Raw genomic sequence first — 142,440 nt, forward strand, 5'->3', positions numbered from 1 at the left:
CCTGGTGTCCCATATGCCAAGCCAGGAGCGATTTTTGAGCGCATAGCCACTGGGTGTGGCCGAATAAAACAAACAAAAAAACTGTCTTTTATATATTTTAAAACAAGCAATTCTAGAGGTTAGATAGATAGTATAAAAGTTGAGGCACTTACCTTGCACATGACTGACTCCAGTTGATGAGCACTTCCTAAAGTTTCCTAAATATTGTCAGGAATGATTCCTATGCATAGAGCCAGGAGTAAGCCTTTCATACCATGGCTACGTATGGGTCAAAACAAAACAAAGCAAAGACCATTTGGGGGCCAGAGAGATAGTACAAGTGTCAGAGCACTTGCCTTGCATGTAGGTGACCCAAGTTCAATTCTTGACATTCCATATGGTCCGTCCCACCCCCCATCCCCCCCCACCCGTATTCTGCCAGTAGTGATTCCTGAGTACAGAGTCAGGAAAAACTCTTTAAAACTTCAGGATATGGCCCTAAACAAAACTAAGACACAACAAAAGACCATGTTATTTTTAATCACAAGAGCCATTCTATTTTATATTTTTTTCCTTTTAAGACGCATTCATATTGCTCTATCTGGCTTTAGGGCAATAACCTCCACTAACTTTTAAGTTCTCTTCAGAGAAGTGTAACACAAGTTTAAAAGAAGCCTCTGATTACAATTATAGCCTTGAAAAGATCAAATCTTGGCAAAAGCAACAAAACATTTTCATCTGTTTATTTATCTGACATAGAAAATGAATAATAAAGAAGGTCAGAATATAAATCATGGGATATGTTGGTTTACAATACAAAACAAAACAGGGGGGTTGAATAGGATCTGACACTAAGGAAAGAATTATATACTTAACACACTTGATTTATTTCTCTGTATATACTGCTGTGTAAATACTAAGTGTTAACCAATTGTATGACTGGAACTCCATTTCATTTTCACCTCAAATTTCCTACTTCAAATTTTCTATAGCAGCTACCACTTATGCTTAATGAAATCAACAATATTTCTGTATTCATTACAAAAAGGGTTCTTTTCATTATTATAGGAAACATACACAGAAAATAGTTCCTATTTTTAAATCTTGTGAATTTTAAGTAATTTCTTTATTACTTTATAAGGTTGTTAATAGTACAGTTGATTTTTTAAGTTATAAAGTTGTTCATGATTGACTTTCAGTAATACCATGAAAAATATCCTTCACCAGAGCACATATCCCATCACTAATGTCCCATTTCCCTCCCACCTACCCTTGTGTTCCTATGGAACAGATATTTTTCTTCTCTCTGTTTTCTTTTAGACACTGAAGGAGTATCATACATATCACTTTATCTCCTTTCACATCTAGATCTTGTCCAGAGTGATCATTTTAACCTCTCGTTGTCATAGTGGTCCCTTCTCTACCTTAACTGTTCTCCCTGCTGTTTGTTGCAAGCTTCCTACCATGGACTGGTTATCCTGGTCCTCGTTTATACTGTCTCCAATTATTATTACCATTCTATCATTTTTTTATATTCCACAAATGAGTGTGATTATATTATGTCTGCCCTCCCTCTGACTTACTTCACTCAGCATAATACTGTAATATATGTCACATATAAGCAAATTCCATTATTTCAATTTTCCTAACAGCTGCACAGTATTCCATTATGTAGATGCACAACTTTTCCATTATTGACTCAACTTTTTAAGTCTTTGTGTTGTTTTCAGATTTTGGCTATTGTGAATAGTGCTGCAATGAACACAGGAATATTGAGAATACTGAGATCTTTTCTGCATTGTCTTTTGGGGCTTGTAGGTTATATTGTAGGCGTTATATTGCTGGATCAAAAGAAAGCTCAATTTCTAGAGTGTTTTTTTTTTTTTAGGAATATCTATATTGCTTTTCATAAAGGCTGGACCAGTCGACATTCTAACCAGCAGTGAATTAGAGTCCCTATCTCCCTGCATCTGTGCCAGCACAGATTCTTTTTATCCTTTGTGATGTGGCCAGTCTCTGTAGTATGATTTTATATCTCATTGTTGTTTTGACATCATCTCCCTCATTATTGGTGATGAGGAACATTTTTTTCTTGTGCCTTTGATGTTCTGTTTTTCTTCTTTGAGGAAATGTCTGTTCATTTCTTCTACCCAATTTTCGATGAGTTAGATTTTTTTCTTGCTTAGCTCTATCAGTGCCTTGTATATCTCAGATATTAACCCCTTTTCAGATTGCTACTGGATAAAAAGCTTCTTCCATTTTGTTCAAATTCTTCATATCCTAGTCACTCTTTCTTTTGAGGTGCAGAAGCTTCTTAGTTTAATGTAGTCCTATTGGTCTATCTTTGCTTCCATTTGCTTGGCCAGCTGTTTTTCCTTCTTGAAAATGCCTTTAGTGTCAATGATAAGGAGTGTTCTGCCTACATTTTCTTCTATGTACATTATGGTTTTTAGGTCTAATATCAAGGTCTTTAATCCATTTTGATTCAATTTTGTGTACAACATTAAAAATAGAAGGTCTGAGTTCACTTTTTTTACATGTAGTTGACCAGTTTTCCCAGTATCATTTGTTGAAGAGACTGTCCTTGCTCCACTTTAAATTTCTTATCTCTTTGTCAAAGATAGATGGATCATATAACTAAGGATCAATCTTAGAATATTCAAGTCTATTCAATTGAACTGAGGATCTGTTTTTATTCTAGTACCATACTGCTTTAATGACAACTGCTTTATAGTACAGATTGAAGTTAGGAAAAGTGATATCTTCCATCTCCTTTTTGTCAAGGATTGCTTTCGATATACTTGGAGATTTATTGTTTCTTATGAATTTCAGGAGTGTTTGATCTATTTCTTTTTTTAAAAAATAGCCTTTAAATCCGTAAAGGGATTTCATTATATCTGTATAATGCTCTCAATCCATGAGCAGAGTATGTATTTCCAATTCCTTGCATCCTCTTATATTTGTTGAAGCAGTGCATTGTAGTTTTCTTTGTGTAGGTCTTTCACTATTTTTTTTTAATTTTTATTTTTAATTATGAGAACAAGGGTGCAAAGTAAGAGGACAAGGTAAAGTTACAGTGGAAGGACAATCACCCATAACATAATTCTCAGAAGTCCCCTTGCTGATATATTAACTTTGAAATTTCAGCCAAAGAACATTAAGATAAATAAGACAGAATCCATGTACAATTACTTTGTCCCTCAAGTCCCCAGATTGTAACACATTATAATATTTCTTAACAGTACACAAGGCAATCTAAAGCCATAAAACTTATGTAACTCCTTAAACATTACAGGCATAGTATTTTCTTACATTTCCATATACATGCATATTAGCTTAAGTTAACCTCAAATTTTAAGTGAGTTCTTTTTAAGGATTAGAGTCAAAGGAGCACAGTAAGAATGGTGTTAAAGTGGCAATTGTAGTTTTTGGATGCCTACGGAGGAATTTCTCACCCCCTCCCCCCAAGGCCCGATTAACCAGGCATGGCCCTGAAGACCCGCCTGGTGTGGGGGGAATCTTGTTCCCCAGGCAAACACACCAAGAAATCCTGGCATTTGGAGTGTTCTGGGCCCAGCCGAGCCTCTGTAGTTTTTGGATGCCTAGGGAGGAATATCTCACCCCCTCCCCCCAAGGCCCGATTAACCAGGCGTGGCCCTGAAGACCCGCCTGGTGTGGGGGGAATCATGCTCTCCTGGACAAAGTGGTCAGCCCAGGGTCCTATGGCTAGCTGTCCTGCCCAGAGCCCCCATCATACCAGTCAAAAGCCCACGAAATCCTGGCATGTGGAGTGTTCTGGGCCCAACCGAGCCTCTGTAGTTTTTGGCTGCCTAGGGAGGAATTTCTCACCCCCTCCCCCCAGGGCCCGATTAACCAGGCATGTCCCTGAAGACCCGCCTGGTGTGGGGGGAATCTTGTTCCCCTGGACTAAGTGGTCAGCCCAGGGGTCCTATGGCTAGCTGTCCTGCCCAGAGCCCCCAACATACCAGGCAAACACACCAAGAAATCCTGGCATTTGGAGTGTTCTGGGCCCAGCCGAGCCTCTGTAGTTTTTGGATGCCTAGGGAGGAATTTCTCACCCCCTCCCCCCAAGGCCCGATTAACCAGGCATGGCCCTGAAGACCCGCCTGGTGTGGGGGGAATCATGCTCTCCTGGACAAAGTGGTCAGCCCAGGGTCCTATGGCTAGCTGTCCTGCCCAGAGCCCCCATCATACCAGTCAAAAGCCCACGAAATCCTGGCATGTGGAGTGTTCTGGGCCCAACCGAGCCTCTGTAGTTTTTGGCTGCCTAGGGAGGAATTTCTCACCCCCTCCCCCCAGGGCCCGATTAACCAGGCGTGGCCCTGAAGACCCGCCTGGTGTGGGGGGAATCTTGTTCCCCTGGACTAAGTGGTCAGCCCAGGGGTCCTATGGCTAGCTGTCCTGCCCAGAGCCCCCAACATACCAGGCAAACACACCAAGAAATCCTGGCATTTGGAGTGTTCTGGGCCCAGCCGAGCCTCTGTAGTTTTTGGATGCCTAGGGAGGAATTTCTCACCCCCTCCCCCCAAGGCCCGATTAACCAGGCGTGGCCCTGAAGACCCGCCTGGTGTGGGGGGAATCATGCTCTCCTGGACAAAGTGGTCAGCCCAGGGTCCTATGGCTAGCTGTCCTGCCCAGAGCCCCCATCATACCAGTCAAAAGCCCACGAAATCCTGGCATGTGGAGTGTTCTGGGCCCAGTCGAGCCTCTGTAGTTTTTGGTCTTTCACTATTTTAGTTGATTCCAAGGTAGTTAATTTTCTGAGGCAAAATTCTGAATGGAATTATTTTTTAAATATCTTTCTTCTCTTTCATTATGTATATATAATAAAAGTCATGGATTTTTGCATTTTAATTTCACAGCCTGCCACTTTACTATACAAATCTATTATTTTTAGAATTTTTTTTAGGATTTTGTAAATATAGTGTCAGGTCATCTGCAGCGAGAGTTTGACTTCTTTCTTTCCAACTGGATCCGTTTAAATTTTCTTGCCTGATTGCTATGGCTAGTACTTCGGTACTATACTGAACAGAAGTGGTGAGAGTTGGCAAACTTGTCTTGTGCTAAATCTTAACAGGAAGAATTATTTTTCTGTGAGGAATCAAACCACTGTCCATTCTAAGTTAGCACGTGCAAGGCAAATGCCCTACTGCCTGCACTAACACTCCAGTCCCTCAATTCCTATCTTGTTGAGAGTTTTTATCATGAAAGGATGCTGAACTATGTCAAATGATTTATCTGCATCTATTGCTATGATCAGATGTTTTTGATGTTTTCTTTTATTGATACAAGTATATTTATTGACTTGCATTTGTTAAACCAACCTTACATTTCTGGGATGAACCGTACTTTGTCATGTTGTGTGACCTTCTTGATGAATTGTTTAATTCAGTTTGCTTGTGTTTTGTTGAGGATCTTTGCCACAATTTACTGAAGTGGAAATTCATATATATGACACAAATATTGTAGACTACAAGTTTAAGAAAATATTTTACATATCAAATTAATATTAAATCCCTTTTACTTTATTATATTTTAACAACGTGAGGTATCTATTTTGCCAGTTCTTTACCCTGGGTACTATTTTTTTTAATATTTTATTTTTATTTATCTTTATTTTTTATTTTATTTAAACACCTTGATTACATACATGATTGTGTTTGGGTTTCAGTCATGTAAAGAACACCACCCATCACCAGTGCAATATTCCCATCACCAATGTCCCAAGTCTCCCTCCTCCCCACCCGACCCCCGCCTGTACTCTAAACAGGCTCTCCATTTCCCTCAATTTTACATTCTCAATTTTAGGACAGTGCAAAATGTAGTTATTTCTCTTAGTAAACTCATCACTCTTTGTGGTGAGCTTCCTGAGGTGAGCTGGAACTTCCAGCTCTTTTCTCTTTTGTGTCTGAAAATTATTATTGCAAGAATGTCTTTCATTTTTCTTAAAACCCATAGATGAGTGAGACCATTCTGCGTTTCTCTCTCTCTCTCTCTCTCTCTCTCTCTCTCTCTCTCTCTCTCTCTCTCGCTGACTTATTTCACTCAGCATAATAGATTTCGTGGATATCCATGTATAGGAAAATTTCATGACTTCATCTCTCCTGACAGCTGCATAATATTCCATTGCGTATATGTACCATAGTTTCTTTAGCCATTCGTCTGTTGAAGGGCATCTTGGTTGTTTCCAGAGTCTTGGTATGGTAAATAGTGCTGCAATGAATATAGGTGTAAGGAAGGGGTTTTTGTATTGTATTTTTGTGTTCCTAGGGTATATTCCTAGGAGTGGTATAGCTGGATCATATGGGAGCTCGATTTCCAGTTTTTGGAGGAATCTCCATATCGCTTTCCATAAAGGTTGAACTAGAGGGCATTCCCACCAGCAGTGGATAAGAGTTCCCTTCTCTCCACATCCCCGCCAACACTGTTTGTTCTCATTCTTTGTAATGTGTGCCATTCTCTGTGGTGTGAGGTGGTATCTCATCGTTGTTTTGATTTGCATCTCCCTGATGATTAATGATGTGGAGCATTTTTTCATGTGTCTTTTGGCCATTTGTGTTTCTTCTTTGTCAAAGTGTCTGTTCATTTCTTCTCCCCATTTTTTGATGGGATTAGATGTTTTTTTTCTTGTAAAGTTCTGTCAGTGCCTTGTATATTTTGGAGATTGGCCCCTTATCTGATGGGTATTGGGTGAATAGTTTCTCCCACTCAGTAGGTGGCTCTTGTATCCTGGGCACTATTTCCTTTGAGGTGCAGAAGCTTCTCAGCTTAATATATTCCCATTTGTTAATCTCTGCTTTCACTTGCTTGGAGAGTGCAGTTTCCTCCTTGAAGATGCCTGTAATGTCCTGGAGTGTTTTGCCTATGTGTTGTTTTATATATTTTATGGTTTTGGGTCTGATATCAAGGTCTTTAATCCATTTGGATTTTACCTTCGTACATGATGTTAGCTGGGGGTCTAAGTTCAATTTTTTGCAAGTGGCTATCCAGTTGTGCCAACACAACTTGTTGAAGAGACTTTCCCTGCTCCATTTAGGATTTCCTGCTCCTTTATCAAAAATTAGGAGATTATATGTCTGGGGAACATTTTCTGAGTATTCAAGCCTATTCCACTGATCTGAGGGCCTGTCCTTATTCCAATACCATGCTGTTTTGATAACTATTGCTTTATAGTATAGTTTAAAGTTGGGGAAAGTAATTCCTCTCATATTCTTTTTCCCAATGATTGCTTTAGCTATTCTAGGGTGTTTATTGTTCCAAATGAATTTCAAAAGTGCATGATCCACTTCTTTGAAGAATGTCATGGGTATCTTTAGAGGGATCACATTAAATCTGTATAATGCCTTGGGGAGTATTGACATTTTGATGATGTTAATCCTGCCAATCCATGAGCAGGGTATGCGTTTCCATTTCCGCGTGTCCTCTCTTATTTCTTGGAGCAGAGTTTTATAGTTTTCTTTGTATAGGTCCTTCACATTTTTAGTCAAGTTGATTCCAAGATATTTGAGATTGTGTGGCACTATTGTGAATGGGGTTGTTTTCTTAATGTCCATTTCATCCTTATTACTATTGGTGTATAGAAAGGCCATTGATTTTTATGTGTTAATTTTGTAGCCTGCCACCTTGCTATATGAGTCTATTATTTCTAGAAGCTTTTTGGTAGAATCTTTAGGGATTTCTAAGTAGAGTATCATGTCATCTGCAAACAGTGAGAGCTTGACTTCTTCCTTTCCTATCTGGATTCCCTTGATATCTTTTTCTTGCCTAATCACTATAGCAAGTACTTCCAGTGCTATGTTGAATAGGAGTGGTGAGAGAGGATAGCCTTGTCTTGTGCCAGAATTTAGAGGGAAGGCTTTTAGTTTTTCTCCATTGAGAATGATATTTGCTACTGGCTTGTGGTAGATGGCCTTAACTATATTGAGAAAGGTTCCTTCCATTCCCATCTTCTGGAGAGTTTTGATCAAGAATGGGTGTTGGACCTTATCAAATGCTTTCTCTGCATCTATTGAAATAATCATGTGGTTTTTATTTTTCTTGTTATTGATGTTGTGTGTTATGTTGATAGATTTACGGATGTTAAACCAGCCTTGCATTCCTGGGATGAAACCTACTTGATTATAGTGGATGATCTTCTTAATGAGGCATTGAATCCTATTTGCCAGGATTTTGTTGAGGATCTTTGCATCTGCATTCATCAGCGATATTGGTCTGTCATTTTCTTTTTTTGTAGCATCTCTGTCTGGTTTAGGTATCAAGGTGATGTTGGCTTCATAAAAGCTATTTGGAAGTGTTTCCATTTGTTCAATTTCATGAAAGAGTCTTGCCAGTATTGTTAGTAGTTTTTCTTGGAAAGTTTGAAAGTATTCATTAGTGAATCCATCTGGGCCTGGGCTTTTGTTTTTGGGCAGACATTTGATTACAGTTTTAATTTCATCAATGGTGATGGGGGTGTTTAGATATGCTACATCCTCGTCCTTCAACCGTGGAAGATTATAAGAGTCCAAGAATGTATCCATTTCTTCCAGGTTCTCATTTTTAGTGGTGTAGAGTTTCTCAAAGTAGTTTCTGATTACCCTTTGAATCTCTGTCATATCAGTAGTGATCTCTCCTTTTTCATTCCTAACACGAGTAATCAAGTTTCTCTCTCTCTCTTTCTTTGTTAGGTTTGCCATTGGTCTATCAATCTTGTTTATTTTTTCAAAGAACCAACTTCTACTTTGGTTGATCTCTCGAATTGTTTTTTGGGTTTCCACTTCGTTGATTTCTGCTCTCAGCTTTGTTATTTCCTTCTGTCTCCCTATTTTTGCGTCCTTTTGTTGAGCACTTTCTAGTTCTATAAGCTGTGTCATTAAGCTACTCAGGTAAGCTCCTTCTTCCTTCCTGATGTGTGCTTGCAAAGCTATACATTTTCCTCTCAAGTACTGCTTTTGCTGTGTCCCATAAGTTCTGATAGTTTGTGTCTTTATTGTCATTTGTTTCCAGGAGCCTTTTGATTTCCTCCTTGATTTCATCTCGGACCCACTGGTTATTGAGTATGAGGCTGTTTAACTTTCAGGTGTTAAAGTTTTTCTTCTGAGTCCCTTTGGAATTCACAAATAATTTCAGAGCCTTGTGGTCAGCGAAGGTAGTCTGCAAAATTTCTATCCTCTTGATATTATGGAGGTATGTTTTATGTGCCAGCATGTAGTCTATCCTGGAGAATGTCCCATTACCCTGGGTACTATTTTTTTAATTTAAAGCACTGTGATTTACAAAGTAGTTCATAGTTAAGTTTTAGACATAAAAGTTGCAGTGCCAATCCCAATACCACTAATGTCAACCTACTTCCACCAATGTTCCTGGAGTCTATCCTATATCACCACCACCATCTCATCCCAGCCTGTCATTATTACAGGAACCTTTGTTTCAAGTTTCTCTATCTTAATGCATTTCTTTTTTTTTATTTTATTATTTTATTTTTTTATAATTTTTATTTTGACCATATTGGCTTACATATCTTTCACAGTAGTATTTTAAGTACATATTAACATTGAATCAGGAGAATTCCCATCACCAAATTTTCCCTCCCTCTATCTCTGCTCCCATCCTGCATCCCTTATCCCCCACCCTCACTCCCCGGGCTGCTAGAATAAGTGGTCCCCTCTGTGTCTAGCTTACTACTTCGTGGTCATATTTCTGGTTGGTCCTGGTAACCTCCCTTATTTCCCCCTCTGTTTGAGAGGTGGAAAGAGATAGTTCAAGTTATGTAGATTTGTTTGAAGAAAGAAAAAGCAATAAAGTGGGGTAAAAATCAAATAAGCTGAAAATGGGTGTTGTCCTTCTAGAGGCTCCCAACCTCGTTTTGAGAGAGGGCAGGAAAAAAATAAAAAGAAATATTGGATAAAATATCCAATGAGCACTACAGCACTAAAGGCAAGCACCACTTAATAGTCTTGGTCCTGGAATAAAACCATGCCAGAGCACAAAATGAAAGAGAAAGATAAAATAAAATAAGATTGGGGACCTCAACTTCAATATCTACACCAAAACAAAGAAGTAAAAAAAAAAAAAAAAAAAAAAAAAAAAAGAAAGATAATCCCGGTATCCCACATGGTCCCCTCTGAGCCTGCCAGGACTGATACAGGCACCTTTTTTAATTTGGTTATTACAGTTTGGTTCTCTCAATTTCATTGTTGTTGACACTATGGCTTGTATATTAAAGTCTGTCCTTTCTTTACACCACAAATAGACTTGAATCCTCTTGACTCCTCTCCTCCATTATTTCAAGTGTCTTTTTCTTTCTCCACTCAATTTCTTTCCTTCTTCTCACTATACTCTGGGATCAAGAGTGTTCTAGACAACCTCAATTTAAACCACTGCATTCTTTCATGCAATTATTCCAAATACCACATATAACTTATATCATCCTCTTTTTATCCTTCTTTCTGATTTACTTCATTTAATATATCTTCCAGTTCCATCCATGTCACACTGAACTGCATGATTTCATCATTCTTTATAGTGATGCAGTATTCCATTGTATATATGTACCACATCTTCATTATCTACTCATCTATTGTTGGGTATCTACATTGATGCCAATTTTTTAACTATTGTACTGAGTGCTGCAATGAGTAATAGTGCACATACGTTCTTTTGAATTAATGTTTTTCTGTTCTGGGGATAGATACCCCGTTTTTATGGGGTTTTTAGATTTGGTGGTTAATCTTTGTAAGTGCTATGTATATCCTAGATACAATTCTTTATCGGATGTGTTGAGTGTAAATATTTTCTTCCACTCAGTTGTCCTTTAATTTTAGCTCATGTTTGCCATACATAATTTTAGTAAGAAATTGTCATCTGTGTCAAAAAGAGGAGTGAGAGAGAGAAAGAGAGAGAGGGAGAGAGACTCATTTAGGAGTCTTTGGACTTCTCCAAAGTTGGAGAGCACCAGTACACATCACAGAGCTAAAGTATGGAAGTCCACATCTCAAGAGTAGAGATGCATGTGACATGTACAAGCAGTCACCATGTGCAGAGGCTTGCAACACAAATGTGCTCCCCTCCTTTGTTTCATATTGGCTTTTACACTGTTTCTCCAAATCTGTTCTACATGAGGATTTCATCTAGGTAAGAGTCTGTTATCAGGGGGAAGAGTTGGGAGCAATTGGTGTTTTTTTGGTTTTGTTTTGTTTTTTTTTTTGTATTCTTTTTCTGACCTTTGTTCTTGCTGGAGCTTCTCTTGGAGGGAGATTCAGTCTTTTGGTGGTTTGCAGTGGTGCCAGGTAAAGATATTATCAGGCCTTGAATGCTATTTGAAAGGGGTCCTGGCAGTAATGCTTAAGGCTAGTAGTGGCAGAGTAACTCATTCTATTCCCTTCACTTAGTTTTATTATATCCCAAGAATTTTATTACATCCCAAGAACTCATATTTGGGGAGGGGTGATTCTCCTCTACCTGCCTGCCTGCTTCATCTAGAAGATTTCCTCTCTCAGCCTGAACCTTCAACTTGTATCTCAAATTCACCAAAATTTGTTGTCTCAAAGAACAAAATCCTATCTTTAATAAATTGGTTAGCTTTGAAAATATTAGAATAAACGTTCATATATGAAATTAGCAAGCAAGCAAGCAAACAAGCAAAACCCTTCATGTTCTCTCCAATGCTTCATGACAAATAAGGAAGAGTTGATTTTCCAGAACATCCTTAATCACCACCATGACTCACCCCTGGAAAAAGCTGCAGCCACCTTTCCTGATAACTCATTATATGCAGCCCTTTATCTTCCACCTTCCCTCACTGGTGCTGTTGCTTGCTACTAAATTTGGCACTGTATAGATCTTCACATTGAGAACACTATCTGATTCCTGACTTCTGCAAACTATTTCTCAGTCTCCACAAAACCACAATTTGGGATGAAACTGTGCTCAGGCTATCTCAAAAGACTTAAAGGGGATACCTATATTTCTTTTGTATGTTTCTGTAGACTCATTTGCCTTTTGATTTGCCATTTTGGTTTTAGAGTCATATCTGGGCTCTGGTCTACTCCAGCTCTGAGCTCAGGAAATAATTGGTATTAGGGGCTAGAGCCAGTCAAGTTTTTCAGTTATGTTAAGTCATGTTCCCCAGCTCTTTGTGCCAGCTTTCCAGACTATCACCTAATTTTTAAAACCTGGCCAAAAAAAAAAATATCTGACTTGATACTTCTTCAAAGAGGACACGCACCAACATAGAAGAAATGAAGAAATGCTCAACTTCACTTTTCAGTAGGGAAATGCAAATCAAAACCACAATGCAAAATCACTTCACAATGGTGAGATTGACTAATATCACAAACACTGAAAAATACAAATACTGTTGAGGATATTAAGAGGTCTCAATCTCTATAAAAAAGAAATCTGGTACACTTTTCTCATGAGAACATAAGTTAGAAAAATCTCTATAGAAATTGATATGGAGATTATAAAATAATAAAAATACCATATTAGGGGGCAGAGAGAATACAACATGTAAGACACTTGGCTTGCACATGGTCCCTCACATAACAACACATCTGGTTCCCTTGAATCCCATTAGGAGTGACCCCTGAGCAGAATCATGGGTAAGCCCTGATAACCAAAACAAATAGTAGTTCCCCAAAACAAATAAAGCAACATCTTATTCAACAACATCATGCCTAAGTATTATCCAAGGGATCTGAAAACATTAATGTCAAAGGATATGCTGTGTGTACAGCAGCATTAGTTACAGTAGACAAAATATGAAATCAACCTAACAGTCAGTACAGATAAATGAATTGGAAAAACTGTGCTATATTTACAGATACAACAAAATTCCCATCAAAATACCAATGGAAGTTTAAAAGACTTAGAATATATATATTTCTGACATTTGTATGGAGTCATAAAAATCCCAGAATAGTCAAAGCAATCCTAAGGAACAAAGATGGAAGTCATTATATTCCAGACTTTGATCTTCACTACAGAGGTATAGTAATAAAAGCATGCGGTATTACTGGAATAAAGACTCTCAATTGATGGGATATAATGGAGAGCCCAATGATAAAACACCAGATCTCTGGGCAGTTAATTTTCAACAAAGGGGCTAAGTGCTTGACATGAAAGAGGAGAAAATCCTAAAGAAATAATGCAAAACAAATTGAATAGCCATATATAAAAAAATTAAATCATAGCCTCTCTCACTCATAGTATGCACAAAAGTTAATTCAACATTGACTAAAGGCATTGATATAAAAATATATTCAGGAAAAAATGTGTAGAACCTAATATCTAGACATCAAAAGAGTCTTATGTTTAGGCCCATTGACAAGTTGAAAGCAGAAACAAACATATGGGAGTATACCAAACAAACTAAGAAAAGCTTCTGCACTGTAAAAAAAATGAGACCTAAAATAAATCTCCACTGATTGTAAAAAATATTCACATATCAAAAAATTAAAATCAAGGATATTATAAGGTATTCTCAAAGCTCAACAACAAACAATCCCATCAAAAATGGGGAGATACAAGCATATAATCCCTCAAAGATAACATAGAGATGGCCAATGGGAATATAAATAATGTTATCACTGTTTATACGATTTTTAATATAAATTAAAACAACAAATAATGAGATCTCACTTCAGACCAACAAAAATAGTCTATATCAAAAAGTCTAGGAATTTTAAGTGGTGGTGAAGGGATAGCAAAAAGAGACTCTTATTCATTGCTGATAGGACTGTTGCTTGGTTAAGCATCTCTGGAAAATGGTTTGGAGACTTCTCAACAAATTAAAATACAGCTTCCATCTGACCCTGTCTATTACTATACATATATATATATATATATACACATTTTATATATACATCTATATACTATACATCTACATTAATCCATTGACACTCCTATGTTCACTGTAGAATTATTCCCTATGTTCAAGATCTCTTCACAATCCAATTCTGCAACAACTAATGAGTGGGTAAAAAATTGTGATATAGTGCTCGCTTTGGCAGTACATATACTAAAATTGGAATGATACAGAGAATAGTATGGCCCCTGTGCAAGGACGGCACGCAAATTCATGAAGCATTCCATATTTTTAATAAAAAGAAAACATGATAACAAAAAATTGTGATATATATGATATATATACACTGTACACTATTCAGCTATGAGAAAAGATAAAATTTTATAGTCTATTTCTTCTTTTTTATAGTCTATTTTTAAGAGAAGTTGGAAAGAAAAAGATAATTACTAGATGATCTTGCTCATATGTGAAACTGCAAACAAAGGATAGTCCTCATTAAAAGTGAACCCTAAGGTATAGTTAATAGAATTATTATCTGAGTATCTTGGGTGGGGACCAAGGAAGGAATGGGATCATAACATAATAGTAGAGATCCTGGTATTTGGTAAGGGCTATATTGCAACAGCACAGCAAATTTAAAACAATAATACAGTACTATTGTTTGAAAAATGTTTTTAATTAAAATATTTGAAAAAGACAGGATTATTATATTCATATGATTTTCAGGGTCCAGTGGGGACAAAATTAAATATGATATATTGTTTGAAAACAGAAAAGTGACAAAGTGCTGCAAGTAACTTTAGAGATATTGAGATTAAAATGGTTTTTCTTCCACAGAAAAAAAATGTGGTGTATAAATTCAATGGAATACTCTGCCATTAAAAAGGTGGAATTATGTCTTTTGGACAAAGTGGATGGGGCTTGTGTTGATTATACTGAGTGTCATAGTATGGCAATGAAGGACAATTACTAGATGGTTTCATTTATGTGGGGTATCACCAAGTCAAACAGAAAAGAATGGAACTCGGTGACCAGGTGAAAACTATAGTGGTAAATAGGGAAAAAGAGGCATGGAAGAAATGAGTAGTTGCTATATTTTTTATTTTTGATTGTAGTATTATGCTGGAACTTTGGTTGACAGCAAGTGAATTCTGTATAGTGTTAAGCTCTAACCCCCCCAAAATTTATAACAATCTAAATTAAAAATTAAAATAAAGGGAGAAAAATATGTATTTGGCCAGACGGGAGGGAGGGGCTGGGAAAACCTCCCAAACAATGCTCACACAGTGGAGAAGACAAGTGGGAGGAAAGAGTGGAAAGTAGGTAGTGTCAAGGGTCAGATGTGACATAGGACAGTTTCTTCTGGCCAGATATATAGAGTAGGTGAAGAGGGAGGGAAGCAGTGAGAAAGGATTGAGGGAGGTTGTCATCATGCGATAAGGGAATATGAAGGACTTTCTATCTGAAGCTTAGTACCTTGACTTTCACACTGAGAACTATGGGGGTAAGAGTCTTATCTCCTTCCCAAGAAGGTAAACAATTTTTCATTAAGTGGGTTTAAAAAAAGAAAGTAATAAATATTTGTTGCAGATTATTATTACTACTGTTATTAAAATTAATTTGTCCTTAGCCCTAAAGAGATAATCAAATTCTCCATCGTATCCATCATAGAGCATAGTGTCTGCTGTCCATGTAGATACATTAGCTCCTCTCTTGTTTTTTTCTGGTCCATTCATTTCTTATGCATCCCTTGATCTATTTCCATCATTTTAAGGACATTCAGTTTTATGTATTTGATGACTGGCCTTATATACACATATTATTGTAAAATACAATATATTGTATCATGTATTGTATCACCTACATGATATGCTGCTAAAAACTTTTTCCTTTTTTTCCTTGCTATAAAGCAGCCACATTTCTATTCATACATTGTCCATGCCTTCAAACTGCTGCATAGTCCATATATTGTAGACATTGTAGCATTACATATTACATATTGAAATAATCTAAATATTGAAGTGGTTAAGTATAGAATGGTTATTAGTACATCTGATACTTTAGCAGTTGGAAATAACATGCCTTCATTAACAACTCTATTCTGGATATCATTGGAAACAAGTTTATGACAATGTTAAGGGTGAAAAGCAGAGAAAATTGTCTTACATTGGAAGAGCGATCATATAAAAATACATATTCCTGCAGTCCAAGGATGGAACAGATCAGAGAAAAATGAAAACAGCTTTGTATGTCAGAGCAAGCTTTTTCTTGCAGCTTTTCAAAATGATTATGGTAAGCCTGGTGATTTGGTCTACAGACAGCTTCTTAGATAGTATAATCAGGGTATAGAGATAGGGATAGAGCAATGCCAATCTGCTGTCAGGCTCAGACATGACAGACATTACAGGCCGCTCAGCCAGAAAGGCCTCTTTTTCTGCAGGTGTGTCCTTTAGTCAACTTCAGTTGCTTTTGACTCTCCCTCTGGGAAGTGGGATTGAAAATTTTTTTTTCAAAAGACTTAGCTCGATCTAGTGTTGCTGAGTTATCTTCAAGATAAAACAAGAAAAGGATTGCATAAATTATATGCATATTATTCTTCCTTTTGTGCAAGACACACACAACACCCACAAAGAACCTTGCATGTGCTTGGGAAAATTCTGGAACTGACAAAAACAAAACCAAACCCAGGAATTACTTATTTAATAGTAAGTAATAACATTTTGAAAATAAGAAGTGGATTAGGAGGAAGAAATATCTTGTACTGTACTAAAAAAATAGCTATTTTAAAACCATGGCTCTTTGATATCCCAGTAAATGTAATCCTTCATAACGCATTAAGTTTATTCTCCACATGTAGTGACCCTATTTTTTCTTTTAACATTGCTTTGACATTTTTTGCTATTACTGGGCCTTCCATTTTGAGCTCCAACTGTGTATCTCTTTGAGAATAAACCCAATGCCAACATATCACAAAACACAACATTCTGACTTTGACCCCCTTCAGTTTCCTTTTCTTTTTTTGGAAATAAAATACTTCTCCAGAAACTATCCTGTGAACTCTGGTGGCCCACTGGACTTCCCATCAGTGCCCAGGGATAGAGATTGCAAGCCCGGGTTTTTTTCTTCACATTTTTTGAATGCAAAATGCAAACGAAGATCAGGATTCAGGGGTGCCTGAGAGTGACTTTAGGATTGGGGACTAGAGCTTCTCTCGGTCAACCTTCCTTGGGGACTGACTACCCAGTTTTTCTTCATCCTGGGGGCTGAGTACTGCTGATTTTCGGGTGAAGCGGACATAATCGATTCTGGGTTACCTCATGCACCCGAGGAAAGGCCTTGCCCCGTTCCCAGGCCGCTAATTCCTGGGCACATTCTGCGTCGGGCCCGCAGCTCTCCCAGGGAGAGGAGGCCCGGAGCCCCCGCCCGCCCCGCGCGTCGGTGGCGTCAGCAGCATCAACCAAGGCCAGGACGCGAGGGGAGGGCGGAGAGCGAGAGCGGGAGGCGGGGCGAGGCCGCGCGCGCCCGGTCTTCCCGCTGCCGGCTGACTGACGTGGCGCCAGTCCTCAGGCGGCCCCTGCCTGGCGCTAAATTTAAATCTCTGACCACGGCGTGGGCTGACTCCGGAAACGAAAAGCCCGCGCGCCTTCGGTGCAGGCCTGAGTGCGCCGCGCTACCCGGAACAGACGCTTCTCCCGCCATTTTCGCTCGGAAGGCTGCGGCCTGCACTAGGCGTGGTGGAGGCTATGGGCGGCGGCGGGGAGCGCGCGGCCGAGCAGCGCGTGTTCCTGCTCCCAGGTAAACTCGGCCCGCCACGGGGCCTGCGCGCGCACCTACCTGACGCGCGGGACGTGTGGGGGAGGGGCACGGGGGGCCGCGGCCCTCGCTTCAGCCCCGCGCGGTGGCTGTCGGGAGGGATTCCTCTCACCGCCCCAGAGTAGCGCAGAGGCCGGTCCCAGGTCCCACGTGCCCACGTTTCCGACTGGGAACCCGGAAGCGCGTCCCAGTTCCCTCAGGGCTCCCGGGTTTCCCGGATGCACGACCGAGCCCAGCAGTTTCTGGAGTGTGGGGAGAGAACACGTCATCTCCCATCTTCACAGATGTTGTTGTTTTTTCCCTTTCTAGATGGTTAATTTATCCATTTCTGAAGAGGAAATTGGTACCCTTGTTTGAAGGAGCACCAGAGTGACTGTGGGATGAATTTCTTTGAGGAAGAAAGCAAAGCTTTCAGAGTTTTTAAGAGTAGCTAAGAGGAAGCAGTTGTTAGCACTTTCAGAGAAACTTAATGGAGCTGAAGAATTTACTCTATATACTGGAAAGGGACTGTATATGTGGTGAAGTGACGGGAATGTCAACCCCTGGGATATTATGATTCAGTGGCCCCTGCTTCTATGTTCCTACTGATGGGAACCCAAGATTTGGGAGACACCCCCCCCCCCCCAAGTGCTCTCTGGCACTGTGATGTGGGAGATTGCAGTCCGTGGAGACCTCATTCAGTTGTACAGGAGTTTGGGCTAAACCAGACTTTATCACTTTTTTTTTTTTAAGAATGATACTGTGAATTGAGAGTTGAGCAATGGAAACAAGGGAAATCCATCATTCAATGTACTTTGAGACTTTTGTACTTGAGCATGGAAAATCCCCAGGTACTGCTGTGTTGCCCTAGTGGTTCCCAGCACTGCACAAGGCCCAGGCCTCATCACATCCTGGAGTCCAGTTGATGTCTTCTGCTCAAGACTCCTTAGCACCCCTTGGGAGCCACTTCCCAGCCTCCAAAGAACTGGAATTAGGCTGGCAGGCACACCTTAAACTCCCTCCTGCTCTCACTCCTTCCTACTGGTCGGTAGTGCCACCTGCAGGCTTTGAGGGTAGAGACACTAGTAATGCAGTACAATCTAACTTACCAAATGTGTGAACATAGGCCTTCCGGGGGCTGGCTAGCCCCATACCAGCCCCAAAGTGTTTCTTAAGTGTGTATATCTGGGTGGGGTAGAGGATATGCAGATCTACCAAGTTCCCAGGCGATACTGATGCTACCAGAAACAAGCTTAGCTAGTCATAGTTGAGCTCAATTTTTTTTGCAGCCAAATGTACATGGCCCTGGGAGTGCATTTTAGCCCCATCTTCACAGATGTACTTTTTTTTTCTTGTAGATGGGAAATCAGCCCTGGCTAACTTAGGTATTTGAGAGGAAAAAACAACTAGTACCCATGATTGAATAAGCACCAGAGTGCCAGTTGAGCCTTTTAGAAAGAAAAGCTTGTATAAGACTTCAAAAGTGTCTAGAGGAAATAGTTCATAATCAGCTTTACAAAAACTTAGGGACCTGAAGAATTTATTCTGTATACTATAAATTGAGCACGGAACTTTTGAGCCTTATTCATATCTTTGGTTTGTACTATTTTTCATTGAAGAATATATTTTAGAATATTAGGTCTCTTGGTCTATCATGTTCAGTTTGTCTGGAAGAATGAAATAGTGTGGAAAAACAGCTGGAACTTGGAAGGGAAGCTTGGGAGGGAATCAAGGGAGGTATGATTTTCACAGAATTTTAAAGGTAGAACTGCCTCCCATTTCTGTAGTTTGGGATGATCTTAAATATATCTAAAAATGATCTGGGAATACCAGTCCATTTTCAGTTTCAGTTACTTTAAGACCATTAGCATTTCTGCTTCTTGGATTGTGGTAGAAATCTCTGTCTCTGCTGCCTTAAATTTTAATGTTTACTTTTTATATACGTGTGTATGTGTGTGTGTGTGTGTGTGTGTGTGTGTGTGTGTGTGTGTGAGAGAGAGAGAGAGAGAGAGAGAGAGAGAGAGAGAGAGAGAGAGAGAGAGAGAGAGAGAGAGAGAGAGATTGATTTATTTGGAGCCAAACCTGTGATTTATTTGGAGCCAAACCTGACTATGATCAGGGAACACTTACAGAAGTGCTTGTCAGGAGACAATATGTAGTGCCAGGGATATGATCCAGTGTTGGCTGCATGCATGGTAATCATCTTACCTCCTGTTTCTCTCCAACACTAGATTGTATATTAAATATTTTTCTCTAGATCAAGTTTTGTTGTCAGTTGTAGAGTTGGAGTAATCCTTAAAATGAAAGGTCAACTGGGAACAGATCCACAGACTATAGGGAGAAGACTTCATGTATTGCTGTTATTGGGTGAACTCTATTACTTAGACATCTCCAAGGAAATGTTGAAACATTGGGAAACTTAATGTTGTATGAGGCAAAAAAGGAAAGGCAGAAATGATCTCAGGACCATTAAAAAACTCATTTGGGTCTACTTACACTGCAGACATTCCCTAATCAGCTTCTGGATTAAAAAAAAACTCCTAGATTAAATTAAACTGTAGTTGGCATCTTCAGCTGTAAATGTTTTGCAATAGTTTTTCCCCCTTTATTTTATGAAAGTATATGTTTAAAGTTTTTATATTTTTTGCTTAATTTTGCACTGCTAGCATAATGAATTTTAGGGTATTGTAGAGAATGGGTTGTTGGTAGCACTTAGTAGCTCAGACCTGCCTACCCATTTCAGACATTCCAAACATAGAAAGGAACATTTTATGTGAGACTTTTTTAACAATCTGATGTACTAATATCAGGTTTCTCTTTCCAAATGGGATGCCAAAATAAGTGTGAAAGTATTACATGCATACAATATTCAGAATTACGCTCTAACGCAGGATTTCTCAACTGGAAGGCATCTGGCCCCTGTTGGTCTCCTAGGATATTTCAAGGGGGTATAGATGAGATGCACATAAATTGGGGGTTTTGTAGCAGGAAGCAAAAAGGTAGACTGTTAGAACAGGGAGAATACAGGAAGGAAGCAGAGTCTAAAAGGGACTATAGTGAATGAAAAGGTTGAGAAATGTGTCCTAAAGAATTCTCTGAAGAAACCACTTTCAAAAGGAAAACTTAATTTCTTATTTAGTAATTAAAAAGATTTATATTGTTTCTGATTACAGTTTTACAGCTTTTTTATAACTTCATAAGATACAGGTCTTGCCTAGAAAATAAAGGTTAGATTTAAGGTAGCAATGAAAAAAATTACTAGAAATTTAAAATAATTTCTTCATGAACCCAAAGAAACCCCCTCCCCAAAATAAACAAAACCCTTTTTTTTATTTCATTTTTAAAAAATTCTGGGGCCATACCTTAGAGTGCTCATGATTTACTTGTGGTTCTGAGTTCGGGGATCACTCCTGATTGAGCTCAGGGGACCATGTTCTAAGGATAGAACCAGTGTCAGCCATGTGCAAGGCAAGTGCTTTAACTGCTGCACTAGCTCTCTGGCCCACCCTTTCCTTCCTTTACCTATGTGCACATGGTTAAGCACAGGAGGAAATTTTAAGCTGATATTTAGTTCTTTGTGGAAACCATTTGTTTGTATGTATGTTTATGTTTAGACACATACTGTGTGGGCTGAAAGCTTCCTTTCTTTCAAAAGGGCTAATTCAGTGGGAGGAACCTGTACTTTACTTGGCCAGAAGAGGAAAACTGGTCAATTCTAGTGCTGATTTTAGACAGCCACTGAATAAGTAAGCAGGGCTTCTTGGAAGATAGGTCATTTACTGCAGGCTGTCAGCTGTGTAGGAGTCTGTGTTTCCAGCATGGTGTTCCAACATTTTCTACAGATCTTGGTTCTGGCTTTGTGTTTTGAGACTGGTTTTTGTTTGTTTGTTTCTTTGCTGCTTTTGTGGAAACTAGACTGACCCTTATCAGATGGCCTTGAATCTATTCCTCTTCCTATTTGAATACTTTCTGAAGAGGATGTGCTGAGTCAGTTGCCAATTAGTACGATCAGCCTGTTTTCAGACCCTGATCTTGTTTGGCTAGTAATTGTTCCCAAAGACATGGGATACATATACAGGAAAACCATGACTCTCACGTATTTTTATCCTTCAGGGTTAAAAAGAAAGGCATGAAAGAAAAGAAGTATTCACTCTTTTTATATTTGAGTAGCAATAGGGGCAGCATAGTTTTCCCCCTATCTTTGGAGCTTTAGAATAGTATTAAACTAACAGTTCATTCATCAGCCTCTCTGCAACCTGTTTGCAAACCCTTCAACACTAGGATTATGTTACTTATTAGCTGTTAGTCCTCGGACTTATAGTTCCCTTACTGTAAACTTTCTATTTCCTCTTTACTTTTTATTGGGGGGAGAGAACAGTATCAATCTCCTAGGGTTACTGTTTTATGGTTTCAGTTTCACATCAGATCTGTCTTGCACAACAGGCTTTTAGGCCTGAGCAGGTATTCAGTAAACATATTTTTAAAGAATAAATATCTCACTTTTCAGTTCTTCCTACAGTCTTTGTCTTTGCTTACTCTGCTCTTCTGTCCCTTCCTCTTTTACCCAAATACTACTTCAAGAATCTCTTTAACTTTCATTTTCACAATATTGAGCCATTTTCCCAAGTGCAACTTTCATTTCTTCAAACGTCCGTGACTTTGTACTGCCTGATCCAGGCTTATTTTATTTGTGGCTGGCAAATGTCTACTTAGCCTTTAAACTCCAATTCAAGTATCATCTCCTCCAGCTTTGCTTGGAGCCTCTCCCATTAGTGTGCTAGTGGCCACTTACATATTTTGTCTTGGTTATTCATTTTTGCTTTAATTTTTATATAAACATGTATTGAGCTCACCAAATAAGTCAGTAGCTGCAGAGAATGCAGATGTCTCTGAGAAGCTACTGGTAGTTGGTATTTTAGGTATGAACACCTCAGCTTTAGGCTTAGAGCCAGAGAGTGTCCCCATGCCTCTGACTTTTTTGTTCAGCGACCCTTCATGTTTGCTCTTTATATTTCTTTAAAAGTATCTTTCTTTTCTAAGCATGAGAGTTTTCTAAATGGAATGAGCTACCTGGTAACAGATCAGACTTGTATGTTTGCTACCTATTTTAGTACATGCTTCTGAAACAACTGGGATTGAGACTGACTGGGTTTTCTAGCCAGACATGATTTCCTTGCCTGGGCCTAAATTGCAGCTGGCATTTGCTGAGGCTCTTTGCAGTGATCAGATGCTCTTCTCCTCTCAGTTTGGATCTGTTACTGCTCATCTTGACTAGTTAACTCTTTCCATCTCTTTCTCCCAGCTTTTAAAGATAACCTTATTAGAAAAGTATGCATTGTCAGTATAGAAACATTAGCAATATAGACAAACATAATGAGGAAAGCGTTTGTTCATCATCCTGCTTCCAAGAAATAACACATCAGAATTGGTTTTTTTCTCCTCTTTTTATCTTGTATAGCTCAAAAAATGAATTCTAGAATTCTTAGATTTTTCCTCATTTCCCCCCACTCCTCATATTTCTGCCTTTATTTTAATATTTACCCTCACTGCATTTTTCTTATTCTAATACTCACAGGAACTCCCAAGGATATTTAGTTATATCAGAGTACCATATGGCTTTGTTCACGATACTTTTACATAGAGTTAGAAAGGGATGGTCAATTGATTTAACAGTGAGCTTTAGATTTAGAATTTTTTGTAAGAAACTCATAAGCACATGGAAAAGCTGACAAAAAGAAATTATAGCTCACAGCATTCCAAATGGAACTATTGCTTCTCGGCGTAGTCAGGACACACCTGGAATGGAATTTTTTTTAAGAGAGGACAGAGACAGATAGTATAAATTGATGTAAGAAAAGAGAAGGAAAATAAAACTTAAGAGCCACAATAAACACAGTTGCAAACTATGATGTGTGAAAGCCATTTAAGTTGAATTTGAATTTTCATTGTTTTTGTTGTGATAGTGCTGGGGAAGGGTCCCTCCCTTTGTTGCCACCTGGGCGTCACATTTGTGCTAGTTATTTCTCCTTGACAGGGAACAATGTTTGGGGAGGAACTCAGGGTCTCACATAGGCAAAGCCTGGTCTTTACTACTAAGCTCAAGCAAGGTCCCCTACCATTGAATAGATGAGGACAACCAAGGCCTTCTGTAAATAGTCCTGTAAATTAGATGTCATGAATGAACCATGAATCTTAGTACAAAAATGACTTTTTTTTTATATAGGGCCAATGTTTTCAAAGTATTGTATAGCTTCATCAGTTCCAAATATGTCTTGGTTGTTTGCATGGGCCAGAGGTGGTGGAGTGCTAGAGAGAATAAGAATCTGGAACTATGATGTTGAACCAGAGGCCCAGGGGCTTCTGCTTCTCTGAGCATTTACTTCCTCTTTCAGCTCCAACTTCCTTCACTTCATATGGAAGAGACTGCCCAGCTCTCTTCATTGTGATGATCAGGTTTTCAAGAATGAAAAGTAGCCTGGTTGCAATCCCATATGTCCTTCCTCCTGCAGTGTGTGAGGCTCCAGAGGTACAAGATGGGAGAGTGGGTGAACAAAGGGGAGTTGGAGGGTGGAAGTGCAATAGCCAGAAGGAACAGGTTCCAGCATACCTGAGCTCTGGATGGAAGCCTGGGCTACGTGTGACCTGACCTGTTCTAGTCTGGTGTTATTTCTTGTTCTTGATAACCTCAGACTGGATGGTATATAGACACATGGTTTATTTGCATTATTGCCTTTGGGCCATAGTTTGAACTTTACTTAATTTGCCTGCGATTAAATACTTTTCTTTGGCAGCCCATCCCCTAGATTCTACCAGGCTTTATTTTGGAATTTATCTATTGGATTCTGACTTCTAGAGTGTTTAACTTTGCAAATACCCTTAGATCTGTGTTTTATATTTGACAATGTGACCTTGAAAGTAGTCAAGGTAAGCTTTATTTTTACTATTTTATAACTTGGAGAAGTCAGTCTGTTTAATACTAAGAGGAGTTAAGACTGTCAGTTTGGCTGACAGAGCCCACATTTTATGCTGAGTAGTTCTAGCATGGGCTCTGCTGATTGAATGGTCCTGCCTGCTCCAGTGTGAGGTAAAGAGCCCTGGAAAGGACTGGGATTGCCTTAGGAATAGACAATAAGATGACCAGGGATAAGTCTCAACTCTCCTAAATCTGGAACCACCTGGTTGTTCTTGCATATCCTAGTCAAGATTTATTTCTGGGGCCAGAGTGATAGTACAGAGGATAAGGAGCTTAGCTGACCCAGGTTCAATTCCCTACACCCCATGTGGTCTCCTCCCAAGCACTGACAGGAGTTATTCCAGAGTGTAAAACTAGGAATAATCTACTGAGCAGAGCTGGCTATGGCCCCCAAACAAACAAATAAACAAAAAGCCAACAAAAAAGAGACTGTTCTTCCTAGATGTTCTTTTTTGTTTTCTATTTCTTAGATACTATAAAACCTTACCTCCCTCCATCTTTATGTTTCTGGCCTTTGTGGGTGTGACTTGACTGCAGATCTGATATGTTCACCACTGTTTTCTTCAGAAACATGGCTGTTAATGGAACCAGTCCTGCCAAACTGGAGATTTGATCCTTTACTCTCTTGAACAGCCAGTTTTTAGTGTTTCTTCAAGGATTCATAATAAAAGATCTTCTTAGACAACTTATTACTTGGAATTATTTTTTTAATGCTGGCCTCTCTAGCTTTCTTTGTTTGCCTCCCATAGTGTTTGAGGAAGTTAGGGGTTCAATACCAGAAAAAATGGTCCAGATCTCTTTGATAATAGCACTCATGTCTTGGGAAGGGGAGAAAGAAAGTTATTACTAAAATCGGCCTTCATGGAAGCAGCAAGTCACTTGGAAATACTGCTGATTGTTCTTGCATGCTCTGTTCTTGTGTCCTAGCAATATTGCCAAGGAGCTATATCTGGCTATGATGCAAAAGCAACCAATATATTTCTAATGGCTAACTTATAAAGAAAGTGAACCTCTTTCGGATACAGCCTTTGCTTGAGCATGAAAGTGCTAATCTTTTTTTTTTTCCTATTGGATTTTCTTATGAAACCTAGATAGCCATGCCTTGGTCTCTATAAAAAAAAAATGAGAATACTGTTTTGCTATCAGTTTGCTGCATTTGACTATGGCTGTGCGTTTCTCAGAGCTTATCAGCTGTCTGCTAAAAGTTGTACAGGGTTGTGAACAAATGTCCACATTTCAAGTCATAGGAACACTTGGAAAAGATTTCACATGCATGGACACTCCCCTTCTTCTACTTATAACTTTGAACTTTAAAAGATATAAAGAAATTTGTCTTAAGACAGGGATTAGAAAAAGTTGTCAAGTTTAAAAACAGTTTGGTAAATAACTTCACATCAACCCAACTGTAGTCTCAAATGAAAATTGTTGTTCAACAATATTGAATTGTTGTTGAACAGTATTGGTATACCAAGTGCTTCATGACAACATTTGCAGAAATAGGAAATGGTTAAACCTGTACAAAAGACATGCAATATACCCTAATTTTGAAGCTCTGCGAAGTCAAAAGTGCCTGGAACTGGGAGGAGATCTGCAGTGCAGCTGTGTATAGGATATTGTCATCTTTAGCAGGCAGATCAATTTTCTTGCCATTAATTAAACTTGACTTTTACTGTTTTAATCAGTGTTTCTTGGATCCCACATTAAATGTCTCTATTTTTTTAATGTGTTTTTTCGTCCTGCCCTATCTCTTCCCCACTTTCCTGAGCTCCCCCTTCTTTGTTTTTCTGTGTACAATTTTGGCAGTGTAGGATATGGGCTGGAGTAGCGTGTGGGCAGTGGATAAATGACTCTTGGATCTTGGACGAGGAGAACAGAACAGGAGGGGATAGATGGATTTGAGACATTTGTGCTATCAGAGAACTGCCACACTAAGATAATGATTGTTCTTCAGAGCTGCAATTAGTGTTTTGAGTTAAGAAGATGGAATTTGAGATTCAGAATTTCTCTATAGTGTAACTGTAAAATAATTTCCTATGTCTAAATCTTGAATTCATGTAGTTGAATAGCTTGGATAGGTTGAATAACTTGGACAAGTTTCTTTAGGTAAGTCTCTCATCCAGAAAAGAAAAAAGGAATTAAAATAGTATCTACATCAGAGAGGTAGTATGACAATTAAATTATCTAACCTTTATAAGGGATGATGTAAATATCTGCTACATTTTAGCTATTACTTGATTTTATTAAACATAATTTTCTTTTTTCTTTTTTTTTGGGGGGGGGTTGGTTTTTGGGTCATACCCGGCAGTGCTCAGGGGTCACTCCTGGCTCCATGCTCAGAAATCTCTCCTGGCAGGCGCAGGGTACCATATGGGATGCCGGGATTCGAACCACCGTTCTTCTGCATGAAAGGCAAACACCTTACCTCCATGCTATCTCTCCAGCCCTAAACATAATTTTCTATTTGTCACTTTTCTTTGACAAAAGTTATAGAGTTTCAAAAGTCATAGAGTTTGAGTTTTGTTTGTTTTCTGGGGGAGACATTTAGATAAAGATGGTAAACATATGGAAGATTTGCTGTTAGAGTTAATGTTGACAAGTGGGACATAACATTGACTTTTTATAGAGAACACAGAGACCATAAGAAAACTGCTATTTAGTTGGTTAGATATAAGAATGTAGAGTGACAGAGCTTGAGATCATTGAGATGCTTTTGATATGTTGACCCTAAAATCACCAGAAAAATTGAGGACTTGCTTTTGATTTGTCCAAAATTTTACTGTTTTCATAAAAATTCTTTTAGTAAGTGTGATTTTTGTCGTCTTTTACATAAGAGCCAAAAAGATAATGTAAAACTTACTCTTTTTAAAAGATGATGCAAAATTTTGTTTCTAATTATAGTTTTAGAGGATAGTGTTTCCTATTAGTACATTTTCTAGATTAATGAAGTTTGCCTTATTAAGTATCAGACTCGTTTTCTATTTTTTATTGAGCTTTTTCTAAATTTGAACAACTGTAGCCTTTATTGAGAGTGTTTTATGAGCCAGAATCTCAGCTGTGTACTTAATTACTTAACTGTATATTTTAACTATTGTGTATCTTAATTTTTTTTACATAAAATGCTTAATAGTCTGATTTTCAGAACAGGATTTATTAGCCATGATTTAATCTTTTCTATATAGCTCATTGCTAGGCCTGTAGGTCAATCTGTTCTTGGAATGTTTGGCTTCCATATTTCAATCGTATTATTCCCTTTATAGTCTTTGTGCTTCCATGTAATTGGAAAGGAAACACTTAATTCAGTGCTTATTGCATATATGTTCCAAATACCATTACAGAAATTATGGGTTAGCCAAATGAAACTTATAATAACTAATATGTCTGTTTTAGAAATGATGGAGATATAGAGAGGTAAAACGCCATGCCCAGAAACCCTCTGCTATAACTAAGAGGAGGACAGGGATTGGGGTATTGAGTCTAACTCCTGATCTTCGTGCTTTCTGTGTTAACATTGTTGAAGAAATAAAAATAAACTCAAAATACTGAAAAACTGAGTCATAGAAAATTTTTATCTATAATTGTACTTTTTTTTTTGTCCTTCTGATTCTTACCTATTTAAAAGCAGGGTTTAAGAAAATAAACAAAAAATAACCAACTTAGCTATTCTACTGTAAAAATGCAAGTTAAAGTTTAGAAAAATCATGGCGTTTCCCAAGTCTGTGGGTTAGGAACTAGTCCATGAATGACCCAAGGAGTTCCAAATTTAAATGAAAAATTTGAAACTCTTTAACTTTGACAGAGCCTTTAATTTATAGTCACAAGTGGTTTTGTGGGCCCAAGGCAGGTAGAGACTGAGGAATTTATCAGAAATATTCATAGTAGTGCTTTATTTATTTATTTTTTTTAACTCAGAGTAAGTCTTCAAAACCTGGTAGTGGTAAATCCACCCCTCCATAAAAGCAATGAAAACATTGACAAAGATGGCCAAAATCAACTCTTTCAGAACTCCTGAAATCAGCCAAAGGCTTCCAACAAACTGAGAAGTGTTTATCCAGGAAAAACTGCTGAGTCCTATTAAGCAGGGTTTGTGGCATAGGGACTTGAATTGCTCCCATCTCCTTCTGCTCAGGTCTGTGTAACCTTGAAAACTAGCAGCTTTGCAAGTATGGTACTTGTAAAATTCAGCAGCCTTGCAACCACTGAGTGGGAGGGCCTTGTTTGGAACTCTTCAAAAAGTCCCAAAGCGTTGTCCCTAAGTGACCCATCCCATGTTTCTTTGTATGGCATTATATTGTTATTTAATCTTATTTTGAGTCTAGACTTTGCTTTTCAGGACAACCCTTTTCTCAAAGGGCCTTCCTCAAAAAGCGTCAATGGCAATTGTCTTATATTACTGCTACTGAGAGGACAATGCTATTCAGGTAAATAGTGTAGCCAAAAAGGAAAGGGGGAGCAAAGTCAGGGGCCTTGCGTGTACCTGCCTGGGCTCAGCACCCAACCCAGGGTCAATCTCCTGCATTCTCATATAGTCCTCTAACCATTGTGATTCTTTATTTAGCACAGAGCCAGAAGTAACCCCTGAGCACAACCAGGGGTGCCCCAAACCTCCTCCATCCTGGTGAAAAAATGAAAAAGAAAGATAAAACTGTAAGTTGTCTGTAGGGGGTTTGAAATTTTCTGATACATTCCTAGGGAATTAGAAGGCTACATTTATATTATGTTATCTAAAATATCCAGTTCAGGGCCAGAGAGATAGTAATCAGGAAAGACATTTATTTGCCTTCTATGTAGCCAATTTGGTTTGCCTCTTCATAGTTCAACCCCCAACACCATACATGGTCTTCTGAGCCTTATTAGGAGTATCCCAGACTACAGTGCCACAGCAAACCCTTAGAATAGCTGTGTATGTCCCCAAAACAGAGAAACAAAAAATACAAACAAATAAAATAACCCTTTTGCATGATGAAACTGTAAGATTCATGAAACAGTAGGAAAGTATGACTCATACAAGTGGAGAAAGGTAGTCAAGAATGATGATGTTTAGATTTTGGAACTTATTCTATAATGATTTAATCTGGCATTCTGAATTTACTCAAATTTTTTCAGACAACATTGTTTAAAGAATTAAAAGATAATATCCCAATGAAGTGTCAAAACAGTTCATCAATAAAAGGAGAAATTATAAAATTTTGAAATTGAAAATTAAAGTGAAAAGTTCACTAACAGACAATATAGAGATGAGCTGTCAGAGAAATGAAATAGCAAAAATGAAGACAGATCAATCAAGGTTATTCAGCCTGAGGAACTGAAAGGAAAAAGATTGAAGGAAACTATTACAGCGCACCATCAAGTATATCAACATATGTATAAGGCAGTGCTTCTCAATTATTTTCTTTCATGCCCCCCTAGGAAGAAGAAAACATTTTTCATGCCCCCCTCACGACTGTAAATAGTATCTTTATTTAAAAAAAAAACTTTAACCTACAAAACAAAAATATATAAAATAATTTGAGCTGATTTTTTTAATCTTTATTTAAACACCGTGATTACAAACATGATTATAGTTATATGATTACAGTCATGTAAAGAACACCCCCCTTCACCAGTGCAACATTCCCACCACTAATTTCCCAGATCTCCCTCCTCCCCACCCCCCTACACCTGTACTCGAGACAGGCTTTCTACTTCCCTCATTCATTCACATTGTTATGATAGTTTTCAGTGTAGTCATCTCTGCAACTGCACTCATCACTCTATGTGATGAGCTGCATGTCCTGAGCTGCACCTACCAGCCCTCATCTCTCTTGTCTCTGAGATACTGTTAAAAATGTCCTTCATTTTTCTTAAAGCCCATAGATGAGTGAAACCATTTTGCGTCTTTCTCTCTCCCTCTGACTTACTTCACTCAGCATAATAGATTCCATGTACATCCATGTATAGGAAAATTCCATGACTTCATCTCTCCTGATGGCTGCATAGTATTCCATTGTGTATATGTACCACAGTTTCTTCAGCCACTCATCTGTTGAAGGGCATCTTGGTTGTTTCCAGAGTCTGGCTATTGTAAATAGCACTGCAATGAATATAGGAGTAAGGAAGGGATTTTTGTGTTCCTTGGGTATATTCCTAGGAGTGGTATAGCTGAATCGTATGGAAGCTCAATTTCCAGTTTGTGAAGGAATCTCCATATCACTTTCCATAAAGGTTGTACTAGACGGCATTCCCACCAGCAGTGAAAAAGAGTTCCTTTCTCTCCACATCCCCGCCAGCACTGCTTGTTTTCCTTTTTTGTGATGTGTGCCAATCTCAGTGGCGTGAGGTGGTACCTCATAGTAGTTTTGATTTGCATCTCCCTGACGATTAGTGATGTTGAACATCTTTTCATGTGCCTTTTGGCCATTTGCCTTTCTTCTTTTTCAAAGTGTCTGTTCATTTCTTCTCCCCATTTTTTGATGGGGTTAGTTGTTTTTTTCTTGTATAGTTCTGTCAGTACCTTGTTAATTTTGGATATTAGCCCTTTATCTGATGAGTATTGGGTGAATAATTTCTCCCACTCAGTGGGTGGCCTTTGTATTCTGGAATATGGGAGGCATTACTTTCCCCAATTTTAAGTTGTATTACAAAGCAACAGTTATAAAAACAGCATGGTATTGGAATAAAGACAGACCCTCAGATCAGTGGAATAGGCTTGAGTACTCAGAGAAGGTTCCTCAGACATATAACCACCTTGTTTTTGATAAAGGAGCAAGAAATCCTAAATGGAGCAGGGAAAGCCTATTCAACAAGTGGTGTTGGCACAACTGGTTAGCCACTTGCAAAAAAGCGAACTCAGACCCACAGCTAACACCATGTACAAAGGTAAAATCCAAATGGATTAAAGACCTTGATATCAGAACTGAAACTATAAGGTATATAGAACAACATGTAGGTGAAACACTCCAGGACATTGAGACTAAAGGCATCTTTAAGGAGGAGACAGCACTTTCCAAGCAAGTGGAAGCAGAGATAAACAGATGGGACTATATTAAGCTGAGAAGCTTCTGCATCTCAAAGGAAAGAGCTGTTTAATCAGAGGTGGTTTGCTACAATGAGCACATTTTGTAATGCATACAAAACAGGGCTTGAAGCAGGACACAGCAACTCTCAACTCCAGAGACATACAGAGCCATAAACACGGGTCTTAGCTGTTATGACAGTGTTTGCCAAGGTCAAACGTGCCTCCCTTTACAGAGCCTTGCGACCCCCTGGGGGTGCACCCCACTATTTGAGAAGCACTGATATAAGGGGAGTCTCAAAGAGGGGGAGGAGGAGGAAGAAGAAAGAGGAGGAGGAGGAGGAGGACAAGGGGGCAAAAAGGATATTTGAAAAATGAATGAATATTTGAAATGAATATATTGAAATGAATATTTGAAAAATAAAATCTGATGAAAACTATAATCAGAACATTGGAGATCTGAACCAACTACAAGTAGAATAAACTAAAAGAACTTCATGACTGCACATACCATATTGTAAACTTTTCAAATGACATAGACTCTTGAAAACAGCAAGAGAAAAGGAGACTACTTAGGTACAAGAGTTGCACAATATTATCAATTGACTTATTAGAAATCAGGATGCCAGAAATTAGTGAGTGGGATGTCTTGCAGCTAGAATTTTATTTTATGTTTGAAAAACATGTATTCTTCATAACCAAGGAAGAAACTAGGGCACTCCCACATAATGAAAAACTGAAAATTTATTATCAGTTTTCAAGCTGGTATTAATCTGAATTATACTATTTTAAGTGAAGATAATTATTGTAACTCCCAGCACAAACCATTCAAAAGAACCTCCTACAATGTAGAAAAAGAAGTGTCAAGGGAATTAAAATGGAAAACTAGAAAATATCTACTTTTTTCTTTTTTCATCTGGCAGTACTCAAGGGCTTACTTCTGCTTCTGCTTAGGGATCATTCTGGGTAGGACTTGAGATACCATATGTGATGCTGGGATTAAACCTGTGCCAGCCATATCATTAAGGCCTGAAAATATATACTTATAAAAGATGAAGACAGTAATAGAGAAGTAGAACTAAAACATTTTGACATTTAAAAAAGGCAGTTAAATGACAGACATAAATACTGCCTTATCAAACATTATCAATAAATGCATTAGACATTTATATCTAATTAAAATAAAAATAATTAAGAGGGGAAACCATAATATAACTATTTACTGTGTACAATATACATACTTTATATCCAAAGACATAAATATATTCAAAATGAAAAGATTGAAAAGATAACATATGAAAAGTGGCCAAAGTAACTGTAACTATCCTGTCAGATAAAACAGATTTGAAGACCAAAATGTATTTTAGTCAATTACCAAGAAGATTATAGCAGTGATGTGTTCATTTAGCAGCAGAATTCTAAAATATTTGAACCCTAAACAGAAGTTGAAGAGAAATTTTGACAATTGAACAGTAGTAGGGTTAGATTTTTAAATAACTTTAGTTTTTTTTTAATTAATAAGTTTTATTGTGACCAAAGTGGATTACAAATCATTCACAGTAGTACTTTAGGTACATAATGACATTGAATCTGGGGCATTCCCACCACCAATGTTGTCCTCCCTCCATCCCTGTTCTCAGCATGCATCCCATATCGCCCCTCCTTTGCCCTCCGGGCTGCTAGTATAAGTGGTTCCTTCTGTGTCTAGCTTGTTGTAGATTGGGTATTGATTCTGTTGTAGTTTTGGCTTTGGGTTTGGTGTTTAAGTCTGATCATTTTTTTTATTTCTACTCAATGTTCATACAACTGTTTGGTTTTGATGCCCTCTATTATTTCCCTCTTAATTTGTGAGGCAGAACAAGATGGTTCAAGTTATGTGGTTCTGTTTGAAGGTAAGAAGAAAAGAAAAAGAAAAGAGGGGAGCAAAAATTCACACAAGCCAAAAACAGGAGGAGTCCTAGAGACTATAAAAATCAATTTAAGAAAAGAAAAGGAAAACATAAAAATAATCTAAAAAATATCAACCCCCTCGAAAAAACAAAACAAAAACAAAATAAAAACAAACAAACAAAAAAAAAACCCTGAAAAACACCACAGCAATAAAGACAAAAACCAAACACTAACCACAGTCTGGAAATAAAGACTAATCAAAGCACAGGGGAAAAAAAGGTAAAGAAAAGAAAAAAATCACGCAACAACAATTAAAAAGATTTTTTTTTATTTAATTTGTATTTTTTTTTTTTGCATAGGCACAGTAAAAATTGGGGAGATTAGAAAGGGAATTCCTCTGGTCTAAGAGATACAGGGTTTCTCCACCCTTGAAGTATACTGTCATGGGTATAATTACAGGCTTCGTACATGCTCTTTTACTCTCCCCTAGGTCCTTTTGTGATGTTTAGAAGTTTTCCACAACTTTACTTTTAATAATGAGTAAAACTAAGAATATCATCAAGAAAAAAATAACTTGACTAACAACAATAAATCAATTAAACCCAACAAACAACTACTCAGCAACAATGGAATGCACTTTCTTTTCAAGTTAACATGAAACACTGTCCAGAGCAGAGCATATTCTAGATGTTAAAACAAGCTTTAGTACATTGTAAAGGTCTAAAAGTAAACTATACAAAAATAAGTAAGGCATAATAAAGGCAATGAGAGGACATATAAGAAATCATAAGTTCATGGTAAATAAAATAGCAACACACTCCTAAATAATCCGTGGGTAAGAGAAGAATGACAAAGGAAACTAGAAAGCATTTTGAAATTAATGAAAATATAACAATTTATTGAATACATATGGTATATTGATAAAACAGTATTAAATATTTATGTTAATATTTAGCAAACATTGCACTAATGCTGATTTTATTTTATACAAATTATTTTATTTAAAGACATGTATCATATAGTTGACCTAGTTGATCATAATATATTTGTTTCTGAATAGTGGGAGCTAAATTATTAAAAAGAATAGAGAGAAGGGCTAGAGAGCTGGCACAGTGGTAAGGCATTTGCTTTGCACGCAGCTGACCTAGGACGGAACACAATTCCATCCCCCAGCATCTCATTTGGTCCCCCAAGCCAGGAGCGATTTCTGAGCTCATAGCCAGGAGTAACCTCTGAGCATCACCAGGTGTGGCCCCCACAAAAAAAGAAAAGGAATAGAGAGAATAGAGTGAGTCTATGAAGTTGGCCAAATACAGACATGGTGATTGCATTTATGTATATACCTTTTTTAAAAAGGAGAGAAAATATCAAATTATAACCAAACCTTTCACCTAAGAAACTAGAAAAATAAGAGCAAACTAAATCCAAAGCATGTCTAAGAAATAAGATCATAGCATAAATAAGTAAGAGAATAGAAAATCAACAGAAAAATCAGTTGGCGACCCAATGTAGCCCTTTTAAAAAAGAAAAACAAAACTGGGAAATCTTTAGCTAAACACACCAAGAAAGACGTGAGAAAAATAAGTTTACTAAAATGCAGGAAAGATGGGTCATTGCTCCTATTTTATGACAACAAAAGATAATTTAGATAAAATAGACAAATTCCTTGAAAGTCAAGAACTACTAAAGCTGGCTCAAGAAGGAATAGTTGATCTAAATATTAGTAATATTTAATATTTACTAGTATATTAATATTATATATTATTAATAACTATTTAATATATAGTTGATCTAAATATAAACAAGTAGAGATATTGCTATTAGTAAGTTAAAATAACTTCATTTAAAAGTGATGGTCACATGATGGAAGAACACTGGCTCTGGTGGTGGGTACGAAATTGTAAAATTGTCTGCATGAAATTTCTGTTGTTAACAGTATTGTAAACTCTGCACATTGGTTAAAAATTGCTGGGGTAAGGGTAGGGAACCCTACTCCTAAATAGCTGCATGGGTGAATTCTCCAAGTATTGGACAATTTAATACCAATAATTTACATATTTCCCAAATGATGCAAAAAGAGAATATTTTCTAATTTATTCAATTAGATTACTAGTTTCTTCATACCAAAACTAGAAAAAGACTTCCTAAGAAAACTGTAGATCATTACCCCTGTGATCATAGTCAGAATTTCAAGATTCGTAATAAATGAAGCCCAGGAATATATAAACAGGTCAGACACAATATCTAATGGTATTTACCTTAGGTGTGAAGGCATATTCAGTATATCAAAGTCAATCAATGTAATGTGCCATTTAAATAAAATAAATATCAGCTATTATATAAGTATCTCAATAACATACAAAAAGTATTTGAGAAAATCGAGCATTCTTTGATGATAAAATACAGTATACACATTTAGGAATAGAGAACTTTCTCAGGTTATAAAGTGTGTGAAATGACTTTACATGTTGAGGTTATTTGGGATGTGTATGGTTAAATAAAATATATTATTAAAGTATATTTTACCTTTTTTGATGTGGCTGCTGAAATTTTTTTATTACCTATGTGGCTTACATTTGTAAAATGCATTTTACTTTTGTTGGATAGTGTAGTTCTAAAACCAGGGATATCAAGACCCTGACAGGTCTATTCCCTGAGCTACAAGAACTGGGTGGAAGAGGATGATACTTGGAAATTGAGGGACTGGGGTGTAAAAGTAGACAGAAAGATTGATTACAATCTTTCCATATGATAAGTGGTTTTGTTTTATTCATAATTTTAACTTCAGTGCCTAGGAAAGTAAACTAGTAACAGAAAATTGGTAATAGAAAGACAAGATTGAAGCAGAGTGGTGTTTATTGCTAAATGTTTAGTTATTTGGCAGCCGGTATTTGCTGATTCCTGCTGTGGATTTATGGGGCTTAGTGAATTAGAAGGCAAGTTAGTGAGGATTGACATGCACCTGATAGTCATCCAACCCTAAGAAAAGTTGTTCAAGAATCTGCAGGGAACCAAGAGGCAAGTAGAGTTTGACATTTGACAAAGTGTTTTTTTAAAACTGCAAGGAATCTTTACCTACTAATCCTTTTTTTACGTTTAGGGGTTATCAGCATATTTGAAATCTCCATGTAATATAAAAAATCCTTAATGTTGAGTATTGGCACCTACTGCAAAATTTTAAATGTACATCAAATAAAACCCACTTGTGGTCTGGATGTGGCCTGGCTGAGGAGGTAAACTACAGATTTAGCTGGTTTAATGAATATGTTATTTCTTTTACTAAGGCTATCAGAGCAGACATTTAACCTAGGTGAAAAGCTCAAAGGGTTGTGCTCATGTTTTGCTTGCAGGAGCAAGCAAAGATTTAAAAAAATCTAGCAAGTTTGTTGAAAGAAAAAAAAAAGACTTTTGTATTCTTTTAGTGATTGTACCATTCGAAAGCTACAGTGTGTGTGCGTGTGTATTTGATTTAGTGTCCATTTAATGGAACATCCAAAAGCTTTGATGGGTAAGGACTGGGAAAATTTATTTTAAATCAAAACTAATAATTGATATATAAATGAAGTGAGCAGGAGAGGTTAATTTTGACAATGCACTGTATAGTTAGAAAGGCAAAACAGTGCAGGTAGAACATTCATTTAGAATTCTATGTGGAAAGATCCCATACAACCCCAAATTTTTTAACTAATGAGAAAAAAAGATCAATTTTCCCCTACTAAATAGGCTTCCATGTTATCTGTGCTGTGGTCTATCAGCATATTTTTGAGAACCCTGGCATTTGCAGCAAAATATATTAATGTCAGTATTTGTACTTAATAATTACCTTTTTTCTCTTGAAATTTTAGACTATTGCAGATCCCCTGGACTTACTGCTCTTGTGGGAAAAACAGAAACACTATGTCCCTTGTATAGTTACTAAGATATATATCCTTTAGACTTTGGGTCTTTGTTAATTTTAATAATTTACATTCTAGAGAAATAGGGAAACTAAAGAACTGGCAAGAAATGCTGAAACCAGTTTTCTGTTTGAAATAAAGGAAACAACTAAACAAACAAACAAACAAAAATCAATAGCAGTCCTCCCAGTTTGAGAGATGTGCTGTAGAACTGAAATAAACTAAAGAAACCTATGGCTGCGAATAGAAGTCACCTTTTCTATGCCTCGAGACAAAAAAAAGTAGGCTTGAAAAGTGAGAGTCAGCAAGAGGAAAAGCAGAGAAAACCACAACCTGTTTCAGTTTTTTAGGAAAAAAAATTTGAATAGTACTAAACTTCATTTTTATGAACAGCATAATGAAGAATGTTGGAAGATTTTTAAAATTGAATTTGCATGGTTCTATTCAGATAACATCAAAATGACAAAGAACTGAGGGGTGCTGCTAGGGGATGTAGAATGGGTTAGAGGTTTCTATCAGTTTTCATTCTGCACTGTGAAAGTTAGTTGCGGGGGGCAAACATGTAGGATTATTTATTCCTCTTACTCCTTCCATCAGTACAGCATGAGCATTGTTAGACCTGGCAGTATTCTTTGTTTGATATTGACCAAGCTGTTTCATTTGTTTAAAATTAAAGTAGTTTTAATTTAAAGAAATTTACTTAGAGAAATGTGAAAGAAGATAAATAGAGAAATATGAGGAAATAAAGGAATGTATTTCAAGAGAACCCTGGCTTCTCCAGAGAATAAAAGCTCTATTTCACCTTAAAAAACAAAACAAACAAAAACCAGCAGCAACAACAAAACAGTAGTTCACATGCCAAGCATGTTCTTTAATCTACTTGTGAGTAGATTTTTACGTTTTAATCTACTTGTGAGTTCATGTTTACAGTATGTTTCTTTTCAGCAGCACATCATTTTGTCTTACTATTTTAGCCAGCCTGACAATTTCTGCCTTTAATTGAGGTGTACAGACAATTTATGTTGGATATGATTTTTGATGTGATTAGCTTGGAGTCAGTCAGTTTGCTGCTCCTTGTTTTCTGTTTGTCTCATCTGTTCTTGGTATCACTTTTACTTCCTTTCTGCCTTCTTTTGGATCAGGTTTTTTTTTTTTTTTATGATTCTATTTCATATCCTTTGTTCTTTTATTAGCATCAGTATTTTTGTTTTGTAATTTTAATGATTTTTTTTTACAAAAAAATTATTTTTATTTATTTTCTGGTTTCTGGGTCACACCCGGCAGTGCTCTGGCTCTATGCTCAGAAATCGCTCCGGGGGGTGGGGGGGCAGGGAGAAAATAAAAAGAAAGAAAAAAGAAATTGTTCCTGGCAGGCACAGGGGACCATATGAGATGCCAGGATTTGAACCACTGTTCTTCTGCATGCAAGACAAATGCCTTACCTCCATGCTATCTCTCTGACCCCTTTACAAAATTTAATTTAAAAATACATGACACATTTAAATGGTTACCTCCTATTTCAAATGAGAGCAGATAGTATACCTCTTCATATCTAGCGCAGGAATCTGATAGTAATAGGCATCTTTCTCTCCCCTCCAGACTTTTGTTTTGAATTTCATGTAATTTATTTATACATGTTATAAATCCCAGGGTTATTTTGTAAATCAATAATTTTATAAAATATTTTAATAATTAAAAGTTTTTTAAACCTCTGCAGTTACCGTTACCAGTGTTTTTCATTCCATTGTTTAGAATCATATTTTCATCTGGTATTATATTCCTTCTGCCAAAAGGACTTCCTTTAACATTCCGTATAGTGTGAGTCTGTTGGTGATTATTCCTTTCAGCTCTTGTATGTCTACAAAGTCTATTGCTTTCAATTTTTTAGCATATTTTCTTTGGGCTCATCATATTTTATTTTAATACTTTAAAGATGTTTTTCCTTTGTCTTCAGGCTTACATTTCCAACAAGAAATTTGTTGTCATGTTAAGCTTTGCTTCTCTGTATATGGTGTTTGTTTTTTCCTCTTCTGTCTGCTTTTAGATTTTCTCTTTATTGCTGATTTGAACTATTAATTTTGATGTATAGCTTTATTTCTTGTTTCTTATAGTTTTGTTTTTGTTATATTTTGAGTTTATTAAACTTTCTTGGATGAATTTCATCAAATTTGATGAATTGATTTCATCAAATTTGAAAGTATTCAGCAATGCTTTCTTTAAATATTTTTTATTCTCTACCTCATTTTTAGAAATTCCAATTGGGTGTATATTATTACTTGAAGCTGCTCTATAATTCATTTACACTATAGTATTTATTCTCTATTTTCATCTTATATAGTTTTCATTGGTGTGTTTGAACTTTATTAATATTTTTATGCCATTTATCTCATCTAGTGTATTTTCATCGCTATTTCAGTCTTTAAAAAGAAAATATTCTGTATTTTTACCTTACTTTACATAAGAAATAGTTTTAATGTCTTTGTCTATCCCATTATTTGTGTTTATTATTCGTACCCTTATGTTATCAGTTATTTAATTTTCTCACCATGCACTTTTTGAAATTTTTGAAATGTTTAGTGATACTTGATTAGATGTCAGACATTGCAAAATTTACTTTCTTTTTTTCAAGTGATAGAGTCCTACATGTAACCTGAATTTTATCTTTTATTATGAGAAATAATTATTTAGGTTCTTAAAGACAGTTTAACCTATTTAAAAGATACTTTTTTTAATTTTAATTTTTATGTTGCACCCAGATGTAATAGGAGTCTTACAAACTCACTGCTCAGAAGACCATTCAATGTTTAGCATCAGAACCAGGGCTGCCACATTGCAAAACGTGTGCACTGGCTCTCAGAGCTTGTCTACCTATCCCAACCTAAAATAATATTTTGTGGCCCAGAAAAGAATGTATATCTAGAGTCCTGGTTAATAGTTTGTGGCTATTGATGTATGTCACTTTGAATTCTCTATCTAGTGACCTCTGAATTATAAGGTTTCCAATCTGTTCAGATCTTTTTTCCTGACCCCTAGATAGTTTCAATTTTTTTTTCTTACTGCTGCATGCTGAATGCTCCAACAGTGCCTTTGTAAATCTCTTGGATTCTTCTCTCTTAACATCTCTTTCCTTTCTTGTATGCAGATCTAGAGACTCTAGCCATATCTTCAAAACACTCAGCTTCTCTTCAACTTAAGGCATCCACCTAACTTCCCCTGGCTCTCCTGTTCTATGCCTTGCTCTGGAAATTTCCAATTTAGTAAAAATGAGGCAGTCTCAGTGCTCACTACACCTGTTTTTATTGACCATGTCTTGTACAGGTTAATGTCCACTTCTTGAAAAATAATCATTTTATTTTTGCATTTTTTCTGTTTGTATCAGGTGGGAGGGTAATTGAGTTCCTGGTACTCTATTTGTTTACAAGAAGGAGTTTTTTAATTAGAGGGTTTTTTTTTCCTTCATAGTATTATTATCTCTTATTTTTAATGATGGTATTTTAATCAGTGATGAGAACACTACTTTCTAATTGTACTTTCTATATTCAAGTGTATGAAAATCTGAAGTTGTGTAAAAGGAATGAAAAAGAGAAACAAATAGAAACTCCTTTTCTTTCCATGAAGGTCTTAGTTAGATTTTAATAGGATTTATCTACTTCCTTATGAGATTGCTGTTAGGAGCACTTCCCTTTAAAGCAGCAGTTCTCAATCTGGGACTAAATGCTTCCTCAAGCCTCCAGGAAATTCTAAACAGCACAGGTGAAAATTGTATAAATGCGTCACAGCATAAGATTAAGGGCTAACTCATAGGGCAGGATGCCCACTGGAATGAAATAGAGGGGATCCCTGGTTTGAAAAAGCTAGAAAAACACTGCTTTAAGTAAGATCTATTAATGTGCACATTAATACATTTTGAGTATGCTGTTAAAAATAAGATTGTTATAAGTCTTTGTGTTTTAATCTACATGATTTAAATGAAATATAGAGGAAACATTATAAAGGACCATAACTAGTTTTACATTAAAATGTATATTGATATAATAATTAAAATAACAAAGTATCAAAAAATAGCAAAGTACCAATGCTAATAAAAACTGAGATTAGTGCATGAGAATAAAATGCCCAGACATGTTCGTTATATTTTATGTATTTGGACAAAATACCTAATTTTTACTGGAAGATTATTCAACAGATGGTATTGCTACAACTGGACTACTCCTTTGAGAAAGAAATTAAAAGTGTATCTCCTTTCTCTAACATGATTAGATATATTCCAGGTAGATTAAGGGTGTGATCTAAAGGTTTTCGAAGAAACTACAGCAGATCACATCAGATGATTCCTCTACATAAGGCATAAAGGGTGTAATTATAAACATAAAATATCAATATGACTCAAGAAAGATTTTATATCTTTCTTATGATAAAAAAAGATAGTTGAGAAACTTACCCTACTTGGAAAAATGGATAGAGGATATGCTTAGTTAATCACAACCAAGGGCACCCCAGTTGTTTTAAAATTAGTTTTAAAATGTGCTACTTCATAGTACATTAGATAACACATAATAGTATTAGTAATAAGAACTTTAGTATTAAGAGTTTTAATTTAGGGGCCGGAAAGATAGCACAGCGGTAGGGTGTTTTCCTTGCATGCAGCTGACACAGAATGGACAGTAGTTCTATTCCTAACATCACATATGGCTCCCTTAGCTGCCAGGAGCAATTTCTGAGTGCAGAGCCAGGAGTGACCCCTCAGTGTCTCTGGGTGTCACCCTTCCAAAAAAATAAAGAAAGAAAAACTTTATTTATTCTGTTTCCATTTAATCTCATCTTTTACAGATGAGGTCAATTTATCCATTGGTACACAGGTATTTATGCACTTTTCATTCTACAAATGTCCAAGTGGGCAACATGACCAAGGGGACAAAATTAGTAAGAGGTTGTTGAGTCAAGGTTTTACCCAGAACATCTAACTATTAGAGTCCTGCTCCTCCTAACTTCTCAAAGAATTAAAACCTTAAAATTCTACTGCAACTTACATGGAAATTAGCTGTATGCTAGTTACATATCCTGTAAGTATTAGAATTTTGCTTGAAATTTTTAGAATAAAAATAATATAAAAGCAGACAGTAAAATAGACCATAGATAGGGTAAAGTCATAGATGGGGTAAAGTCAGATGCCTGCAGTATGGCAGACTCCAGTTTGCCCAAGCGGCCTGAGCAGTACCTCATCTTTGGACCCTCATATAAATCACAGGTTCAATTAGCTGGTTACCAAGAAACCCAGGGTCTTCTGAGCATCACTAGGGAAAGTCCCATTGCGCACGCACACATGTGCGATAAAAGAAAGGTGAAATGCATAAAATGCTAAAGCAGATGTCTTTTCATTTTAAAAACTCATCATTTTCTTTCAGAATATTTGAAAAATGCTTCTAAGATGAAAAATGGACTTATGTTCGTAAAATTGGTTAACCCCTGTTCAGGTAAGTTCTTAACCTCACTCTTTTTCTCCAGTAATGATAAATTTAAGGTGGTTGTTTTTTTCTTACTGATTATGAGTTAAAGGGAAATATACTTATTTGCCTTTATATGTTTTTTTTTTCCTTCCCAAATGCCTTTTAAAGGAAAGACAGCATTTCAGGATGACAAAGGCAAGCAGATGACATTCCTAGGCTTCACCAAATTCATTTAAAGTAAACATTTGTATATCTTCTTAGAATTTTAATCCATAGAACTGTTCATTCATCGAAATTTTGGCAAAACAAAAAAGTAGCATGTTTGATTTCTCTCTGAAAACATTAATTTTCTTTGACTTTCAATAAGCCAACTTTTCTTAGAGTAGTTATACAACATTAGCCTCCTTTTATATTCATTTTGTGCTGTAAAGTAAAACAGTCAAAGTTTTTTGTTTCTTATTTTTTAAGGGAGGTTTTACTTGACATGCCAAGATTTTGAGTAGTTTCATTTTTAGCTGTACACTCCTTGTTCTGACCAAAAAGGTATTATGTTTTTGCCATCAAGAGATAATTTTTCTTTATTAATTTAAAAATATTATGTATTGAAGAGTACATATTTTGTTAGGACTGATTTTATTTAATTTAAACTTTGTGACTTTTAAAGGAAAAGTGAAGTTCTCCTTTTTCTTCTAATCTTCAGGGGAAAAAAATAAAAATAGACTATAACCAGATACTACTAATGCTGGTGATACTATTTTATCTCTATGGGGACTGTTATTACATTAATTCATTTTATAAATTTTATTTTATCAGATATTAATTTTGTAAACGTATACATTGATACACAATAATTAGCAAGTTAGAGTAGTCTCTGGGCAACTATAATAATAGTGAAAACAAGAGAAAGCCAAAGTTTCTACCTTATGTTTAAGTAGTACAAAAGATGTTAAGTAGTACAAAAGATGTTTAAGTAGTACAAAAGAGAAAAGAATTCTGACTTCCTCATTCTCATTTGTTTATCATGAACTTAATTGTTACTGAACCTCTGTATTATTTGCAACTCTTAATTAAGACTGATGTTAAGGTGAAGAATCTTTTTTCAAGAGAATCTTTAGAAGCTGTAAAAGCCTAAAATGTATAACCCCCTCCAAAAAAATGGTAATAACATCTACTTGCAATGCATATTTTATCAAAATGTTTAGATAGCAGAACAAATTTTTTTTGTATATTTGTTTCATTGACTTGGTAAAAACATGAACTTACATATATCTGTGTCCTTACTATGCACCTTTTAGAATTTTGCAGGATTCTGTAGTTTTATTCCAAGCAGAAGCCTGTGAGATGACTTAAGTATTATTCCCATTTTATACATGGGAAAACAGAGGTACACACACAAAAGTGCCTCAAGGGCACATGCTCAGTATTTGGTGGAGATAGGGTCAGATTCCAGGCCTTTGGTTGCTCTTTGCTTAGAAAAATTTTTCATACTTTGAGGAAATAAATCCAACAAGTGTACAAAGTCTGCACCTACTTTTAGCCTTTTCTTATTTTATGTTTAAGGAAGCATAAAACATATCCCCATTTAGTGGGATTTGCTCCTTATTCCGAGGACTGTGACTATTGCGGGATTCTTGTCTTTCTCATTGATAGCTGCCTTCGTTTTTGTGTGTAAACTCAGGTACTAGTATGGGCCCAGAGTACCCAGGCAACAAGAACCCACTGGCTTACTCAGTTTCTCAGCCTGAATTTTTAGGTTGGACAGTTTTTGTAAGAATGAGTTTTCCTTCCTAATCTGATGGAGGATTCGATGAAAGACTTTGTAGCAGTTAAGATAAATGACTTGCACTTTTTTATTTATTGGTTTAAGTTCAGTGAGGATTATAAAGATAGAAAGCAAGCATCTGTATATAATAGCTATAAGCTTTCTTGGGAGTTGGTTTGTGTAGAATATATGTATGTATGTTTATGTTCATATTAAGAACATTCCTTGGAACTATGGAATAGTCTTTTGAGGGTTTTTGTTTTTGTTTAATTTGTGTGAGAACTTCCAAATAAAAAACAGATTTTTTTAACAGGGGAAGGAGCCATTTACTTGTTCAATATGTGTCTGCAGCAGCTGTTTGAAATAAAGGTTTTCAAGGAAAAACACCATTCTTGGTTTATAAATCAGTCAGTTCAATCAGGTAAGTGACTAGTGTATATATCTCCATTAACTAAACACATACTCTGACTTATCCATCCTTCACGCATGGTGTTTTAGGTCTGTCTATCTGGTTTGGAGACTGGTCATGGTTTAGCCTTTCTTGGCAAGAGAGCAGAATTTCATAAGGAGAAAGACTTGCACAAGTCTAGAGAAATACCTGTGTGCCTTGAATGGTGTAATTTAAACTGGAAACTGATTTGTTTCCTAAAGTACTGAAAGTCTCAGCACGAGACCTTTGTGCCACAGTACACATTATGTTGACCAGAAACTCTTCACTCTTCCGTTAAACCAGATTTGAGGCACTCAAGTTTTTACATCTTACTCCTTGAACGTGTATGCTACTATAGCTTCTAAAAGAAGGTGCAACAGATTTTTTTCTTTTTTTAATATAATTTTTATTTAAATCATAGTGGCTTACATATCATTGACAATAATATTTTAGGTGCATATTAACATAAAATCAGGGGAATTCCTATCACCGAATTGTCCTCCCTCCACCTCCGTTCTCGTCCTACTTCCCATATCCTCCTCCCTCACCCCCGGGGCTGCTAGAATAAGTGGTCCCCTCTGTGTCTAGCTTATTACTTAGTGGTCTTACACCTGTTTGGTCTTGGTGCCTCCTTTATTTCCCCCTCTAATTGGGAGGCGGGACTAGCTAGTTCAAGTTATGTGGTTTTGCTTGAAGAAAAGAAAAGTAATAAACTGGGGGGAAAAAATCAAATACGTCGAAAATGGGCGGGGTCCTTCTCTAGAGGCTCTCATCCTAGGTTTGAGAGATAAAGGGGAAAAAGAAGGTGAAACATCCCAACAGTACAAAAAGAAGTGTCGATTGAAATATCCAGTGAGCACTCATAATGAATAAAGATAAGCACCATATAAAAGCCGTGGTCTTGAGATTAAAAACAAACAAACAAACAAACAAACAAAAAAAAAAAAACATGGCAGAGCACATAAAGGAAAAAAAGAAAAGAAGAAAAATAATAAAATTTTTGATGCTTTATCATATAAATTACTGCTGCTTCCATTCACCTTTCTTTAGCATACACACCCATCTGGCAGCCCTGAGTTATTTTTAAAATATACCTTTAATCTAGAAGCAATGTTTATTCGGGAGGAAACAGGATTCCACGTGCTGTTCTGATCCAAGGCAGAAGTGGGGCAGTTCTACATCTCCTCTGTCCTCTTTCTCATTGTTCTCATTATTTCTAGAGAGCAATAACTTTTTCTGAGCCCTCTACTTTCAGTTGACTTTCTGTGTATGTTGCCTTTCTTCTAAAATTTTAGAGGGTGTTTTGTTTTGTTTTTGGTAGACGATAGGTTTCATACAATTCCAGTTGCTTAAAATACAGTTATTGTCTTTGTTTTGCCTGATAGTATTTTTTTATGATTATTGCTATGCTTAACTTGAATTTATTACATTTGTAATTGTAATCAGCTGTAGTACTATCCATTGGCAGTGATTGATCATCTCTCCTGGATTGAGTTAATGTCTGCATTTTGTTGTTGTTCTTATTTTTATAAGCAGTTCACAACAATGGTGCCTATTTTTTTTATCGTTGTCATTTGTTTGTTTGGGGGCCACACCCAGCAAACGCTCAGAGGTTATTCCTGGCAGGCTTGGGCAACCATATAGGATCCTGGGGATTGAAATGGGGTTAACATGGTGCAAGGCAAATGCCTTACCAGCTGTGTTATCCCTCTGTCCCCTCATCAATGTCTTTCTTAAACTTAACCAAAAACAGTAGATACATTTGTGTGTGTGGTTTTCGTTTTGAGTCACACCTAACTGCTCAAGATTTACTCCTGACTCTGCACTCAGGAATTACTCTTAATGGCTTCAAGGGACTATATGGGATTCCAGGGAATGAAACTGGGTCTGTCATGTGCAAAGCAAAATACTCTACCCATTGTACTATTCATTCTGGCACCAAACAGTAGTATGTCTAAAAACTTGTTCCTAATTTCTGAGTATAGTGGATATCTCATATATAATAACCTTAGAGTTCTAGCTTGTTTTCATAAGCTTCTCCTCTTTCAAAGCAGTATCTACCAGGGGTGGAGAGCTAGCTCAATGAGTTTAGCATATGCTTTGTATATAGGTGTTACTGTATCTTCAAGGAGGATACTGCATATATGTTAATGCATCTTTAAGGGATAATAAGACCCTTCTGTAATGGCCAGTGGACTGGGACAACACCCCCCTATAATGGTTAATTGACCTGTATAAAAGGAGAAGCCTGGCAGTTAGGGCGGGGAACCCAGGAATATATCAGAGGGGAGAGTCTTTGGGTCAGAGCCCAGTCCCCATAGCCAGCTGGGGCTAATACATAAGCAGTATCAGCCAGATGCACCTTGCTCCGCTTTCTCTTTCTCTTTCCCTGGGCATAAAATGTGGCAGTTTGGCCCTAGACTTCCAGGACCCTTTCTGATGGTCTCTCTTTCTCTTTCTCTCTCTTTCTCTCTCTGTCTCTCTCTCTCTCTCTCTCTCTCTCTCTCTCTCTCTCTCTCTCTCTCTCTCCCTCCTTCTCTCCCTCTCCTTCTCTCTCTCTCCTCTCTCATTTGATCTCTTTTTCTCTCAGGTTTGGTCTCTCGTTTGATCTCTCTCTTTTTCCTCTCTTCTCTTTTTATGTTTTGCTTTGCTACATTTAGGAAGTTCAGGTCTGATCACTGGCACCACAAGGTCAGAGCATTGCCAGGAGTAACCCCTAAGCACAGAACCAGAAATTGCCTCAATTTAAGGTTGAAATTTCATTTCTGTAAAGTAGTAGCTTATTCTTTTTTTTTTTAATGCATAATTTTTTTTTTATTTAAACACCTTGATTACATACATGATTGTGTTTGGGTTTCAGTCATAAAAGGAACACCACCCATCACCAGTGCAACATTCCCATCACCCAAGTCCCAAATCTCCCTCCTCCCCACCCAACCCCCGCCTGTATCCTTAACAGGCTCTACATTTCCCTCATACATTTTCAATATTAGGACAGTTCAAAATGTAGTTATTTCTCTAACTAAACTCATCACTCTTTGTGGTGAGCTTCCTGAGGTGAGCTGGAACTTCCAGCTCTTTTCTCTTTTGTGTCTGAAAATTATTATTACAAGGGTGTCTTTCATTTTTCTTAAAACCCATAGATGAGTGAGACCATTCTACGTTTTTCTCTCTCTCTCTGACTTATTTCACTCAGCATAATAGATTCCATGTACATCCATGTATAGGAAAATTTCATGACTTCATCTCTCCTGACAGCTGCATAATATTCCATTGTGTATATGTACCACAGTTTCTTTAGCCATTCGTCTGTTGAAGGGCATCTTGGTTGTTTCCAGAGTCTTGCTATGGTAAATAGAGCTGCAATGAATATAGGTGTAAGGAAGGGGTTTTTGTATTGTATTTTTGTGTTCCTAGGGTATACTCCTAGGAGTGGTATAGCTGGATCGTATGGGAGCTCGATTTCCAGTTTTTGGAGGAATCTCCATATCGCTTTCCATAAAGGTTGAACTAGACTGCATTCCCACCCACAGTGGATAAGAGTTCCTTTCTCTCCACATCCCCGCCAACACTGTTTATTCTCATTCTTTGTGATGTGTGCCATTCTCTGGGGTGTGAGGTGGTATCTCATCGTTGTTTTGATTTGCATCTCCCTGATGATTAGTGATGTGGAACATTTTTTCATGTGTCTTTTGGCCATGTGTATTTCTTCTTTGTCAAAGTGTCTATTCATTTCTTCTCCCCATTTTTTAATGGGGTTAGATGCTTTTTCTTGTAAAGTTCTGTCAGTGCCTTGTATATTTTGGAGATTAGCCCTTTATCTGATGGGTATTGGGTGAATAGTTTCTCCCACTCAGTGGGTGGCTCTTGTATCCTGGGCACTATTTCCTTTGAGGTGCAGAAGCTTTTCAGCTTAATATATTCCCATCTGTTAATCTCTGCTTTCACTTGCTTGGAGAGTGCAGTTTCCTCCTTGAAGATGCCTGTAATGTCCTGGAGTGTTTTGCCTATGTGCTGTTCTATATATCTTATGGTTTTGGGGCTGATATCGAGGTCTTTAATCCATTTGGATTTTACCTTTGTACATGATGTTAGCTGGGGGTCTAAGTTTAATTTTTTGCAAGTGGCTATCCAATTGTGCCAACACCACTTGTTGAAGAGGCTTTCCCTGCTCCATTTAGGATTTCCTGCTCCTTTATCAAAAATTAGATGGTTGTATCTCTGGGGAACATTTTCTGAGTATTCAAGCCTATTCCACTGATCTGAGGACCTATCCTTATTCCAATACCATGCTGTTTTGATAACTGTTGCTTTGTAGTACAGTTTAAAGTTGGGAAAAGTAATTCCTCCCATATTCTTTTTCCCAATGATTGCTTTAGCTAATCGAGGGTGTTTATTGTTCCAAATGAATTTCAAAAGTGTCTGATCCACTTCTTTGAAGAATGTCATGGGTATCTTTAGAGGGATGGCATTAAATCTGTATAATGCCTTGGGGAGTATTGACATTTTGATGATGTTAATCCTGCCAATCCATGAGCAGGGTATGCGTTTCCATTTCCGTGTGTCCTCTCTTATTTCTTGGAGCAGAGTTTTATAGTTTTCTTTGTATAGGTCCTTCACATATTTAGTCAAGTTGATTCCAAGATATTTGAGTTTGTGTGGCACTATTGTGAATGGGGTTGTTTTCTTAATGTCCATTTCATCCTTATTACTATTGGTATATAGAAAGGCCATTGATTTTTGTGTGTTAATTTTGTAGCCTGACACCTTGCTATATGAGTCTATTGTTTCTAGAAGCTTTTTGATAGAGTCTTTAGGGTTTTCTAAGTAGACTATCATGTCATCTGCAAACAGTGAGAGCTTGACTTCTTCCTTTCCTATCTGGATTCCCTTGATATCCTTTTCTTGCCTAATCGCTATAGCAAGTACTTCCAGTGCTATGTTGAATAGGAGTGGTTAGAGAGGACAGCCTTGTCTTGTGCCAGAATTTAGAGGGAAGGCTTTCAGTTTTTCTCCATTGAGGATAATATTTGCCACTGGCTTGTGGTAGATGGCCTTCACTATATTGAGAAAGGTTCCCTCCATTCCCATCTTGCTGAGAGTTTTGATCAAGAATGGGTGTTGGACCTTATCAAATGCTTTCTCTGCATCTATTGATATGATCATGTGGTTTTTATTTTTCTTGTTATTGATGTTGTGTATTATGTTGATAGATTTACGGATGTTAAACCAGCCTTGCATTCCTGGGATGAAACCTACTTGATCGTAGTGGATGATCTTCTTAACGAGGCATTGAATCCTATTTGCCAGGATTTTGTTGAGGATCTTTGCATCTGCATTCATCAGTGATATTGGTCTGTAATTTTCTTTTTTGGTAGCGTCTCTGTCTGGTTTAGGTATCAAGGTGATGTTGGCTTCATAAAAGCTATTTGGAAGTGTTTCTGTTTGTTCAATTTCATGAAAGAGTCTTGCCAAGATTGGCAGTAGTTCCTCTTGGAAAGTTTGATAGAATTCATTAGTGAATCCATCTGGACCTGGGCTTTTGTTTTTCGGCAGACATTTGATTACTGTTTTAATTTCATCAATGGTGATGGGGGTGTTTAGATATGCTACATCCTCTTCCTTCAACCGTGGAAGATTATAAGAGTCCAAGAATTTATCCATTTCTTCCAGGTTCTCATTTTTAGTGGCGTAGAGTTTTTCAAAGTAGTTTCTGATTACCCTTTGAATCTCTGTCATATCAGTAGTGATCTCTCCTTTTTTCATTCCTGATACAAGTTATCAAGTTTCTCTCTCTCTCTTTCTTTGTTAGGTTTGCCAGTGGTCTATCAATCTTGTTTATTTTTTCAAAGAACCAACTTCTGCTTTCGTTGATCTTTCGGATTGTTTTTTGAGTTTCCACTTCGTTGATTTCTGCTCTCAGCTTTGTTATTTCCTTCTGTCTTCCTATTCTTGGGTCCTTTTGTTGAGCATTTTCTAGTTCTATTAGCTGTGTCATTAAGCTACTCAGGTAAGCTCCTTCTTCCTTCCTGATGTGTGCTTGCAAAGCTATAAATTTTCCTCTCAGTACTGCTTTTGCTGTGTCCCATAAGTTCTGAGAGTTTGTGTCTTTATTGTCATTTGTTTCCAGGAACCTTTTTATTTCCTCCTTGATTTCATCTCGGACCCACTGGTTATTGAGCATGAGGCTGTTTAACTTCCAGGTGTTAAAGTGTTTCTTCTGAGTCCCTTTGGAGTTCACAAATAATTTCAGAGCCTTGTGGTCAGCGAAGGTAGTCTGCAAAATTTCTATCCTCTTGATCTTATGGAGGTATGTTTTCTGTGCCAGCATGTAGTCTATCCTGGAGAATGTCCCATGTACATTGGAGAAGAATGTGTATCCAGGTTTCTGGGGATGGAGTGTCCTATATATATCCACTAGGCCTCTTTCTTCCATTTCTCTCCTCAGGTCTAGTATATTCTTGTTGGGTTTCAGTCTGGTTGACCTGTCCAGTGTTGACAAAGCCGTGTTAAGGTCCCCCACAATTATTGTGTTGTTGTTGATATTATTTTTCAGATTTGTCAACAGTTGTATTAAATATTTTGCTGGCCCCTCATTCGGTGCATATATGTTTAGGAGAGTGAATTCTTCCTGCTCTACGTACCCCTTGATTAATATAAAATGTCCGTCTTTGTCCCTTACAACCTTCCTGAGTATAAAGTTTGCATTATCTGATATTAGTATGGCCACTCCAGCTTTTTTATGGGTGTTGTTTGCTTGGATAACTTTTCTCCAGCCTTTTATTTTGAGTCTATGTTTGTTCTGACTATTCAGGTGCGTTTCTTGTAGGCAGCAGAAGGTTGGATTGAGTTTTTTGATCCATTTAGCCACTCTGTGTCTCTTAACTGGTGCATTTAGTCCATTGACGTTGAGAGAAAGAATTGTCCTGGGATTTAACGCCATCTTTATTTCAAAATTTGGTGTGTCTTTTGGGTAGTCTTGTCTTAGATTAGGTCTTTCAGTTTTTCTCTTAAGACTGGTTTTGTGTCTGTGAAGTTTCTGAGCTGTTTTTTGTCTGTGAAACCATGTATTCTTCCGTCAAACCGGAAAGTGAGTTTTGCTGCGTATAGTATTCTGGGTGAAGCATTCATTTCATTCAGTCTTGTCACAATATCCCACCACTGCTTTCTGGCATTGAGTGTTTCTGGTGACAGGTCTGCTGTAAATCTCAGGGAAGCTTGCTTGAACATGATTTCCCCTTTTGATCTTGCTGTTTTCAGAATTCTGTCTCTATCTGTGGGATTTGTCATTGTGACTAGGATGTGTCTTGGGGTGGTTTTTCTGGGGTCTCTTTTGGTTGGTACTCTTCGGGCATGCAGGATTTGATCACATATATTCTTTAGCTCTGGAAGTTTCTCTTTAATGATGTTCTTGACCATTGATTCTTCCTGGAAGTTTTCTTCCTGGGTCTCTGGGACTCCAATGATTCTTAAGTTGTTTCTGTTGATCTTATCATAGACTTCTATTTTCGTCTGTTCCCATTCTTTGACTAATTTTTCCATTGTCTGCTCATTTGCTTTAAGTTTTTTGTCCAATCTCTCCTGCTGTATGGAATTGTTATGTATCTCATCTTCCACAGCACCACTATTCTCAGCTTCTGATACCCTGTCCCAGAGCTTATCCATTTTGTCATTCACTTCGTTTACTGACTTTTTCAGTCCTGTTAGTTGGCATGTTATTTCAGTTTGGAGTTTTGTCATTTCTGCCTTCATATTTTCTTGGTTCTTATTAGTGTTCTGTTCAACTCGATCCATGGTTTCTTGGAGTCTGTTGAGCACCTTCCATATTGCTAGTCTAAAGTCCTTATCTGAGAGGTTGATTAGTTGTTCAGTCATTATCTGGTCCTCAGAATTGTCATCTTCATTCTCTATGTCTGATTCTGGCCTGCGTTGTTTCCCCATTGTCACACTTGTATTGTGGGTTTTTCTACGTGTTGTGGTGGTATTCATTGTCTATATGATGTAGGCAGCACACTCCTCTGGCTCCTCCCTTTCTGGATGGGCTGACTTGCCTCTAAGGGAGGGGAGTCCTCCGTGGATGAAGCCTCACACTGGGTCAAATCTTAGGCCTGAGCATGCAACAGAGAAGACAGTCCAGAGAGAAATGTTTGCTTCTGTGATATAGCGCCGTTCTTAGTGTGATTTTTCCTTCTTGTTGCAATGGAGTTCTTTCCTTAGAAAGAGTGCACGGCTGCGTAGCGAAGCGGAGCGGCCGTGCTCCTCTGAGCCTCTTTTTGCCCCACTCGCAAGAGTTTCACGCAAGAGGACAGTAGACAGACATAGACAGGTCACACTCACAGTCTTTCACAGTTGAGCCCCACTGGGCCAGTGTACTTTCGCGGATTTTCCCCGCCTGGTGTCACACACAGGGAGCCAGCTCTTGCAAAGCTTAGCCGGTTTTTATGCTCTGAAGTCCCTCCCTGGAAATCAGTAGTAGCTTATTCTAATGAAGAATTAAGTACCTATGTTTCCTGTATGCCTGGCTATGTGCTCAGAAATCGCCCCTGGTCTATCCTAGTCTATCCTAGTCTGTCCTAGGCTAGCCCGTGCAAGGCAGATACCTTACCGCTAGTGCCACCGCTCTGGTTCCTGAAGATGATTTTAACCAAAAATAAATAAATAAATAAAATTAAAAAAAAACTTTGGTGTCTTGATTTGCTTCTGCATAAAAGATTTTGAAGTTTTTTTGAGTTGAATCTTGCAAGTGACATTCTGTCTTTTGAGAAAATTATACTCTTAGGCCAATGTAAGAACTTTGAAGTTTGGAATTTCACATATATTTTTCTTCAAAACTGTTTTTACAATAGGATGAGATTAAATGAGTCAGTTGCCCTCCCAAGACATCTAATTCATTTTGCTTCTTTTTCTGTAGGTGGTCTTCTCCACTTTGCAACACCTATGGATCCTCTATTTCTGCTTCTCTATTATCTTATAAAGGCTGATAAAGCGGTGAGTTTTTTAGTTTGGAATATGGACAGAAAACAGAATAGATCGTGCTTTTGCTTGATCTCCTCCCTTCAATAATTCAAATGTTGATTCCCTACCATATATGATTTGGTTGTATAGAACACATGTGTCTCATGTTCTAGTATGCATCAGAGCACTGACATTCATACCTGAGAACCAGCACCTTAATCTTAATCTTAAACTAATTTACCCTTAACCTCTAATTAGCTCATCCTTGGTATTGTATGCCTTGTTTGATTATAGCCTACATATGATCTGTATTTTAACAGTAAGTACTACTCAGTTTAGAAATATGAGACAAGTGTTAAGGAAATCACCATTAGCCTTAAGAGATAAGTTTACTTGGGCCGAAAAGACCATACAGAAATTAATCACCTTTCTTATATGTGGCCAACCTCAGGAGTACCCCCAGGACTGAGTAGTCAGTCCAAAATACAGAGCTGGTAACTCCCCAGCACAGCTGAGTGTGGTCCCAAACCCATAATCTGAAGAAAATAAAAGACAAAAATAGGGATGTCTTTATTTATTTGTTTTGTGTGAAACTATTATGTGCCTAATAAAAGTTCATGAATGGGGAAACTCTAGTGGATATTTACAGAATCCCAAATGGATAAAATTTATTTTTTGCAATATAAAGACAATTCATTTTGATAGTATTATCATTTAATTTTAGGGCACCTTTATATACCTGAGAATTACTAAGGATGCAAAAAAAAAAAACTCCTATAAGTTTCTAGCAATTAACATTCACTATATTAGAAATCAAGACTGAGAAATTTAAAATAATTTATTGTAATAAGACTATTACATGTAAACATAAATGGCATGCTTTAATAAGGCAGTAACATTCAATGAAGAGTGGCAATATTTTACATCTGCTTTAAAGGAACAATCTAATCTGGAATTTTTCAGTGAGGAAACTAACTATTATTTATAGTATATCTAGGATAAATTACTGATGCACATTTAAATCCTATTTTGGTTTGGTTTCCTCTTTCACAGTAATGTTGGGGGGGGCTGAAAATAGTATAGGAAGTAAAACACTTAACACTTACCTTGCATGTAGCCCCCCAATCCTGGTGCAAATTACTGGCACTACATCTGTTCCCCTAAGCAGTGCCAGGCTTCACTCCTGAGCACAGAGCCAGGAACAACTCCTGAGAACCGCCAAGTGTAGAGCATCCCCATATCCTCCAAACCCCCACAGAAAAGCATGTTTTGCATGAAGGAAGCCCTAGTTCTATCTCTGACACTGCTTGATCTCCTGAGCACCACTGTGAGCAGTCCCTGAACACAGAGCCAAGAGTAGCCTACAAGCACTACTAACTATATCCCCATCCCAATAAAAAAGAATTTCCCTATTTCACTTACTCTTTTCCTAATATTTCCCTATTTCCCATTATGACTCATGAACTAAAACTCTGGCTCAGTAGTCTCTGAGTTGCTGGACTGACTCAGGTTGACAAAGAGATTGAAATAGAATTGCTGCTTAAAATGTGGTCACTTGTCTTTGTCATCCATCTACTTTCTCTAAATACTGAAAATATCTTTTAAATTTGGATTTCCTTCTCTGCATTTTAAATATGATTTTTTTCTATTTGGTTACAAAGGTATTAATATGCATTTATGAAGCATTGACATATTTTTTAATTTTAAGGTTTAACATCAGTAAAATAATTCTAACCTGTTAATAACTATAAAATGCAATATTGTGTTTTATTTATAAGAATATATGATAAAGAAAACAAAAATGAAACATTACTTAATACTGAAATTATTTGTTCCACATAGTTCTACCACAACTGTGTGCAGTCCATTTTATATAAATAGAATCTTGTCTAAAGTAATTAAATATTTAAAATATTGGTAAATGATGGAAGAATATAACATGTAAGCAGAAAACTGATGACAGTAAAACTTAGAAAATGTTAATAATGTTAATTAATATTACTGTCTAGAGGGAAAATTTATTACTTATTAACCTAAATGAAAATATAACATACTGTCTGTCATTCATGATACTGAATAAATGAGAAGCTCTCATTCTGAAAACCAAAAAGAGGTGCATTCACAGAAAACCAATCATACACAGCTTTTGGTCTTCAAATGGAATTGCCACTAAAACAGAAAAGTGGAATTAGAATTTTACATGGTAAAATTGTATCTTTACTAAGTCTGCCAACCCCAAATAAGGGCCTAATCTTTGAGACAAACTTCTCACCAATTAGCCAATTTACTAAAAACTAAAGCTAATTCAAAGAACAATGTTCTGAATTATTTTGTCCTGCACTTCTGGCTCAATGGTCACCAGGCCTTATCTTTCTAACTAGGTCTGACATATCTTTACAGCCTCAAGCTGTCTAATCTTTATGATGTTCTATATGGGAATTATTGTGAAACGGCTTCAATTGGGGTTTTGCCTGTTGTCACACTTTTTTATATCCTGGGATAGGAGGTAGGGTTGTAGGAGGTATACTTTGGCCATGTTCTTGAAGATGATCATACTCATGGTTCTGTCACTTTAGCAGGTTCTCTATTTGGAGTAGGTCAGACCTTCCCCTGCAGTCTTTTCTCTGTAAGTTTCCATAACTTCAAAGCTTGTTCCCTTATTTATCCCAGGTCTCTACCCCAAATGTAGATGGCTTATTGATTAGAACCCCAATATTTCAAAGGTCTCCTAAGGGAAGCAGACAATCTATTCTGGAGACTCCTGAGTTTAGATTTAGAGTGAAGCAAGTGGCTTAGTTGAAAGGCTTAGTCACAAAGAAATATAGTTTCATTTTTTTCTACATGTGTAAATTTCTTGACTGAAATGCTTGTATTCTAATTGAACAATACCTACTTTTATCTTCCCTTCAGGGAAAATTTCAACCCCTAGATCAGGTTTTGATGGATGACATGTTTCCAAATTCCATCTTATTGCTGAAACTTCCTGAACTTGAGAAGTTACTTCAACATGTGACACAGGAAAAAGGTATAGTATGACCTTCGAAAACAGCCTTAAGACTGGACATTTCATTTGTAGGAGAAATAGTTAAAGGCCCTCTGAGTATAATGCTGATACTATGTCAGACATATGAAAAGTTGACATATAGATCTTCTTTAACTTGCCAGTGCCATTTTTCTATTGCAACTGAATTGTTTTGTTTTTGACATTTCAATCAATAAAAACACAGTGTTCTATCTCTACAGGACCAGCAATCATGAAATTTAGGCTTTAGTCTCAGTTCTTTTTGAACTAGTTTCTGATTTAGGTTGTTTATTTAACTGTTTTCTGCCTTAGATTTATCATTTTTCATTTCTGGGTGATTATCTGTTAAATAATTAGTAAAACTAAAAAGTCATATGAAACATCTTTATTAATCCAAGACACTTTTGTTGAATACTACCTAAGTATATATACAAGTTTGGGATTTTAGGGATACTTTTCTCACTTTGGTACAGATCTGATTGGTTAAATGACAAGTAGGACAATTGCAACAGAAAGTATTGAATATGAGCTCTGGATTTTCTGGGACACACAGGACAGTCAGATAGCTGTGGAGTGTGTTTTTTTACTTTCCTAGGAATGAAGACTTCTAAGTGAAGTCCTGAAGGGTAAGTCAGAGTAGCAGCATTATCAAAGGCATGGATACAAAGAAAAGATTGTCAGGAGTTTACAATAGCAAGATAGAAGAATGGTGAGCAAGGGTTCACCTGGTGAAGGGTCTTGTATGTGTTTGAACTTAACCTAATGGTAGTAAAGTCAGCAAAGTTAATGGAGCGGTGGCAAAATGTGGAAAATATAATAGCCCAGATTTAGGGAGCCTGCTAAAGTTGCCTAGACAAAAGATGATAGATGAGCTTAAGAGATGAAACTAGTAGGAAGATAATTTTTAAGTTAGTTGAATCATAGTCAAGGATAAAGAGAACTCTGGGATGACTTGACTGTATCTTGACCAAGAGAAGGTGATCTTTCAGATGATAAGGAGGGTACATAGGTAAGAATAGACTAGGGACAATGAAGGATTTTAAATACATACTTACTTGAATCTTGAGGGGTGAAGTGAGATGAAGTGCTTGTGTTTTGACAAGTTAGTAACACTATATAAACTAAGCCTTGCCAGTCTCCAAAAATCATTCCTGTAGTTTTGGGGTTAATAAGAAAACAGTGTGAAAAACCAAAACAACAGATAATTCGTTGTGGTTATTCAGAGTCATAGACAGTTTGGCCAACTATGACAGTTCTTTTGGGACCAAGAAAAGTGTGATTCCAAGAAGTGTAAGTTTACGGTGGAAAGGGAAAGAGCCTCACTGATTGCATTTCACATTTGAGGGGGTATACTAAATTCACACTTGGCCAGACTTTCCATTCTATTTTGAGTCTAAGGGGAATTTGATGCCAGGGTTTTATCAAAGCAGTCACATTAAAGATATTCCCTCATGATGAGCTTGGCAGGAGACAGCAGTCTTTTGTTGGTGACAAATGAAGTAGCTCATAGCTGTTTCTGAAACCTAAAGTGATCAGGCATAATCAAAAGTCATTTGAATTTTGCCAAGTAAACTGAAAATTCAATTAAGTCATTGTCCAAAATCTTATTTGTGTAAGAACACTTAAAAGGAAACCTTGATACACAAAAATAAGAATATTCATTCATGAGTATTTGTCAACTTATTTTATCTTTCGAATCAAGAGCTTCCCTCACTTCTCATTCCTTCTTCCACTTTAAACCTTGTTTACTATTTGAACACTTGTTCTTATCTTTCACTTTTCAATTTTCTCTGACTTTAAAAAATTGCTATAATTGAGTTGCTTACACAATACTACTTATTTGTCTCTTAAGTAATCATAATATTGTGCATATCTTCATAGAAAAAGATGTATATCAGTCTGTTAGCCTCATATACAGAACTGACTGGGGAAAAAATGGTATTTCACCTAGTTTTTATTATGTCCAGGGGCAAAGTAAGCTGTTTAGAAAAATTGTTGTGTCTTTTGTAAAAGGCTTTTTTTTTTTTTTTGAGAATAAGACATTAAGGATTTTATTAATTCTTTCGTTTGAGGGTGTAGTTTTAGTTTTAAACCTTCCATTATTTTAAGAATTACAAACTAGATCATTAGAAAATAAATTTGTTTATGAACAAATGACCCAGGTTTCTTGAGAATTGGGTACATCTTTTACCCTATAAAATTTAATCTGACTTTCTTTGTGTTCTGCCTTACTCCATTAAAAAGAAAGTAACATTTAAGACCTAGAGATTTTAGAGAACTCTAAATATGTATATATTGACAGCTACTTACAGATAGAATAGTTGCTTGGAAAATGAAAGCAGGTAGGTAAAAATGACTTTAAATAAAATATCTTGTTATCTTTAAAAGTTAGTGTATTTTTCTAGTAGGAATGAATTGATTTGGTTTACATTCCCCTAATGACTAACTGCATTGAGAATATTTTTATGTCCTATTGACTATCTTGTTGAAATGTCTATTTGGCCATTTTTTAAGTTGAGATATCATTGATATAAAACATTAGTTTCAGGTATGCAACAAAGATTCAATATATAAATATTCATGAAATTATTTTTACAGTAAGTCTAGTTACTATCTATCTCCATACATAGAAAAGATTTACTGTTTTTATTGATTTAAGATCTGTAATTTATAATACTATTAATCTGTTAGTGATAATTTTTTATGCACATACTTCCAGCACCACACCCTTCACCAGCATACCCACCTTCCTCCTCCAAGGACCTCAACTTTTTTCCCTTTTCAAACCTTCCCACCACCTCCCCAGTTGAGTTGCATGAACCATATCTTGTTAGATATTTATTTGTAGGGGTTTGAGAGAGAGTACAGTAGGTATGACACTTGCTGTGCATGTGGCTAATCCAAGTTCAAACTCGTACCACATATTGTCCTCCAAGCCAGCCAGGAGGAATTTATGAGTGCAGAACCAGGAATAACTCCTGAGCATCACCAGGTATGGTCCAAACTCAAAAACAGACGAACAAACAAAAAAGCAACGAAAAGGTTTTGTTTCTTATGATGAGAATTTTGGAGAACTAGTCTCTCTCTCTCTCTCTCTCTCTCTCTCTCTCTCTCTCTCTCTCTCTCTCTCTCTCTCTCTCTCCTCTCTCTCTCTTTCTCTCTCTCCTCACTTTTCTCTCTCTTTTTGTATTGTTCTGTTTTGCTTCCAATGGTCCTCAAACTACGGCCCGTGGGCCACATATGTATTTATTCCCATTTTGTTTCTTCACTTCTAAATAAGATATATGCAGTGTGCATAGAAATTTGTTCATAATTTTTGTTTTTACTATAATCTGGCCCTCCAACAGTCTGAAGGACAGTGAACTGGCCCCCTGTTTAAAAAGTTTGAGGACCCCTGCTTAGACCAACAGTTCAGAGGCTTACTCCTGGCTCTGTACTCAGAGATCACTCCTGAAAGTGTTCAGGGGACCATGGAAGTGTTCAGGGTGCCAGGAACTGAACCTGAGTCAGCTGTGTGCAAGGCAAATTCCCTAATCACTATACTATCATTCTTGCCCCCAAGAGATCTAAATTTCAAATGTGTAATATTATTAATCATAGTCATGTGGCATATAATACATGATGCATGTATATATATACATATATATGTATGTATATGACAATATATATCCTAGCTCCAGAATTACTTTGGGAGAGATGCTTGGTTTCGGAGTTATACCAAGCAATGATTGGGTTATTCTTGGCTCTGCATTCATATATCACTCCTGGTGGACTCGGGGGGCGATGGGATGCCTAGGATCAAACCTGGGTTAGCTGTATGTAAGGCAAATGCCCTATTCTCTGTACTATTGCTCTGGCCCCAAATTTATTTTATAACTGGAATTTTGTACATTTTTACCCCTTTACCCATTTTATCCACCTTTTATCTAACCATCAACCTGGCTTTTATCCTTACATTTGCTTGTTTTAAAATTCCACATATAAGTGAGAACAATGGCATCTGTCTTTTAGTTCATTTAGCACAATGATGTTGAGGTCCATCCAGGTTGGGACAAATGTTTTTAGCTTAATTTAATTGCTATGCTTATTTAATTTTATGATACCAGGGACCAAACATAGGATCTTTATACATGCAAGACTTTTACTCTACCACCAAACTACATCCTTTTCTCCTCTTTTTTTTTTTTTATCTCTAAATGTTGTTTTTGTTGCTCTTGGTATCAGGAAGCTGTTTTGTTTTCACTAAAATAAGATACTGATCAGTATAGGAACAAAACTACAAATAACAACTTTAGAATCAAGCTTCTTAGAATAACTGATCTGAAAGATGAAGAATTTAAAGAATTACTTGTATCTCATACTTAGCCGTACATTGTAATTAGTACTTGGCAAAATTGTTTGAATCATGACACTTTAGTTCTCTTAGCTTTCCAGTGGTGAAACATTTTTCTGTTAAACATTTTCTATTAAAAATGTTTTTCTTGGGGCTGGAGCGGTGGCACAAGTGGTAAGGCGTTTGCCTTGCACATGCTAACCTAGGACAGATCACGGTTTGATCCCCTGGCTTCCCATATGGTCCCCCAAGCCAGGAGTGATTTCTGAGTGCATAGCCAGGAGTGACCCCTGAGAGTCACTGGGTGTGGCCCAAAAAGCAAAAAATAAAAAAAGTTTTCCTTCTCTTCCCTTTTTATGTTAATAGGATGTCGCACATTTTGATTATAAGGCTTGCCAGAGGTCAATACTCCTAGTTATCCAATTTGATCAGATGTATATGAGAAATATATTTTGGCCCAAAATACTCATTTCATGTAAATTACACTATCACATTTTGGAGACTGGCTAATCATTTAAATTTGGAATACTATTCAGTTGTAAATAAACATTTGATTCAATTCTGAATATTTTATTGTGAGGGTTTTAAATAAGAAGACTGCTAAAAACTGGGAAAGTAATATTCATGATGTAGAACAAAAATAAAGTAGAAACTTGATGATTTTGAACTTCTATCCTCTCATAGGTACTGTGCAGATAGAGTAAAGCCTGAAATGCTCAAAATTTTTGACTAGTTATTTGATATTAGCCTCCAGATGCTGTCTTGAAAAGTCTATGGTATTAAAGATCTGGTTAAGCCTGCTAGGTTTATGAGAACTTTCCCCCATTGCCTTCTCTCTGCCAAATAAATCCAGCCAGGGTTGTTTGTATCCTGAATGATGATTGGCAGTGACTTTAGTTAGCACTGCTTGCCTTATTCCTGAAGGAAATGATGTGTCTCTGTTTGTTATCTCTGGGGCTCAGCATGTTTCTGGCCGAAGAAACTTGTATTCAGTGGAGAAATGATAGGGGAAAGGACTAATAAAGGGTTATGAACTTTATTTTGAGTGTAACACTCTGTTTCATATTGCAAGCAAAGGCTATACTGTAGTGCCTGATGTGATTAACAGGAAGAGCCAGGAAAACTTACCTGATTAAAATAACCCATGTACAGTTGCCAAGTTTCTATCCCCAGGAGGCAGGGGAAAAAAAGACCATATGAGTTTCTCAGTTATGGAAAACATTGAGAAAGTAGATGTGAAAATGTGCTCTAGGCAGTTTGTACAACAATACATCAGGGAAATTCAAGTTTGTGAACTGGTTACCCAATTGCTGAACATGCTGTTTAATTGTGGACTCACTTTTATTCCATCTTTATTTTGTAAATCCAATCTTTCCAGATGTTTGAGACCAGTTTTATAGGTACCAGACATTGGGAAAGAAAACTTTCCAGCATGTGCACATATTACTTAATTTACTAACTCTCACAAATATTAAATTTATGCTACAGAAGAACTTGTTAGAGTTTTTTGCGTAATTGTAGGTAATCTGTGTTCTTTTTGAGCATTTTAAATCTGATTGCTTATCAAAACTTTTGTTTCAAATTAAGCAGTAGTTTCTATCCCTGTGTAGCATTTTCGGATAATCAAGCTGCATGTTTCTTAGTGACCATCTTTTTCATGAAATAGTTAATTAGAAATAAATGTTTAATTATAAACTTACTAGGAACATAAATAGAGAATCTGCTGGCCTTCATAAGGGATTCTACCATAATTTAAGGAAGAAATAGAACCCAACAAAAAATAATGGCTTTTATAGTAATAAAAACAGCATGGTACTGGAACAGAGACAGGACCTCAGACCAGTGGATTAGAACAGAATTCCCAGACATAAACCCCCAGATATATAGCCAACTAATATTTGATAAAAGAGGCAAGAATATGAAATGGAACAAAGAAAGCCTATTCAACAAATGGTGTTGGTACAACTGGAAACTCATATGCACGAAAGTGAAAATCGACCCATATCTCACTCCTTATACAAAAGTCAACTCAAAATGGATCAAAGATCTGGAAATCAGACCTGAATCTATAAAGTTTATCGAGAATAAAATAGGCAGAACACTCGAAGACCTTTATATTAAAAGGGTCTTTGAGAATGGAGCACCAATGGCAAAAACGTTAGCATCAACTATAAACAAATGGGACTATATCAAACTAAAAAGCTTCTGCATGGCAAAAGAAACCCTACTTAATGCAAGAAGACAGCTAACAGAATGGGAAAAAATCTTTTCACTTGATATATCAGATAAAGGGCTGATATCTAGAACATACAAAGCGCTCAGAAACCTGAGTCCTTCAAAACCAAACGAAGCCATAAAAAAATGGGGAGACGAAATGAATAGACATTTCTCTGAGGAAGAGAGAAGGATGGCCAACAAACACATGAAAACATGCTCACCTTCACTCATCATCAGGGAGATCCAAATCAAGACAACAATGAGATACCACCTCACACCAGTGAGGTTGGCTCACATCAAAAATAATGGGAACAACCTTTGTTGGAGAGGATGTGGTATGAAAGGAACTCTCATTCATTGCTGGTGGGAATGCCCCTTGGTCCAACATCTATGGAGAAAAGTCTGGAGAGTGCTCAAAGAACTCAGAATTGAGCTGCCATTTGACCCAGCAATTGCTCTCCTAGGCATATATCCCCAAGATGGAAGGACATTCATTCCAAAATACATATGCACCCCACTATTTATTGCAGCACTCAGTATAATAGCCAAATCTTGGAACCAACCTCGATGTCCAACAACAGATGAATGGATCATTAAGATGTGGTACATATATACAATGGAATATTACATGGCAGTTAGAAATGATACAATCACAGACTTTGCAGCAACGTGGATGGACCTAGATCATGTTATGTTAAACAAAGTAAGTCAGAAGACAAAAGAAAAACACAGAATGGTAGCACTATTCTGAAACACCTAGAATACATAAAAAACAAAAAAAGGACATTGAAGAAGCATAACTGCTAGAACCACAAAGAAAGACTCCATAAACTCCATTCCCTGATCTGCACAGCCACCAAGATCTCTAGAAACAGGTCTGATTTTACCATCCAAGATAAAGTAGAAGTCTTCCACATACCACGAAAGCAGCAAGAGGAGAATAAATGATCTGTTTTTTTGACGTCTTTATTTTGGTGTGGAGATTACGGTTGATGTCTCCAATATTATTTTATTTTATTTTGTTTTGTCTTTCTCTTTCTTTTTTGCACTTGAGTATGATTTGATTTCAGAACCGAGATTATTGTGTGGTGCCTGTCTTTATTGTTGTGGTGCTTATCGGTTATTTAATTCGATATTTTTTTTTTGTGTGTGTGTGTGTATTGTTGTGGTATTTTAATTACTTTTTTCACATCCTCTCTCAAACTGAGGTTGGAAGCCTCTAGACAGGACTCTGCCTATTTTCAGTATATTTGATTTTTGATTGAGAAGAGGACATATTAGGTGATGGGTATTCCCCTGATTTAATGTGAATATGTACCCAAAATACTACAGTGAAAGATATGTAAGCCATTATGGAAAAAAAAATTGTGTTTTTAATCAGAAACTTTCTTTGACTTACATGTATTATTATTATATTAATTATATTATATGTTATGTTATGTCACTATATTATGTTATATTAGTTTACCTTATTAGGTTAATCAATTTTGTCCTTTAAATGAATTCTTACTTAAAAAAAAAAAAAAAAAAAACAACTTTAGTTTGCCCTGAAGAAAAAAAAAATAAATAAAAGATAAAATAAGGCCTCCCAATTCTTACCACAGGCTGTGTTCTTTACACTGGCTGTATAGAAAGAGGAGGTACAGTAAAGGCACCCCATATACACCTCAACACAGGCCCCTTGCCAGGTATGTATTGTGAATTGGGGGACAAAAAAAAAAAAAAAAAAGAAAAAAAAAATAATGGCTTTTACCAAAAATGTTTTTAGGCTAATTTATAAAATTTTTTGGCTAACACCAAAATCAGAATTACATCATAGGGAAAACTAGGTCAATATCCCTTATGAGCAAAATATTATCAAATCATAAATAAAAACTTAAATATAGAAAATGGATTATAATCAAGAGTTTATTATAGTTATACAAAATTGATTGAGCACTAGAAAATCAACTAGTATTCATCATATTAATATATTATAAATGAGGGGCCAGAGAGATAGCACAGCAGCATTTGCCTTGCAAGCAGCCAATCCAGGACCTAAGGTGGTTGGTTCAAATCCCAGCGTCCCATATGGTCCCCCATGCCTGCCAGGAGCTATTTCTGAGCAGATAGCCAGAAGTAACCCCTGAGTACCTCCGGGAGTGACCCAAAAACAAAACAAACAAACAAATATATATATATATATATATATATTATAAAGGAGAAACTACACAGTCATCTCAGTAGGTACAGATAAAGCATTTGACAAAACTGGGGCCAGAGCGGTGGCACAGCAGTAGGCATTTGCCTTGCAACACAGCTTACCTAGAACAGACCACTGTTTAATCTCCCAGCATCCCATATGGTCCCCCAAGCCAGGAGCGATTTCTGAGCACATAGCCAGGAGTAACTCAAGGTATGGCCCAAAACACAAAACAAAACAAAAATATGACAGTATACTTCAGGGTGGAGAAACCCTGTATCTCCTAGGTCACAGAAAGTACCTCGATAATATCCCTAATAGTTACTGTGCCTATGCAGGGGGAAAAAGAAAAAACAAGAACAAAATAATGATTTTTGGTGTAGATATTGAAGTTGATGTCTCCAATTTTATTTTATTTTATTTTATCTTTATCTTTCTTTTTGCACTCCAGCATGGTTTGATTTCAGAACCAAGACTATTGTGTGGTGCTTGTCTTTATTGCTGTAGTGCTCACTGGATATTTAATCTGATATTTCTTTCTGTATTGTTGTGGTGTTTCAATTACCTTTTTCATGTCCTCTCTCAAACTGAGGTTGAAAGCCTCCGCCCATTTTCAGCTTATTTGATTTATTTTTTTATTTTATTTTATTTTTCTTATTTTTTTTACCCCATTCTATTGCTTTTCTTTCCTTCAAACAAAACCACATAACTTGAATTATCTAGCTCCACCTCTCAAATAGAGGGGGAAACAAGGGAGGATACCAGGACCAAACAGATATATGATCACTAATAGTAAGCTGGACAAAGAGGGGACCACCTACTCTAGCAGCCCGGGGGGGTGATGATGGAGGATATGGGTTGCAGGAAGGGAACGGGGATGGGGGGAGTTCAAATTTGGTAATGGGTATTCCCCTGATTCAATGTTAATATGTTAAAATACTACTGTGAAAGGCATGTAAGCCAATATGATCAAAATAAAAATTTTTAAAAAAGGCATTTGACAAAATTTAGCCATAAGTAAATTCTCAGCAAATTAAAGACTGAAGGAATCTTCATTAATTTGATATAGTTTTCTCTTCCTTATTCAAGGGGGCCCTCATATAATGCTCGTAGTGAAAGATAATATCAAATCATATGTATTTTAACGTACACTTATAATTAAAATACTTTATTATAAATCCATCATGGTAAGAGCTTAACAATAACAATCATAAAAATGTAAATGATAACAATCTACTATAATAAAAGTATTTAAGTATGATTTCTCAAAGTATCTGTACATGTTATTTTGAGACCATTGTTAGTTAACCATGAATCTGAAGCCACAGAAAGTAAAACTGGATATGAGGGGATTATTGTAATGAGAATCTATAACAAACCTAAATTAATATTATGTCACTGAAAAATAACAGGGAACATTTCCCTAAGACAGGTTAAAAAATATAAGGGTGACATACAACTTCTATTCATCTTAGTTATGGAAATCCTTACCAGTTCAAAAAGACAAAAACAAATAAAAAGGTTCACCGGGTGTGGCCCCAAAGCAAAACAAACAAACAAACAAAAACCCAAATAAGTTATACAGAAGGAAAGGTAAAAACTCAAAATGACTATACAAGACCCAGGAGATCCATCTTTTAGGACTAAATATGTGGGTCAGGTTCAATACCCAGTTCCATAGAGTCCACTGAGCATCACTGGGTATTGCCCTGGAAATCCCTGAGTAATGGTGGCATGGCCTGGTAATCCCTAGTGTTATATATGAAAGCATTTCCATAAGATTATTATCTCTGCCTGTTGTCCCACCTTTACCTTCCAGGAGGGGGCGCTGTTGAGAGCCTAGTAGATAGTCTGGGAACGAGGTAAGGAGGGGGTGGGAATCTTTTGGTAAAGTTTGCTACCGGCTCCAGGTGCTAGTAGACCTGCCCATTTCTGGGAGGGGTCTTTCCTAGGTAACAAAAGGTTTTACCTCAGGGCATGGATTTGGAGGATTGATTGGGAGGAGAGATTGAGAGATAGGAGCCACACCTGTTGGCTAGGACCCTGAATAAAGCTTATGTCTCCTGAAGCCTGACTGCTGTGAGTTTTCTCCCCGCTGCTCTCCTGAACCTGCAGACCTGCCTGGAGAAGCGTGGAAGAGCATGGCCTGGGCCTGCAGAGAAAGGCCTCTCTATCTATCCATCCCATCACCATCCAGCCCCATCAAGCGCTGTTATTCTACACCCTAGCACTACAAAGCTAGAGCAGCTTGATGAAGATGAAGGATTTGAACATCCCAAACCCTTCATCGAACTGCTAGCCAAATGGACAAGAATCACTACTGGGAGCTTTGGAGCACTGCTTGGAAAAACCTCCACTTCCATCACAAAAAAAAAAAGGAAATTACCAGTATTTATTTTTAAATAATACAACCATGTATATAAAAAGCTCAAAGAAATTTATCTTTCAAATATCATAAACTAATCAGCAAGGCCTTAATGAGAACGATATGCCAGCCAGTGGTATTTTATTACTAACAATGAACAGATAATGGAACACACATTTATAATATCAGTAAACTAATTTAGTAAAAAAATATACATATATGTATAAAACATAATACAGACCAATACACTGATCATTGCAAAATTTTGCTGAGAGAAATTAAGGGGAATTATATACCAATGAGATCTACCAAGTTCATGAATTGCAAGGACTAGAATTATTCTGTCCTTTTTTTTTCCAAATTGATATGTCAATTTAATGTAAGGTCTGACAGTCATTTAAAATAAAAAATTTTTTGGAGCCAGAGAGATGGCATGGAGGTAGGGCAATGCAGAAGGAAGATGGTTCGAATCCTGGCTTCTCATATGGTCCCCGGAGCCTACTAGGAGCCATTTCTGAGTGAGCCAGGAGTAATCCCTGAGCGCTGCCAGGTGTGACACAAAACACAAAACAAAAAAAAAATTTTTTTTTTATTGAAACCATTATGATTTACAAGTTCTTCATAGTTGGTTGTCAAACATAGCAATGTTTCAGGGCCAATCCCACCACTAGTGTCAACTTACTTCCACCATTGTTCCCAGAATGCATACCATGCCACCATCCTCTATCTCATGTCCGCTAGCATAACAGGCCCATTTTCAGTTTTGGATGTTAAAGTTTGGGTCTCATGATTTTATTTTTAATTCTGGCTTGGATATTTAGTTCTGTCCTTTCTTAACTCCACCAATGCAATGCTCCTGATATCTCTTGGCCCTTACCCCCCATCCTTTCATATTTGTGTTTCTCCTCCTCCATTCAATTTCTTTCCTTATCACTATACTCTGGACTGGCATTCAGTTTTTAAATAAAAATGATAAGCTGATTCTAGAACTTAAGTGACTTTGCAAATAACCTACAGTACAATTTTAAAAAGCAATTTGAAAAAGGAACAGAGTCCAAGAATTTACACAAGCTGATTTCAAGATTTACTAAAGTTACAAGGTCATAAAAAAACTAAAAAAGAAAACAAACAAATATGTGGCAAAGGATAAATACATAGATAAATACGATGGAAGAGAGGAGTTGTTTTCAGTCCTTTCCACACCTGTGTACTTTAGACCCGTTTTCAACCATTTTGTCAGTCAAGTGGCAAAAATTGGCAGGAAATTTTTGTAGATCATAACTGAACAATAGAGTGGCTGTTGAAAACCACTAAAATAGAGAATCCTGCAGTGTACCTACATTTACATAGTTTATTTTTATTTATTTACTTTTTAACCAATGTCAAAATAGGAGAAAGAACAGTCTTTTCAACAAATGACCTGGGCAGGTTGGCTATTCATGTGAAAAAAAGCTGCTGACCATGGACCTTGACATCACAATCTTTCAGAAAAACTAACTCAAAATGGATCCTCTCTTAAATTCAAAAGTGAAAATTACTGGGCTCTAAATGAAAATAGGAGAAAATTTTGTGATCTTAATACTAGGCAAAGATTTCCTATGACACAAAAGTACAGACCTTAAAAAGATTTTTATATATATTTTATTTAAATACCTTGATTACATACATGATTGTGTTTGGGTTTCAATCACGTAAAGAACACCACCCATCACCAGTGCAACATTCCCATCACCAATGTCCCAAATCTCCCTCCTCCCCACCCGACCCCCGCCTGTACTCTAGACAGGATTTCTATAACCCTCGTATGTTCTCATTATTAGGATAGTTCAAAATGTAGTTATTTCTCTAACTAAACTCATCACTCTTTGTGGTGAGCTTCATGAGGTGAGCTGTAACTTCCAGCCCTTCTCTCTTTTGTATCTGAAAATTATTATTGCAAGAATGTCTTTCATTTTTCTTAAAACCCATAGATGAGTGAGACCATTCTGCGTTTTTCTCTCTCTCTCTGACTTATTTCACTCAGCATAATAGATTCCTTGTACATCTGTGTATAGGAATATTTCATGATTTCATCTCTCCTGACAGCTGCATAATATTCCATTGTGTATATGTACCACAGTTTCTTTAGCCATTCGTCTGTTGAAGGGCATCTTGGTTGTTTCCAGACTCTTGCTATGGTAAATAGTGCTGCAATGAAAAAAAGTTTAAGTATATTTTATTAAAAGTTATTTTCTGATTTTTAAAGGACACCATTAAGAGTAAAAGGGAAAAAGTCACAATTGGAAGAAAAGGTTTTCCTGTTGTCTATATGATAAAACATGTATCCTAAATATATGAATTGGCAAAAGGTTGAAATGACACTTTTCAAGATTATGAATAACTCTTAGACAAATGAAAAATTTTAAATGTTATTAGTATATGGATAAATTTAAATTAATATCACAAAAAGGACAATAAATTTAGAATAACTAGAACTTATTTACCTGACTTCTTGGAGCATAAGATAGTATATTATCACAATTCCCTATGTTTCAGTAATTCTGCTTCTCAAGAATAATGTGCTACCCTGCCAAAGCTTGAAGAAAGTTTAGAGAAACTTTTGTTTTTTATAGTCATCTTTTCAAAATAGTTTAAAACTGAAAACAACTTAAATGTCCTTAAATAGGTGAGTGGTAAGTAAAGTGTGGGATGCCATACACAAAACACTGCTCTTTATTTAAAGAAAAATACTCTTACCAGCTGCATCAAAATGGATACAAAATGGATGAATCTCGAGGAAAATATATTGAGCAAAAGAAGATGGTCATACACACCACAAATTATATTTCCTGTGAGTTTTATTTCTATGTAGTTTTTATAAAGCAAAAATTCTTCTTGTAAGAACATATAAAAGTAGCATAAGTCTTAACTGTAGAAAAATTAGCAGAAGTCTTGACTATAGAAAGGCTTGATAGAACTATTTGGAATGATGGTTATTTTTTTTTTTAGAAGGATGGTTATTTTTATATATTTATTTGTTCCAAATCCTCATATTGTATACTAAAATAATTTCATTAGTCATATACTTCTTATTCCTAAAAATTATCAAAGGAATTACTGATATAGCACAAGAAGTTAAGCCTCCTGGTTAAATCATAGTGATTGTTAAGAAGGGGGTTGTTGCTTTCATTTTTCTTTAAATATTATTTTAATATTTTAAATATTTTGTTTTTGGTATTTTCTTTCCTCAATGTCACCACTAGTTCATGGAATGGAGACAGAATGGCAGGAGTGAGTAATAAGTAATGACTGTGAGATTGGAGTCTGGATAACAGAGGATGGTTTTCAGAGGTTTGGTTTTAGATATACAGAGCCTTAACTTGAAGCTTGGGTATTTCCTGGAGGGTGAGGGGGTTGTTCAGTCTTGCTAAGACAGGATGAAATCACTCCAGGAGGAAATGGAAACAGAAAGATCAGAGGAAATTGTCAACAGTCATAGAAAACAGCAAGCAATTTATAGAACCATAGTCGAGTGTCTCCCATACAAAACTGGATCAGAGATGTTCTGGTGAAGCTCTCGTTGATCCTCAGTGAAAGGAAAAGCACATCCAATAGCTTTAAAGGCAGCTTGCGAAGGCAATCCCATGTTGCCTCTTAATAGCTGAGAGATTCCAGACAGTTTATTTTAACTTCACTTAAACCTATTCCTTTAAAGATATGGAACAAGAAATTGATTTTCACCTTTAGATTGATTCTGAGCATTTAGGAAGAAAGTGTATATTAGGAACTTAACCCAGACTTGACTATAGTTTAATTTCTGCCCTTTTTTTTTTTTTTTTTTTTTTTTTTGCTACAAGATTTTCAGTTCAGAATGTTTTCTTAACTTAATATTTAATGTGTGCCAGATACTTTGCTTCCAGAGCTATGTGAATCTACTCCCTAGCAGGTGACTTGGTGTATAGAGTATAGGGGTATGCCCACAGTACAGTGGAGAAGCCCATTTTCTCTGCTTTGTCTGAAGGAGCACTTTCAAGAGGGAGAGGATTAGTTTGCATACCCTTGCAGGGGTCTCAAACTCAATTTACCTGGGGGCCGCAGGAGGCAAAGTCGGGGTGATCCTTGAGTGCAAAGTCAGTAGTAAGCCTTGAACATTGGGGGGTGTGACCCAAACAACTAAAACAAAACAAAACAAAAAAAAGATTCCTCTAGGGCAGGGCCACAAAATGTTGTACTGAGGGCCGCAAACGGCCCGCGGGCCGTGAGTTTGAGACCCCTGCTAGTACGGAGTGGAAGAGAGGAAGGAACAGATCGAGCAAACTGTAGAACATTCATACAGAAAATGTTGGAAGTCGAGGAAAGGGTAAAGTGATCACAGTCCAGTAGGTTTCCTTGGGAGAACCCCAAGCACAGAGCTTTGGAGATGATTTGTTTCAGGGAAGTATATTATTAGGAAAGTTGAGTCCAGTTTCCCTCTGCCTTGTATTTCTGCAGACTTTGCTGAGGAAGTCCTGGCTCCAGGACACTGGCACTGATTGCCCCAAGAATTCTCAAACTTCTGACAGAATGCCTTTTGCAGCGTTTCCCTTCTTTTCCTTACTCTGGTGATACATTGTGAGAGGTTGGCCCGTATGCTAAGATCACTGCAGAATTCTGCATCCTACCTAATGTTGCCGCAGTTGACAACCACAGACTGTAGGAGGGAATAAAAGTATAGAAACTAAGTCCAGCTCCTCTTACCATTTGTTGCAACTCAGCAGTTCAACAGACTGCAGAAAATGATCCTGAATAAGTCATTTCTATTTTTCCCTGCCATTACAGAGCAGAGTGAAAGTGTCAGTCTGTAACTTTAAGGTGGTGCTTTTGGCCTCATAGAGATAGCTCCTACCTTGAGGCAAGAGGCTGAGGTCAGACATGATACCACTGGTTATATCACAGAGACCAGGAAACATAAGTGATATGGTTGCTGGAAAGTAATGCTTTCATGACTTCATATATAAGGCTAGATAGATTGTGAGGAAATGGAGTATAATTCATCAGAAGTAAAACATTTAGGGCCAGAGCTATAGGGCGTTTGCCGTATATATGCTGCTGACCCAGGACGGACCTCTGTTAGATCCCCGGCTTGGTTTTCCAAGCCAGGAGCAATTTCTGATCGCATAGCCAGGAGTAAACCCTGAGCGTCACTGGGTGTGACCAAAAACAAAACAAAGAAACAAAAAAAAGTAAAACTTTTATCCCTGAAAGAATTGGGTTGAATCTAGCATAAATATAAATTGTCCTAAAATCAGGGGCCGGTGAGGTGGCGCTAGAGGTAAGGTGTCTGCCTTGCAAGCGCTACCCAAGGAACGGACCGTGATTCAATCCCCCGGCATCCCATATGTTCCCCCCAAGCCAGGGGTGATTTCTGAGCGCTTAGCCAGGAGTAAACCTGAGCATAAAACAGGTGTGGCAAAAAAAAAACCAAAAAAAAAAAAAAAACAACTAAAATCACCATTGATCATATCAGTGATGCAATAACACATAGATTTCTTTTATACTCCACTAATCCCCATAGAACAGAATAGAGTAGTTAAAAAGAGTTTTTCCTCTGAATATATGTAATAAACTTAAAAGGCATTTAGTTTTGCCTGCATTTAGTTTCAATTTTGTTTCTTGGGATTTTCATTTTTATTTCTGAAATTTATTTTATTATAAAACCAAAGTAAGCTGAAAGTTATTCAGAGAAATGATGTTACTTAACACTCATCTGCTGTGTTTTAAATTTCCTTTTTTACAGATTATTTTCTTAATAATCATTAAATGATTTCATGAAGTCTGATGTGCTAGGATTCTTTTTGGGGATTTTCTTAATATACCCATATGCCTTTGTTTTTATAAATTAACCTTTTAAAATTACAAACTCGTGAAATATTATTTGTTTGGTCTTTTTTTTTTTTTTACTTTTTCTTAAATCACATGAATTACAAAGTTAGAAAGCAATTCATGATTGAGTTTCAGGCATATTGTATTCCAACATCAATCCCTTTACCATTGCCCACTCCTTTCACCAGTGTCGCCAATTCCTCCTCCCTCCATAAAATATTTTGAAATTGTGAGCCTGTCTATAATGACTTTTGTTTTTTTTATTTTACTGTAATAACATTTTTTTATTTATTCCAGAAATAAATAGCAGGAAGTATTATAAGTATAGCAAAGAGAAGACATTGAATTGGCTGGAAAAAAAGGTATAGTACCTCACAAGTGCTTTATGACAGAAAATAATAATCTCCTTTCTAGTAATTTTTAGAGAAGATAGTAAGATCTTTAGAGAAGGTAGAGAAGAATCCAAATTACCTCTTTTATGTCACAATAACAGGAAATCTGCATAACAATGCCTAAAGATGAGAAGAAATCTTTTTTATATTCCCTCATTCATGTATCTCTGGAGTAAACATATTTGCCATAAATTGCCTCCTCATTTCTCTGATCCTTACCACTGAAGGTAAAAGATCCTGAAGAGGTTAAAATGAAATGTCTGTGCCTAGAAAGACTTGAGTCTCCTATGTCAGACCATCTCACATTTACTTGCTGTTTGTCCTGCAGGTGTCCAAAGCTGATATTGCTAACACACAGATACACAGCCTCAGTTATATGGGAAGTGCTTTTCAAATTTATAACCATTATTTCTCTTGGAATAGAATAGAGTAGGCTGAGATAAATTGGGATAGGAGAGAATAAGGAGGGATTGGAATAGGATGCCTTAAGATTTGGGTGAGACTGCTGGTAGAATGTTATCTGGTCTAACCTCTATTGAAAACAGTATGGAGAGTCCTCAGTAATCTTAAAATTGAGCAGCCAGATGACCCAGCAATTTGGGCATTTATCCCCAGAACAAGAAAACATTCAAAGCAACATATGCATACCACTATTTATTTCAGCACTTAGTGCAATAGCTAAGATATGGCACCAGCTATGTGTCCAATGACGGATGAAAGGATTATGAAGGTGTTGTATATATACACAATAGAATACTATGTAGCTTCCAGGAATGATGAAATAATGCAGTAAAAGCTGCAACCTAATTAAAACTGGAAGACACCATATTAAGTGAAATAAGCCAGAAGAAGAACACAGTATGATCTAATTTTCTGTGGTCTATAGAATAACTGGATAAGGAAATGTAATATAGTAAAGGGCCCCAGAGTACAAGGAGAAAGACAGTGAAGGAAAGAAATTGAGTGTAGGAGGAAGAAGCTGAGAAAGGGAAGCAATGAGGGAACAGGTCAGTGGCCCCAGATAGGCTGGTGATATGGGAGAGTGGTATCCAAAACCCAACACAAGAGTTAAACAACACTTAAAACAAGAGTTGTAAACTGCAACCACCAAACTTCAAAATATGCCTGTCAAGGTAACGAGGGGAAGTTGGGGAGCTGCAGGAGGAGGTATGGAAACAGTGGTGAAGGGAAGATGACACTGGTGGTGAGATTGATGTTGGAATATTGTATACCTAAAACTCAACTACCAACAACTTTGTAAATCTGTTCTTGAAATAAGTTATTAAATTTGGGGTGAGAATAAGGGTAAATTTAAAGTGTAGTTCTGTGAAACATGTATTTACACATCCATTTATATATTGGGTTGTTATAGAGAGCATTATGTGGAATCTAGTAAAATTCAAACAACCTTAAAAATACTTAACTGGGGTTATTTAGAATCTCAGTAGACCAGATCTACTGATGCTTTTTTTTTTTTTTTTTTTTTTTGCAAGTTTAGTGGAGACCAGTAGTTATTCTCATCTTCTCATCCTTAGATATTTCTCTTTCATTATATGGGAGAAATATGCTTGTTTGTCAGATCACGTGTCTGGGTATATTGGGAGCCTGAGGGCAAGGAAAATAAGCTTAATGAATTGATAATGCTCCTGTTGTACAAAATAGTGAATGGATTGCTGAAATACTCTCATTTCACTTTTTATTAGTATTATAGTAGGGTTTGCATTGGTAGTTGTGTTCTGTGGATGTAAAAGATGAGTATAAATAAAGAGCATTTAGCATTTTTAGCATTTAACTTTTGCTCTCAGCACATCATAATGGTATGTAATGCAAAATGAAGATTTTGTTTAGTGTGTTTTATTTCTTAAGTCCCTAGGATGTGGGAATGTTATAATACTCTTTTTAGAAAATTATTACCTACAAGTTAGTTATCTTAGGCTTCAATGCCAAATTTTATTCCAATGACTTTACATATATTCTCATTTAATGCTTGAAGACTAAAGTAAGACTATTTATATATTTTATAAATATTTTATATATTCTTTTTTTTTCTTTTTTTCTTTTTTTTTGGTTTTTGGGCCATACCCGGTAACGCTCAGGGATTACTCCTGGCTATGAGCTCAGAAGTTGCTCCTGGCTTGGGGGACCATATGGGACACCGGGGGATCAAACCGTGGTCCGTCCAAGGCTAGCGCAGGCAAGGCAGGCACCTTACCTCTAGCGCCACCGCCCGGCCCCTTATATATTCTTATTTATTTATTATATTTTTTTAAAGTAAGACTATTTTTATCCCCATTTCACAGATAACGATAGGGATTAAATAACTAATACATGGCCAGAGAGTAAATCCAATCATCCTGGTCCAAGTCACACTCAGTTGCTCTCCTATTGCCTCTATATCACGTGTGCAAATCAATGGATTGCAATAATACCAAATGTGGTTGCTGCCACTCAATTTTTCTCCGAATATGAAGCCATCTCTCATTTATGATAGACGGTAAAAAGAGTTCTAAATTCTCAGACCATTTGTGCTGGGTCATAAAAGAACTGTGGGCCATCTGGAAAGTTTATGCTTTAAAGTTAATTTAAAATACCCTCATTTTCCCCCCTTTGTTTTTTTAGATACCAATTTTTTTATTTTTCACCTAAGTAATTATGTGTTTTTTATTATTTTTTTAATTTAAACATCTTGATTACAAATATGATTGTAATTAGGTTTCAGTCATGTAAAGAACACCCTCTTCACCAGTGCAACATTCCCACCATCAGTGTCCCAAATCTCCCTCATTCCCACCCCCCCACCTGTACTTCAGACAGGCTTTCCAGTTCCCTCATTCATTCACATGATTATGGTAGTTCTCTGTGCACTTATTTCTGTAACTGCACTCACCACTCTTTGTGGTGAGCTTCATGAAGTGAGCTGGAAGTTCCAGATCTCCTCTCATTGTCTGTGAGGATTGTTGCAAAAATGACTTTTATTTTTCTTAAAACCCATAGATGAGTGAGTCTATTCTATGTCTCTCTCTCTCTCCCTCTAATTATTTCACTCAGCATGATAGATTCCATGTACATCCATGTATAGGAAAATTTTATGACTTCATCTCTCCTTACGGCTGCATAATATACCATTGTGTATATGGACCACAGTTTCTTTAGCCATTCGTCTGTTGAAGGGCATCTTGGTTGTTTCCAGAGCCTGGCTATTGTGAATAGTGCTGCAATAAATATAGGTGTGAGGAAGGGGTTTTTGTATTGTATTCTTGTGTTCTTAGGGTATATCCCTAGGAGTGGATGGAATAGCTGGGTCGAATGGGAGCTCAATTTTTAGTTTTGGAGGAAACTCCATATCGCTTTTTATAGAGGTTGGACTAGACGGCATTCCCACCAGCAGTAGATCAGAGTTCCTTTCTCTCCACATCCCCGCCAGCACTGATTGTTCTCATTCTTTGTGATGTATGCCAATCTCTGTGGTGTGAGATGGTATCTCATCATTGTTTTGATTTGCATCTCCCTGATTTGTGATGAGGAACATTTTTTCATGGGCCTTTTGGCCATTTATATTTCTTCATTGACAAAGTGTCTGTTCATTTCTTCTCCCCATTTTTTGATGGGATTAGATATTTTTTTCTTGTAAAGTTTTGTCAGTGCCCTGTATGTTTTGGATATTAGCCCCTTATCTGATGGGTGTTGGGTGAATAGTTTCTCCCACTTGGTAGCTCTTGTACCCTGGGCACTATTTCTTTTGAGGTGCAGAAGTTTCTCAGCTCAATGTATTCCCATCTGTTGATCTCTGCTTTCACTTGTTTGGAAAGTGCAGTTTCCTCCTTGAAGATGCCTTTAGTCTCAATGTCATGGAGTGTTTTATCGACATGTTGTTCTATATACCTTATGGTATCAGGTCTGATATCAAGGTCTTTAATCAATTTGGATTTTACCTTTGTACATGATGTTAACTGGGGGTCTATGTTCCTTTTTTGCAAGTGGCTAACCAGTTCTGCCAGCACCACTTGTTAAAGAGGTTTTCCCTGCTCCACTTAGATTTCTTGCTCCTTTGTCAAAAATTAGGTGCTTGTATGTCTGGGGAACATTGTCTGAGAACTCAAGCCTATTCCACTGATCTGAGGGTCTGTCTTTATTCCAATACCATGCTGTTTTGATAACTATTGCTTTGTAGTACAGTTTAAAGTTGGGGAAAGTAATGCCTCCCATACTCCTTTTCCTTAGGAGTGCTTTAGCTATTCGAGGGTGTTTATTGTTTCAGATGAACTTCATAAGTGTTTGATCCACTTCTTTTAAGAATGTCATGGGTATTTTTTAAGGGGATCGCATTAAATCTGTATAATGCTTTGGGGAGTATTGCCATTTTAATGATGTTAATCCTGCCAATCCATGAGCAGGGTATGTGTTTCCATTTCCGTGTGTTCTCTCTTATTTCTTGGAGCAGGGCTTTATAATTTTCTTTGTATAGGACCTTCACGTCTTTGGTCAAGTTGACTGCAAGGTATTTGAGTTTGTGTGGCACTAATGTGAATGGGATTGCCTTCTTGACGTCCTTCTCTTCCCTATCATTATTGGTGTATAAAAAGGCCATTGATTTCTGTGTGTTAATATTGTAGCCTGCCACCTTACTATATGCATCTATTGTTTCTAGAAACTTTTTGGTAGAGACTTTAGGGTTTTCTATGTAGAGTATCATGTCATCTGCAAACAATAGGAGCTTGACTTCTTCCTTTCCTATCTGGATTCCCTTGATATCTTTTTCTTGCCTGATCGCTATAGCAAGCACTTCCAGTACTATGTTGAAGAGGAGTGGTTTCTTTGAGTTCTGCAAACATCTCCCATATTGCTATTTTAAGTTCTTTATCCGAGAGGTTAATCAGATGGTTGGAATTTTTTAGGTCATCCGAGCTATCATCTTCATTCTCTCTGCAAGGTGTTTGCCTGCGATGTTTCCCCATTGTCACGCTTGTAGTGTGGTTTTTCCTGCGTGTTGTGGTGGGGTTCATTGGTTAGAAAGAGAAAGAGTGCACGGTAGCAAAGCGGAGCAGCCGCGCTCTTCTGCTGCCTCTAGTTGACAGTTTTTTCTGGGGGGGTGCGCTCCCTAGGCCTCTGAATTGACCTTTAGGTATTCAAGAAACAGAGACAGGCACAGGAGAGATTTCCCTTGAAGTCATCAGAATGATCAAAGGCACAGCAGAGCGTAGCCTCTGCAGACCAGATAGCTCAGCGTATTGGTTGGCGACCCTCACAGCCAGACTTTACTCACTGGGCAGCTTCAAAATGCAGTTTTTTGGGGGATGCGCTCCCTAGGCCTCTGAGGAGACCTTCAGGTATTCAAGAAACACAGACAGGCACAGGACCTCACTTTCCCCTTTTGCTTCATTCATAGGTTCATCAGACTGTTGCAGCTTTAAAAACCAATAATGTAAATGTGAGTGGCCGAGTTCAGGCAACTGCCATTTTCTCTGCTGATCAGGCCTCTAGTGAAAAAGAAGGTAAGTAAATAATTTCATCAGAATTTTTTTTTTTTATTTTGGGCCACACTCGGTGATGCTCAGGGGTTATTCCTGGCAATGTGCTCAGAAATCATTCTTGGCTTTGGAAACCATATGGGATGCTGGGGATCAAACTGCAGTCCATTCTAGGTCAGCTGCATACAAGGCAACTGCCCTACCACTGCACCATTGCTCCGATCCCCAGAAATTATTTTTATCTGGAGTAAGTTGCTTGTGTATGTGTCTGGTTTTAAAACCTTAAATTCCAGAGACTTTGTATTCTTGCCAGTGCTTTCTTATGGATTTTATGTCAAGTATACATTTTATTTCAGAACTAGGTATTTATATACCATAGATCAGTAACTTCCTTTACTGATTGATTCTTAAATTATTCACTCAGCAAATGTTTGTCACTAATACTAATAGTAACCCTAACAAACAAGGCTATCATTAATTGGGGATATATTATATGCCAGGCATTTCACTAACTTAGTATATAATAAAGTATATCTAGATCTCATCTGACCCATCTCTGTATCATCTTACAATGAGAGTCTAAAGACTGTCCAAAGTCATACCACTAGTAGTAAATGGTAGAACTGAACTACTAATGGAGCTTGGCTTAAGAGTCCATGCTCTTGGGGCCGGGCGGTGGCGCTAAAGGTAAGGTGCCTGCCTTGCCTGCGCTAGCCTTGGACGGACCGCGGTTCGATCCCCCGGTGTCCCATATGGTCCCCCAAGCCAGGAGCAACTTCTGAGCGCATAGCCAGGAGTAACCCCTGAGCGTTACCGGGTGTGGCCCAAAAACCAAAAAAAAAAAAAAGAGTCCATGCTCTTAAGTGTGTGGCACTGATGTTCTTGTGGTAGTGTCTCCAGCAGGCTGTGTATATTTGCATCTTAACTGCCAAGAAGCATATAGCCTGCTTAGAGTTCTCAGTAATTTAGTTTTAAATTAAAATTGATTTCTCTGGCAATTTTTTCTTTTTAGCTTATTAAAGCACATCCATTTACTTTTTCCAGTAGAGTGTCCTCTTCTTTCTGTGTTTGTATAGCTAAATAATTGCTACATAATGCAGTTAAGTTCCTCAAATAATAAAACAAAAATTAAGTTCAGTGTTCTCTGTTTTGGATATGTAACACTGAAGCATCTAGCTGCCATTTAAAAAATGAAACTAGGAGCAATGGTTTGTGTGTCCTGGTTCCTTTGCAGCATCTACCTAAAATACAATTCCCTGAATTCTGTAAAGGTGGGAGTAGTGATGGCACCTTGCTATACTAGTTTAACAGTTTTTAGTCTCATTCAGTGGCTTTAACTAAAGTATAGAAGAGATGGATAGATGGATGGATGGAAACTTTTCCTTTTTTCTTTTTTTTTATGAAGGAATGTTAGAGATTTTTTTGTCAATGATGAACAAAAACTGGGAGATTGCACAGTGGTTAATGTGCATGATGTGCATGTGTAGATCTCTGGAGCTATGTGGTCCTCCAGAATTGCTGGCTGCAGCCCTGGAAGCCTCTAAGCATTGGCAGAGGTATGCCCTGGGAATCCTAGGCACTGCAGAACTGAGGAACACTGAATACCCAAGGCCCTGCATTGACCTGCAAGTCCAGTTGACCAAGAATTGCTAGAGGGGCCCCTATTAATTGGAAAGCCCCAAAAAGAGGAAGGAAAGAAGGGAAAGAGGGAATAGGGCAAGCTCTCAGGTAGATGACTAATCCAAGGTACCCTGTTCTCTTCTGCTCTGAAGTCAGTGCTTTTACCTATCTCTAAATATATTAGCCCAGATTCAGCTCAATTGCCATTAATATTGCTATCATCAAATAGACATAATATTCCTAATATATCATTTCTTTTTTTCAAATCTTTAGCTTGGTATATAACCAGTAAAAGTAAATAACTTATTAAAATGGGTTTTTTTTTGGCCTGTTCATGATTCATTGTTGGTAATTACTAGCCCATGAGGCATTTTCAGAAGGGTTCAGTAATAACTTCTCTTTCATTGCCCAAGATAATCTCTTACAGAAGACTTTCAGATCAGGTTACAGTACTTGTTCATTCTGAGGCATATTATTTCAGTTGAGGACAGGCAGAAAAATACAAAAGAAGTACATAAATATCCCAGAAACAGATCTGGGCTATTGCTTTCTTTAGTTTACATCCCTTTGTGATTATCCCAGATTATGACTTTAAACTTACTTAATGCCTAGTGTTCTACATAAAATACCGAAATAAAGACGACTAGGGTTCATGAGTAGATTTTATTGTCTTGTATACTTATACTTAATTGTATCAGAACTTCATTTTAGTGTAAGATACCATTTGGTCCACTCTGCCCACCAATAGTGATTCGAGTGCAGACATAGGAGTGAACTGTGAGCACCACTGTTATAGTTCCCCAAAACTAATTAATTAAAAGGCATAAGTAAGTATTTTTATTGTGACAGCTTATTTCCGAACTTGTTTTGTGCTTAAAGATCTCAAATAAGAAAATCCCGGGCCCGGAGAGATAGCACAGCGGCGTTTGCCTTGCAAATAGCCGATCCAGGACCAAAGGTGGTTGGTTCGAATCCCGGTGTCCCATATGGTCCCCCGTGCCTGCCAGGAGCTGTTTCTGAGCAGACAGCCAGGAGTAACCCCTGAGCAACGCCGGGTGTGGCCCAAAAACCAAAAAAAACAAAAACAAGAAAATCCCTAGTATTTCTTTTGCTGTTGTTTAGTAATATGTACTATTTTATTTTTTCATTATTGTCTTTGATATCATCAGATATCTTATGTCATACTTCATATCACCCCCATTATTCTGACAGGTAAATAATAGTATCTGCATTTCAAAACTGAAGTTCAGCTCATGAACTTAAGTGAGTCTTTAAAGCCAGATAAAGTAAATCAGAAATTGAACTTTCAACAGTCAACACGACTATATAAAATTATTGTAATTATTATTAAGTTTTTCACTTTCCTCTCTTTTTTTTCCAGAGGATTATATTCTCTATGCCTATGGTCTGATATCTGATTATATCCCTAAAGAATTAAGTGATGACCTCTCTAAGTATTTAAAGTAAGTACTGTTTGTAGAGGTGCCTTTGTGCTTCTAAGTGTCCCCAGGATGCTGTTTCTTTATGGTTTATCACAATAGTTTCAAATAAGAGATGGTGATGTTTATTTTTTACTTCTGTAGACTTCCAGAACCTTCAGCTCCATTGGCAAATCCTCCATCTAAGGTAAGAAACTTAACTAAAGTTATCTTTGGATGATATGGGGATAATAGTATACATTTACCTAGTTTATTCTATTCTGTTTTAAGATATACTTCATACACCTTGTACTGAATTTTGTATGGGATACAGATTCTAACAGACTCTCCCAATGTTTTTAATTTTTCAAGACTTTATCTGACTGATAAAGTATCATGAAAATCAAATAATAGTTGGTTTCAGCAAAATACTCTTAAAAATATTTATATGTGTAAATAACTTAATATGTATATATAATATATACTGTAAGCTAGATATAAATATATAATTTTAAATACATATTATATTAAGTTATCTTAAAATATAAATTATTTACAAATATATAACTTGTGTATTTAATATATAATATATAAAACTAGTTTGTACTTATATATATTCATATGTAATTTAAATGAAATCTTTTTAAGTTAGCAGATCCTATAATTAACTTCCTCAGTTTCCAGAAGTCTTCTTTGTATAAAAAAATACATTTTGCCATATTTGTCACTGGCAAGAATCTTTTGAGTGAGGGTGACCATACTTTTTTTGTTTTAAGTGATCAGTGCATTAAATGGTCTATAAATTTTGTGTATAATCTTTGCCAGTTGGTAAGAATCTATTTCTCTTTTAACTGTCGTCAGACTACAACCCATTATTGTTCTGTTACTCCAGAGCCAGACAAGAGAGATCAGTAAAATGCCGCTGCTGTCTCTAGAGTAGGATCTGAGACGGAATAAACACTTGCTCCAGCTGTCAGTCATGACCTTCTCCAGTTAGCAAAGTATTAGAAGTCTGTTTTTGTCTTTGTCTTTGGGCCACACCCAGCGATGTTCAGTGGTTACTCCTGGCCCTGCACTCAGGGATTACTACTGGAATGGCTCTTAAGGACCATTTGGGATGCCGGGAATAGAATCTGGATTGGCCACATGAAGGCAAGTGCACTTTTCACTGTACTCTTTCCAGTTTACAAAGTACTGAAAGTCTTAAAAAAAAAAAAAAAAAAAAGTGGACCCAGAGAGATAGTATGGTGGCTAAGGTGCTTACCTTGCATGTGGCAGACCCAGGTTTTATCTGCATATGGCCCTCAAGCCTTGCCAGGAGTAGTCCAAAAGTAAACCCTGAATAGCACCGTGTGACCCAAAAATCCTAAAGAAAAGATTGCAAAGTAGATACCCCAAGATGTTCACCAATTAATATTCCTGTTTTCTCCTGCCATCAAGATAGTCAGCTTGCTCTATATTTCTTTGTAACATGCTCTATTTTGGAGGAATATTCCTGGTGCAGTTGATCATTGAAAGCTCCAAGAGTGGGCCCGGAGAGATAGCACAGTGGCGTTTGCCTTGCAAGCAGCCGATCCAGGACCAAAGGTGGTTGGTTCGAATCCCAGTGTCCCATATGGTCCCCCGTGCCTGCCAGGAGCTATTTCTGAGTAGACAGCCAGGAGTAACCCCTGAGCACCACTGGGTGTGGCCCAAAAACAAAAAACGAAAAACAAAACAAAAAAAAAGAAAGCTCCAAGAGTATTCATGCTAAGTCAGATCCAAACTGCCTCTTATCAAGAAATTAAGTGACATAAGGGGACATGATAAAATAACTTGTCTTTCTATAGAGAGAAAATAGACATATTTGTTGTTGTTGTTGTTGTTTATTTCCCTACTCAAACTAAGGGAATTTCTTTCTCCCAAATATTCCATAGTAACTTAAGAGATGGTCATAAATGTATCTAAACCTGTTGAACGCTTTAGCCTTTTCTACTTTCTGGGGTAGGTGTTTTCTAAATTTATTCTTCTCTGACCTAGTTTTCTTATTCTAATTTCCAAATTTAAATTGTTTGCAGTTTCATCATTAGTGATGATTTAGATTAGGGGTCAGCAAACTTTTTCTGAAAGGCCAGAGAATAAATATTTTAAACTCCATGAAGCAGATGGTCTCTGTCACAGCTGCTCAGTGCTGTTGTGACAGTGCAAAGGGAGCCGCGGATATTCATAAACCAATCTGCACGGCTCTGTTCCAGTAACACTTCATTTATAAAAGCAGCGGCCAGCTGCATTTGGCCTGTGGGCCCTAGTTTGCCAGCCCCTGATTTAGATCTCAGCATCTTGTGTCTCCTAAACCTAAGCGTCAACTGCTCTGCTAGGTTATTTTAGTTGCTTTTTTATTTTTTGAGGTCTTTTCCTCTACTATGTCTTCCGAGAATTTTAGTATAAGTATTGAAATCTACTGGTTTGAGGTATCCTAGTTTAAATAAACATAGGATAGTGTATTCTTCAGTTTCTCCTGTTTGTCCGGAGTCTGATTGATTTTTAGATTAGTTGATTGGTTTTCAGGAAATAAGTTCCAGTGACTATTGGGTATCTTCATAGCTCTGTGGTAAGTGATAGTTTATTGCTGTCAACCTTAATACATTTTACATGATTTCTTTTTTTTCTTCTGTACTGTCATGTTTATCTGTTTGAAGCTCAGCTTCAAATTTACTTCTTCAATCTTTTTCATTTATCATTGTCAGCCAGCAAAGCTGAATGCAATCCATGGAATGGGCTATATTCCCACATCCTGCTTGCCAGTCATAAGAGTAGTTGCAGTGCTGGCATTCATTCCTGTGGACCTCCCCTTTATCTCTCCAAGGCTGTGTCCTTGTAGTCATTTTGAGACACTTCTCTGTTTCTTTTGAACTAGTTCCTCAAGTCTGTAGCACTTGGTCTCCTAAATAACAAAAATCAAATGTAAGAATGTTGTCCTCTAATAAATAATTCAATGGTGTGGGATAAACATAAAAATGAACTAGAGGCAGAGTACCACAATTGTTTTTTTGTTTGTTTATACAACTAGTATTTTGTTTAAAAGTGAGTCCCGGGTCCGGAGTGATACCACAGTGGTAGAATATTTGCCTTGCTCGAGGCCAACACAGGACTGACCCAGTTCGATTCCTGGCATCCCATATTGTCCCCTGAGTCTGCCTGTGCTCTGTGTTTCTGAATGCAGCCAGGTGTGACCCCCAAACCAAAAATAAAATAAAAGTGAGTTCCTTTAAAACGTCTGAACAAGTCATGCATCTTGCTTTAATTTCAAGCAATGCCCAGGGGGCCCCCAAGGTTTCTGACTGGCAATTTTTTCACCAACCAGGCCAGCATTTTACTGTGAGAGCCTGAGGAGGAGGGAATGAGAAGGCCCTACCATGCCAGAGATACCCTGACCACCTCTGTGTGCTTACGGACCACCAGGGCTGCAATGCTCAGAAGATCATGTGATGTCAAGGGTGAAACTGGGGTTAGCCACACTCATAACATAAGCCTTAACCCCTGTATTATCTCTCTGGCCCCTATTAAAACATCTTATGAGCTTTTTATACTTAGAGTAAAGTATCTTTTACTATAGGCTCTCACTATGAACATTGGAGGGGGGCGTCATTGGTCAGTGGCCAGGGACACTTAAGGGATACTCTTGGCTCTGCACGAAGAAATTACTCTTGGCAGGCTTGTGAGACCATACCCATATGGTCTTACCAGTAAAGAATGAAAATGTTATGTTTATAATAATATCAATATAAGGAATATTTTGCCACAGAGAAGAAAAGCAAACCCTATAAATGTAAAGGTTCTGTAAATCAAAACTTAGCCTTCATCTTATTAACTGTGAATTCTGTCGTTCTGGTTAAAGATAATACTATAGCAAAAACAAAATGTTATGCATGAAACACAGTTAGCAGTGGTACTGTAAATCACAGTGCCAACACTAGTAAAAACTGTCTCTCATAGGACAAACTAGTGGGTGGGAGGCAAATGCAGAGCAGGCAGTTGGTGGAGGGAAATGGACACTGGTAAAGAGACTGATGTTGAGACATTGTATGCCTGAAACCCAATGATGAATGACTTTGTAATTCATGGTAACTAAATTAAATGCCTGGGTGTGTGTGTATACATATATACATGTATATATACATATATATGTTTGGTAACTAAATTAGATATATGTACATATAACATAATTATATATGTACACACAATACCTGAATGCCTTTCTAGCTTAATTTAAATGAAAACTATTCTTTTTGGAGGGAGCTGTGCTCAGGATTGAACCCAGAAACTCAACACGCATTTGTTCACTCTCTAAGCCACACTCCTGGCATAGAAACATGTTTATTTTTACAAGGGAACACTGATTACAGTACAAGTAATACTTATGCTTTCATGATATACAATATTATAGCAACCACACTCACCATATCTATATTGCTCCCCCATTGTCCCTGACTGAAACAGGTATTCCTAAAAAAGTTACATGTAGATGTGTTCTCACTTTGTGCTGATAGATAGTTCGTTCAGAATAAACTGCTTTCTTTTGAAAATACGTTTGCTCAAAGTTGCTGTATGGTCAGTAAAAGGATTTCCTTACGTTGTGTAATAAATTCAAGAATGCCCATCTGTTTTGTACAGTGACGATTTCAAAATATCATGACATCTTTAGTACCAGCTTATAACTGTTCTTGGTTTAGCAAAAGCTGTAATATGAAGAATGAAGTTCTTCAAATATACATTTCTTAAGAATTATTGGAGTCTGTCACATTGGTTGTAGATCTGTAAAAATCATAGTTGTAATTGGCTGGCAGGCAGTCCCCAAAGTTAAATATTATTTCCATGCTGCTTTGTGCCTTCCATATGATAAGATATCATAATTCCTTTGACACTGTGAACATTAAGACTTTCTGCCTAGCTCTCAACAAGATTTTTACATTCATTGGTTTAAAGTGATGTGTGAAGATGAAAGCATGTAATAGTAAAAGGTTGACTTGTGTGGTCTAAGCACAATGGAAAGAGTCCTTGTACAGAAATTTCTCAGCCCAGATCCTCTGCTAGGTGGTGTGCAAAGTTATTATTCTTTTAAGCTCTGTGCTTTCTTCTCTTGGCTGCTGTGTTACCAGGTCTTTTTTGTGTGGATAAAACGAGAAACTGAACTGAAAGAGGATAAGAACATGAAATTATGGAGATGGTAATGAGAGAATAGTGTTGGCCATTTTCCCTTAAGTGAGTGGACTTTAAACCAGCCCAGGAGGTGAATGAAGTGGGTGGGTTTTCTGGCTGGCCTCCTTGTACCCTTGGAGGAAATTCTTGTCTTTTATGTTTTTACCTATATTTTTTCCCCTTAGATGGTCTTTGAAATTAGTGCTCACTTGAATAGCCACTCTCAGTGGTGCCTACAAAGTATGTAGTCAGTATTGCCCACTGTTAAATGTGATGAAAGGTCTTAGCTTAATCTATCCTCCATAACAAAGGCTTTGCTCTCTCTATAACTGGCAAAGGTGAAAGAAACCCTTCTTTGCCAGATCTGTTTCATTTGGTCTCAAAATTATTTCAAATGGCAGGTTTTTTGTCATTGAATAATTTATGTGACTGTCATTATGACTTTTGACCCTGCTTCACTGCTCTAACATTACAGAAAGTAAAGTTATCAGATGAGCCTGTAGAAGCCAAAGAAGATTACACTAAGTTTAATTCTAAAGATTTGAAGACTGAAAAGGTATGTGTGTGCATACCTGGTGGTAATGCCGTGGGAGCTCAACAGCACTAATGCACATTTTTTTGTGGTTGTCTCATCTTGTTGAAATTTCTGGGCCATAATAATTGATTCAGAATCGTCATCAACAATTTTTACACACAACTTTTACAAATCACAGAAAAGCAAATGTACTTAACAAGAGTGGTTGCAGGACTTGGCTGTGAATTGAATGACACAGTGGAACTGAAAGAGGAAGCAGACACAGATTGTTTTTTTAACTCTACTGCCCAGAAGTTTCCTGGATATTATGCTTGATGGCAGATTATTCATTAACCCTGCCATTCAGCAATCACCCTAGCAAATATTTTCATAACTTTTCTAATAAAGCTTTACTTTATTCATGCATTATACATATATATGTAGCTTTAAAAATTGGTAACTGGGCCAGAGAGATCAAGCATGGGCTTACCTTGCATGTGGTGAGCCCAGTTTGATCCCAGGAATCACTTAAGGTTACCTGAGTACACCCAGACTTGATGCCTGAGTGCAGCAGAGCCAGGAGTAATTCCTGAACAGTACTAGGTATGACCCTAAAACAAAACAATTTAAAAATTTTTAAATAAAATAAAAAATTTGCAGTTTATATATATTATATTCAAGTATAATATATATATATAAAAGTTTTGATGCTGCCTTTTACTCACATCATGAAACATTCTTTGAAAATTAATAATGGTTTTTGTTAAATTCAATTATATATGCTATTTTATATCACTGTGCAAATTAGATTTTGTTTAATTCCTTGACCTTTTGGCAACATTATTTGTGCTTTTTAAATTTTTTTCACTAGTGAAATAATAAAAATTCTTATGTATAGTTTAAATCTCTGATTATTTCATTAGGCACAATTTAGAACTCAGAGTAAAAGTTAAGAAAATATTAGTTGTTTCATGATTATTCATATTCAGATATGTATATATGATGCTTCCCAGAAATTATAGAAATACGCATTCTCAAATAAAAGTTCCAGTGAATACATATCTTGCATTCTTCACTATGCTGAGTATTTTTATTCATGAAAATGTTTGCCTCTCTAGGCTACTTTTCTTTAACTAAAAAGATTAGTTGTTTTTTTTTTTACCATATTCTTATTACCCATTTATACTTTTTGCAAATTTTCAAGTCATTTACCTTGTTCTCTTTGTTTTGGGTAAGTAATATTTTCCTGCTTAACTTGTAAGAGCTTATTCTAAATTTATGGCATGTAGAATACAAATAATCTATTTTGGGCCTAGTCTTTATTTGATTTGTTAAGTATTTTTTGTGGCTCTATAGAGATATTATTCTTTACTATTCTTTCTTATTAGTCTAATGCTTAGAACTCACCAAATCTAGAATAAATTCTATTCAAATTATATTTATTCCCCTAAGAATTTAATATCAGGAGTTGTTTTATGACCTCATTTTTGTGCTTAATTATTATCCTGAGTTAACTTCCATTGCATGAACAATATTTATTAACAATGTACAAGAATGTCTCTTGTATTTTTGCTTTTAATCTTTTTTTCTTGAATCTATTTGTAATTTAACTAAGCTTGTGATATCAGAGGGTAATCAACTTGAGACATCACTAAATAGCTGGTTCTCTCAATCTTTCTGAAAATTATTTCTGCTCCACCCTTTTCACAAGGCCCAGCACTAGTGAAATAAAAGGTTGGGCCAGAATGCCATTTAAATTCACAGAATAACTTAATTTACAGTAACTGTCACTTTTCCACATATATCAAAAAAATCTACTAAATTAAAAGTGACAGAAGCAGGATTTGGAGGGACCATATACTATGTCCTTAAAAGATACACTGGCAGAGATATTTGGAGTTCATTTTCTTGGAAAGCATTTCTGTGTTGAAGGGAAAATGGAGCAGCTATCCTGGTCTGTTGCTTTGCAGCACAGGTTATTTTTCAAATTTAAGAATGCTGCCCTTAGTTTCCTATAGGAAACCATGGGGGAAATTTTTTTCAGATGGTAAATTGGCGTGAATTATTCATCATGGGGTTATACAGGCTTTAATTCCTCTCTCTGACAATTGCTGCCTATGTCATTTCCATTGTTATTGCACTTAATGCACTCTCAGAATTATCTTCCAGAAAGCAAACCATTGGTTGAAATGTTCCACTTCTCAGAAGGCCATAATTTTGTCTCCTGCCTCTTAACATATTTTGTCTCTTAGACCTGCATTCTGAATAGCAATCAAAACTTTTAAAAGTAATCACTCCCTTGTGAAGCATGTTAGTAATGAAGGCTTACCTCCCTTATTGAATAGACACTGCATAGACTCCTTAGATTTTCACATACTTTTTATAAATGTTATCTTTGTAACAAGTTTTCTCTTATTTTCATTAACAGAAAAATAGCAAAATGACTGCAGCTCAGAAGGCTTTGGCAAAAGTTGACAAGAGTGGAATGAAAAGTATCGATTCCTTTTTTGGTGCAAAAAATAAAAAAAAAAAAAGTTGAGCAGATTTTAAAAAGAAATCTAGCCCGTTACAAGTACTATTTTTACTCCTTCCTCCAAAGCCACTGTGCTTACCCTTAAATTATCACCTTATGGGAGAAAGGGCGGGCAGTTCTTCAACATTTCTTTGTATTTGATTTTTATGTCCCTGAACAGAATATGGGAAAGTAATTATGCAACTTCATGGCTTATGGCCTTTGGAGTTTCTTTTCACATAGTGAAAAGCAATCAAGTGAATAGAATTAACATATAACATCACAGTTTCCTCAATAAACTAACATGTGATCATATTTAAACGTGTGTCTGTTCTTTTACACAATCTTACTACCACATGGTAGTTATAGCAACATGGTTTTCAGTAGGCTGAAACAAATCAGATAATAATAATAATACTATGGAGCAAAATACAACTATTTTAAATCCTTATTTTTGAGTAATCTTTTGTTTAATAATTTCTATTTTATTAACACATATTCTTTGTAGAATATGTATTTGAGGAAACTATCAGAAATCGAAATCTTCTAACTTTTTTTTACCCTAGATACCATAGTGATTTTCTTACAGTAATAAAATATAAAGGGATTATGATAATTATTTTTGTTTGTTTGTGGGCCGCCGCACCTGCTTAGTCCTGGCTCTACACTCGGGGGTTACTCTTGGCAGTACCTGGAGGACCATATGGGATGCTAGGGATTAAATCCAGGTTGGCCACTTGTAAGTCAAACACTGTTGTCCCATTACTCCAGCTCCAAGGTTGTTATTGTTTTCCATTTTTACATTGCCTTTGGCCACACACGGTAATTCTTAGGGGTTACTCCTGGCTCCACACTCAGTAATCACTCCTTATGGTGCTTGTGAAGACTATAGAGAGTACCAAGAGTTTAACCAGGGAAGGCAGCGTGCAACGCAACCACCCTTCCCACTGTACTTTCAGTCCACCTCTCTGATTCTTTTGACTTTATTTTGTTTCTGCTTTGGAGTCAGACCCAGGACTGCTCAGAAATCACTCCTGGCAGTGCTCAGGGGGACCATGTGGTGATAGGATTGAACCAGGCAAGTATCTTAATTCCTGTACTGTCTCACTTTCCCCAAATGATAGTAATTTTATTATTTTTCTGTATTTTTAGTAATTTAGAAATATTATCCTAGTGCCCATGAGAGTACAGCAAGTAGGACACTTGCCTTGCACATGACTGACCTGGATATCACCAGGATCCTGAGTGCAAAACCAGAAATAGCCCCTGAGCATCACTAATTGTGGCCCAAAAGACAAACAAAATTTCCATCTCCCCATCCTTCAGTGTTACTGTCTTTGTTATTGCTCTTGCCATATACTTGGCTGTGGTGCTCACGGGATTCATGGGTTTGTTATATAACAGTGCACCGTTTTACACTGGATCTTGCTGATCACTGTGGTGCATGCTTCTTTACTCTCGTTGGATTGCTCTTTCATGGAGGGATGAAACTTACTGGTACAGTACTCAGAGTAGCAAGGAAGGGTGCTCTGATGCTCACACAGCTGTTCACCATCGCTTTCTGCCCTTTGGTGGTGCACGTCTTGTTTCTGAAGCTGTGATTAGTCTGGAGTGACTCTAGTACCGTATTTATTCAAGTAAAATGCGCAGAATTTTCTACCAAAAAAAGAAATCAAAGTTTGGATGCGTTATAAACGAGGGCTGGGGTGGAGTGGCAGTGGCTGCCAGTCCAATGAGGGCACAGGCGGATTGTGAGTTCGTACTGAGCCTTTTCTGGGCTGCAGCCACACACTGTACACGAGGATGAAGGAAAAAAAAAAAAAAAACTCAAGAAACCTGGCCTGTCTCTCATGATATCCTGGGTTCAAATATCATGGGAAGACATACCAAAAGAAATGATCATCAAGAGTTTTTTGAAGACAGGCATTAGCAATCAAATGGACGGCACAAAAGACGACCTGATGTGGAATTCAGACTCAGAAAAAAAGTGAAGAAACTGGAGAAACAGATGTTCCTGCCAACTGGGACACTGATGAAAAATTAACTCGAGAAGAATGGAAACAACTCTTTAGTGTATCTGATGATGAATCTGACTTGGAAGCATTTTAAATAAATATTGTTACCGGTCATTTTATTTCGGTTTTGTGTTTATACCGGTTTACGTTGTCAATAAATGATTTTTATCATGGCTGCACGTGTTCAACAGGTTTGTTTTTTGTTTTTTGGTTTTTTTTGTCAATTGCAATGCTTGGTGGGAAACAAAATTTTATACCGATTTCTAATCGAAAATTAGGGGTGCTCATTATACTCGAATAAATACATCAGTTTATACACACACCTGACTGACACAGTTTGTGCTGGGTATCACAGACAGCATAGCTTCCAGGAGAGTACTGAGAACATAGAGTGACATCAGGGATTGGAACTCATAACTCTCTATATGAATTCATACATTATAAGCCACGAGACTCTTCCATTGGGCTCCCAAATTTTTTTATCTTTCTGACAACAATGTTTGGTGAGAATTTTCCAGTCAGCCAGCCTTTATTAGTGCATTTTTAAAACCATAATTTTTGGATATTTGATTATTTGTTATATATCACCCTATTTTATGTGCTTAGATTGTTTCAAAATGTTTCCTGAAGACTCAGACTAGTTTTAAATATTTGTGTATATTTTTATTGTTTCTTTAGAACAGAAATTTAGATGTAGCTAAACATAAGTTCTCCAGATATTCATTTATTGTACTATATTACTATATTACAGAAAGTTCTTAGAATGCTATTATAGTGCTATAAGTAAAGATATAGTTTTTTTTATCTTAGGGTCACTTTGTTAGTTTTGAATTTTTTAATGCAAGTAAATGGGAGAACAGTATTTTGTTTTGGATTAAAGTCAGATTTCCTGTTGAGTAATGATAGTGTACCTTTTTTTAATTTAATGATCCTTTACAGAGAATTATCTATTTTTGTCCTCTGTTAAATTATTGTCCATTTTAAGTTAATAACTATGTTGCTGTTGTTATTATTGTTGTTGTTGTTGTTGTTGTTGGACCACATCCATTGACGCTTAGGAGTTATTCCTGGCTATGCGTTCAGAAATCGCTCCTGGCTTTTGGGGGACTATATGGGACACCGGGGGATCAAACCTTGGTTCGTGCTAGGCTAGCGCTTGCAAGGAAGAAGCCTTGCTTCTAGTGCCACTGCTCTGGCCCCTAGTAACTATATTTTATACATTAGGCCATGAATTTTCATGCATTATAATTATTTGTTGGCTTATCATGTGCCTTCATTTTACTTATGTTTTTGTCACACAGATGATTTCTATGTATGAGCTTTTCCTTGCATAGATGTTACGTACTTAGGAAAATGTTTCCCTTCACAATAAAGTTAGTCACTTTCTAATTTATAGTTAATTTTGTTTTATATTTGATTGTTTTATTTTAAATACGTAGCATGTTAAGACTAATTTGCTTATATTCTCACCTGTTTAATTTTGTTTTTTTAGTCTATAGGCTTATATTGTCATATTCTTATGGAATTCAAATGAGGCTTATTTTGAAAATAACATATTTTTATAAAATTTAGTGTTCCTCACTCCACATGCCAGGTCTTCTGGGTGTCTTCGACTGGTATGTTGGGGGCTCTGGGCAGGACAGCTAGCCATAGGCCCCCTGGGCTGACCACTTAGTCCAAGGGACCGAGATCCTCCACACCAGGCGGGTCTTCAGGGCCACGCCTGGTTAATCGGGCCCTGGGGGGAGGAGGGTGAGAAATTCCTCCCTATATATCAACAAACTACAGAACCGCGCGGGGGCTCGCGCCCCCATGCACACTTTATGTATTAAGAGTATTCCTTATCCTTATGTTATGTTTAGCGTATCCAGAATGTTCATTTTCTATTCTGCCCTTTCCCTCACACCTACAAAGCTCTTTTTTACTCCTTAACTCTCTCATCCCCCACCAAACATCACTAACCTACATTACTCTTTTTAACTTCAGTACTGTACAATCCTAATCACAGACCAAAGCCATGTATTGTGTATAACAACCCCAAACTGTTTCAAGATACATAAAATGGACACATATTTCTTTAGAATATTTTGTGTTTTTTCTCTGACAGCTATAATTCTTTTTTTTTTTTTTTTTTTGGTCACACCTGGCAGTGCTCAGGGGTTATTCCTGGCTCCAGGCTCAGAAATTGCTCCTGGCAGGCACAGGGGACCATATGGGGCGCCGGGATTCGAACCGATGACCTCCTGCATGAAAGGCAAACGCCTTACCTCCATGCTATCTCTCCGGCCCAACAGCTATAATTCTTACTAAATGTTGTCTTATACAGTAACGATTCTAACCACTTTTTTAATATAATTTTTATTTTGATCATAGTGGCTTACATATTGTTGACAATAATATTTTAGGTACATATTTACATAAAATCGGGGGATTTCCATCACCAATTTGTCCTCCCTACAACTACGTTTTTATCCTACCTCCCATATGCTCTTCCCTCACCCCCAGGGCTGCCAGAATATGTTGTCCCCTCTGTATCTAGCCTACTACTTACTAGTCTTGCACCTGTTTGGTCCTGGTGCCTCCCTTATTTTCCCCTCTAACTGGGGGACAGGACTAGCTAGTTCAAGTTATGTGGTTTTGTTTGAAGAAGAGAAAAGTAATAAACTGGGGTAAAAGTCTAATACGCAGAAAATAAGCGGAATTCTTCTAGAGGGTCTCATCATCGGTTTGAGAGACGAAGGAGAAAAAGGTGAAACACTCCACCAGTACAAAAAGAAGTGTCAAATATCCAGTGAGGACTCCAGCAATAATGCTAAGCACCACCACCACCACCACAACAACAACAACAAAAAAAAACCAGCCATGGTCTTGAGATAAGAAACATGGCAGAGCCCATAAAGAAAGAAAGGAAAAGAAAAGAAAAAAAAAGTGTAAATGGGGGCAACAGCTTCAATAACCACACCAAAACAAAGAAATCGACCAAAAATAGATAGGTAAATAAAAATAATAATAATAAATGAAGATAAAAAATAATATATAAAAAAGATATACAATATTTTGTGTTTTGTTTTTTTTCCCTCCTGCCCTGGCACAGTAAATATTGGGGTCATTCGAAAAGAAATTCACTTGGCCTAGGAGATATGGGGTTTCTCCACCCTTGGAGTATATTGTCATGGGATCAACTATAGACTCTGTTCAGGATCCTTTACTCTCCCGGTGGTGCTTTTGTGTTGTTTGGAAGACTTCTGTTCTATCCTAGGTGATACAATCAGACCTCTGTATCTATCGATCTCAGTATCTGCACAGTTCCAGGGATGGGACTTATGATGAAGTCAGTCTTTGTGGTTCTAGAAGTTCTGTTCTCTCAGTGTCATTTTAATCCATCTTCTGTGGTTGATGGTCTTGGTCTTTTCACTAAACCTAGGATGGCACCTAGGATAGCATCTTTCTTTGTGTTTCCAGAAGCCCCATTCCGTTACAATTGTCTCTGCCAGACCTTTGAAACTGGGGATCATGGTTGTTGTGCAGGTTGTAGTTCAAACCCTAGACTAGGGCTTTTTTATTGGTCACAAGATATATACAGTCTGGTTATGGTTCTAGCAGCCAGTCATCTGTAACTCACGATCTTGGCTTTTGGACCTACCAATGGATGACAAGTCTTCTGATTTTGTCTTGTCGTTAGCTGGTAGGTAGGGTAACCTGCTCTTAGGTCAAGTCGTTTCCATTTTCCTCGATGTCAGGATATCATATTAGAGCTGGCACTTGTTGGTGTTCTAGCAGTATTAAGGCTGTCCCGGATGGGATTTGTTTCCTGCAGCTGTTGTGAAGAACTGTGCTGTTTCTATGTCCGGGATCCAGGGTTCAAGGCTGGACGGATGGTGTCTAATTACCTGAGGTCTAAGTTGATTCCAGATGATATATTTTCAAGGTAGGAGATATCTCTGTATTGTAAACAACTATGAGTTCCTATCTCTAGTAGATAAGTGCTCTTTTTTATATGTAAGATTTCCCCCTTTTTTTTAGTGTGCCTTTGCAGGGAGAAATGGTGCTACATCATATTGTCGTTGTATTTGGGGTGGACAGAGCAGAAAACAGAAACAGGTCACATACTCAAAAAAGATACAAAAAAATTAGAATTAAAAATGTATGTGCTCACATATGTATATGTCGAACAGACCATTTTTTAAGAAGGAATGAATTAACAAAGTACTTAAAGGACCAAAGTGATGCAAAAGACTACCTTACATTTGGGGAAAAGCAGGTAAAGGGGGTGTAATACAGGTCTTATGTTTATGTTGGAAGTACAGGTTTTCCCATTGCCTTTAGGTTTTTCTTGTGGTGTGTGGTTTCCCAGGCACCTTTCCATCACACCCCCTGACCTTCTTCAGATTGGCAAAAGATTTGCAGCAGGGAGGTCTTGGAAGAGTTCTTGCATTGGGGTTACTTTTGGAGCTAAGTCCAGTTTCAAGTAATAGTCCACATTAGGGGGAGTTGGTAGGGAGGGCCGCGCAGCATGAGTCCACAGGGGAGTTGGCTGCCTTTTCTTGCAGGTGACGAGGTGTGGGTTTGACTCGGTGTCCCTTCTCTTGGGTGCTGGGTGCTGGTTCGTTGGGGTAGGAGGTCAATCTTGATGCCTAATAGATTAAGGACTGAGAGTGAAGAGTTTTAATACGGTGGGAGGTCTAGATGGGATTGAGGGGTGAAGGAATAGTTGGATTTCCAAAGGGGGAAAAGGGGAAGGTATGTGGTAGGGGTAGGAAGGAAGAAAAGAGAAAATACATTAGAAAGAAAGGGAGAAGAGAAAAGGAAAAAAGTAAAGAGAAGAATAGAAAAGAAAAAAATTAAGAAAGTAGTGAGAAGAGAGGAGAAAGTAGCAAGGGAATGCTAGTTTGCTTGAGTGTGTTCAATGAGTAGAGCCTGTAGTTTATGTCTGTACGTCGCAGTTACTGCTTCGGTGGTCTGATTTGTCACGTGCTTCAATTCCTAAAAGAAAGTGTAACCTTGAGATAAAGTGTATATTAAAGAGTTTTCTTGGGACCATCTGTAATACCAGCTAGGTATGGTATCTCGTGTGGTATCCCGAGCTGCCATCTTAGTTTGTCCGCCCTTTGTATCCAAGAACGTCTGTGGACAGAAAAGCTGAGAGGTTATTTTAAATATAGTAAGATAAAGGCATTAAGACATAGTGTTTGGGGATGTTTCCATTGGAGTCAGTGATTTCCCATGGTATTCTTTACCTGTGATCCTGTATAATATCCCTAAGGGATTATTATGGGCTTTTGTTGTAGAAGGATGATTACATACCTGTTCTCTCTATGCTGCTGTTTCTGGTGTTGCTGTTTTCTTTGTGGTATAATGTAGTCAAGAGTTTGTGTTGTTCCTTTTTCATGTATTTTGGGCACTGCTCCCGAGTATATGTTGACTATTACAGGGTTTAGACTTTACCCTGTTAAACCCTGTTATTTGATTGTTGAGTAAAAGTTGTGTATAGGATGTATGTTCTAGGTGCTTCAGAATAGTGCTACCATTCTGTGTTTATCTTTTGTCTTCTGACTTACTTTGTTTAACATAACATGTTCTAGGTCCATCCACGTTGCTGCGAAGTCTGTGATTGTATCATTTCTGACTGCCATGTAGTAGTCCATTGTGTATAGATACCACATCTTAATGATCCATTCATCTGTTGTTGGACATCGAGGTTGGTTCCAGGACTTGGCTATTATACTGAGTGCTGCGATAAATAGTGGGGTGCATACGTATTTTGGAATGAATGTCCTTCCACCTTGGGGATATATACCTAGGAGAGCAATTGCTGGGTCAAATGGCAGCTCAATTCTGAGTTCTTTGAGCACTCTCCAGACTGTTCTCCATAGGTGTTGGACTAGGGGGCATTCCCACCAGCAGTGGATGAGAGTTCCTTTCATACCACATCCCCGCCAACAGAGATTGTTCCCATTATTTTTGATGTGAGCCATCCTCACTGGTGTAAGGTGGTATCTCATTGTTGTCTTGATTTGGATTTCTCTAATGATGAGTGAAGGTGAGCATGTTTTCATGTGTTTGTTGGCCATCCTTCTGTCTTCCTCAGAGAAGTATGTATTCGTTTCTTCTCCCCATTTTTTATGGCTTTATTTGGTTTGGGGGGACTCAGTTTTCTGAGTGCTTTGTAAGTTCTAGATATCAGTCCTTTATCTGATATGTCTAGTGAAAAGATTTTTTTCCATTCTGTTAACTGTCTTCTTGTGTTAAGTAAGGTTTCTTTCGCCATGCAGAAGCTTTTTAGTTTGATGTAGTACCATTTGTTTATGTTTGCTGCTAAGGTTCTTGCCATTGGTGCTCCATTCTTGAAGACTTTTTTGATATATAGGTCTTCTGCCTATTTTATTCTCCATAAACTTTATAGATTCGGGTCTGATTTCAAGGTCTTTGATTCATTTTGAGTTGACTTTTGTATAAGGAGTGAGGTACGGGTCGATTTTCACTTTCGTACATGTGGTTTTCCAGTTGTACCAACACCATTTGTTGAATAGGCTTTCTTTGTTCCATTTCAAGTTCTTGCCTCTTTTATCAAATATTAGTTGGCTGTATATCTGTGGGTTTATATCTGAGAATTCTGTTCTGACCCACTGGTCTGAGGTCCTGTCTCTGTTCCAGTACCATGCTGTTTTGATTACTATGGCTTTATAGTATAGATTCAAGTTATGTAAGGAGATGCCACCCAGCTTCTTGTTTTTCAGTATGTGTTTGGCTATCCTGGGTCTTTTGTGGTTCCAGATGAATTTTGTGATTGATTGTTCTATTTCTTTAAAGAATGGTGTCTGAATTTGGATAGGGATTGCATTAAATCTATATAGTATTTTAGGTAGGATAGTCATTTTGACTATGTTAATTCTACCTATCCATGAGCATGGAATGTTCTTCCATTTCTTTAGATCATCTTTAATTTCTTTCTGAAGTGTTTTGAAGTTTCCCTGGTATAGGTCTTTCACTTCCCTTGTAAGGTTGATTCGTAGGTACCTGATATTTTTTGAAACTATTTTAAATGGAATTGTATTTTTAATCTCTCTCTCCTCGACTTCGTTGTTTGTATATAGAAACACTACTGTCTTTTGTGTATTGACTTTGTATCCAGCCACTTTGCTGTATTGGTTAATTGTTTCTAGGAGTCTTACTGTGGACTCATTTGAGTTTTCTATATATATCATCATATCATCTGCAAATAGAGATAGTTTGTGTTCCTCTTTCGCAATTTGGATTCCTTTGATTCCCTTCTCTTGTCGGAATGCTATTGCAAGGGCTTCTAAGGTTATATTGAATAAGAGTGGAGAGAGTGGACAGCCTTGCCTAGTTCCTGACCTTAGTGGGAATGCTTCTAGTTTCTCGCCATTAAGGATTATGTTGGCTGTAGATTTTTCATAGATAGCTGTAACTATCTTGAGGAAGGTTCCTTCTAACCCTATTTTGGTGAGTGTCTTTAACATGAAAGGGTGATGGATTTTGTCAAACACTTTTTCTTCATCGATTGATATGATCATGTGGTTTTTGTCTTTCTTGTTGTTGATGTGATGTATAATGTTGATTGATTTGCGTATGTTGAACCAACCTTGCATTCCTGGTATAAAACCTACTTGGTCGTGATGTGTGATCTTTTTGATGAAGTGCTGGATTCGGTTTGCTAAGATTTTGTTGAGTATCTTTGCATCTATGTTCATTAGTGAGATTGGTCTGTAGTTTTCTTTCTTGGTGGTGTCTTTGCCATCTTTGGGAATGAGTGTGATATTGGCCTCATAGAAGGAATTGGGGAGGATTTCTGTTTTTTCTATGGTTTGGACGAGCCTATGGAAAAGTGGTAGTAGGTCTTCTCGAAATGTTTGGTAGAATTCACCTGTAAATCCATCTGGGCCTGGACTTTTGTTCTTAGAGAGTTTCTTAATTCATCAATTTCATCCGAGGTGATTTGTCTATTTAGGCTTTCTAGATCTTCCTTTTCCAGTCTCGGAAGATGATGTTTTTCTAGGAATCTGTCGATTTCTACTGGGTTCTCTAGCCTGAGTATAATTGTTCATAATATGATCTAATGATATGTTGTATTTCTTGGGGTTCTGTTTTAATCTCTCCCCTTTCATTTGTGATCCTACTAATTTTGGTGTTTTCCCTCTTTTTTTTTTTTTTTTTTTTTTTTTTTTTTGGTGAGTTTTGCCAGTGGTTTGTCTATCTTGTTTATTTTTTTGAAAAACCAACTCCTGGTCTCATTGATTTTTTGTATTGTTTTCTTAGTTTCTATGTTGTTTATTTCTGCTCTGGTTTTTATTATTTCTTGCCTTCTGGTTGTGGTTTGATTTCTCTGCTGCTGTTGTTCCAATTCCTGGAGGTGCTCGTTAAAACTGTTGATTTTGTTATTTTCCTGTTTCTTGACAAAGGCCTGTATTGCTATGAGTTTCCCCCTAATTACTACTTTTGCTGTGTCCCACAAATGTTGGCAAGTTGTCTCTTCATTATCGTTTGTCTCAAGGAATCTTTTTATTTCTTCCTTGAGTTGTTCTTTGATCCAGCTGTTTTTGAGCAGCATGTTGTTTAATCTCCAGGTATTAGTTTCTCTCCGTTCTTTCTTCTTGAAGTCAATTTTGACCTCTATTGCATAGTGATCTGATAGGCTACTTCTAATGATCCTTACATTTGTGGTCTTATATAGGTTGGCTTTGTATCCTAAGACATGGTCTATTCTGGAGAAGGTTCCATGTGGGCTTGAGAAGAACGTGTATTCTGCTTTCTGGGGGCTCTATATAAGTCTATTATCCCTAGGTCTTCTAGTTTTTCATTTAGGGCTCTTATTTCTTTGCTAATTTTTTGTTTGGTGGATCTGTCTAGTGGTGATAGTGGAGTATTGAGGTCCCCTACTATTATCACATTTCCCTTCATGTGTTTCTCTAGGTTTGTGAGCAGTTGCCTCACATATTTTGCTGGCTCTACATTAGGTGCATATATATTGACCAGGGTTAGTACTTCTTAATCTACTGTTCCCCTGATCAGTAGATAGTGACCCTCTTTGTCTCTGATCACTTTCGTGAGATTGAATGCAATTTGGTCTGATATAAGAATGGCTGTCCCTGCTCTTTTTTGTTTTCTATTGGCCTGTATAATTACTTTCCATCCTTTCATTCTAAGCCTGTGCTTGTCCGGTAGTTGTAGGTGTGTTTCTTGTAGACAGCAGAAGTCCGGTTTATTTTTCTTAATCCAGTTCTCTACTATGTGTCTTTTAATTGGAGAGTTTAGTCCGTTAACATTTAGGGAGGTTATTGAGAGAGAGGACTGTTGTGCAGTTGTTTTGTGTGGAGTGGTTGTTCTTACAATCGGGGTTTGGATTGTGTAATTCGTCTCTGAGTAGGTCGTTTAGGATCGGCTTTGTTTGCACAAATAGTTCAAGTTTGTTCATCTTTTAGTCTGCCTTCCCAAATGAATGATAGTTTTGCTGGGTATTGGACCCTGGGTTGGAAATTTCTTCACTCAGTCGTTTAAATCTGTCGTTCCACTGTCTTCTTGCTTGAATTATTTCAAATGGGAGATCTGGTGTGATTCTTATGTCCCTTCCTTTGTACTTAAGTTTTTTTTTCTCCCTTATTGCTTTAAGGAGCTCCTCTTTCTCTTTGTTTTTTGCCATTTGGATTACTATATGTCTTGGTGTTGGTTTATTGGGGTCTATTTTATTAGGAACTCTCTTCACTTGGATTTGCCCTGAAGTTTCTTTCCAGAGGGTGGGAAAATTCTCTGCTATTATCTCCCTGACTATTTGTTCTTCCCCTTTCCCTATTTCCTCCCCTTCTGGTATACCCACAATTCTTATATTGTTTCTTTTGTCCATGTTCATTAGATATTGGATTTTTCCTTTCAGTACTTTGCCTTTTATTTCTTTGTTGGTTTCTTGATCATTTTTTGTTTGCAGTTTTCCTTCGAGTTCCTCAGTGTGCTTCTCCAACTCTATTTCTGCTCGTAAGGCTTGTTACTTTGTCTTTTAATTCCTTCATTTCTCTTTGTATGGAATCTCATGTTCTTTAACATTTCTTCTTTAATTTGGCTGATGCGTTCATCCATAGATTTCTTATACTCGGTAGCTAGGGTTTCTTACATATCTTTTATTAATTCTTGCATTTCCTTCCTCAAGGCCGCTTTTAGGTCTTCTTCACATGGATTTTGTGCGTTTTGGTGGACTTGGAAACTTGCTAGGGTTTGTCTCCATATCTCCAGTTTTTAGGGTTCTCTTTGATTTACCCATGTTTCTTTGTATTTATTGGTGTGCTTTGGAGTGCTGTGCCTTCTAAATTCAGCCTATTTTGATTCCCTGTGGTGTGGGAATGGGTCCCCTCTCAGGGTGATTCTAGAGGGACTATTGGGTGAGCTCGCTGAGGTTTGGCTTCTCCTGTGCACTTTATGTGGCCTAATTTGTTGCTTTGCCCTTTTCTTGGCAGCTAGTGCTGGTCCTCTTCTGGCCACAATGGTGGAGGGCACTGTTGAGTCTAGCTCTTTCTTCCCCCCCCCCCACCTGCTACCTGGAAGTCAGCCTTCCTTCAGTGGGTCTTGTCAATTTCCTTCTCCTTATTCCTGTCAGCAGTGCATTTTCGCTCCTGGCCACGATGGTTGCAGGCGCTCTTGAGCCTAACTCTCTATTCTCCCTCCTCTCTCTGGGAGTCAATGGAGCTCCACCCCCTCCGAACCTCTGCTGAAAAAATTCCCTCGGCCAAACCCTGCCAGCTGCTGCCTCAGCCCTTGTGGGGTCCCAGGTCTGCTCCGGGGCTCAGGGGGATGGGCTGCTCTAGGTCACCCAAGGGTCCAGGTGGCTGGCCCTATCTCCCCCGTCTGTTGGTCCTATCCTGTCCCAGCAGTCAGGTGCAGGGTTCTCCTCACCCCTCCTACCTTCCACTTGGGCTTGGGGTCCTGGAGTGGCTTGCTCAGCTTGCCGGTCTAGGTGCCCACCTGGGGGAAGGGACTCACCCAGCCTGCTCTCCGCCTGGGTTTGGGGTCCTGGAGGGGCTTGCCAGTCTAGGCACCCACGTGGGGGAAGGGGACTCAACCGGTTCGCTCTATGCCTGGGCTTGGAGTCCCGGAGGGGCTTGCCGTCTAGGTGTCCACATGTGGAAAGGGGACTCACCCGGTCCGCTCTCCGCCTGGGCTTGGGGTCCCGGAGGGGCTTGCAGTCTAGGTGCCCACATGTGGAAAGGGATTCTAACCACTTTTTATCTTCTCTTTATGAGCTGTTTAACAAGAACTTTTGATGAAAGAGTCCCCCAGTTTTGCTACATCTCACTCAGGAAGGACACACACCAATAAGTGTAGTGTTTTCCTGAAAAAGGAATTATTTGCCAAAAAGGCCCGCTTAGAGCAGTCAAAATCACTTGACCCTTCGCGTGGATTGTTTGACTATAATTTCCAAACGTGACTTTAGCTATCTCTCTCTTTATTTTTTGACCATTATAAAAATCAGGCCTTAATAATTCTTGTTAACAAAGAAGCACAGTATCAAATCCCCCCAAAATAAGTCTCCCACTGTTCTAACTCCCTTGGCGCCAAGATAAGGTTTTTTTCAAAACTCCCTTGGCGCCAAGAACAGGTTTTTTCAACTTAGCTCATGAATGAAGCAATTTTCACTTTTCCTCTGTCTACTCAAAACAAGCAATTTTCAGCTTTTCCCCCAAAACACTAAAACATTTTTCTCACTTCCTGAAAATTACCTGTTTCCCCCTCCTTACCCAAAAACAGAAACTCCCTTTTTCTTTTTTTTTTTTTTTTTTGGTTTTTGGGCCACACCCTGTGACGCTCAGGGGTTACTCCTGGCTATGCGCTCAGAAGTTGCTCCTGGCTTCTTGGGGGACCATATGGGATGCCGGGGGATCGAACCGTGGTCCGTCCTAGGCTAGCGCAGGCAAGGCAGGCACCTTACCTCCAGCGCCACCGCCCGGCCCCAGAAACTCCCTTTTTCACCTTCAGTATCGGTTTTTTTAGATGCTAATTCTAGCCAGGATTCCTCCATTCTTTCCCCAGTAATCTTTTAAGTCAAGTTTTTGCATCCCGCATTCCAGACCTCAAAAGTTAAAAGCAGCCCAGTTCAAAAAATAAAATTGTCTCGGTCTCGTTTTCCTTGTTGACCCGAGTCTACAAGCTTGTACCCGAGTGTACAAGAATTCAAATCTGGAATTCAATCTGTGTGGTTTCATTTCATTTCTACAATATATTTCCATCATTCGCCGTTTCGTGTGCCCACTCTCTCCCCGCGGATTTTTTCCCGAAACTCCACGAAGGATCTGTTTGCAGGCGCTGGCGTCTTGCGAACAGAATTGACTCACAGCACAGTTTAATGCTTATGATTGAACCATATCATGGGAATTGTTGGACTTGTTCTTATGGCCCCCATATGCGCCAATACCACCATGTGGCATTGCTCCTTTTTTGCATAGGCATATTAAAATGGGAAAATACTATACATACAAATATTATCCTATCTAATAGAGATTGGAACACACAAATCTTGTAGTGCAAAGGGACCTTACATCCTGAACATTGACATAATGATGTGGCACAGACCTCAGAAGAAAGGGCATTTTCCATTCACCCCTGAACCAGGGAAGCCATCCACGAAACATCCAGGCTTGTCTATAACATCACCTGGAAGCAATCCTCTACCACGGAAGACCCTACACTGCTCAGACATCAACCTGCTCAAAAGAGACTTCCCTTAACACTGAGAAGACTTAACAACAACGACCTGCTTACAGGACAGGGCTCCCTGCATTGCCCTTTGATTGTGAGGTGAAACGAGAGGACACTCCACATCCTGACTTCAATGTAGGATATACAGATTCCAGGATCATTAATACAGAAACATGATAACAACAACAGAGACTGTGAAAAATAAAAGTGTGCTGGCACTACAGACAAGTGGCACTACGTCCACTTGGATTGGACGATCTAGCTTGCCTGGAGCCTAGAGTTGGTCTTATGCCAGGAAACTTCAGGGGTAGGGTCTCTTTGTATTTAGGCCAAGGTTATTCTTTTCCATGCCCCTCATATTTTGGTGGGCCTATGCAAACAACAGTTGCCACTCTAACACCATTTTTACTGTGCTCCTTTGACTCTAATCCTTAAAAAAAAAAAAGCCCACTTAAAATTTGAGGTTAACTTAAGCTAACATGCATGTACATGGAAATGTAAAAAAATACTATGTAATGTTTAAGGAGTTATGTAAGTTTTATGGCTTTAGATTGCCTTGTGTGCTGTTAAGAAATATTTTAATGTGTTACAATCTGGGGACTTGAGGGACAAAGAAATTTTACATGGATTCTATTTTATTTATCTTAATGTTCTTTGGCTGAAAGTTCAAAGTTAAGATATCAGCAAGGGGACTTCTGAGAACTATGATATGGGGGATTGTCCTTCCACTGTAACTTTACCTTGTCCTCTTGCTTTGCATCTTTGTTCTCATAATTAAAAATAAAAAAATTTAAAAAATTTAGTGTTCCTTTTCAAGAATATATAATTTCTCCATATTTATTCAATCATACTTTTACTAGCATTTGATTCATTTAAATAATTTAAATAATTCTTTTTAGGAATGTCTCTAGCACTTAATTACTATTAATGATACATATTGATGTTAGCTCTTTTAACTGGTTTGTAGTAAACTTTTTAATGTTTATAAATTTATCTTTTAAACAACCAATATTCTAAACCATTAATCTAAACTTGTTCCATTTTATTTATATTGAATTTCCAGTGGAAAATAATGTATTATTCCTACTTTAAAAATTATAATCAGGATGGTGTTTCCACTGCCTGAGACTGGATTTCATCAGCGTTCCTGCCAGTGATCCTGCCTGCTTCAGAGGTGGGTCGGGACGTACACACACTGATTTCTGCTGGTTTCTGCCAGGAGTCAGAAGGGCACAGAAGCCATCTTGGGCCATGGTGTTTCCAGCCGCCTAAGACTGGATTTCATCAGCATTCCTGCCAGTGATCCTGCCTGCTTCAGAGGTGTGTCAGGAAATACACACACTGATTCCTGCTGGTTTCTGCCAGGAGTCAGAAGGGCGCAGAAGCCATGTTGGGCCATGGTGTTTCCAGCCGCATGAGACTGGATTTTATCAGCATTCCTGCCAGAGATCCTGCCTCCTACAGAGAGTTCTTGGCTGGCTCTGCCCTCCTGCTGTGCCTTGGATGACCCTGAGGGCTTTAAGGGAACTCTTTGCTTTCCTTGTCTGTCTTCATTGAACACTTGAAGCTCTCCTCAGAGACCTAGGAAGTGCACCCCACAAAAAACTAGCATCTAAGGTGGCAGAAGAGCACGGCCGCTCCACTTCGCGGCCACGCACTCCTTCTAACCAATGAACCCCACCACAACATGCAGAAAAAATCAAACTACAAGCGTGACAATGGGGAAAACTCGCAGGTAAACACCATGCACAGAGAATGAAGACTATAGCTCGGATGACCTAAAAAATAACAACCATCTGATTAACCTCTCGGACAAGGAACTTAAAATAGCAATATGGAAGATGTTTGTAGAACTCAGAAAACATAGATCGATCTGAACAGAACACAAAGACAGAAATCAGAAAACTCCAAACTGAAATAACAGATCTGAAAAGCACGGTAGCTCAACTGAAAACCTCAATGGATGGCCTTGCCAGCAGGGTAGCAGCAGCTGAGGAGAGAATTGGAGTACTGGAAGATGAGATGCAGAAAAACTCAATACAACAGAGGAAATTGAAAAAGAACCTTAAGACAAACGATCAGGCAATGGAAAAAGTACTCAAGAAATGAGAACAGATGAAAATAGAAATCTTTGGGCCCAAAGAGATAGCACAGTGGTGTTTGCCTTGCAAGCAGCTGATCCAGGACCAAAGGTGGTTGGTTCAAATCCCTGTGTCCCATATGGTCCCTGTGCCTGCCAGGAGCTATTTCTGAGCAGACAGCCAGGAGTAACCCCTGAGCACCGCTGGGTGTGACCCAAAAACCAAAATTAAAAAAAAAATAGAAATCTTTCATAAACTCAACATAAACAACATAAGAATCATAGGAATTACAGAGGCCCAGGTAGGAGATCCCAGGAAGAATCAACTGTCAAAGATATCATCAAAGGGATACTCCCAGAGTTAAAGACTACATGCAATCAAACCCTGCATGATCAAAGGGTACCAGCTAAAAGAGACCCAAAGAAAAACACCCCAAGACTCATCCTCGTTACAATGACAAATCCCACAGATAGAGAATACTGAAAGCAGCAAGATCAAAAAGGGAAATTACATTCAAAGGAGTATCCTTAAGACTTACAGCGGATGTCACAAGAAACTCTCAAGGCCAGAAGACTATGGTGGGGTATTCTGATAAGACTGAATGAAATGGGTGCCTCACCGAGAATACTGCACCCAGCCCAACTCACGTTCAGGTTTGAAGGAAGGATACATAGCTTCATGAATAAACAACAGCTCAGAAACTTCACAGATAAAAAACCAGCCTTAAAGAAAAAACTGAAAGGTCTACTTTAAGACAAGAGAGACCAACAAACAAAACAAACTTATCTACAAAGATGACATTAAATCCTATGACAATCATCTCCCTCAATGTCAATGGACTAAATTCACCAATTAAAACACACAGAGTGACAAAATGGGTCAAAACGATGAATCCAACATTCTGCTGCCTACAAGAAACACACCTGAATAATCAGAACAAACATAGACTCAAAATCAAAGGCTGGAGGAAAATCATCCAAACAAACAACACCCTTAAAAAAGCTGGGGTGGCCATATTAATATATGATGACATCAACTTTATACTCAGAAAAGTGGTAAGGGACAAAGATGGACACTTTGTACTAATCAAGGGATATGTGAAACAGGAAGAAATCAGACTTTTAAACATATATGCATCCAATGAGAGACCAGCAAATTATCTAATACAATTACTGACAAATCTCAAAGAAGATATCAATAATAACACAATAATTGTGGGAGACCTCAACACGGCACTGTCAACACTTGATAAGTCAGCCAGCTGTAACCTAGCAAAAACATACTAGCCCTGAAAAGAGAAATGGAAGAAAAAGGACTAGTAGACATATATAGGACATTCCACCCCAAAAAATCATGGATACACATTCTTCTCCAATGTACATGGGTCATTCTTCAGGATAGACCACATTCTGACACATAAAACATACCTTCATAAAATCAAGAGGATTTACCTTTGCTGACTACAAGGCTCTGAAATTAAATGTAAACTACAAAGGGACACAGAAGAAAAACTTTAATAATTGGAAATTAAACCGCCTGCTACTGAACAACCAGTGGGTCCGGGATGAAATCAAAAAGGAAATCAAAACTTTCCTAGAAACAAATGATAATGAAGACACAAACTGCCAGAATCTATGGGACACAACAAAAGTCGTCCTAAGAGGAAAATTTATAGCTTTGCAAGCACACATCAGGAAGGAAGAAGGGGCATACCTGAATAACTTAATGACGCAACTCACAAAATTAGAAAATGACCAACAAAAGGAAAAAAAATAGGGAGACAGAAGGAAATAACAAAGCTGAAAGCAGAAGTCAATGAAATGGAAACCCAAAAAACAATCCGAAAGATCAACGAAAGCATAAGTCTGTTCTTTGAAAAAATAAAGAAGATTGATAGACCATTGGCAAAATTCACAAAGCAAGAGAGAGAAAGAAACCTGATAACCTGTATTAGAAATGAAAAGGGGGAGATCATGACAGATATTGCAGAGATCCAAAGGGAATCAGAGACTACTTTGAGAAACTTTATCCTACTAAACATGAGAACCTAGAAGAAATGGATAAATTCCTGGATACTTAAGACCTTCCACGGTTAAGTAAGGAGGATGTAGCATAGCTAAACACCTCCATCACCCATCACTACTGAGGAAATTGAAACTGTATTCAAACATCTGCCTAAAAAGAAAAGCCCAGGCCCAGATGGATTTCCTAATGAATTCTTTCAAACCTTTCAAGAGGAGTTACTACCAGTCCTAACCAGGCTCTTCCATGAAATTGAAAAAACGGGAACACTCCCAAACAGCTTTTATGAAGCCAACATTACCTGTATACCAAAACCAGACAGAGATGCTGCCAAAAAAGAAAATTACAGACCAATATCCCTGATGAATGCAGATGCAAAGATCTTTAACAAAATCCTAGCAAATAGGATCCAATGCATCATCAAAAAGATCATCCACTATGACCAAGTAGGTTTCATCTCAGGAATGCAAGGATGGTTTAACATCCGTAAATCTATCAACATAATACACAACATCAACAACAAGAAAAATAAAAATCATATGATCATATCAATAGATGCAGAGAAAGCATTTGATAAGGTCCAACACCCATTCTTGATCAAAACTCAGCAAGATGGTAATGAAAGGAACCTTTCTCAATCTAGTTGAAGCCATCTACCACAAGCCAATGGCAAATATTATCCTCAATGGAGAAAAACTAATAGCCTTTCCTCTAAATTCTGGTAGAAGACAAGGCTGTCCTCTCTCACCACTTCTTCAACATAGTACTGGAAGTGTTTGCTATAGAGATCAGGCAAGAAAAAGATATCAAGGAATCCAGATAGGAAAGGAAGAAGTCAAGCTCCTATTGTTTGCAGATGACATGATACTCTACGTAGAAAACCCTAAAGTCTCTACCAAAAAGCTTCTAGAAACAATAGATGCATATACTAAGGTGGCAGGCTACAAAATTAACACACAGAAATTAATGGCCTTTTTATACACCAATAATGATAGGGAAGAGAAGGACGTCAGGAGGGCAATCTCATTCACATTAGTGCCACACAAACTCAAATACCTTGCAGTCAACTTGACCAAAGACGTGAAGGACCTATACAAAGAAAACTATAAAGTCCTGCTCCAAGAAATAAGAGAGGACACACAGAAATGGAAACACATACCCTGCTCATGGATTGGCATGATTAACATCATTAAAGTGGCAATACTCCCCAAAGCATTATACAGATTTAATGCGATCCCTCTAAAGACACCCATGACATTCTTCAAAGAAGTGGATCAAACACTTATGAAGTTCATCTGGAACAATAAACACCCTCGAATAGCTAAAACACTCCTAAGGAAAAGGAGTTTGGGAGGCATTACTTTCCCCAACTTTAAACTGTATACAAAGCAATAGTTTTCAAAACAGCATGGTAATGGAATAAAGACAGGCCCTCAGATCAGTGGAATAGGCTTACGTTCTCAGAGAACGTTCCCCAGATATACAAACACCTAATTTTTGACAAAGGAGCAAGAAATCCTAAGTGGAGCAGGGAAAACCTCTTCAACAAGTGGTGCTGGCAGAACTGGTTAGTCACTATCAAAAAAGCGAACATAGACCCCCCCCCAGTTAACACCATGTACAAAGGTAAAATCCAAATGGATTAAAGACCTTGATATCAGACCTGATACCATAAGGTATATAGAACAACACATAGGTAAAACACTCCATGACATTGAGACTGAAGGCATCTTCAAGGAGGAAACTGCACTTTTCAAACAAGTGAAAGCAGAGATCAACAGATGGGAATACATTAAGCTGAGAAGCTTCTGCACCTCAAAAGAAATAGTGCTCAGGATACAACAGCCACGCACTGAGTAGGAGAAACTATTCACCCAACACCCATCAGATAAGGGGCTAATCTCCAAAATATACAGGGCACTGACAGAAATTTACAAGAAGAAAACATCTAATCCCATCAAAAAATGGGGAGAAGAAACGAACAGACACTTTGACAAAGAAGAAATACAAATGGCCAAAAGGCACATGAAAAAATACTCCTCATCACTAATCATCAGGGAGATGCAAATCAAAACAATGATGAGATACCATCTCACACCACAGAGATTGGTGCACATCACAAAGAACGAGAACAATCAGTGCTGGCGGGGATGTGGAGAGAAAGGAACTCTGATCCACTGCTGGTGGGAATGCCATCTCATCCAACCTCTATGGAAAGTGATAGAGATTCCTCCAAAATCTGGAAATTGAGCTCCATTCGATCCAGCTATTCCACTCCTAGGGATATACCCTAGGAACACAAGAATACAATACAAAATCCCTTCCTCACACCTATTTTGCAGCACTATTCACAATAGCCAGGCTCTGGAAACAACCAACATGCCCTTCAACAGACAAATGGCTAAAGAAACTGTGGTACATATACACAATGGAATATTATGCAGCCATCAGGAGAGATGAAGTCATGAAATTTTCCTATACATGATGTACATGGAATCTATCATGCTGAGTGAAATAATTCAGAGGGAGAGAGATAGACGCAGAATAGACTCACTCATCTATGGGTTTTAAGAAAAATAATCATTTTTGCAACAATCCTCAGAGACAGTGAGAGGAGGGCTGGAACTTCCAGCTCACTTCATGAAGCTCACCACAAAGAGTGGTGAGTGCAGTTATAGAAATAACTACACTGAGAACTACCATAGCCATAGAATGAGGGAACTGGAAAGCCTGTCTAGAGTACAGGTGGGGGTGGGGTGGGATGGAGGGAGATTTGGGACATTGGTGGTGGGAATGTTGCACTGGTGAAGAGGGGTGTTCTTTACATGACTGAAACCTAATCACAATCATATTTATAATCAAGATGTTGAAATAAAAAAAAGATGACATTGAAAAAATTATAATCAGGGGGCCAGAGAGAGCACAGTGGTATGTATGGCTTTTGCCTTGCACGCAGACAACCCAGGACAGATGGTAGTTCGAATCTCAGCATCCCATATTGTCCCCTGTGCCGGCCAGGAGCAATTTCTGAGCACAAAGCCAGAGTAACCTTTGAGAGCTGCCGGGTGTGATCCAAAAACTAAAAAAAAAAAAAAAAAAATTATATCAAATCTTCCTACTAGTTATGCTTTTTTTTAGCTTTATTACATATTTTATGGGTGATACTATCCCAAACTTTCTTGAAGAATAATAATAGTTATCTTTTTAGAATTTGTGAGTTTAATAATGTACTTTATTATTTTCATACTAGCTATTAATAAGATAATAGCTATATCCTTTTATACTTAATTTCTTTGGGTATTGGTAATGCATTAGATATTTGAAAGATGTTATCAAGCATCTTTTTGGTTCCAATGGAGTATGCATTTTTCCTCCTTATTAAAGTATAATGGATTGGGTTCCTACAATAAACCCCACCTAGCAATAGAGAAAGGATTCCATTGTGAATATTTTCTGATTTAGACACCGTTAAATCTATTTTTCAAGGTTTTTAATCAGGAGTTTTACATTGACAATTAAAGAGTTTTATTGTTTCACATTAATACTCAATATTGATGTTAGATTTTAGCTTTGGAATTACAATTAATTTTCATTTCTAACATTATAGAAGAAATAAGTGTGCATAGGAAATTTTAATTTCTGGAAAAGTGTAAAGACTCAGCTTCCATATGAATCAAGAAGCATAAAAGCAATTCAAAAAGATATTTTTATTTCTAAGTTTATAAAAATGCTGCTGTTCAAACTATCTTAGATCTAGAAACAACTCAAGTGACCAAGAGCAGGGGTATAAAGGAGCATTGGTAGATATACACCCTAAGATACTTTTCAGCTATATGAAAAGATGAAGTCCTACAGTGCAGTGCAACCATGTTGAACCGGAGCCGTTCATGATGAATCAAGTGAGTCAAAGAGAGGACAAATACCAAATAATTTCCTCCCTATGTGGAGTATAAAAGAAACAAGCTAAGGCAAAATGGCTAGTGAAACATTCTGAGGATTTGCCTATAGGACTGAATTCATTATGTTGAGGGGTAGAGAGAGAGAGAGAGAGAGAGAGAGAGAGAGAGAGAGAGAGATAGAGAGAGAGAGAGAGAAGCCTTAGGACAATAGATGGAGGAATATTAGCACTGCCTCACAACTATAATATTAACAGTATTATAAACCACACTACCTATATTTGAAATCAAATTAAAAGGGCTATGGTAAACTACCTAACAGTGAACTATTGGTTTTTATTTTCTTATAGTCTTCTTTTTAATCTGAAATATTTTTTACTTGTTCTTCCTCTTCTTGCTTGACATTTTTGAAGTATAGAAGCAATGATTATCTGATACCATATTCCTCAGTTTGGACTGTGTCATTTCTTCTTGGTGAGAAGAAAGACCATTAAGTCTAAGGGCTGTTGCTCAGGCCTTTTGGTTCTAGAAACCATGTAGCACTGGGGATTAAGCCCAGGGTTTTTGTTTTTGGTTTTTTTTTGGGGGGGGGGCCACACCTGGTGGCACTCGGGTTACTCCTACCTCTGCACTTAGGGTGGTCTCGGGGTACCATATGTGATGCTGGGAATTTAACTAGGATTGGCCATGTGTAAGGCAAATGCCCTACCCACTCTGCTCAGTCCCCATGAGCCCATAACTCCATATTCTTTTGATTTGTTGTTGTTGTTATTTATTTGGGGGGAAGTTGGCCATACTCAGAGGTGATCAGTTTACTCCTGGCTCAGGGGTCAATCCCAGAGGTGCTGAGGACCATAGGCCCATGTGTGGTGCTGAGGATCAAATCACGGATCGCTGAGGATCACTGTATACAACACAAGTGCCTAAGTACTAGAGTAGCTCTCAAGCTCCAAACTAAAGCTCTTCTCTTGTGTATGTGAAGCATGCTTTCCTGATCTAGTGCTCTCTCCAAAGACCTTGTTAAAGGTTTTTGTATTTCTGTTTATGAGGATATTGGTTTGTGCTTTTTCTTTGTCTGGTTTGAGGATCAAAGTGAAATAGTTTTTATTATAAAATGAGAGAGAAATAATCATCAAAGAGTTTGTATGAGATTTGTAGTTTCTTCCTTTTGTATTTGATCAAATTCTTCAATGGAGCCTCTGGGGCCTGAATTTTTTTTCTTGAGATTATAAATTATTAAAATAATTTCTGTTGTAGATATAAAGCTTTTGTAAAGCTTTTTGTAAAGCTTTCTCTTTTTCCTTCTGCCAATTTTTGTAATTTATATCTTTGTGAATGTTGTGTTTCATCCAGGTTGTCAAAATTATTGGCATATGCTGTTCCTCATATTTTCATTATCCTTTTAGTGTATGAGTCTGTAGTGATGTTCTTTTTCATACCTGATAATGGTCATTTGTGTCTGCTTTTTGTTTTCTTACTTAAAGGTTAATTTAAAGTTGTATTAACTTTCTGGGTCCTGTCAAAAACATTGCCTTTTGTCTTATCTGAATTCTAATTAACATGCATGCTAATTTTTACGCTCCTAACATTTTATGTCTTCCTTTATTCTTCTTTTAGATTATCTTATCCTTTTATTATTAGTTCTGAGCAAAATCAATTATGGTATAGTGTTGTGATTTTGTGTTTATTTCGTGGATTTATTATTGGATTTTTGTCTGTTTTTAGAATATTTTACTTCATTACTTCAATTTTTTTCTTTCATTCCTCTCATCGCTCCCATTCCCAGTTACCACTGGCACAACTGGGAAAATTCCCCTAAGCACTGTATGTGGATGTTGCCCAAAGCTAAAATAACAACAAAAATATTATCATTTTCAGTTTAAATTTCCCATTTGGTTCATATAAATATTTTTACAGAATTACCATTGTTTTATATCAGTACATCAATTTTAGATGCATAGCCTTAAAAATCTGTATACATACATCCTGCATTATGTTCAATATGAGGTCTAGTTTCCATCCTTCACACAACTTGATTTATTTGATTTACTCACCTCACTTCCCTTGGTAGCCACTGTTTTGTTCGTTTAGTCTCAGACTTTGTTTTTGCTTTGCTTTGTTTATTTGCTAGTTGTGTCCCTTTATTGCCCACAGGAGTAAAATTACATAGTGTTTGTCTTTCTCCAACTGAGTTAATTTATATAATCATCCTACATGCCCAACAATAGAAAAATAGCTTATGAAGGAATTGGTGGAAAAACATTGTATGCCTAAAACTTAACTATAAATAACTTTGTAAAGCACACTGTTTTAAATTTAAAAGATATTTCCTAGGGACCGATAGTGCAGCAGTAGGCCATTTGCCTTGCACGTGGCAGATCCAGGAAGGACTTGGGTTCAATTCCTGGCATTCCATATGGTCCCCGGAGCCAGGAATGACTTCTGAGCGCAGAGCGAGGAGTAACCCCTGAGCACCACCGGGTGTTGCCCAAAAACCAAAAAAAATAAAAGATACTTTAACAGCACACAAAAAAGGACCATGAGTTTTGTCAGTTGAATTTTACTTGCTGTAGCCATTTTAGCTGTGTCATAATCCAAAGTCTGAATATATTAATATATTTATATGGTAGTGCTAATATTAATAAAATCACTTTTACAGTTCAGAGATTAATAAATCAAGCTATAAATCTGACTAATATTATTGATGTTAGAGCAATATAGAATATTATTGAAATGTAGAACATATTTATTTGGTGTATACAAACTCCTCATCTTCCCAGGAGCTATATTTTTAGTCAGCTTTATAAAGATATAATAAAAAAATTAAAATTGTATATATTTAAGGTTTATAATGTAACATTTTGATTGCATATACATACATTTCAACCATAGTCAAGTTAATTAACATATTCATCACCTTTAAGTTACTACTTGGCGGAAGTGGAGATGGCATGAGAACATCTAAGGTCAATAGCATATTTTAAGTGTATAATACAATAATAACTATATTGTTACCATGCCAGATTAGTTGTATAGTCAACAGCTATATATTCAATTCCTTTAAATAAAAGCTCATATCATGTCTTACAGATGAAATAAGAATTTGGGGTACCAGTAGTTTTTTTTTTTCTTTCAGATTTGACTTTAATTTTGGTTCCAAAAGGAAGATCCTTTGTAGTATTAACTAAGCTATTGAATTAAGGGCTTAAAAGCATTATCTCATAAGCACTACTATGGAATAGTACTGAGAGCAAATCAAATCAGTATAAACATATATGTATATCTGTACATATATACTCAAATAGACATATACTCATGATAAATACATCAAACATCTATATGCACTTTTATACAGACATTTCCTGTTCTACTTTTAGGTCTAGAAGGAATTTCCAGCTATAGCCTTTTTAAACATTATATAAAACTTAGGCTATTTTGGCTTATTTTAGCCCTTTGTTCTCTTCCTTACATCATTTTTCTTTTTGATTAATGTGCTGAGTTTAGGGAAAGCTTCAAAATAAATTCTGGAAACTAAAAAACCACTTGTGTACACAGACAAGAGCCTCTATCATTTTCATCAAACCATACATATTTCTGAAACTAATCTCATATTACCATTTTTCTTTCCTTTTTATGTCTGGTTAATCTTCAGCTTAAGCTCTCCTTGTACTCTGGCTCTCAGGCTCTTTCATCTTTCAAGGTTTGTGTTTCTGCATTCCCAAGGAGATTCTCTCCATCAGGTTTGATGTGAACATCAAGTGCAGTTGTATTTTGTTGGTTCTAATCTATTCCTAGTGTGCCACAGTTCATTCTCAGGATCATATTTCTCTTATTTGGGGGTCTCTGCAAGGCTCAAAGACAATTTTGAAGTGAGAAAAGAAAATGTACTGACTGATGTTCACTCTTGTTTATATTGCATACAAACTTAATGAAAACAGTAAACAGATATCTTAATCTTTTAATGTAAATAAAAGGGAAAATGATCATCCATGTTACAATTACACTAAAAATTTTAAAACAACTAAAAGCAATATACCCAGAAAGATCAATGAATTTAGAGTATCACATTATATATTATCAGATCCCCAATTCTGCCTTATTTCTATGGTCTATGGACAAATCACTAGCATTGACTCACAATTGTGTCTTCCCTTGGAGATGAGACTAGTTGGTTCTATGACCTTTCCTACCTTGCTGCTGCATAGAGAGCTGTTACTTTCCACCTATAGGCAGTGTTAACACCTTTTCAGTGCTAACCATGTATCAAATTCAAGATGCAATAACTCACCTGTTGCTTTGACGGAGAGTCTGGGAGGAAATATACCAATTTGATTATTCTAGTTATCTTGACATTCATGACATATATTTTAATTTTCTTTCTTCCCAGTAGATCATATTACTTTGCAGTGGAAAGAAATGCAAAGAGCACATTTATTGGAAAGTCATAGCAAAGACTGATAAAAGTACTTTATCATTTCTAAATTTTTTGCATGAATTTTTGTGTTGAATCCTACCAGAAGCCTTATGATACAACTGGTAATGCAATTTCCATTTACAATGGAAAAAGTAGAATCATACTAAAATTGCATAGGCTAATAATAACTAAACCTAGAACATAAACCCTGGATCTTTGACTCCCAGAATTTCCACATCAAATTTCCTTCCCTAGAGATTCTAATTTTGACACATTACATCCTACCTAGACTATCACCCATTCCTTGTATTAGAAAGACAGCCTAGTCACAAAGTTAAGGTTGATCTTCTCTAATTTTAAGTTGATCTGTCCTGACTAGCTATTTGTATCTACTCCCTCCCTTTCTTTACCATACCCACTTTTTTAGGACTGCCTCAGAATTTAGAGATCTCCATTGTTAGATGCATTGTAAATATAGTTTAACCTCTTTTCAAGACAGTTGGAGAACTAGAGGAAAAGATATTTTAGTATTCTTGGATAATAAATTTTCAAGGTGTTGGGCTAATCTGAATTTTACAAATTTATCTGGACTGGAGCTATCATACCTCAGGTAAGGCACTTGTTTTGTACGTAGCCAATCCTGGTTCAATCCCCAGCACCACATATGTTTCCCCAAGCTTGCCAGGGAGTGTAGAGCCAGAAGTAACTCCTGCCAGTTGCACCCCCCCCCAAAAAAAAGTTATTCATCTTAGAACCTTATATGTAATGCTATTCTTGTATTGTCATTGTTCTTAAGTGCCTATTCAGTAACCATAATATTATTCTGAATTCTACTACTTTTGAACACTGATGGAAAAATTTACTTTTATCCACACTTCAGAGCCTAATACTAACTAGATCTAGCATGAGATCCCCAAGGTTTCTACAACCAACCCCTTCACCTATTGTCTCTGAGAAGCCACAACACCCAGATATTGACTCATAGGATCAAAACAGCCAACCTGGCTTCTCTTTTGGAGAAGCATTAGATGGTACCAGAAGTTTTAGGTTCCAGGTGAAGCTTTCTCCTCAGTAGGATATGTGTGTTTTTCTCTTCTCTCTAGGTGGCAACACCAGGACGGAAAAGAGACAAGTGACAGCAGGCATGTGCATGCTTGACTGCATCTTGACATTCCCAAAGGACTGTGACAACTACTGTACTTTCCAGAGAAATCAACAGATGCCAAAAGGTGTATTTTTTTTAATTGAACTCTACATGCCCATTGCTTTGACAAATTCCTCTAGCTCAGCCTCTCCCTGGAGGAGATTCTGTCAAAGAACTTGATAGCACCCCACCTGAGTGTGAACCAGTCCTTTGTCCTCTTCTGCTCTCAGCTCTACAGGTGTGATGGTTTGGATCATTGATTCCCATTTTAAAACAAATCTGAAGGCACATGTGCAATTCAGGTCTCTGCTCAATTAAGTCTGGCCATGCTGACCTCTGCTTTTCTGACTGAGCTTGTTTTCAGTATCTGTATACAGACTCAGGATTTTATTTGCACGCTTGAAGCTTTAACAAACCAACTTTTTACCTTACTTTAAAAAAAATTACCTGACCTTTCTTTACTCCTTACCAATTTTGGCAGCTATTGATTTATAATATCTGACATATGCATTTTATGATCACTCTGTTATAAAAATAGTTTTATTTTAAAGATTTAAAAATTATGGAGTTAATGCATTAGATATGAAGGAAAATTGAAAGTAGATGCCAAGAAACAATTTAGTAGAAAATTTCAAGACATAATGAATACATATTCATTAAGAAATAGTAGGGTGAGGAAATTGTGCAGAAATGTTTGGAGGTTTGAACAGGTTCATCCTTTTGTTGAGTCAGTTCATCTGGTGTTGATGATCTTTCTTCTTCAGACAAGACCCTAAATCTCTCCTCCAGGAGATAATTTTGTTTCTGGCCCTCTTGAACTCCATCAAGGACATAGAACCTGATTCAGGAAACTCTACAAAACCACTTTTCCATACACGAATATTACCATTATCTTTCAGGGACACTTCATTTTCCCATGCTCCTACAATTGATCTAGAGGTTTGGTGTGGAACTCAAACCATGTGACAGACTTTCAAAAGGCTTCATTTCACCCCCAAAGATGACCTATTAGAAATCAGGCTGTTGAACTGAGAATTGTTGAACTGAGAATCCAAAAGTCACACAGTGTGGAACTAAAATCAGATCCTATGTTTTTGCTTTGGATTACCACAGGCACTGTTCTCATAGGTCAGTATTGATTTTATATATATATAAAAATAAAGTTTTGGGGCACACCCGGTGATGCTCAGGGGTTACTCCTGGCTATGTACTCAGAAACTGCTCCTGGCTTGGGGGACCATATGGGATGCCGGAGGATCAAACCGCAGTCCATCCCAGGCTAGTGCGGGCAAGGCAGATACCTTACCACTTGCGCCAACTCTCCATCACCCAGTGTTGATTTTAGCCCAGAACTGTTGCCAATATGGAGTTTTACTCCTGAGTGTACTGTGTGCCCTTGAACAAATTGGTTAGCCTCTCACTGATTGTCCTTGAACAAATTAGTTAGCCTCTCAGCACCATATGCTGGGGCAAGAGAACTGGGTACCCTAATGACTGTTCTTTAAGTCTCACTCTTCAAAACAACTGACCTCTGGAAGGTCTGTTGGATAAGCACCCTCTGCCACATGTCTGGAATTTCCCCAATCGAAGACTTTTTGGAATAATTTTGTTTGAATACTTACCAGCCATATCCTTGGCCCTCTGCTTTTCTCTCCCTCTTACCCTCTCCCTCACTTTTCCCCCTACACACACACACACACACACACACACACACACACACACACACACACACACACTCCAAAGAACTTCTAATAAATAAATGTTAATGAAACATGTAAAAAATATATTAGTTCTTTTACTTTACACAAATAATTATGCATTCCAAAAAATGTTCAAAAGAGATGGGGCCAAGAGCCGGAGTGATGCACAGTGGGAAGGGCTTTGCCTTGCATATATCTAACCAAGGTTTGATCTCTGTTATCCCATATGGACACCTGAACCTGCCAGTAGTAATTTCTGAACCCAGAGTCAGGAGTAACCCCTAAGTATCACCTGGTGTGTCCCTCTAAGAAATGGGGGGCAGATAGATATTAGACTATTAAAGAAACTTACCTTATACACAGCCAACTCAGTTTCTATACCCAGCACTCCATAAATTCTCCCAAACCTGCTAGGAGTGATTTTGAAAACAGAGCCAGGAATAGGCCCTACTATTCCTACTAGATGTGCTTCCCCCCCACAAAAAAAAACAGCTTAAGAGAGAAACCAAAAACAATTCCCAGCCCTGTCCTGCATGTGCTCCTTGGATTAAATTAATTAGCTTTTGTTTAATTATCCAGTTGCCAGTATCCAGTTTCTAGTGTTGTTCTCGCCAACATTTCTATGGATAGTCTCTTTTCAAAAAATCTATTTCATTAATCAATTGAATCTTAGAACTGGAGGAATGGAGACAGCTTTCTTGCCCACCTTCAGAATCCTAGTCAATGAACTCCAGTATGGGACATAGAAAACACCACATGGCAACTGTGACAATGGGGAAACAGCTCAGGCCTCCACCACTCTTAGAGAATGAATATGGTAGTTCTGATGAACCAAAAAGTACAAATCACCTATTTAGCCTCTCAGATAAGGACTTTAGAGAAGAAATATAGAGAATGTTCACAGAACTCTCATGAATGAGAGTTCTGAATGAGCCACAAATAAGAATCAAGAGGATATGAAAATAAAAATGAGAAAACTCTAAACTGAAATAACAGGACTGAAAAACTTGGTAGGTGAAAAGAAAACCTCACAGGAAAGCCTCTCTAACAGAGTAAGAGCAGCTGAAGAAAGAATCAGTGAGCTGGAAGATGAGGTGCATAACAACTCCATACAACAGAAGAGGTTGGAAAAGAGCTTTAAAGCAAATGATCAGGCATGGAAATATTAGTATTTGATAAACTCAACAGAAAGAACATGAGAATCATTGGAATTCTAGAGACCAAGGAAGAAAATCCCTTTGAAGAAACAGCCAAGTCCATCATTGCACAGAAACTCCCAGAGCTAAAGAGTGTATGCAATCAAATCCTACATGCCAGAAAAGTACCAGCAAAAAGAAATCCAAAGAAAAGTACCCCAAAGCACAACCTAGTCACAATGATGAATCCCACAGATAGGGATAGACTACTGAAAGCAGCAGGACCCAAAAGGGAAATTACATTCAAAGGAGCATCCTTAAGATTTACAGCAGATGTCGTGAGAAACCCTCAAGACCTGAAGGTAGTGGTGGGATATAGTGACAACACTCAACAAAATGAATGCTTTGTCAAGAATACTTCACCCAGCCAGACTTACATTCAGGATTGAAGGAAGGATACAAAACTTCATGGATAAACATCTCAGAAACTTTTCTCAAATCCAGCCTTAAAATATTAACTGAAAAGTATACTTAAGACAAGATAGACTAATAGACACACCAAACTCCAAAAAAAGTTGACACTAAATCCCATGACAATTATTTCTCTCAACATCAATGGACTAAATGCACCAGTTAAGAGACACAGAGTGGCAAAATGGATGAAAAAAGGCTGAATCCAATGTTTTACTGCCTACAAGAAACACATCTGAATAGTCAAAACAAACAGAAACTCAAAATCAAAGGTTGGAGGACAAAGCAACTCCTTTAAAAAGGCTGTAGTGACTGACCATACTAATATCAGATGACACAGACTTCAGACTTTAAAAGTTATTAAGAATAAATATGGACATTTCTTAGTAATCAAGAGATAAAATACAACAGGAAGAAATTACTCCTAAATTTATATGCACCCAGTGATGGACCAACAAAATATTTAAAACAATTGCTGACAGATTTGAAGGAAGACATCAAAAGCAATACAATAATAGTGGGAGAATTCAACACTGCCTTGTCGACATTTGATAGGTCAACCAGGCTAAAAACTAAAAAAAAAAAAAAAAAAAAACATACTGGCTTTGAAGGGAGATATGGAAGAGAGTGGCTTAGTAGATACGTATAGGGCTCTACATCCCCAGAAAACTGGATGCACATTCTTCTCCAATGCACATTAGTCATTCTCCAGGATAGATCACATGCTGGCCCATAAAACATACTCCACAAAATCAAGAGGATAGAAATTGTATGAATTACCTTCTTAGATCATAATAAACTGAAATTAGAAGTGAATTACAAACAGACACAAAGGAAAAACATTAACACCTGGAAATTAAATGACTCACTACTGAACAACCAATGAGTCAGAGACAAAAAATCAAAGAGGAGATCAAAGATTCTTAGAAACAAATGAAAACAAAGACATAAATTATCAGACTTTGTGGGACACAGCAAAAGCAGTCCTAAGAGGAAAATATGTAGCTTTCAAGCACTTATCAGGAAGGTAGGGCCTACATAAAAACTCAATGGCACAGCTTATAAAATTGTAAAGTGATCAACAGAATGAACTATAAGTAGACAGAAGAAAATAATAAAGCTTAGAAAAAATTAATGAATTGGAAATCCAAAAACCAATTGGACAGACCAGTGAAAGTAAGAGTTGCAAAACTCACAAAAGGAGAGAGAAAAACTTAAACCAAATTTCCTTCACGTGGTATGTGTGCAGGAGAATCTCCAGGGAGCCTGGCATGTACAGTCCAGAGTGGTAAATGCAGGTAGATGGAGCAGAGCAACATGAAGCCATTCAGAATGGGGGTCATGTGCACCCATGTTCAAGTAAAAGGTATAGCACATTCAGTCCAACTTGAGGGAGTTGTCATGGTGATAATCCACCAGAGAATCAATCACTCACCTTTATTGGGGTCTTCTTAGGTTCTTAGGTCGCTGTTCAAGCACCAGTTGTAAAATCACCCCATGCATTATATCTACAACCCCAGGTGAACAAGTCTACAGTAGAGTTGCTGCACAAAATAATCCAAAACAGGCTGAGGATGAAACACGTGTAGTCTGGCAATCTTCATCTTGTTTCAAGAGCAGACTGTCGTTCTTTATTGAATAAAGAGACCACCCCTAGGTGGGGCTATAAGAATAGAGTAAGGGAAGATAGCTCAGGCTATCCTGAGACTGTCCAGCCCAGATTTACAAAGAACACAATATTTTTGGGTGAAACCAAGTTGTAAACAAACAGATACAAGAAACCAGGGATGATCTTTGTTTTCGGTAAAACAAGGTGTAACTTAACACACAGGACCAGAGCAATAGCACAGTGAGTAGGGTGCTTGCCTTGCATGTGGATTACCCAGGTTTGATCCCTGGCATCCAATATGGTCTCCTGAGCCTGCTGGGAGTTACCCCTAAGCAGTGCACAGATGTGACCCAGAATATAAAAAAAAAAAGTTATACAACCATGACCAAGTAGGTTTCATTCCAGAGATGCAAGGATGTTGTAACACATGCAAATCAATCAATGTAATACACTATGTCAACAAAAGTAAGGAAAAGTAAAAAACATATAATCATATCAATAGATGCAGAGATAGCATTTGATAGGCTTCAACATTCATGATAAAAACTCTCAATAAGATGGGAATGGAAGAAACGTTTCTCAATATAGTCAAGATCATTTACACAAACCCATGGCAAATTTTATACTCAATGGAAATAAACTGAAAGCCTTTCCAGTAAAATCTGGCACAGATACAGCTGCCTCCCTCTCACCACTCTTATTCAGCATAGTACTGGAAGTACTTGCCATAGCAGTTAGGCAAGAAAATGATATCCAGAACATCAATAGGAATAGAAGAAGTCAATCTCTCACTGTTCGTAGATGACATGATACTATATTTATAAAAACCCTAAGTATTCTACCAAAAAGCTTATCCAAACAATAAATTTGTATAGAAAAGTGGCAGCTACCAAATTTAACACTCAAAAATCAATGGCCTTCTTATACACAAATAATGATAAAGAATAAATGGACATTGAAAAAACAATCCCATTCACAATAGTGCAACAGAAACTCAGACACCTTGGAGTCAATTTAACTAAAGAGTTGAAGGGTTTATACAATGAAAACTGCAAAACACTGCTTCAAGAAATAAAAGAGGACACAAGAAAATACCCTTCTTCATGAACAAAGATATATCTTGTTCATGGGTTAGGAGGATTAACATCATTAAAATGGCAATACTCCCCAAAGCATTGTACACATTTTAATGCAATCCCTTTAAAGATACTCATGAGATTCTTCAAATAAGTGGATTGAACACTCCTGAAATTCATTTGGAACAACCATGAATAGCTAGAGAAACCTTGGGAAAAGAAATATGGGAGGCATTACTTTTCCTAACTTTAAATTTTATTAAATGCTATAATCATTAAGACAGCATGGTGGGGCCGGAGTGATAGAATAGCAGGTAGGGCATTTGCCTTGCATGCGCTCAACCTGAGTTCGGTCACGAGCATCCCACATGGCCCCCCGAGCATGCCAGGAAGGCGTCCTGAGCAAAGCTAGGAATAGCCCCTGAGCATCACTGGGTGTGGTTAAAAAAAGACCAAAAAAAAAAAAAAGACAGTATTTATTGGAATAAAGACAGACCCTCAGATCAGTGGAATAGACTTGAGTATTCAGAGAATGTTCCCCAGACATACTATCAACTAAGTTTTGATAAAGGGGCAAGAAATGCAAAATGGAGCAAGAAAGGCCTCTTCAAGTAGCATTGCATAACTGGTCAGTTACTTGCACAAATGTGAACTCAGGCCTCTACCTAACACCGCGCACAAAGGTCAAATCCAAATGGATTAAAGACCTTGATATCAGGCCCGAAACCATAAGGTATATAGAACAACACATAGGTAAAACACTCCATGACATTGAGTCTAAAGACATCTTCAAGGAGGAAACAGCACTCTTCAAACAAATGGAAGCAGCGATAAATAGTTGGGACTATATTAAGCTGAGAGGCTTCTGCACCTCAAAGGAAATAGTGTCTAGGATACAAAAAGCCACCTACAGAATTGGAGAAACTTTTTACCTAATACCCATCAGATAAGAGGCTAATATCTAAAATATACAAGGTACTGACAGAACTTAACAAGAAAAAAATTGGGGGACGGCGAGGTGACGCTAGAGGTAAGGTGTCTGCCTTGCAAGCGCTAGCCAAGGAAGGACTGCGGTTCTATCCCCTGGCATCCCATATGGTCCCCCCAAGCCAGGGGCAATTTCTGAGTGCTTAGCCAGAAGTAACCCCTGAACATCAAATGGGTGTGGCCCAAAAAACAAAAAAGATAAAAGGAAAAATCTAACCCCATAAAAAATTGGGGAGAACAAATGAACAGACACTTCCTCAAAAAAGAAATACAAATGGCCAAAAGGCATATGAAAAAATGCTCCACATCACTAATCCTCAGGGAGATGAAAATCAAAACAACTATGAGGTACCACCTCACACCAAAGAGACTGGCACACATCACAAAGAATAAGAACAATCGGTGCTGGTGGGGATGTAAAGAGAATGGAACTCTCACTCACTGGTGGTGGGAACGCGTTCTAGTCCATCCCTTATGGAAAACAATATGGAGATTCCTCCGAAAACTGGAAATTGAGCTCCCATACGATCCAGCTATACCACTCCTAGGGATATACCCTAGAACATAAAAACGAAATACAAAAATCTCTTCTTCACACCTATATTCATCGCAGCACTATTTACAATAGCCAGACTCTGTGAAAATAACCAAGATGCCCTTCAACAGATGAATGGCTAAAAAACCGTGGTATATATACACAATGGAATATTATGCAGCTGTCAGGAGAGATGAAGTCATGACATTTTCTTATACATGGATGTATATGGAATCTAGTATAATAAGTGAAATAAGTCAGAGGGAGAGAGATAAATACAGAATAGTCTCGTTCATCTATGGGTTTTAAGAAAAATAAAAGACATTATTGTAATAATGCCCAAAGACAATAGAGATGAGAGCTGTAAGGGGACTCACTCATGATATGAAGCTCACCACAAAGAGTGGTGAGTGCAGTTAGAGAAATAACTACACTGACAACTATGGTGACAATGTCAATGATTTAGAGAAGTAGAATGCCTGTTTCGAATACAAGAGGGAGGGAGGAGTGAGAGTTGGGGCATTGGTGATGGGAATGTTGCACTGGTGAAGGGGGGTGTTCTTTATATGACTGAAACCCAATTGCAATCATGTTTGTAATCAAGGTGCTTAAATAAAGTATAAAAAGTGTAATAAAATAAAAGACACAGTAAAAAATGGATTAAAGACCTTGATATCAGTCCTAAAACTATTAGTTATATAGAAGAAAAGTAGGCAAAACACTCCATGACATTGAGACTAAAGGCATCTTCAAGGAGGAAACACCACTGTCCAAACAAGTGGAAGCAGAGATTAAACAAATGGTACTACATTAAATTGAGATGCTTCTGCACCTTAAAGGAAACAGTGATTAGGATACAAAGGCCAAGCACGAAATGGTAGAAACTATTCACCCAATACCGATAAGATAAGGGGCTGATATCTAAGATGTACAAAGTACTGACAAAACTTAACAAGAAAAAAAAACCTAACTCCATCCAAAAAATGGGGAGAAGAAATGGACAGTTCCTCAAAGAAGAAATACAGATGGCCAAAGGCACATGAAAAAAATGTTCCGTAACACTAATCATCAGAGAGATGCAAATCAAAACAATAATGAGGTATCTCATGCCACAGAGACTGGCACACATTACAAAGAAGAATACATCAGTGCAGGTGTGAATGTGGGAAAAAAGAACTCTCATTCCTAATGGTATTGGGAACTCTCATTCCCACTGCTGGTGACATTGCTGTCTAGTCCAGCCTTTCTTAAAAACTATATGGGTATTCCTCAAAAAGACTGAAAATTGAGCTCCCATATGATCTAGCAATACCACTCTTAGGGCTATATTCTAGCACCTCAAAAACACAATATAAAAAATGCTCTCTGCAGTCCTTTGTTTATGCAACTCTATTTACAATAACCAGAATCTGGAAAGAACCCAGATGCCCAACAACAGATGAGTGGCTAAAGAAATTGTGATACATATACACAGTAGAATACTATGCAACTGTTAGGAAAAATGAAGTCATGAAATTTTCCTAGACACAGATGGGCATGGAGACTATTATGCTGAGTGAAATAAGTCAAAGGGAGAGATATAGACATAGAATAGTCTCATAGTATAGTCTCATTTATCTGTGGGATTTAAGAAAAATAAAAGACAGTATAATAATACCTAGAGACAATAGAGATAAGGGCCAGAAGGACCAAGCCATGATATGAAGCTTACTGTAAAGAGTGGTGAATGCAGTTAAAGTAATAACTACACTAAGAACTACCATGATAATGATAATGCGAGAGAAATAGAATGTCTCGAAGGCAGGCAGGGGATGGGAAAAGGAAAGAAAAGGGGAACATTGATGGTGGGAAAGTTGCATTGGTGGCATACATTTTATGACTGAACCCCAAATACAAACATGTTTGTAACCACATTGCTTAAATAAAAAAAGTAATTTTAAAAATCATACTTTTAGGGGCCGGGTAGGTGGCGCTGGAGGTAAGGTGTCTGCCTTGCAAGCGCTAGCCAAGGAAGGACCGCGGTTCGATCCCCCGGCGTCCCATATGGTCACCCCAAGCCAGGGGCGATTTCTGAGCACATAGCCAGGAGTAACCCCTGAGCGTCAAACGGGTGTGGCCCAAAAACCAAAAAAAAAAAAAAAATCATACTTTTAAATCTTTGTTATCAAAATCTCAATATCTTTGCTCATTTTGTACTATATATGTGCAATTTCAGAAATATTTATGGGATTGTGTGTAATATATGGTATGTAATACAATATTATCTTTCTAAAATTTATTAAAGCCTATTTCCTAAACCATACAAAAACTAAAACAAAAAAGAATTAAAATTTAAAATTTATAAATTCTCCATAGGAAAGTTAAAATTCAGTAGGGTAAATTGGAAAAAGGGGCCAAAATACATAGTATTTTATATATTTTTATTTTTCTCCTTATGTTAAGTGTTTATCATAAAAATGTGTTACCAGCATATTGATACAAAAATGCAAAATGAAGTGTTAATTTATACCACTGATTCCTTAAAATATGTTTCTCTCAAGATTTGATTTTAAAAAATTGTTAAGTCTAGTAAGCTCCTTGGAGAAATAATATATATCTCACTATAGATGCTTAGTTTAGTAAATACTGTTATTAAATACTATTATTATTATTAAAGTATTAATAACTAATTATTTATTAAAAACTAATAATATTATAAGTAAGCAATACTCTATAAAATAAATAAACTATAAATAAGCAATACTCTGAGTAATTAGATAATTACTCTTCTATCTCAATTTTAATTTTAGGGGGGCCCCACCCAGCAGTGCTCAAGGGTTACTCCTAGCTCTGTGCTCAAAAATCGCTCATGGCAGGCTCAGGAGACCCTATGGGATGCCAGGGATCTAATCCGGGTCTGTTCCAGGTTGGCCTCATGCGAGGCAAATGCCCCACCACTGTGCTATTGCTCCAGCTTCTCTCTCAAGCTTTATTCAGCATTAACTCAGCTTTATAATAAGATCTGTAGTCTTCCATCTGACCCCAACCCTTCACATCAGATTCATTTAAAGTATTTCTATGTTTCTAATTTCTTTTTATATGAAACCTTAATAATCCTATGATCTGAAATACTTCATACTATAGCCCCAAGGCTTCCATCTCTTCTTACCGCCACATTCTCTTTCTAAATCTTCAATTCTGACACTGAGGTCAGAGGTGAGTATTAGATTATCTAGGTCTCCCTATTCTCCACCCCAAGACCCTCCTAAAATCCACCCCAGGGTGTGGTCTGGATTCATTCTAATAAAAAATCCTGAGTCTCAGGAAAATGCTCTCTTGCAATTCCAGCTTTTCTCCACTGAGCTATCTGCTTCTTAGAAGTGGAAGGCTTGTGTGTTGGAATTCCTGAACCCATTTCACCCCCCTTCAGTGTGTGTGTGCATTATTTCCTGCATTGGCATTTGCTTCCAGACCCATGTCTCTCTAATGTCCTGGTCTTGGAGCATGAGACTTCCATCACAGGGGAGGAGAGCATGTCTGTCATGTGCAGACTCATGTTTGATACCTGCTCTACATGGCCTCCCTAGCACCATCTGCTATAACACCAGTGTCTTCTAGCATTGTTGAAAGCCCCACACACAAAAACACACCCAGCATACAAACAGAAACAAACAAAAAGCAATAAAATAAAATTTTTCTAAAAAAATAAAAAATAAATAAAATTTTTCTGACATGCTTTCCCTGGCTTTTAGATGTGTTGTTTCCTCATGTGAAATGTTTTTTAAGCTCTTCTCTGTGAAAACCCTGATCTTATGCTCTTCTCTTCATAGTTTGCATTGTTGGGAAGAGGGGGTGGTTAAGAATGTTCCCCTGGCTCAGAAGGACTGGTCTATGGTAGGAAGCTTGCCAGAAAGAGGATAGAGTGCAGTTATAGTAGATAAGGGATAACGATAACAGCAATATTGGAAGTAATTACTCTGGATAAGAACAGGGTAGCTAAAAGGATGTTAAGTGATATTTATAATTCCCCTTCAGTGAAAGTATTGCAGAGTGCCTAAAAGGAAAAAAATGAAGAGAAGGAGGGAGGGAGAAAGAAGAAAAATGTCTGCTACAGAATTAGGCTGACAGATGGGGGAGAGTCATGGAAGGGAAACTGGGGACATTGGTGATGCTCTGGTGAAAGAATGGGTGTTGGAACATTGTATGGCTGAAATTCAATCATAAACAATTTTGTAACTATCTCATAGTGATTCAATTTTTAAAATTTATTAAAAATCTAACAATATTTTAAATGGAATTCTCCCCTGAAGTCCAAATCTATCCAAACTTCCTTTAACAGTTTTAATCGTCCCTTGTCTGTTTATATTTTAGATATAATGACTACATGTTTAGCTCCCTAATAATCCAAAGCTTCAAGAGTTGAGACTTGTGTAGAGAGAGAGAGAGAGAGACCGTGTGTTTAGATAACAAGATTAAGACTATTATACTGAGAAAGGCCTTCTTGTGGGGCCAGAGAAATAGCATGGAGGTGGTGCATTTGCTTTGCATGCAGAAAGACAGTGTTTTGAATCCCAGCATCCCATATGGTCCCCCGTGCCTGCCAGGAGCGATTTCTGAGCATAAAGCCAGGAATAACCCCTGAGCGCTGCCAGGTGTAACCCAAAAACCAAAAGAAGGAAAAAAAAAAGAAAGAAAAAGAAAGGCCTTCTTGTAAGAATGTCTTTAGCTGATAGTGAACTGACAAGCAAACAGTTCTTATATTGATATGATCAGATTAATTCACTAGGCCTATTTGTGAGATGTGTGCTTTCTTCTGAGCAATGTGATTGCAATTTGCAGTGTAGTCTACCCCTTCCCTTAGTGGATCTGGAATTTTGGAACATGCTCTTCAGAATGTGCCTCCATAACCAGTTCCCAATTAATACTGTGGTGGAGGAGTGTCTCTGCTGGCTTTCATGGGCATTGCACATATATTGCTGCATTTTATTACTGAGTGCATTTTATGTATTCTCTTCAAGGTGGGAAAGAAATCATAGAGGAACTTTCACATGATTTCTTCAGACTATATATATATATATGTTTATATGGACTATATATGTACATATATATATATATGTCTTCTCCCCTACCCTCTTATTTTAATAAATATAGTTCTAAATACAAGTATTTTGAGATCTGATAGTAAATTCTCAAACATGAAAGTGGTCTTGAGACTGCCCTTAACAAGCTATTTCATCTCCAGAACTTTACACAATACTTGTTATTTAGTAAATAGTAGAAGCTACAGCTAAGTTTATCCTAAGAAAATTCTGAAAAGAACTGAAAGATATATCTATAACCTAGTGAGCCAAATAAAGAATATATGCCCCTCCCCAAAAATAAAAATAAAAAATTATTCCTAAAATCTAGCGTGTCAAAGACCATTCTATTTTTTTCTTCACTAAGATTGCAAGTAAGGTTGGGTGGGGGTCTAGGAAGGGAACTAAGCAATGAGCAAGAACCTTTCACCAGCTTTTTAACCTCCTGTCTTCCCCACTGTGTGTTTACATTGGCCTATCTGATTCTACAAAGTTGAAGGAAAAGCCTGATCAAAGCCAGAGTTGTTAGCACTGTTCCAAGAACTCAGGCTCTTAATTTTGCAACAGGAAAAAATGCAAAAGCAAGTCAGAAATGTAGTATTAAAGTGAAGTATTGCACTCGAGAATCAAAGTGCAAGAGAGTGGTTTTGTTGGAATAACAGACCGTTCATGAAAAGTGAAAGTAGAAGCTGAAGAGTCAAAGTGCCAGCATACTCTAGAAAGAGCAGAGCCATTTCTACACACATGTCTAACCTCTATAAGTATAGAAATGAGGTGTTAGTAAAGTACAGAATATACATGTGGTTTTAGAAAAAAAAGGCATATTTGGGGAGTGTTTTCTCAGACTCAAAGCATATTCAAATTCTAACTATATTTGGTCAGTTCCTGGTTACCATGGCAATTGTAAATGGTTATGGTGTGATTGGGTGTGATTTATAAAATGTAAACGTTTCCACCTTTTGGTACCCAGCATTTGTAACTCTTTAACTTTGTTGGCAGAGACATACCAGGCTTCCTGGTTACATGTGCCAGTTTACCATCACCCCCCCCCAAAAAAAGATCAAAGATGGAAAGAGGAGGTGTTGTTGACATGTTAAAGTACAGAGTACAACAGTGACTGTTTAGTTTTTTGTTGTTGTTTTTGTTTTTTTTTTTTGTATAAGCATGTAGATGTTTGCTTAAGGGAATAACAGAAGGTTGTAGTTATTAAGCTTTGTAGTGTCTACACAAGGGGATATTTTTCACAAAAGGTTAAATGTTGTGATTTCTCCCCCATCTATCTAGTCATCTGTAAACCACATTTACACTAGCTAGTCTTTTGACTCATGTGAATAGTGTGAATAGTGAATAGTTTCTCTTCATATACTTCTTAACTTTGCACGATGGGAATTATCAGAAAGCTTTAAAAGTATGAATGCAGGCTACAATCTCCAAAGAGGATGATATAATTGGTCTGAGCTTTGATCTAGCCATTGGGATTTAAAAATGAAGCCCTGTCTTTTACCCACTCACCTTTTCCTCTCCAACTCCTAACTCCCTGTCTTTGATGATCATATTTCATAACTTCAGGCTTCCACTAGAAGCCAATCTAGTCTTAGTTTTTAAAAACTTCTTAAATGTTCCATATTCTGGAGCCAAAGTGATAATTACAGTAGGTAGGGTGCTTGTTTTGCACATGGCTGGCCCAAGTTTGATCCCCAACATCCCCATATGATCCACCTAAGATCACCAGGAGTGATCTCTGAACAAAAAGCTAGGAATAAACCCTGAGTACAGCCAGGTGTGTTCCAAAACAAATAAAAAGTTCCATGTTCTTGTTTCCCAGCTCACTACTCAGGCACCTTGACTAAAGGAAGAAATTACACCTTTTGGTGAATACATGATTCACTGGTGTTTCAGCCTTCAAAAAAGAAAAAAGGAAAGAAATTGCATCTTTTATCTTAAGCATACAAAAGAGAAGGGTAATTAGGACAAGTTCTTTTATATATATATATACACGTGCAGACAAGTATTCTACCTACTCCACCAACTCTCGGGGACCACAGCAAGTCTTTTTTTCCTTCTTTATTTGAATATCTTGATTACATAAATGATTGTGATTAGGTTTCAGTCATGTAAAGAACACCCCCCTTCACCAGTGCAACATTCCTGCCACCAATGTCCCAAATCTCCCTCCATCCCACCCCACCCCCACCTGTACTCCAGACAGGCTTTCCAGTTCCCTCATTTATTCACTTGATTATGGTAGTTCTCTGTGTCGTTATTTCTATAGCTGTACTCACCATTCTATTTGGTGAGCTTCATGGAGTGAGCTGGTGTTCCAGCCCTCCTCTCATTGTCTCTGAGGATTGTTGCAAAAATGACTTTTATTTTTCTTAAAACCCATAGATGAGTGAGACTATTCTGCATCTCTCTCTCTCTTTCTGACTTATTTCACTCAGCATGATAAATTCCATGTACATCCATGTATAGGAAAATTTCATGACTTCATCTCTCCTGACGGCTGCATAATATTCCATTGTGTATATGGACCACAGTTTCTTTAGCCATTCATCTGTTGAAGGGCATGTTAGTTGTTTCCAGAGCCTGGCTATCGTGAATAGTGCTGCAATAAATATAGGTGTGAGGAAAGGGTTTTGTATTGTATTCTTGTGTTCTTAGGGTATATCCCTAGGAGTGGAATAGCTGGGTCGAATGGGAGCCCAATTTCCAGATTTTGAAGGAACCTCCATATCGCTTTCCATAGAGGCTGTACGAGGCGGCATTCCCACCAGCAGTGAATAAGAGTTTCTTTCTCTCCACATCTCTACCAGCACTGATTGTTCTCATTCTTTGTGATGTGTGCCAATCTCTGCAGTGTGAGGTGGTATCTAATCGTTGTTTTGATTTTCATCTCCCTGATGATTAGTGATGAGGAGCATTTCTTCATGTGCGACCAAGTAGGTTTCATCCCAGGAATGCAAGGATGGTTTAACATCCATAAATCTATTAACATCATACACAACATCAACAACAAGAAAAATAAAAATCACATGATCATATCAATAGATGCAGAGAAAGCATTTGATAAGGTCCAACACCCATTCTTGATCAAAACTCTCAGCAAGATGGGAATGGAAGGAACCTTTCTCAATCTAGTTGAAGCCATCTACCACAAGCCAATGGCAAATATTATCCTCAATGGAGAAAAACTGAAAGCCTTTCCTCTAAATTCTGGTACAAGACAAGGCTGTCCACTCTCACCACTCCTCTTCAACATAGTACTGCAATTGCTTGCTATAGCGATCAGGCAAGAAAAAGATATCAAGGGAATCCAGATAGGAAAGGAAGAAGTCAAGCTCTCATTGTTTGCAGACGACATGATACTCTACTTAAAAAACCCTAAAGACTCTACCAAAAAGCTTCTAGAAACAATAGCAATATAATAATATATATTATAATATAAAAACAATATAGCAAGGTGGCAGGCTACAAAATCAACCTACAGAAATCAATGGCCTTTTTATACACCAATAATGATAGGGAAGAGATGGAAATCAGGAAGGCAATCCCATTCACAATAGTGCCACACAAACTCAAATATCTTGGAATCAACTTGACCAAAGACGTGAAGGACCTATATAAAGAAAACTATAAAGCCCTGCTCCAAGAAATAAGAGAGGACACACAGAAATGGAAACACATACCCTGCTCATGGATTGGCAGGATTAACATCATTAAAATGGCAATAATCCCCAAAGCATTATACAGATTTAATGCGATCCCTCTAAAGACACCCATGACATTCTTCAAAGAAGTAGATCAAACACTTATGAAGTTCATCTGGAACAATAAACACCCTCAAATAGCTAAAGCACTCCTAGGGAAAAGGAAAATGGGAGGCATTACTTTCCCCAACTTTAAACTGTACTACAAAGCAATAGTTAACAAAACAGCATGGTATTGGAATAAAGACAGACCCTCAAATCAGTGGAATAGGCTTGAGTTCTCAGAGAACATTCCCCAGGCATACAATTACCTAATTTTTGACAAAGGAGCAAGAAATCCTAAGTGGAGTAGGGAAAATCTCTTTAACAAGTGGTGCTGGCAGAACTGGTTAGCCACTTGCAAAAAGCAAACATAGACCCCCAGCTAACATCATGTACAAAGGTAAAATCCAAATGGATTAAAGACCTTGATATCAGACCTGATACCATAAGGTATATAGAACAACACATAGGTAAAACACTCCATGACATTGAGACTAAAGGCATCTTCAAGGAGGAAACTGCACTTTCCAAACATGTGGAAGCAGAGATTAACAGATGGGAATACATTAAACTGAGAAGCTTCTGCACCTCAAAAGAAATAGTGCCCAGGATACAAGAGTCACCCACTGAGTGGGAGAAACTATTCACCCAACACCCATCAGATAAGGGGCTAATCTCCAAAATATACAGGGCACTGACAGAACTTTACAAGATAAAAACATCTAATCCCATCAAAAAATGGGGAGAAGAAATGAACAGACACTTTGATAAAAAAATGAAATACAAAAGGACAAGTTCTTAAAATAATTCAAAACCATGAATATTGGGCAATTTTAGCATGAGTTGTGACTAAAATATATTAATAGTATTAAATAAAGTAACTCATAAGAATATTGCTTTAATGATAACCAAAAGTCTATATACATGCAAACATATTTCACTTTACATATGATAAATCTAGTGTTGAATATTTGGTGGGAGTCATTATCATGGAGAAAGATAGCTATGTTTCTTTCTTGTCTTAGAGAAGTACTCTCCTCCAAGAAATGCCAGCCCATCTATTAGCTATTAAACTCTTTGCTCGTGAAGAGAATTGACTCTGAGATGCATTAGCTGTTAATTGACTACCTTTTACCTTGGTAGGATCCAGCATGGCTGCTCAAAGACTGGGGTAGTGGATTAATAAATTGGGTAAGGTAAGATTGCCCATGAGATTAGCTTTAGGGTGGAATTGTAAATTTTTCAAACAGGATAGAAAATTCATAAAAAGAAAGACAAGCATTGTCAGGTATGGACTACAGCTCCATGGGAAATGTAGGCCTGAACTGGATTTTAGGTAGAACTCTTGCCTAGGTAGAAAGCTCTGCATGAGACAGATTGGGAGAAACTCTTAAAAGCCAACTTAGAACAAAGAAGTGGCACACATGTGTTTCCTGGGTATATGGTGCTCAAGCACATGTTACCCACATCTCCCCTCTTGATATATGTACTTTCTTCCTATCATGCTGTAATGCTGCTATGTGTAACTAGTGTCGCAAATATTGGATACCAGATTTCACGGCTGTCTTGGTCCAGATACATTAGAGAATTTCTTGGAATTCTCTCAGGAAAGTATGTGCATGGAGTTGGTGGATTATGAAAAACAGGAGCCACACACAGTTGTGTGGGAGAACAATGTTCTGGTTTATTACACAAATATCAGGAGTATATATGGAGGATTTTTGCCAGTCACAGTTTTTTATAGTATGTAAAAATGCTCACATTTTGTTTCTTTGCAAAGTAAAACATATCTCTTTTGTTATCAGTTTACATTGTTTGATCTTCAAAAACAATTCACATGCAGGTAATCTGCCGACCTTATGAATAAATATATTTCAAGTAAGAGCCCAGAGGATGACAAGAGGGTAAATTTTAACATCTCAAAGTTGTTCCTCCCTGGCCAGGTCCTAAGTGTCAATTATGTTGTAGATTAAAGGATTTAGCAAGAAGCCAGGTTTTCTTATCAAGGTTCTTTTTTACCTGAAGGAGCAAGTTTTTGCTTTTAGGGCTATTGCAGATAATTAACTTCCTAAAGTCTGACTAAGAAACTGTTTTTAGAAGGGGCAATAAAAGAGACAAGCTTATTTGTAAAGATGGCAAATCTTTATCTGGTAAAAGTTTTCTTAACAACCCATTGCTACTTCCAGGCCAAACTTTGGATATTATATCCAAAGTAAAAAAAAAAAAAAGAAAAGTTAGCAAGTCACTTGAAGTCCCTTAGAGATCTCCCAAAACAAACATTCCTTTTATCTGACAGAGCTAAAAGACTATAAGGATTAAAGTTGTTTTTAAGTGTCTCTTGGTGCTGAGTTTTCCAGGTAAAGAGAAATTTAATCAAGGCTATATTTGCCTGTATTAATCCTTATATTTGGAAGTAAGTGCTCAAATATACACATGCTTATTATAGCTGAAGGGAATCCATATTTAGGCCAAATAAATGTTTGTAACTATGCTTGAAAAATATTGCCCTCACTATTAGAGAAATAGGGCTAGCCATCCATGCTGAGAAAGGGCCTCTCAGCAGACCTTCAGATGAGCTTTCTTTAGACCAAAGTAGTGACATACTGGAGCTCTCTATCTTTGGAGAAATCCATGTTCTCTCTTGAGTGATTGCTCTTGCCTCTCTCTCTTTCTCTCTCTCTGTCTCTCTCTGTCTCTCTCTGTCTCTCTCTCTCTCTGTCTCTCCCCCCCCCCCCCCCCGGTCTCCTCGTCTCTCCCCTTCCTCGGAATTTCTAAATAAAACCTGTTTTTACTTCACTGCTCATCTCCTTCTGAATTTTTTTCTGAGAGAATGCAAATAGAAGTCCTGTGTAAGATCTTGGATCTAGAACTGACTTTCTTTTTCTGAAAAAATTCAAAACTCACAGTCCTAGATCTCCCCAACCATTCCTGGGGTGGCAGAGGTGGGCAGAAAGAAAGCAGTAGATTTTCTTCTCTAGGCTCTTATTTTTTTCTCCCCAGGTCTCCACCCCACTTTACATAAGTCACTTGGGGACCCCCACAGGCATCAAAAGGGGAGGGGGGAGAGGACCAGAGAGATAATACAGCAGGTAGAGCATTTGTTTTGCATGTGGCTGAATCTGATTGCCAGCATCTTATATGGTCCCCCAAGCACCACCAGCAGTGATTTCTGAATGCAGAGCCAGGATTAAACCCTGAACATCGCTGGGTGTTGCCACAAAAAAAAAAAAAAAAAAAAAAAAAAACCTTAAAAAAAATAAAGAGAAGAAAAGTGTCTGTCAAAGAGAAGGCAGGGTTGGGGGTGAGGATGCAGGTGGGAAAGAGGGAAACTTGAGACATTTGGTAACAGGAAATATATGGTTGAAGATATGAGTTTTGGAACATTGTGTGACTGAAACTCATTCATGGACAATTTTGGAACTGTGTATCTCACAATGATTTAAATTTAAAAAAAAGTTGAAGCTTTTATATAGTAAATATTTAATATTTAAAATGTCTTAAATAGCAAATGACTTTACTATGTGTCTTCCTGACATTTGCTTGCAATAAATCATGAGAGAATTCCAAAGACTCAGTTTTCTACTTTGGAGAATCTCAGGTATATTTCACTTTTCTCTGGCCAGTATTATGACTTAGAAGTGGCAGTGGGAATTCTCAGATAGGTTGTGATTGGAACCTGTGCTCTAAGGAGACTTCACAAAGGTTGCCAAGGTATCCGTGAACCTATCCAGGGGTGCTAGGTGGGGACAGGCCCAGGCAGGCCTGAGTCAAATATGGAGACCTCTTTCATCCAGGTGTGAAGAAAGGTGTCAGCTTTCAAAGCCAATCAAGTCAAGTTTTCCACTGTTAGCAAACATACCAGAGGCAACTAATTGCTGGCTGGGTACTTAACCTCCATTGCTCTTTCCCCTTTCCAATGCAAGCATTTACATTTCCACAGAGAAAGACCTGTTTAAAAAAAAAAAAAAAGTGGTGGGTTTTATAGCTCTAGGAAACTGGCTTCCAGTTACTCTGCCCACAGGTTTATAAGGCCAAGGAAGTTCATAAAGTAGAATTGTAACCAAATATACTTAAAAGATATGCATTTTTGATCTTTTAAAAACAAATATTCATTTGTGATCTATATGATCTCATTTGTCATGCATTCTGTGGGTCAGGCAAATAGTTACATATTCCATGTTCAAGGGTTTGCTCTGCCAACTAGTTTATAAGTCAAGGAAGTTCAAAAAGTAAGTATGTTACCAGGAACCTATAGGGTTAGAAAATATCAAATGCAACTGCTACTGGTGAAAGTATGATTCTATCTGGGTTCTATACATCTCCTAAGAGAGAATTCACTCAGGAGAATTGGATCTAGAGAGAATGACAGAAAGTTCATTGGAAGATGAAAGCCAAAGAAGATTACTTGCCAGAATGTTTTGAGAAAACTAGCTCAGGAGTAGGTCACTGAATCTTGTGTGTGTTTTATCTGATCATACCTTCCTGTTTGAGAGTGATATTCCCATAGTTTTTCTACTGCTACATTATTTCTCTAATTAGGAAAGTCTGATTGAGATAGTCTTACCAGCCAAGATGCTCCAAGAATCCTGAGTTTGGGCATACTTGAAGTCTGAGATCCCACATCACAGGGTGTGTTTATTTCTAGGCAATACCCCATATCTACTCTGAGTCAATCTCTGAGCTCTCCCTGACCCACTATGACCACAGTGAACCTCTCAACCTGATCAGTTTGATGAAACTCCTACATTAATAAAGAAAGTTGAAAGCCAATATGTTTTTTTAAAAAGGAATTTCTTTATTTAAACACCGTGATTACAAACATGACTGTAGTTGAATTTAAAAAGGAATTTTTGAAGGGCATCTTGGTTGTTTCCAGAGTCTGGCTATTGTAAATAGCGCTGCAATGAATATAGGAGTAAGGAAGGGATTTTTGTATTGTATTTTTGTGTTCCTTGGGTATATTCCTAGGAGTGGTATAGCTGGATCGTATGGAAGCTCAATTTCCAGTTTGTGAAGGAATCTCCATATCGCTTTCCATAAAGGTTGTACTAGACAGCATTCCCACCAGCAGTGAAAAAGAGTTCCTTTCTCTCCACATCCCCGCCAGCACTGCTTGTTTTCCTTTTTTGTGATGTGTGCCAATCTCAGTGGCGAGAGGTGGTACCTCATAGTAGTTTTGATTTGCAACTCCCTGACGATTAGTGATGTTGAACATCTTTTCATGTGCCTTTTGGCCATTTGCCTTTCTTCTTTTTCAAAGTGTCTGTTCATTTCTTCTCCCCATTTTTGATGGGGTTAGTTGTTTTTTTCTTGTATAGTTCTGTCAGTACCTTGTAAATTTTGTATATTAGCCCTTTATCTGATGAGTATTGGGTGAATAATTTTTCCCACTCAGTGGGTGGCCTTTGTATTCTGGGCATTATTTCCTTTGAGATGCAGAAGCTTCTCATCTTAATATAGTCCCATCTGTTTATCTCTGCTTCCACTTGTTTGGAAAGTGCTGTCTCCTCCTTAAAGATGCCTTTAGTCTTCAACAGATGAGTGGCTGAAGAAACTGTGGTACATATACACAATGGAATACTATGCAGCCATCAGGAGAGATGAAGTCATGAAATTTTCCTATACATGGATGTACATGGAATCTATTATGCTGAGTGAAGTAAGTCAGAGGGAGAGAGAAAGATGCAGAATGGTTTCACTCATCTATGGGCTTTAAGAAAAATGAAAGACTTTTTTAACAGTATCTCAGAGACAAGAGAGATGATGGCTGGTAGGTGCAGCTCAGGACATGAAGCTCATCACATAGAGTGATGAGTGCAGTTGGAGAGATGACTACACTGAAAACTATCATAACAATATGAATGAATGAGGGAAGTAGAAAGCCTGTCTCGAGTACAGGTGTAGGGGTGTGGGGAGGAGGGAGATCTGGGAAATTGGTGGTGGGAATGTTGCACTGGTGAAGGGGGGTGTTCTTTACATGACTGTAATCATACAACTATAATCATGTTTGTAATCATGGTGTTTAAATAAAGATAAAAAATAAAAGAAACTTTATCTGCAAAAAAAAAAAAAAGGAATTTTTAACTTACAATATTCCTTACTGAATACAGGTACATTCTTCCTAGTAACATATTGTGAGTCAGAACCTCTCAAAGCAAAAATGGCTAAAAATAACATGAGAAATGCTTCTTGTTATTAATCATCAGGGAGATGCAAATCAAAACAACAAATAAATATCATCTCATACAGAGACTAGCACACATCACAAAAAACAACTAGTACTAGTGCGGATGCTGGGAGAAAGGGACTCTCATTCACTGCTGGTGGGAATGCAGCTGGTCCAACCTTTTTTGGAAAATAATATGGACATTCCTCAAAATCTAGAAATCGAGCTTCTATATGGCACAGCAATACCATTCCTAGGGTCATACTCTTGGAACACAAAAACACAATACAGAAATACCCTCTGCACATCTATGTCCAGGGCAACACTATTTATAATAGTCAGAATCTGAAAACAACCCAAGTACTCAACAGCAAATGAGAGGCTAAAGAAACAGTGATACATCTACACAATGGAATATTATGCAATCATTAGGAAAAATTAAGAAATGTATGAAGAAAAGCATAGAATCTGTATCATTTCCTAGAGTGCCATTCACCCCAAATCTGCTTATGTTCACAACTGAGGAAGTTCTCCAGAGCCACGCCCTTTGCAGGACTTTCAGAGTGGCTCCTTCCATAGACATGACTGCTGGACATACTGACAAACTAAGTTTTCAGACCTTCTAACATGCCTATATGATTGGAACAGAAGTGCCAATGTTCTAATCTTTTGATTTTCTCATTTAATAGTCAACCCCCT

General features: G+C 37.5%; 1 protein-coding gene and 2 non-coding genes across 3 annotated transcripts; all 3 read left to right on the forward strand.

Annotated features, from left to right (window-relative positions):
* The first annotated feature begins 13,975 nt into the window (after positions 1–13,975).
* LOC126017104 (U6 spliceosomal RNA) lies at positions 13,976–14,079 on the forward strand. Its single transcript, XR_007498777.1, has one exon. It is a non-coding gene; the product is annotated as a U6 spliceosomal RNA (small nuclear RNA).
* Positions 14,080–17,346: 3,267 nt separating this feature from the next.
* RNASEH2B (ribonuclease H2 subunit B) lies at positions 17,347–91,250 on the forward strand. Its single transcript, XM_049778829.1, has 11 exons — positions 17,347–17,581; positions 42,734–42,802; positions 44,851–44,958; positions 53,879–53,955; positions 56,833–56,947; positions 74,180–74,244; positions 79,661–79,766; positions 82,744–82,825; positions 82,946–82,988; positions 88,434–88,514; positions 90,901–91,250. The coding sequence occupies exons 1-11, from the start codon at positions 17,530–17,532 to the stop codon at positions 91,009–91,011; spliced, it is 909 nt and encodes a 302-aa protein (XP_049634786.1). The 5' UTR covers positions 17,347–17,529; the 3' UTR covers positions 91,012–91,250.
* Positions 65,077–65,209, forward strand: LOC126016568 (small nucleolar RNA SNORA51). The gene has a single exon (XR_007498361.1). It is a non-coding gene; the product is annotated as a small nucleolar RNA SNORA51 (small nucleolar RNA).
* Positions 91,251–142,440: the final 51,190 nt, after the last annotated feature.

The sequence above is a fragment of the Suncus etruscus genome, chromosome 8, assembly GCF_024139225.1.
Source record: "Suncus etruscus isolate mSunEtr1 chromosome 8, mSunEtr1.pri.cur, whole genome shotgun sequence".
In the NCBI taxonomy this organism is placed as follows: Eukaryota; Metazoa; Chordata; class Mammalia; order Eulipotyphla; family Soricidae; genus Suncus; species Suncus etruscus.

Bases quoted from the DNA above. Each gene is read 5' to 3' on its own strand.
- RNASEH2B (XM_049778829.1), top strand. From the start codon at position 17,530: ATGGGCGGCGGCGGGGAGCGCGCGGCCGAGCAGCGCGTGTTCCTGCTC. The intron at 42,803-44,850 runs GTAAGTTCTTAA...TTTTTTTAACAG, and splicing joins ATTGGTTAACCCCTGTTCAG to GGGAAGGAGCCATTTACTTG. The intron at 82,989-88,433 runs GTAAGAAACTTA...CTAACATTACAG, and splicing joins TGGCAAATCCTCCATCTAAG to AAAGTAAAGTTATCAGATGA.